Here is a 117,500-nt window from a genome sequence, read left to right as displayed (position 1 = left end):
TACTGACCACATAGTCCCATAGGGTGCTATACCGACCCAAACGTAATGTTAAATTCCCAGAGAGTGTTTTACCCTCCTTAAAATATTGTTCAATTCCCATACCGACTTAAGGAAATGTTCTATTACCAAAGACCCCATACATCCTCGATGTAATGTTAAATTCCAATAAAGACCATATGAGCTAAACGTAAAGCTAAATAACCCTCCTTAGGCCACATTCTATCCTCGATGTAATGGAAAAAATTTATACAACGCATACCTTCTGAAATGTAATGTAACATCTCGACAGGCGCGATAAAGTCCCAAACGTAATAGTGCATTCCGATCGGCACCATACCGACTGAACCGTATGGTTAAATACCCCTCGACCACACTTCGTCCCAAACATAATGTAAAACCCTCATATACCCCATTCCGTCCCAAACGTAATGTTAAACCCTGTATTTTCCATACCTACTCCCAAAGTATTGTTAAATTGTTCACATATCACATGCCTTTACAACTATAATATTAAATTCCCTAAACCTCATGCTACAAACGTAACGTTAAAGTCCCATAGACCCCATACTATCTTAAATGTAATGCTACATTCCATGGACCCCATATTGCCTCAAACGTAGCATTTCATTCAGATTGACCCATACGGTGTCAAACGTAATGTTACATTCCCATACAACCCATACCTACATAAACATAAGGTCCAATTTCCGTATAACCCATTCATTCCCGAACGCAATGTTTAATTCCAATAGACCCATAATATCTCAAACGTCATGTCAAATTCTCACACACCGACTACCATAACTACTAGTAGGAACATCAAGCCGACACACGAAGTCGCGAGAATGCTTCGCATACAACTTGGTCATTCAAGGTCACTACAAATCTTAGGTATTCTACGTCATACCTTTGATTATTGACGTCATTTGCGCATGTCCAGTGTTGGGCAGTAGGTTATAGTGGGTCATCTCAGCATTTTCAAGCTGCAAGAGCAAGCGATGTAGCAGCTTCAGTGTCGCGATGATCTCACAAATGATTTTTCTCGTAGAGCTGTTTTACAACATGTATTCACCAATCCCATTGTACCCAACTGTCATCATATCGCCTTCCTCAGAAATGATCATGCACTTACTACCGCCTTCAAATATTAAATACATTATAGGTGCATTAAAGTTTCACTTGAAACCGACAAATGGATCTGTTTGATTGGTTAGAATATGAAATGAACAAATGGATCAGTTTGGTTGGTTAGAATATGAAATCGACAAATGGATCTGTTTGATTGGTTATAATATGAAATCGACAAATGAATCTGTTTGATTGGTTAGAATATGAAATGAACAAATGGATCAGTTTGGTTGGTTAGAATATGAAATCGACAAATGGATCTGTTTGATTGGTTATAATATGAAATCGACAAATGAATCTGTTTGATTGGTTAGAATATGAAATGAACAAATGGATCAGTTTGGTTGGTTAGAATATGAAATCTACAAATGAATCTGTTTGATTGGTTAGAATGTGAAATCGAAAAGGATCTGTTTGATTGGTTAGAATATGAAATCGACAAATGGACCTGTTTGATTAGACAATGTTCGAGTATAATTTGTATTTGAGTTACATTTTATCACGGTTGTGTCTGATGTATATATATCATAAATCATGACATTTGAGGTATTATGGTAACATAACAAATATCATCAGATATAGCTAGTACGCAAAAGTTTCAAATTCATGGACTTTTAAGAATCACGTGTTCATAACCTTTAGGTTTAAGGACTTTAGAGAGTTCCCGAAAGACTGAATTTTAAGCCAATTGCAATGAATACTAAAATGGCGTCTCCGGCAGATTCTTTCGAGTTTTCGAAAAAAGTCAACAGTCCGCTCGTCGAGCCTAGGATCAAAGCATTATTGTATAATGTGAACTTGACCTCATCCGTGAAATGGGGCAAGCAATCATATCATAACAAGGGGTTCAGGAAATGTTAGCAAATGTAAAATCATTTAACGGGAAACTCGAAATGGAAATTTTCCGTCGACTATGACCTTAATCCCAAGACCAAACGGGCATGCGCACAGGCCACAAAATGAACTGAATTAGCTTCATAACGAGTCGTCCAACGAATGAACAAAGGCCATGATGGGGTTTAGGAAAGCTAAGCAAACAGCAGACTTTAACTAAAAGCTTAAGGCATATTTCATATGATTGATATCTTGACCCAAAGGTCCCATGGAACGAGCGAGAGTGTTGCAGAATGAATTGTTTACTTAATAATGAATGATCCCACGAATGAAAAATATCCATTAAGTGATTTGGGAAATATAAGCAAACGAAGAAAGAAAATGGAATTATAACCTTAAGGAACATTTATTTTTTAATGTGACCTGATCCCAGAAACGGCGTTATGATGTGCGGGGCCCAAGGCAGCAAAGCACAAAAATTGCACTCAGTTGATTTCGGTTAGCAACTCGGGGCCCCTGAACGCGCAGGGCCTAAGGGAGTTGTCTCGTTCGCATTGCCCTAGCGCCTGGCCTAGCTGATCCAAAGATAGGAGGGACAAGCGAGCATGTCACAATGAACTGAATCTTCATAGTGATTCTGACATTTGTGATGAGAATCTGTGAAGGGGTTAGGAAAATATGCAAATAAAAACATCCAAACGGTAATATGTTGGTGACGGCCCCGCCGCCGCTGCAGAAAAAATGACTGCAGTAGATCATTAAAGAAAAATTCCGAGCCGGGAGCCTTTCGTATCAATATTTTCCGTAAAGATCAAAAGGCAATGGCTGGTGCGACGTAGATACAGAATATCCAAAATCACATTTTTAAAAAAGATATATCGTCTTGTTTAAGAAAACTACCATTTTCAGATTCCTTTCTTAGTCTTACCTTTAGTCCACGTGTACAAAGTAGTCGCACTTATATGGCAATGGCGGATGCCAATCACCTCACAAGGACCCCCGGTACCGCTCCAGTGGCCTAGTGGTTAGAGCGTCGGATGCACGAGGTCGTGGGTTCGATCCCCGGCAGAGTCATACGAAAGACTTACAAAAAATGATACTAACAGCTGCCTCGCTTGCCGCTCAGCATTAAGAGGTTAGTGTTAGGACTGGTCGGCCTGGTGTCAGGATAATGCGACTGGGTGGGGCATCATGCTACATGTCTGCGTCATGATGCCCAAATGCTAGACATCACTATATACTGTCATACTGCAGACATCGTAGCGATATGACTGAAACATTGTTAAAGCTACGTTAAAAATCCAAATTACACACACACACTCACTCACACTGACCTAAGCAAATTCAAGTCTAGAGAACATCCATGGCAAGTACGACTATTAAAATTATCAATCTAAATGTTGAGTTTCATTTAATTGACTTATAAATCAAAACTTGCAGACCATTATAACCTAGGCACTACTTTTACCAACGTTTCATCCATACCGATTCTTTCCTTTCTGATAACTCTTCATTAGCGAGAAATTCGAGATTCAGCTTTGGTTAATAAAATTTCTATTCTAAGTACAAGAATCATTTTCAGTACGATCAGAATTAGATAACCGATTCTAGCTTTTGAAATAATCATTTCATCGAAAACTATAGTTATAAAGCAATTTGGGGTAGTTTTGCTTTAATTAAAAAAGGCTTGTATAATTGTGCGTCCTTTATTTTAAGTAAAATTAAATATATGAGATGTCACCTTATTTTTAAACAATAAGCCAATTTGTTCCATATCTAAAGAAACCTTCAAAATGTCTCGTGAGGAACAGGTAATAAAATTAATGTTGTATAGGACAGGATACGATGGTGTAATTTTTAGAGTTGTATACAGAATAAGCAGACACAGTTAGGTAATATTTCAAGTTTTAATCCAAATGATAACATGCGAAAATGTGTGACAAATTAACAATGCTAGTTGACACATGCAGACACTAAATGATAATGAAATATAGCGTTTCAACAATCTTGCACACGAAACACGTGCATGACAACGGAGATATGCCCACCTGTTTTATCAAAACAGTATGGGATACAGAGTGTGCATATGAAATTGTGTCTTATAAACAGTTCTGTAAAACAAGCTTTAAATTGAACAATTAGGCAAAATTGTTTTATTGATACTTTGCGACAAATCGGATAAATACCTAAATATTTAAACTGTATGAATGGTACATTTGCATTAATCTTACTAAGTTGTATTTAACTTGAATTGTATAGTCCTTTGGCTTTTTGGACCTCACGGCAAAACTGACATTTGCAACATGACACCTATACACAGAATTAGTTCCTTTATGCAAATTTCCTAACTGTATTTTTCGACTGGTTTCATCTGACCGACAACAGCAAAAATCTGAAAACTAACCGTGGATCTATTCATTACGGGTTATAATTCTTCATGAACTCGCAACTTTGCACGTACGTTGTGTGTTGTGAGCTCTTAAATCTTAATACATTGTGCAATCACAAAAATTTTGTTCCTGAAAACAGAAAAGCTTTACCATTCTAACAAACATTTAAGCATTTCCTCTGTCGTTGCTGCAAAAACCGGTAAAAGTCCAAACTCTTGAAAATGTAAATGGCAAACAGTGCATGAAAATTTAAATAAATTTTTTAAAATGATATTTAAACAATTCCTTATTCATGTTTAATTCAAAGTACGATCAGTGTGACATTACCGTTTACTGTTTAATTCTGACATTTTAATAACATTGTTTCTAGACTGTGATCTGACTTGAGTTTACTTATTCAACCCTATATTGACAACGATATTATAGCCCACATATATTGTTGTTGTTATTATAGGGTTTAACGCCATTTGTTCAGCACAAGATAGGCCATACAAAACCCTTGAAAGAACCACCGACCCACGAGAGGCTACCAGCAATCTTTCTTATATACCTACAGTGACCGATCCCGAGACTCGAACCCACGCAAACAGAGGTAAGATGGCAGTGATCCAAAGCGCTTTAGACCACTAGGTCACTCGGGGCCCAGCCCACATATATAAACACGGACGATGGACGATTTATGATAGCAAGGATATGGGGCGCAGGTTTGTTAGGGTGAATAATACCTAACGAACTAAACATAAAAAATGTCAAACACACTAAACGGCCAGCACTAGAATTATAATCGTCATACAATACAGTATAGGGCTATAAAGATGTCGAGTATGACGACCTGGAACCTCTAATATTAAGTGGACTGATCAAATTCGAGTTTCCAGATGTGCCAAATATCGTCGCTTCTACATGAATTAACTGCAGATATACATCGCGGGACCACAAATATTTTCACAAAGAAACATTTTCCAAAGAGCTTTATATATAACCCCAAAACAAAATGAATGATATAAATGAACTTATATTGAGTAAATATTCGTTAAGAGCAAAACCCCTTCTAAGACCAGCTCAATGGGGCAAATACAGAATAATTCCTTCGCCCAACAGACGACCACAGTAATAAAGATCAACAACTTCAATGTCTTTCAAAAATTCAACAACAATATCACAAATGATACTACGTGGATCCAAAATAGCATCAAAATCCAACTTTTCATGCACACACACACACACACACACACACACACACTTAAACCATCTAGAATATTGTTATTAACGTAAGTATTGTACAGCAAATTGGCATACTAGGGTATGCACATTTTCTTGAAACTGTCATCAATATTGTACTGTAAACGAACACATGTGTATTGAAACATAAATCATTTACAATTATAAGATTTAACAAATATGCTTACACAAGTTTTTCTCATCTCAGGTTTTAGTTATTTTCCCAATTAGGAATTAAAAATCACATAAATCATGAACTTGCATTGAAGCCCATCAATTACGAGTAAGGTAACATGTAAAATGGATAACCAATCTAGTGGTAATAAATATTTTTTCAGCACAACCACCGCTCGTGGAAATGCGTAACTCACAGCAATTAATCTTAGAAAATTCCCATTTCTGTTGAGAAATAATATTTTTCGTAAAAGTAAACGTCCATTATAAGTTATTATTTATGATTTTAAGAAATTCCAAAGAAAATAATTAACAGAAACGGTGAAAACTTGTCTGATCTTCACTTTGTTGGCCTCTCAACCTTACAAAAATCACATACCAAGAAATTGCCAATCGAACTAAGAGTAGATACTGTACATCAGTTACACTACGAATCAGATTTAGATTGGCATGGTACCCTGTCCTTCTCACTAGTTTCATTGTTATTTAAAGTATCACTATCATCGTCCTCGAACTCATATGCGTCAAAGTGTTTCTTTGGCAACTTGCCAATTTTCAACTTCAACTCGGACTCTCCACGCTGATGACTCTGTTTGCTATCATTCGCAGATAAACTCTTACACTTCAAAATGTACGATTTTCTGTCATGTTTGTCATTTTTGTGTTCTCCTTCGTTCGCGCGTTTACCAACTGGACTTTCACTCGTTCGTTTTCCGATCTGAAATTTCGACAACACAGGCAGTGAATGACGTTTGGATGACGTTACTTGACTTCTTGACCCGTCATTCTCGACTGTTCTGACGTCTTTTAAAAATCGATCTGTGTCATCGATAGTAGATGGTGACGCTTGAGTATCATATTTAAAGTACGAAGATATGATTTTCTTAGGCAAGTTAGATGACGAGGGTATGCTGGATTTTTGTATAGAATTCTGGCGAACCAGTTTTTCCATTTGAGCAAACAACAACGTCGCCTCAACACGACGAACTATTTCAAACTGGGAATGCTCTCTTGATCTTGATGTGTAGCTGAAACAAACAAACAAACAAAGCATAATAATAATAATAATACTGACAATAATAATAATAATAATAATGATAATAATAATAATAAAGTAAGTGATAGTAGTGAGGGTAAGAAAAGCAGATTGAAAACAACAGACGTTGAGCTGTCACTCAATTTATAAGCATTTAATAACAGCTATCGATTTATGAGCATTTTTAGTGGTAGTGACGAAAATGGCAGTCAGGACTCCACTTGTGTCTCTTGCAAACATCTTTAATAACATACCGGGTATATCATATCACTCCAGTGTCTGACAAAATTCGCAGTTCAGGCTGAGATTTATCGAACTGTCATGACAGCCGTATTGGTTGTTAAAAGAATGATACAATCACAAAAAAAACAACATATCGGTGAAAGGTACTGTGATGTGTAAATATGTTGACGGGTAGTGAGAGTAGTGTATTAGCCACGGGTTCAATGTGCGAAACGGCAAAGAAATGTAAGACGAAGAGTTTGAGGTTAAACTCTTTTGATCTTTCAGAAGATGATACAGTATCGTTCGCTGGTAAGTAACGCGAAATTACGAGGGTACTTGAAAAGTCCGGAATATTAGTGTGCTGTACAACGAAGTTTTTTATTAGCGAACAGTACGTCAGCACATCCTCTCAAAGTACTACCGATGCACATCTGCACACATTCTAAGTCTCAGTATCCATTTATTAATTACTATTTTGTATTCACTTGTTTAGTATGTTGTTCATACACGGGAAAACAACTCATGGTGCTTTTCTGATGGTGCATTTTTCTCACAGAATTACTGATAATGGAATTCGGCCAAAACTCAGGTGGGAGCTGAATTAGGAATGTGTAGATGATGTGGAAAAGTTTGGATGCTGTCATCTGTCAGGAAGTCTGCATGACGGCGGATTTATGCGCCGATGCTTTATCGTGGAATAGATGCATACCTGAGGTACAGGTGCGCGGACAGGCAATTATGCTGGTGTTCCATAACACTCTGGAGGCTGACAAATTGTCCAGTAACATTAGCAGAGCCAGACACAGGCACCTGTATGAACAGTCCTTTCGCGTCGAATAATAAAGTGTATAAATCTCTCTTGATAGTTAAGCCAAGCGATTTGTAGACTCAACCGATTTTCTCCGATTCAAACATTACTATTTTCTCTCGAGTAGGGTCAAAAGAAAAAGCCACTTCATGTTTCATCATCTGTGAAAGTCAAACACATCTGGTCAATCATTTATATTTGACGAATAACGTTTTGGCGATTTCAACACTAGTCTATTTTTTTAACAGCCGTGGACAAACGCGGGGCACGCCTTGCACGAACCTTTGATTTTCAAACGATTCTTCAGTGTTTTTAAATCAGCTGATGAATGAATACCTGTGGTAACAGAAATATATTCCACTGCATATCGCGCATCTTCATCAATTACCCACTTCACAGCAGCCACTTTCCTCTCACACGTCGCAGAAATCGGTCTTCCAGAACGTGGTTGATCTTCCATGGATTCCCGACCATCTTAAAACTATGAAACCATCTCAGAAGTGTAGGTTAAGCCAAGGGATTTGTAGACCCAAATCAAAATTGGCCTTGATATCAGTCACAGAGTGCCCCCGATTGTACTGTATAGCTTTTGACTTGTAGCAAATAGGTAATCCTTCTCCGATATTTCCACGTCACGGTCATTAACCAAACACAAGCATATATCTGCTAATGTCCAGCGTGCTGTACATTTAACTGGATATCATTTTATAGAACGTTATTTGTTCTATTGATCAGCCTATATTTACTGAGAGTTTAAATAAACAAACAGTTGTAACAAAATATTCAGAACTTTGCTATATATTTTATGACCCGTCTTCTCCATAATATCAGTCCTTTAAAACAGATTTACCTCTCAATGTGTAAGCTGTCCTTTTGTGATTCAATGAATTTCTCCCGGTCGATGCATTTGATCATGAGTGGCGGTAAAGACATCTGATCTAAGTCACTCCGGCGCAATCCGTGCGCTTCAAGGATCTGGCTTAGCAGAAGGAAATCGTCAGTCCTAATGAAGTAAAAGATCAAATTTACTAATGATTCAAAACTATAGAGCGACAAGTTCATTTCATGTTCTGAGTGAATATGTTACATGCAGCCGTAAACTGATTACTTACGAAAGGCAAAAAGAAATTTGTATGTGCCATACATATATGTCCGTTTGGAGAAACAAAATATACCGAACATTAATGCCAGTGGGCCTGACGGTATTACCTGGATAAGTCGTCAGGAGTAATAATGTTTGCTTCTCTAACAATATTGATGCTTGGGAATACTGGCTGCAACTGATGTTTATTTATCAACATAGCAATTCATATTGCTCTGCATTTGGCTAATATTGTTCATTTTGTCATTTCATAAACTTTTTGAAAAATAAGTTGTTTTCGTGTAGTTTCAGCTCTCAGTGACAAGCAAGATTTTTTGCATAACGGTATTAATACATTTTTGTCAGTTTCGGTATGCATCTCAATCATGCTGGACTGTGAGTTGGGGGGGGGGGCAATGTCTCCGCCCCCATTTTTGTAAACCATAATGACAGAGTATCCTATCGTGCAAATATATTATAAATCTCGTTTAACCTAATACATATCTAAACCTACATTATCTACACTTCCGCCCAGTTTTATACACATTAACTACACTTCCGCCCAGTCTTATACACATTAACTACACTTCCGCCCAGTCTTGTACACATTAACTACACTTCCGCCCAGTCCTATACACATTCAATTCACAATAAACTAAGCATAGTAAACTTTAGTGTATAAACGAAATACATTGTCACTTGTATGTACCCGTGAAATACAAAATCCTTTCACCGTATTGCTCAAATGTATATACACTACATTTTACATGTGTGAATGTTGGGAAAACGTACTGTGACATAAAATGTATCTGAATGAATGCGAGGAAACTACGCTAAAAACATTTACATTAACCTGTGTCGTACGTAAGACAACCACCATACATAAAAACGCATTAAAGAAGAAGATACAACACAATGGGCGTATTATTTCAATAGTTATTGACGAAAAATGTTGCATCAACAATGGCAAAATACAAAGAACCTAGGATTACAGCCCCAGCGTTATTTAGCAAAGCAACGCACTCCTTGCCCGCCGTTTTGTCTAGTAAACTCTTGGATGCGCATAAAGGTCATCTTTCGTCTTGTCGTTAAGCTGAATCTATTTTGAAAGGAGAACTTTAGATTCCCCTGTGAAGTAATGTCCATATGTTATAAGTGGCTCAAAGTGCATTAAGTACACTTCTGCTATCTTAACATTAAGTTAACACGTGAGTTTTCTTGCATGCAGAACTTCAATCGCCTGACCACGTAACCTTTCCTTGTAAGAAAGTACACGATGAACGTGGCTTAGATAACGTTCGACAGTAAGGTAACCAAAACTCTGAACACAAATGTATATCAAGTAAGGTCAACATTTTTGGGACATATAGAAGCATATAATTATATAAAGTTATAATTCTAGGACACAAAAATTAAAATAAGTTTTAATATTTTAGTGCACTGTACATTTTGTACGTTCCTACATTGCTGATTACGGGCAGTGGGTTAATTTTCAACTTGTAATGAATTAATCTGATAACTTTTCCTTTACATATCACTGTTCATTCTCTTTAAGGAAAAACCAATGGAAACATTTCATACAGTAAGCAATATGTCTTGCTCGACTAAATGAATCTCTTCTATCAAAAACCAACTTTAAACGACTAATTCTCAATAACGTGCGTTACTGAACAGATCACAATAATTTAGATCTGGGCACATTACAACAAAAAATGCAAAAAAGAACTTAAATCTTATTTTCCTAGAAAGAAAAAAAAGAGGATCAATGCACAGCAGTTCAGCTCGTATGAAGTAATGGCTCATATATGTCGGGAATCACGATATTTCCAACACCAAAAGTTTTCAATTCCTCTTCCTAAAAATACAAAGGTTTTTTCCCACTAGTAAATAATCACCATTAGGTCTATTTGTAAGAACAAGGAAAGTGGAAATACAAGAAAAGTCTTGAAAAATCCTTCTAAAAGCTATATTTTTATTTTAACTTCACTGAAACTATTTCTTTGGATGTTCTGAACTACGTTACCCTGGGGAATACGTGACATTATGCGTATTGCAAGAATAGATTCTGCATCATCAAATGCATATATTTACTAATATGCTTTCAAATGTAATGGGAACATTAAATCTTCTTGTCTATGTAATAAAACTGTTATTGTTCAGTGATTTATCGTCGTTAAAGGCAAAATGACTCATTCTGATATTTTCACTACATTATCAAGGACATGCTCTCAGGCCATAAATCTTCATAGCCGCATCCATTATCTGTTTTCAATGCAAAAGACCTTTACCTTGCAGAAATAGCTCGGTTAATAAATACTGCATAAAAACTACAGTGATTGGTGAGTCTTGCAACAAAGTAACATACCAATTTAAAAAATCTGCCCAACATTGAAACAATTAACAAAATTACTTTCGCAGACAACTATCACACCCACCTTCCCATTATGATATTTTATCGGAAATTGGACATTTGAATGAGGTAAATGTATCTTCCAAAACTTCCGAGCTATCATCCAAATTTCTGCTGGTAAAATGATGTAAACAAAATTTCTTACCGTTTTGCCGCATCAGACGCTATGTGGAAAACCAGAAACTGAGGTTTGGATGACACATCCAGCATATCCTCAGATTCGTCTTCCGGGTCAGAGGGCATGTCCGAAAATATGTCTTGTCCTAGATCTTCATCGGGGTCTAAAACAATGATATATCATTATTGCAAATGTTGGCTCCTAATTTCCTGTTTATCATACACGAATCTGCAGAGGAAGGTGAAAAAGAAATACTGATGAAAACGTAAAGTTTATTGTACACGCTGTTAAGATACTTTTTTCTCCTACTGCCGGAATTTACCTCAATCCAGTACCCCTCAACAGAAAATAATGGCCTTTATACACAACGATGAGCAAATGGGTCAGTGCTAAGCACAACATTGTACTCTAACCTCCCGTGCTAGTTATGTTACCAGTTCTAAAGAATATATAATAACTCTGAAAGACTTTAATCAAAAACGGTTTCATGTCATTGGAAGTATGAACATGAAATGGAAAATAACTTTGTAACGATTTTGCCTCATATAATAATTGAACATTATTCACGAATGCACAGTTGAATGAACGCATGCAATACAAATACAAAAGATTACGGTCAAAGACACTGGTTTTACCTAGATATTTAGAGGAAGTGCCGAATTCCCATGTCTGAGTGTCTGATTCACACTCGAAACCATTCAAGTCTCCTAGATAACCTGTTAATGAAAGACAATAATATAATACAGTTCACTTTTAAGAGCCAGAATAAAATCATTGTATATTTTCATATTGTGCTTTGTTTTTTTTCTTTCTACATGATGACTTCTGAACCAGCGTATTCAAAGAAATACTATTTGGAGGTATTGGCAAAGGAATTCGGCTGTCAGTCAATTATCCGTTTCTCACTGGAAAATATTAAATAAACAAGCAGTGACATATTAATTAGTTCACTGCCTGGCAACTCTTGACCTGATTTAGCAGGTACCATACTATATTAAAACGTGTATGATTCAGTTCAAACATTTTCTTGACATGCAGTAATTGTTATGTAGCAAAGAGCTGCTTGTAATTTTGTTTGCAAAGCAATATACTGCAAAGACTATGCAACTTACCCGTGATAAGAGCGCGCATGCGTTCGGACTTGGCTAGTTTCAGAGGTGTTTTCCCAGCATACGTGGATATACATGGATCTGCCCCATACGACAGTAGCAGACGTACGGTCTCTACTTGATCGGTTTCAACAGCATCATGGATAGGTCTGCACGAATACAAAAAGAAAACGCCTCTTGTACACAAACAAAACGTACAATACGAAGGTAACACTTGATCCACGGTAATAAAAAAAAAGAAAAAAATTCTTAAAACTGAGCTTGAAGTAATTTTTCATCTTGTATTAAAAATTTCATACCAAATATTTGATGTTTAAATCAGCTTTTTATGTATGTGTGTATTTATGTAAGTTGATTTTCAGCTATATAAGAATGTGTGTATTTATGTGAGTTGATTTTCAGCTATATAAGAATGTGTGTATTTATGTGAGTTGATTTTCAGCTATATAAGAATGTGTGTATTTATGTGAGTTCTTCATAAGTAATGTTTGTATGTTTGTCGGTCGGCATGTCTGTAGGAATGAAGGTAGTTTTACGCTAGCAAGTATGTTAAGTTTAAGATCCAGTTAACAAATTATGACAATCATTCTTATTTGTTTGTACACATGGCCTTTTTGAAAAAATAACGAGTACGGCTTCGTCAGTCTTGCTGTTAGTTACACACAACTATTTACTTCAACTAAGTATAATTATAATCTTAAGTACCCAAGTTCTGTGTCTAACGTATGCCTATCCACTGTAGTTGATCAGATAGATACTCGTCCAACAGTGTTTCTGAATAATAATCAATGGTCTAAACACTGACAATATTTAAAAATGAATTTGAGCTTTTTTTTCTTCTTTCTCACCTAATACCATCTTGAGAGCAACAATTTACGTCTGCCCCATGATTGAGTAAATGGCGGGCAATCACAAGATCACCGCGCACACAACATTCGTGGAGTGGGGTGTAACCGGCGTTGTCACGTGCGTTGACATCAACTGATCCAGAGGCTAAGCACTTCAATGCGATCTCCTGTAGATGAAATAAATTGAATGATAGTATCTGGAATATTTTCGCTGAAGCATTGTTGAAGACAAAACTGTAATGTACAATGCTCAGTTCTCACTGTAAATAAATCGAGTCATCTGTGCAACTCAGCGTGGTTTTATTGTTTGGTTTCCTTCTTGGCATCATCGGAACATGTTAAGATATTGAAATCTAAGGATCACAAACACTTTCCTGATTTAGATGTATGTTGGATCACGAAGAAAGCTTTAATGCAAAAGGTGAAGTTCAAGGAGAGACCTTTGTTTTAAAAAGAATCCCACGCAAACCTTTCGACGAGGTTTCTTGATTTGTAAATTCACCGTAAAGTGATAGTACTTATTTGCTTATTTGTTTAAGAGGGTGTTGCACAAGTTTGATAACGTGCCAACGCCTAGATTTCCTCCTTGTTAAAAGAATGCATACAATTCAATCACACTGGCAATCCTACACACTTGAGCCTGGTACCATGAAATAAACTGTACCGTGGTATACCGCGGTAGTTTTGAACATGCCGCGATACGTACCACGGTATAAAGTAATTGACCTACGAAATGGGTTTCAGTTTCAGTGACATGTTTATTATAAATCATCTATCTGTACTATTCTTAAGAATGTAAAATTACTAAGTTGCATACGGTAGATAATATTTGTATTTGCATTTCAAGTTAGTATGGTAATAAACTGCATGTTTTATTTCCGTAAATCATACAAGTGAAATTTAAAGCCGGTTGAAAACATGATGCTGTAAGAAGAAATTCACTCCAAAAGGTGTCAATGAACATCGTAAAAGTCTTTTTATATTTTATTAATTGTAGCTGATTTTTGTTTATACTGCCTTAAAGGTTTTAAATGGATGAAAATATATAACACACTCGCAAATAGTTACTGTTTACACGTATATCAGAGTACATAATATTTTTTAAAGTTCTGTTCTCTTCGTGAGATGGAATTTTATTCAGTGATAAATTTAAATACATCCTTAACATATCAGAAGAAAAATAGCTGAAACCACTGTATTTGTATTTCTTTATTACCAATAACACGTTTCATCCCCCACCAATTCTTTAACTCATTACTGAAAGTAGTCACTCGAGTGAAGTGTCTGACACATCGAGAAGATAAAGCATTATATTTGGGACAAACCAACATTAAAGAGTACATTTTCAATCTATAAATTAATGTAATCTGAGGTGGTATGCTTCCTAATGAAAAAAGTACACAGTTCGATGTTCAGGCGGTTCTCAACCCATATTCTAGACCAGTTCGTTTTTACCTATTTTTTTAAATTTCTATTTTCTTATTGTTTTGCCCTTCGAATTACAGAATGACTTGCTTTCCTACATACTTTTCTTCCAAAAATAAAAACACATGGTAACTACCATCAACTGCGTCTTGGTTCAGCTGATCGCACAGGCAACCTTAAGTTTTTTATCCATCAAAGTTTCATCTACGTTACGATAAGGGAATAAATCTGAAACGTCCATTTAGACGATCTGGAAATCAACTGTTAGAATTCCAAAACTCCCATTCACTCATTTTCACCATCATGAACCGAAAAATCGACGTACCATGGCAACTGTTTAAAAAATATTTCCGATAGCCAAATTTAATATCGCGACAGTCAGCTTGTCGGAGGAAACTGGCGCACGTAAATGATGCCTGGAGGTGTGCCTAATTTACACTTTCTGATTGGTTAATCGAACAGCGTGATTAACAAGCGGTGGTAGGTCAAATAGATTAGGGACCAACCTTTTTATTTTCTGGAGAAGGGGCCTGTAATTTTTCTTGTACATTTACTGTTCTCGAACAGATGGAAAAACAACGTGTTCTGATTTAAAGCAAAATAACACCATGTTATATCCATTATAATACGTTTTTTAACACGAATTATTTTGAGGTAAAAGATAATAAAATATATCGGCTCGAAAAACAGTCGCAGCATCACCCGAAAATTACATGGTAAGTACCTTATAGTTTATGAATTTGCTGTGTGTATGTTACTGTTATATAAGTTGTCAGAAACTGTATCTAAAGAGGGATGATTAAGCTTAAAATATAACCGTCACCCTGTAAAAGCCATTGTGCTGACTGACATTGCAAAGCTTGTGATAAAAACAGGAAGTGTTGACACTGAAGCCTGCAATTTCCTAGCTACACCAGTGATATAATAGGCAGGGAAAATTAAACGGAATGCGAGGACGTGAGTCAAGACGTTTATTAGATGGAGAACTAGAGCTAGTAAAAATAAACACACCGATTCAACAAATGAGACAATATTTTAGGACACACGGTACTAATTATATTGAAAAATGGGAACCATCCTGGAAATGGGTGAACATAAAATAGAGGATATATGGGTTTGGCTGACCAGGATTGGTTAATAATGTAAGTTATGTTTTAGAAAACAGACTCTTTTGAGAGCTTATCCTAGTTGTAAGTGAAAAAAATAGAGACATTGTTTTATTGATGAAATTTCAGTCCTTTAACAGTCTTGAGTTCGGAACACTTATTACTAACATTAGCAGCTGACTCTTTGGTACGGAACTGAAAGCACACGATTCAAACATATGCAGGTCCGGAAAATGTATCCTTTCCTCTACACAGAAGCTGACATCCAGGTTTCATCTATACTGATAAATATAGTTTGATCATGAGCACTCAGACATTTTTAAGTTATTTAATTTTTAATATCTTGGTGTTGCACAGGTTTACTATTGGAAATGAATTAGTACCGTGAGTCCTATAGACAGCCACAGCAATACAGTGACTCCACATATGCAAGTGCAATTAACTTCACTATAAATGCAATCATACGGTTCCAATTGTGGATAACAAGGAAAATTAATACCTTTTGTAAACCACTGAGTGACTTTCAGTGGGATATTAAACACCTATCCAGATATATCAACTGTTGCCAAGAAGGGGGAGGGGGAACAGTGTGTAGATTTGACCATGTAAGGTAGAGTGTTGTGCATTTTGGTTTATATCTAGGCAATACATATATCAAATTTATACAATTTACCATTTTAAGAGTAATTATAGTAAGCAATATGATATTTCCTAGTTGTGTTTTGAAACATAATGCTTCAGACATGATAACTTAGGTCTCTTTCACCATGCTTAAATTATGGTGATGACCTCTCATGACTTTGCATCCCACTAATTTCTCTCAGTGAATGATTTGAATGTTTATATTTTGCATTGTAATGGACTTATATCTACCTTACTTTAGTTTTAAATTATATGCCTTCTGAGAGGAATGTTTGGTATTTTTTGTCATTTAAATATCTTTTTCTGTAATAATGCATGTACATATAGATGGTCACCTTGACCTTTTACTCATTAACTATATAATATGACAAGTCTGGTAATATATTTCAGCATTAAATTAAAGAGCGATAAATGGTGATATTAAAAAAGCTGATTATTATTTGACAGCTTTATTTTAATATTTTTTTCTAATTTAAAAACAAATAAAGTTCAAATATTTAAATGTTGCCTCAAATGCACCATTGCTCTTTAGGTGAACATGAACTTGCAATATAATTTAATATTCACCAATGTAATCTTTGACAAGCAGGACTATGCACATTGCTTATGTATTCTTAGGGCTGTCAAGAAAATCAAGAGTGGATATAGGACACAGTACTAATTATATGGAAAAATGGGAACCAGCCTGGAAATGGGTGAACATAAAAGAGGATATATGGGTTTGGCTGACCAGGAATGGTTAATTATGTAAGTTATGTTTCAGGAAAAGACTCTTTTGAGAGCTTATCCTAGTTGTAAGTGAAATAAAATTAGAGACATTGTTTTATTGATGAAATTTAACTCCTTTAACAGCCTTAAGTTTAGAACACTCATTACTAAAATTAGCACCTGACTCTTTGGAAAGCACACGTTTCAAACACCTGCAAGTCCAGAAAATGACGAGGCTCAGCAGAAGCTGACATCCAGGTTTCATCTATACTGATAAATATAGGTTTGATCATGCGCACTCAGATATTTTAAGTTATTGAATTTTTAATATCATGGTGTTTGAATAGGCTTACTACGGGAACTGAGTAAGTACCGTGTGTCCTTTAGTGGACTAGAGAAATTATGTACATTTCTGAGAGAATGACGATTCTCGCTCTTACAAAGGAACACATATACTTATCACATTAACCTACGATAATACATAACGAAAAACAAGATATGTCTACAGGATGGATTTGTTCCACACGTCTTTCACAAACTCCTAATCGGTCACCATGTTGGCATATTTGACACTTGCCGAAAATGTGATTAATTGTTAATGAATATAATTATATTTGTAATATTTTATATTATTTTGTCACAATTATAACACTCTTGTAAAAAGAAACTGAAATTGATTCTGTAATGAAAATGAAGGCATGATTTTAATATCATTAAATACGTAACTCGATTACTCTGGAATTTCCGTACATTCTGTACTGACGGAGGTTACGGAAGTACCGGAACAGTTTCAAGGTACCAGAAATAAATACCGCGGTAAATCGATATACCGGTAATACCTAGCACTCTTACTATACACAAATTCTGAATTTGGAAACTAGAAAGCAGTGCCAGGTAAAATCCGATTCACATGAATCTATTGGTATCTATCCTACAGTTGTTTTGCTAAAGTACCCAAACTAGCGACTTTAATTCAAGGAAAGTAGTTCTTTTTATTTCCAGAGTCTAATTTAGCTCTATGTATTATATTCTACTGAACAGTGATGGACAGTATTCTGATTTGCTTTAATTTAGACACACTGATATTATATCAAATTAGATACTACATAATTATGACTAAAAATAAAGACGCTTTCGAGAATAAATACAAATACCTTTAATTACACATGTTACCCAGTTAAAGAAAGATTCCTCTACCTGCCTTGCACTTAATTAAAAAAAAAACTCTGGATGAAGACTTGGTAAAAGGCTCAACCCGATGGCTATTTATTGCTTTCTAAAAAGGACATTGATACAAGAAGAAGGTTCGTATTTATGAGTTAAAGCTGTTATCGAGCGTAGCAAAATTATTAAATAAAATGTTTACTCCACCACATCCAATTACGGCCAATACATTCTCCTGAAATGGTGTTAATTAGCAGGTCAGTTTACCATTTACAAATCCCAGTCGTGCCAAAAAACGATATAATCGTTAGGGCAAGCACAAATGATATCGTTCTGCAACATGGTGTTCCTCTTAGCCTAGTTGTCCCCAACAGTGCCCAATAGTGCTATAGACGTCGCCTACCAAACGAAATCCAAAGTGAATTTATCGACTGAACCGCAATGAAAAGGACACCGTTTCATAGCAAACAACGTACTTCACCACAATCTCGAATGGGATGTAATGCTTTTATACACCGACAGGATAAACGCCAGTCCTCAAATATCCAAACCGAATCGACTATTTTTATTATTTTTCTGAAACGTTTCTTTTTATGATGAAAGTGTTTACATAACCCTGTTATGGATATGTCCGCTGCGTTAAAGTCACCGCTTTAAATTTTCTGTGAGAAAAAAGAATGCAAGCTCAGCACGTGTCAATAAAGGCCTTTGCATGGGAACACTGCGATCTTTTTTAATTTTCTGCGAGGTAAAGTAGTGCAAATTTAACAGAGATGTACACCATGTGCTTTGCGTGGGAACACTGTGACTTATATTACAAAAACTGTAGAACTAGTGATTTCTGTATTCAGGAGAGATTTTCACAATTCAACAAAGTCGGACGTGAGTGCGGAAGCAGCGATATATTTGTTTCTATTGACACAAAAGACTGAAGATGACGAACCATTACTATCATGCGAAAACAATCCAATATAGAGTATCAACTATGGCTATTAAATTCGAGATTCCCTGGCCAAAAGCAGTTGAAATAGGAAGAACGGATAATGATTTTTGTGAAAGAAATGAGGCCTCTGAATTTCACTTCTGGAAAACAATCATTTGCTGTGGAACGGCACGAGTCAAAAATGAATACCTAAGGAGTAAGAATAATGGATGTTTAGTGTCCGTTTTTGCGTATTCTTTATGAACTACCATATATCCTCGCTTGTGAGTGAAGTCCAACTGCAAATTCCACAAAGATCTGCCAGCGCATATTGCGCCGGCAGATCTGGGTCTGTTGTTGTTGTAGGGTTTAATGCCATTTTCAGCACAAGATAGGCTATGCATAGTGGCCAGCATAAATGGTGGAGGAAGAACCCGGGAAAACCCCAGGAAGAACCACCGACCCATGAGAAGCAATGGGAAGCTCTCTTACGTACCCACACTGACCAAGCCCGAGACTCGAACACACACAGACAGAGGTGAGATGGCAGTGATCCGTAACGGTGAGCGCTTGGCCACTCGGGGCCCCATCTGGGTCTGTACAGATTGCTAAAAGTAATCAGTAGAACAAACAACATATACCCTCGTCTGTAGAGGCATTATGCTACGGCCTACCAGGATTTCTGGTGTGTTCCTGCATTTTGACTCGTCTTATACATGAGTACAGACAGTAGCTAAGACAGATCTTCGCCTAAGAGAAGGGTCAAAGGTAATACTAGTTTATCCTTTCTTGGAGAAACCATCTCATGCTGGAAGTGAAGGTTTTGGAAAAAGTCAATGAAGGCTTCCAAAGAAATTTTAGGACATTGGATACATGTCTGTTTCACCTGACCTTAAAATACGATCAAACTATGATTTGCGGCTAGTCAGTCATGACAAGGCACATACAAATTAATTAACTGTATTAAACAACAGAAAATAACAGAACAGGGGTCGTTGAAATAATTGCTGATATGCATAATCTCATGATGGACACATAAAATGCAGAATTACATCCAGGATTGCAGTTGTGCATCAACATTAGAATATCAAAATCAGTGAAATCTCCAAGTGTGCACAGGTTGTGAATGTCCATGACATTTGTGAGTTTTATTAAATGAACATGGGCACTTGATTCTAGAATAATTGTACATCTTTCCTCGAACTGATTGATTGTAACGCAACCTCTCATCGAGCTGGACACAATATGAAGGCAAGATGGGAAGTCTTTCAACCGAACTAGTAGGTTACTACCATGACTTGGAAATAGTAATAAAAAAGAAGCTGGAATTACTAAAGGTTCTATTACAGGATGTATGGCGTATTAGCGGTCGAAATCACAAACACCATGCCAGTGACTTAAATCGCTGACAGGGTATTCGTCCTCTTGTTCGCGTTGTGTCGATAACTAATAAGTGATTAACATCCCTAGTCACATCAGAAAAGTGCTTTACCAAACCATGCTGTCCAACCTTATGACCACACGCACCACATTATGTTGCTGGATGGCTAGTAAAAGCGAAAAATGACTCGCCAATATCGAACAAAAAAAAAAAGGCAACTGTAAATGTCATCTAAATGAATCCAGAAAGGTCAATCTCTGCCACATCGGCGAGCAGCAGGTGACTGAACAGTGATGTTTCAATATTCATGGCGCAGAGAAAAGAGAATGACTACCATACGGTGTACGAGTGTTAGTAATGCCGAATAAACCGGAATCTGGATGCTTGACTCGCGTATCAGTGTGTGACCCCGGAACATGGAAGGAAGGTCTGGTTTTGAATGTGATAACAAGAAAATTTGATTTGCAATACAAAAGGTTACATTGTTGCAATAAGTTAAGGTTTGCATCTTATAATTTGCATCTGAAATATTACTAACTGCCAGGTGTTACCAATAAGTATACATGGTGATAGCGCATTAAAGGCAGAACTGCAATATGAAACAACCCATCGAAAGGAGTCAAAACAGACGACGATTCATTTTTTGACCAAGACAAACTTTTAATGTGTTCTAATCGCCATCACCACTTGATCACTTTGGCAGATAACTGAAATGAGAAGCGCTTATAAAACGGCACTGCAAATCCTGCTAAATGTGAAAGACTTTATCCTGAAACGTATGAGCTGTTGTCACCATAACTTGAATACTGACGAGCCAAATCTACCAGAATCTGTAAGACTAATGTTGTTCACCTGATAAGCAATCAAAACAATGAAATTAAATAGAGAAAAAAACTTTATGAACGTGTTTTCACTGAAAACTTCTTGAAATGTTTGTATAGAATTTACAGATTCCATCACATTAATATTTGGAATCTAACTTATTGTAATAAATATGTCCATTATAATATCTGTGTCCGTAACGTTTGTATCCTAAACACGCAAAGTACAGCTTGATAATAAGCATTTTTGGATTCAGCCGTTTTAAATTACCCATTCAAAAACATGTCAGCAAAGTGTACCACAAATGCCCCCTCATCTTCCAAAATGTTTTCTTTCGAGATTTCCATGTTGACTATTACTATTATCCTTCCCTGAAACTAACCTGCGAGAATATTGAAATGCAATAGAATTTAGATTACATCTTTACTATGCAAATGTTGCTACTGCCCGAGACGGAGAATTCCGGATCAAGTTACTCAATTCGTATTGTTACAATACAGCAAAGACTGAAAGCCTGTTTTATCTGTCTAGTTCACTGTCCTGTACCAGCTTACATCTAACACGGTCGAGTCGCGCAGCGATTATTACGATGACGCAAACAGAACTTATCCACAAGACAAACCAGCCGAAAGCTGAAGTATGTTATTTTAACTAAGCGTCAATACAGTACAAAGTAAATCATGCAATCGCTCTTACTCCTAGAAGCAGAAAAATGTGTTACACTCACCCCTTGTGTTGTTTATACTTTACACAATATTTAGGATCGTCAACAAAAGTATTGAATTGCACGTGATATGCCCCGATATGGGGTTTATCTAAATGTATATTCTATTCTGATTCGTATCTTACGCCTCTGAGAGCAATGCCCTTGTTATCAAAGCAAATGTAAAAAACATTCTAAGCAATCGATTGCTACAACAAAAATGGATAAGATGTTTGGGTTGGAAAGCAAATTAAGTACATGTACTCTCTTGTGTGTGCGTGTCTTTTTTCTTATTTTCGTTGTTTGTTTTGTGGGTGAACTGACTTTTATTAAAAGACTGACTTATTCCGAATAGACGAAGAGAAATTCCGTTTTCACCTTTTTTCCTTGTTAGATATTTTATATCTGCACATGTTTGCCTAATTTATGTATTATTAAGTGGACTTTGGTGTTTTGCTGTGCACACAGATTGTACATATAACCCTCACCCCCAATTGTAGGGTCCCACAGTAATATGCTATGCGTTTTCATTCACTCACGAGCGGTTAACAGGTGTTGCAAGGCTAACAGTAGCTGGTGGACTATTCATGCCTTAATAAACAATAAATTACAATAAAACTGGAAAATATTTGTGATTGGTAGAATCAGTTTGCTTGACCACGATACACGTTATCTTCCTTTTTCTTAAAAATTGGTAAAACGACATTCTGAGAAATTTAAACAGGAAACATTGAATTAAGTCTACACACATTGTAAGACGATTAGAAAAAAGCATTTAAATCAAGGTTGCGGTATCAACTAAGAAAGTGATAAATGAAGACAGTTACTAATCACGTGATTACTTGCCCTTTAGTTTAATATGTTTACTACGGCACAAGGTAAGATCTAAGTGTCGCTTGTTAAATTGTTCCGAGTAGAAGTGACAAGGATGCATGGTTTTAAATTAACGTTTACAGTAAACACAACCGCAATTTTGATAACAAACGAACTTATCTGTAATAAAACGGGAAAGATAAAGATGGATTTCGATTTTAGATAGTAACCAAATTTCGTTTTAGAGGCATCACAATGAGAAAAGAAATCTAATCAAACATAATCAAAAAGAAGTAGAATAAGCTGGAGTTAAAAAAACGAACATAGAAACCATATGCCATCTTAGAAATAAACTCAGCCCTATTTGTATAGACTGGTGTCTAGCTGTATTGGGAAATGTATTGCATAAATCATGATCATACAAACTCCCTTCTTAAATAGAAAAAGGCAAAAACTGTAAACAATGTTTTACTGGGAGTGTTCTACAAGAGGATAACATAGTTTTGTTAGTTGAACCTAACCAAACGAACACCATCTACATTAACTTCGCAAGCATTTTGGACAAAACGAAACAAAGAATCAGTCAAGGGCCATATCATTAGGACTTTCTAAATAGCTGACCCAATTCTGCGCCCGATTATACATGTTCCAGTACTTGCAAGACATTGCAGTCTCTTGTTCCAACAGTTTCAGTATATATTCATATGACCACGAAACTATTACGAAACTTCAAAGAATATAAACTGTTTCTCAGAGTATCTGAACCCTCTTTCGTTGGGTTGTGTTAAGGGAAAATGATAAGTAAGCATTTACTTCGTAACCCAGTCTGGCGGCGCGGTGCAGCAAGGTTTCACCACTGTCTTTGTTGATAGCAAGTCTAGGAAGATGGATAGATTCAAACCCACTTTCCATGGATACTGCATCCTCATCATCCAGATTCTCCCGTTCTTCATCCTGAAGAATTCATATTGGAACATTGTTGAAGACAACAAGTATCGCAATTTTCGTTCGAAATTTTCTAGTATCCATATTCGCCAATTCTATAATTACTAGTCTTTTAAATTAGTTTTGAATGCGCAAACCGACATGCTTATATGTTCTGAAGAGGCGTTTTTGTAAGCTCTAATCGTGGATAGAGATACCTTACTCTAAGAACGGGAGTCATCCATAGCCATTTTAAAAGAAAGTAAGATTTCTATGCCACTTGTTATAACCCAATCCTTGGCACCAATGAAGTTCAACTCAAAAATAAGTCAGAAAGAGAAATAATTCAAAAATATTTACTAAACCGCAACTTTCAAGTACCCTGTAAGTGTTGAAAAAGTGGAAAACTTTAGTCTAAACTACAATTGATTATGATAGTCATGAGAGAGGTAAATGTTTTATACCGCCACGGTTTATCTTTTGCTACCTTAATTACATGCATTTAATTTTCTAATTCATCATCACGTTGGACCCGCTGCAAACTGATAGCAATACACACAAGCATGAAGCAGTTTGTCATCTTGTCTTTCTCCAACTGTTCATTTTGTGTTTAGAAGTTTTCAGCTGTGTATAAAACTCACAATGTAAAATGTATAGTGTGATTTTTATTCACCCACAATCTAAAATCACTCTAGTGCAAAGGTATAAATAAATATTAAATTATATATTTACTAAATATGATAACAACGCGGCGGATGCAATCTACATAAGAAAAGAAAACAATAATGTATTTCCCTTAAACATAGGACACACAAATAAACTAAGAAAACAAGACCTATCCTTACCTGCTGAGGGATTCCGATCTGCAGAATTGCTTTGGAATTCAATGGGAATTTGTGCTGTCCAATCAATTTCCTATGCCTCCTTTTCTTTTGGAAGATGTACTTCTGCTTGAAGTGAAAACGACTCTTTTTCTTTACTGCCGCGGTCACCTTTTTCTCCTTCTGGATGTGAACAACTTCGTCTGCCTCTTCATCATCAGCATCAGAAACTCTGCTGGTAGCTCTGTCAGAGCAATCCTCCTCAACTTCCGTGTCCTCGTCATACAAAGAGTCCTCGTCGTGAGCGCGCCTGTAGATTTTTAACATCAAGCCACCTTTACTTTTGCCGCTGCGCAATGTCTGTTTTAGTGTGGAAGTAGCACCTTTAATTTCCCAACGCCCCTCTAGTTCATCCCTTCTCTCTTTGTCAAAAGAATTTCTGCTATCCGAATTTCTATTTCTGTCAATTTCATTTAAATCAGTTGTCCTTTGAGATCGAGTGGAATGAGGAAGGTCGACAATGACCTTTTTGGACTCCTGAGACAGGAATGGAGATGCCTCCGTTTCTCCGACAGATGGCGCTCGGTCGCGGGACCTAGATGCGGAAGAGGAATAGTCTCTCTTGCGCGATGCATTTTTGCTTCGATTATAAATTTGTTTTCTCTCTCTGCTATTGCTACCACCTCGAGGAGACCTATGAAGCTCTCTGGAAAGACGCCTTGATGGCGACGTTGATGACGAATTAATACGTCTCAGGCTGTTGGATTTCAGGCGTTGTCGACCTACGTTTAAAGGATAAGAATCGCCATTTTTACAAAATATTTCTGTACCAATTCACTTAAATTCACATCTATTTAAAAACTAATATTCAATAATATTTCAGTATTAGCGTCTTTAGCAATCTTTTCTAAGATTTCAGGAAAGAAATAATACATGTATTATATATACATATATAGGCTAATAATGTTTATTATATTAAATATAGCTATAAGTCTGGTTTGACATCTAAGATGCACATCAATAGCATCCATGGCACTTGAAAGATAGTCGCATAAACATCATTATCTACTAGTTAGAATGACAATATCAGAAATGCTAATAAATACCATAAACATCTATGCCATACAATCCATAAAATGAATTTAATATAATTAGTTGCGAAATCTTGCTCTGCACAATTCATGTTTTCCTTTCTAAAACGTTTTGCATGGAATGAACGATGAATGCATCTTGGATGAATGTGGTTGCAAAGGTATTTCAGACATCAGTTTTATCTCCGGTACACATTCGTTTATTCCTCAGAAGAATATTAAGTCTCATACCTGCCGTCTGGTTTCGAGTACGGGTCCTCAGTACTTCCGGTTGGAAATCAACAAATCCTCTGTTATTCTTACTGCTTTTACGTCGAAGACGTGCACCAAACGATTTTCGTTTTTCTGAAGCAAAACAACTTAGGCTGATACCAATATGACCACAAAACGCAATCTGAGATGCAAAATCATCATTAGACGTAAAGTTCTAAAGCTTCATACAGCCGACGTATGAACATGACATTCTGGAAGGGGAGTCTGGGGAACAAATGTTCTAAAAGTTAAAAATATAAGTATGGCTTTACCCGATAAATACTAAACGGCTGTACAGCTATGCATGTTATGTATACAAGAAAAAGACATTTTAAACCAATCGATCAAAGCAGGACCCAAATGTTAACCTCAAGACACTTAACACAGAACCATTCTTTAGCATATACACAATCAGAAAGTTTATTTGAACGCCATGTCGGTCAATTAGCACATGAATCGAAAACAGAGTGGTACTGACAAGTGTACCTATGGTTAATCATGAGACCATTAATGAAATAACACATTGTTTACTCCACTCAAGTCACGAATGTTACAAATTATGAATACAAAGTGAATCAAATGTAGATACATATGCGCGTACCAATTACGTCACATTTCTAAAGTGGGTGATAATGATTTTGTTTTTTACCACTGTAGTGTCGTAAATAAGATATTATAAACAATGGAGTTAAATGGTTGTTACAATATTATTCATCAAATAAAAACAACATTCAACATTATGCCATTTTTTTCAGTTCGCACATTACTCATGGCATTCTTGTGGATTTTAACATAAAATGTGGATTTTAACATATAAAATGTGGATTTTAACATATAAAAATGTGGATTTAAACATATAAAATGTGGATTTTAACATATAAAACAAGAATAAAACACCATATATCAAGTGTATGATACTGTCTACATGGTGATTACAAATATTTTGTTTAACATAATTTTTCATTGGATGAATTACTTTTCATAAAAGTTAATTTCACCCTACAGAAAAATATTCATTCCATTAATAACTAAATTTCGAAATTATAACTTTTATAAAGTTACACATATTTAAAAGCTCATTATCATTAGAATTAAACATATCGTAAAGAGGCAATATATTTCACTTTTTTATATATGTATTCCTTAGGTAGAGTATTTGTTCAGTTTTGAAATAATGATAATTGATTAATGGAAATCATAACCTGAATTATTTTAATTGCAAAATGTAAATAATCTTTATATCTTTCTTAGAATATGTGGCTATTTGTTTCGATTGGCAAACGGTCGTATGATGTTCTATATTTAAAATAAAAACTGCAAACGTTTTCGGTAAAGAAACTAAATAATCTTAAAACTGGAGGTTGTTTTAAAAAGCGCATAGAATTTTCCCTTGCAAGAAAAACTTTGGCTTGTGTTCCATATCGTAAGATACATGTTTGTTAGGCTGTGTACTGCTTCATACTGTTGACGAGCCATTGTTTATTAGAGTGTGCGTGTTATGAATTTGTAACGCATCTTTAATAATTTTAGCTATATCGTTACGATGTCTGCAGTGTGGCAGTTTATAGTGATGTCTAGCACTGGTGCATCATGCCGCAGACATGTAACAACATGTCCAACCCAGTTTCATTATACCGATGTCAGAACGACCAGATCTAACACTTACCTCTTAATGCTTATTTGAAAACAAAATTGCAAATACCAAATGTATCCAAATACACATTGTTCGAAAATGGATCTTACGTAATCAACAATCAATAAGTATTAAGATATGCTTTGATATCGTTCAATGTTAGATTACATGCGACTTTCACGTATTTGTCACATTTCCCCTCAATTAATCTACTGCAATTTTTTTTATGGGATTCGATTTCACAAGTGCAAGTGGTGGTCTTCCAGATTCTTCAAAAAAGCAAGTAGAAAGTGGTACTTTTACTTTTTATATCCATCTTAAAGAATCCGTATGAATTATCTCAATTATTTCGCAATAGTTTATATTATAATAGAACCATTTTAATTTTGATAATATTATTATTTCTATTACATTTTGTTTTCAAGACACAATATTTTGTTAAATAATTGTAAGGGTAGCGATTCAGTGGCGTGCTAAAGGTAAATGGCGCCAGGGCGAGTATGATGGCCCACGCCAACGATTTTCCTGCAATTTAATATTTATCAGCTGTTTTGGGGCCCCAAGACATCAGGCGCTTGGGACAATCGCATCTATCCCGGTTAGTGCGTTACTGAAAAACGCGTACGTCCAATCTGTACATTAAAATATTTTAATCGTATTGTTAAGACCCTCTTGCTGTTGCCGTTTTTTTGTTGTTGTAGGGTTTAACGCTATTTTTCAGTACAAGATAGGCTATACATGGCTGGCAGTATAAATGGTGGAGGAAGAATCCGGGAAAACCCCAGAAAGAACCAGCGACCCACGATAAGTTACTGGCAAGCTCTCTCACATACCCACATTGGCGGAACCCGAGGCTCGAACCCACGCAGAGAGATGTGAGATGGCAATGATCCACAACGAAGGCTCTCTTGTATATCTCTTGTTTAACCTTATGCATATATTATTTATAAACTTTTGTCACAACTAATCATGTCTATGTATGGTGTTTTAGAATAATTATTTACTTTAATCATGCCAACATTTTTTAACGGACTCCTTAAAATTATATAGGTCTGAATGGTTTCTGATCTTGGACAAATGAAGAGAAACTTCATCGCCCGATACCGGAGCTTTAATTTTGAGAACATTAAGGTATCAACCAATACTGATTGCGATAACCAAGATAAAAATAAATCTGATGCAAAATAAAATCTGAGAGACTGGAAACCACAAAAAAAAGAAAAAAGTGCCAATGAGTTTCATTAATCACGAGGGAATACTTTCAATGTTGAGGTATCGACCGTGAAATTGATGTATTAATTCAAAATCGTTTTGTGCACAGTGCACAAATCTTGTTTTGTGCACAGTTGAGACCTTTCGCAAAGTAGAAATTATGTGCCCCATATTTACTTGGCAAATGGTGCAAATTAAATAAACAAGAAAATTTTCCAGGTAACTTACATGCATGTATGGTGTACGACTGACGAAGTCATAGCATACCCTATATACTAACGGTTAAATAAGAGTCCAACTTCTAGCAACACAGACTCTGATCAACTGGTGCATTATACGACGGCAGATTAGGATCTATATTGTTTGTTCTAGTGAACAGTCCTAACAAAATGCAAAGACCCAGGTTTGCCGGCGCAGTATGCTACCACGGATCTGGGTATATGCAGTTTGCAGCTGTATCACATTTATCAGTGAATATACAAGGTACGTCTCTATCCTTACATCCTCTCGCAGGAAAATTCATTTAAAAAGCACGCTTTTCAAGTTGAAACATTTATTAGCCGACGATTCTTCTGAATATAATGTATTTCAATATATATTCAGATTTATGTAAACAGACTCTTTAATGTTGGTTTAAACGTTTACTTTTATTTCCAGTCGTTCAAAATATTGAGGGTAAAAAAAAGAAAGCATTGGAAGCAACTGGCTGGTGTCTTTCAACAATTTGCTTTTTCCTCAAGCCATTCTTATATCTCGTGCTTTTGATGGGCCTCAATTTATCACATGGTAATCCGCTTACTTTTTGTGCCAGCTGACGGAGATTCAGAGAAGTAAATGATATTTGGCGATGAGTAAGACCTTAGGTTTTGCCATTTCCCTCTCATTATCCTATACTAAGATGCTTTTGACATTCTTCTAATTCCGAAAATAACCGAGTCTATTCTACAACTGATAGGTTACGGGGAAATTCCCCTATCAATTTGCCGCAAACTGACTTGATCGGTGGGTTGATCTTTTAAATATAGGAAAGATATAATGCAGATATTAAGGTAGAGCTTGGTTTTTCGGCAGATCCTTTAAAAAAAAAAAGAAATTAACGTCACACACACACACACACCAATCACGTGTCCTATAACAGACAATGAAACAGGCAGAGATTTATAATAGAGTGCAATAAAACAAATCTAAACAATTTCCCAGTTATGTTTTTACATATACTTTTTTGTGAGCTCGTTTGGGCTAATTACTATCAATATTAATTCTTAGACCGAAGCAATTATACTAACAGGACTAACATCAGCATTAAGCCCAGCTTCAATACGATAGGTACTTTGAACCAGTATCTGTCCTCGCTCTCCATATCAACTGACCAAATACTGGTTTCTATTTTCTATTTGTAATGGGAGTCTGACGGTTATACTTTGTTTTTCTAAACGTTAGGTCCAGTCTGCAGTCTGAGCTTGTGACCGACTCTTTATTAGCATGGTATGTATGTACATGGTCTTAGACGAAAGAATACAGGTTGAGAACAAGACCCCCAAATCCTATATAACCGTAACATTTCTTCGCACAGTAGGAAGGGTACAGAAGGGTAAAAGTCAATCCCAGTATGTTTTATCTAGATACAAAATATAATGATATGACGTACTAATATATATATATATATATAGTGGATAGTATGCTGACTCTACAGAAACGCATTTTTATAAATATTAGTATGATTTTTTTCTCATTAGAAGACAGCTTGGTATCCAATTTGCCAATAATACAAATTTAAACTAAACCAAAGTTGTGATGAGGAAAATCATGGTGACTGTTTCTTGTTACGTTACAACTATACTAGAATTCTATCGTGTAAATAAAGTCGCAGTTTTAAGCGACCATCACGACTGCTGTGCGCGTTTATTAACCGCAGCGAAATTTAATCACTTTAAATGACAGTTTACAAAGTTGTGCTTGCCAGACCGAAATAACAGGTAAACATAGCCGTCCGCCAAACTGGTCGATTTTGCAAGTCATGATACTTAGAGTTAATGTTTGTTTTTATACGGTAAAGCACAAGGAACGGTTTGAAAAGACGTAGGGTACTATAAATCCGGGTTAATGTTCATTTCCCACGCCCTATCCTGTTTTATTTACTGATACGAGTTGGCCAGATAAGCTATGGCAAATAACTGCGTTTTCATCAACAATACACAGAGTATATATATATATATATATATATATATATATATATATATATATATATATATATATATATATATATATATATATATATATATATGGTTCATTTGTACTTTTGTACAAAACAAATAGGTTTATTGTGTCGTCTAAAAATGTGATGACTTCAACAATGACTTCGACAATATCATACCACTATTTAACATAATAAATAAATAAGTTTCATTTTGTCGTTATATATAGACGTAGTGGTGTACACATCATCGCTTATTGAAAGATTTCCCAAGTTCTGTCATAGGAATTACCACTCACGTTTGGTTGTTTTATTAAAGGCAAATGGGACACGGGCTGTATTTTTATGATCGATGCTCAGACCTGCCGTGACCTTAAATGAAAATATCATTAATAACTCGTGCTAATAATTTTGTTAGACTACAGCTAATGAATTATTAATGATAACAGGTTTAAAAATAGGAGGTGACATTTTAACAGGACCTCGTCACAAAGATTACCTGGAACTTGTTTTTGTAAATTCTGCTGCCGAGCACGTCTCCGCAACTTATCGGCCTGAAAAATAGCCAAATAAGTTTGTTAAAAAATACGTTGATATTTCATAAATTCGAAGTGTTTTTACATTATTCTATGGAAGCAACGTTTCGCTTACTTTAAGAGTTAAAAAGAACCCCACAAAAATGAACACACCCCTCAAAAAAAAAAAATATCCGAAATTTCTTCCTTCTTGGAGGCCTGAACTGGGTAAGCTGAAAACAAGTCATTAGTGAACAGTAAACCAAAGAGATTGTCTTCTCAGTCACACGGCAGATATACCTGGTATTAGTGGTGTTACAAAATCTTCCAGATGATGAGTTAAATTTTAATGAATATACAGACACTCGTAAATATTTTGTTGCAATCGCTGGGTGTACTTCTCGTGCTGGGATAAGGAAACATTCAAAATAAAAAATAAAAATAAAGGTTGCTAGAATCATTACAGCTCATAAGATACGTAAACCGACATAGACTATAAATCAAAATATAAACTTCACTATACGCAAGAACAAGACCTATGAAAAATATCTCCCAAACTTTATACGATGTCAATTAACCTTAAAAGTCATTTCCAAACTAAAGACATAGTGGATATGGGTAGCCTCTACAACAAAGCAGATTCCATACATGATCTTTATTAAAAGATAATATTTTCAGACGAAGCTTTAAAATTTGTGGTCCGCCGAGTCAAATGGATTTCCAACATATTTAAAGTATACTTCTGTATTATTCTACCAAGGCGATGCGTATCTCAACTGTTATTAATTACAAATGGAAGTGTTTCAGAATTTATAAAACGAAAAAAAGAGATTTTTTCCCCACTAAAACCAACATATATAAAATAAGAATTTTAATTCGTTTCACGGCGTTAAGTATATAAAAAGCAACAAAACAATGCACAACTGTGGAAAGAAATTCTAATCCCAGTTACAACAATGCACACTGTGTAAGCCAGTCCGTAAATATTGGTTTAAACGGCACGTTTAATACAGTGGAATGGCCAATAAGTGTGCCTATGAACCTGATTACATAAGTCTATTTACAAAGTTTACCCCAAATCGAATCAGAAATACCGTCTCTAGAATGGTTGCAAGTTCAGCCTATCAGATGAAATAGCATCTCACTATTCTGAGTGTATGTTGCTTCTTATCAAACTCGTCCGAAAACTTGAAAGAATATAAGCGCACTTTCCAAACCTGATCAAAATCGGATTCCAAATATGGTTTCCTAGAAGGCGAACAAGCCCAGTCAATCAGAAGCGAGATCACCCCATTATTGTGCGTTTATCTTGCACATTATTGACCTGTTCGAGATGTTTAAGATTTCAGGACTGAACAAAATGGGATTAGAAATACAGCCTCTATGGTGGTAACGAGCTCAGACTGATGTACGATCACCTTACTAATATGCTATTATAAAACTGGTTCATGTTCTTCATGATACAATCATACGAATAGTTCGATCAAAATCATATCAAAACTATGGCCTCCAGAAAGACAACAAGGTCAGTCAATCAGATGATTTAAGATATCCTCACTGCGATACCTAGATTTCGCTCAGCGATCTCGTCGAGTTTAATGGTATAAGCCCAAATCCCAAATGTATACGAAACCATACTAGGAATATGGACTACAGAATGACAACAAGCAATTGCTGACGTACGGACGATGTACGACACAAGACATACGACCAACGCAGGGTCATAGCATCAGGGTCATAGCATAAGGTCACTTGACCATGTGAGCTAAAAACTGAAAATAAAATATAATATAGAACCTCTCTGTATGCACATTACCAGTGTAAATAAATGTCCTTAATAATTAGTTCTACAGCTGTTTTTTGTTGTTTTTTTGTGTGCATTCAACTACATTATTTGCATCCAATACTGCATACTAGTATAACATAAATACAATATTAGCGAAGTAGTCAGCAGAGAGAGAGAGAGAGAGAGAGAGAGAGAGAGACTTGCAGCTCAAGCGAGTTAAGGTAATAATGTTTGAAAGGACTATTACTTACTACAGTATAAACGGTATTTGCGCCAACAGTAAAAAAAAATCATACATCTGATGAAAGTTCTGTAAATGTGTCATTTCCATTTTTACCAACGATAATCCTAAAACTTTATTTTTGAGTGTTCCACTGATATTTTGTTTTGCTATTTCAGTGCTTCATTGGCATAGAAACAAGATATATGTCAAAGAAATATGAATAATCTGAAACAAAGAACAAACAATATTCATGTTACTCTTACGTTCTGGAAACGTTTAAGGATGAAGCATACACACACAAAAGCATACATTACACTAGTGCTGATTTTATCGCAGACGGATAGGGATTAGCAAGACGAGAAATTGAATCGGATAAAGAAAAGCATTTCTGCACATTTCCACATTTTAGCATGCCATGATAAAGGTGAAAACCAAATGCCGATCGTCTACGTTGCATAGATACTTGGAAATACATTCAGGGATTTCCAATAAGCGTGATATCGTGATGCTATATAGCTTGGCTTACTGACTGGGAAAACATGACCTAATTATATAAATGTAGAACTGACCTTTTCGTCGGCAATTTTTCGAATCGAGGGTCGTTTGATCTCATAGTATATGCACTATGTTTATTGCATACATAAAGCCGCATTTTGATGCTCAACTTTCAGAGCACTCAAACGTGTACAACCTACAGGTTCTGCGCAGCCAATGAAACTGGGCCAATGTGTCAGGGTTGATTAATAATGCAACCGAAGCTGCTCCTCCCTAATGCCGAGTGTTCCTCTCCTACTTATAATGTGCAATCGTCTTCAATTTTCCTGGATCAGTTTATATTGGAGAATATTAATTTCTATGGTTTCAGAAACCTTCTGATGCAAAGACCTATTCCGTGAATTCTTCGACATACAAAAAACACATCAAGCAAACGAAAATTTGCATCAACAATGATCTGATTTCGTTGTCAGTGAACGAAGATTCGTGTAGTCACGCGTAATGTTTACCTTTCGCCGAACTCCCTAGTTTACTAAATTACATAGCCAATGAAATTGAGCTAATGTATCATTTTTATGAACGATTACCCAGGTGTTGCTTACTAATGTATCATTTTTATGAACGATTACACAGGTGCTGCTCACTAATGTACCATTTTTATCAACGATTACCCAGGTGCTGCTCACTAATGCAGCAGGCTCAACCTTTAGCGACAATATGCAGCCTCCCTCCATCCTCCACGACGCTGTTTCCACGCGATAATCTGAACTTCTCATACCAATTTTAAAACAAACTTCAGATGAAAAGGTGTATTTTAAACCCAGGGTTAAAGCAACAGTAAGCCTATATGATGGGACCGATATAAAAGGTCAACAGTTTAAATTCGGTGTAGCTAAGTTTAAATCCAGGCCTACGGATGAAAGACCACAATATGGGTACCTAAAATGCGTTTCGTGCTGACGTGCAGGTACACAAACATATTATAAGTAAAAATTTCGTCACCCAAATGATTATTAATAGCCACACCCATGACCATCCAACTTCAGACACACACGCATCAAACCTATTATCATGTAACTCTGCCCTACGTGAAGTAATGAAATGTGAACCAGTGGCGAATTTTGTCGGGGAAGAAACGTTTTCTCCAAGACCTTAGACGCCTTCTTCCAGAGTAATATCGCTCAACATGCTAACCCACGTTCTATCCCTGCTTATGAACACTGCATGCCAGTTTCACGTCAATGCCTTAAATCAGTGTTTCCCAAAGTGGGCGGTGGAATTACCGAAGGGGGTGGAGGGCTAATGCTGAATAATGATTTTTATGCCGTAAGGTAGGGGGCGATAAGATTAGCCAAGAGGCGGTGGTCCGAAAAAGTTTGGGAACCACTGCACTAAATGAAATGAAGAATGTTAACTCTTTGTGATAGGCGTGCGTTTCTATATTCATGGGCATAGGCAACAGAAATCGCATCAGTCCAACTTACTCGAAATATAGGTTACCATGGCGCAGTTGTCTGAATCTTGTCCTGCAGGTGATACCGTAATATTTGGACCTTTCCTGATTTACTCTCCATTTTTTTAATTAGCATAGAACTGCAGCAGTAAAGTAAAATACGCGAACGTATAACGTTGACTGGTCCACAGAAAATCAAAGGAATGTAAGACTTAATAATTTACAAAGTATCTCCTGCTGACTCTCGTTGCATACTTGAATCTTAATGTACAGCATCGGCGTTTTATGTGATATCATGTAAAGTACGGCTGCCAATGACCAATTCAGCCTAGGTTTAAAAAAAAAACGAATGTTTTTATTTCCAATTCATTCTGAGGTCGAAATTTTAGAATTATGGAATGTACATCATTTGATGACATCATCATCAAGCTATGCGTGTACCTGTGTACCTCAGAGCCGCATAACATCACCTCTTTTTAACATCAAAATTAAGAAGACTGTGAAATATCTTAATCCTGGAAATGACTGCTCATTATTACTTCCGCAGCTCTTTGATCTGCGTTAGATCAAAGTATATGCACACGACTTGAAACCAATTACACGTATGCTTTAATTGAGTCCAGAATGGTCAATGAAAACTGGTTTACTTTTCTAACTCCTAACACTTTCAGCAAACAAAAATCTCGATTACACACTGCATTTTCGATGACCCAAAGCAATACAGGATTAATCCGAAATTTTACCTGAAGATATTACAACCATACTCAGCTATGTGAACTAATCCTTTTTGGACAACTTTCTGAACCCTATTCGGTACACAGCCTCCTAAAATCTTAAATTTCACAAATCAATAATTTCCACAATATTACAGAAACGTAATGTGCTTACGCAATCTGTACCATAGCATTTTCTAATGTTGGCTACCTAGTTACGTTAGTATCAGGGTAATGAAATGGGAGAAATATTATACAAATCGGTGTGTTCTATCCCGTCTGACACCACATGTGGAACGAACAATTTACGAACTTCGAAACATCAAGACCATCTCTGGATAGTGGCAACCGTCGTGTTTAATCCATGGCAGATACAAGGTGGTATTTTGCCTATCGTGCATGGAACACATACGTAACTGGTGCTTTGCCCCTGATGGATAAACCTCGACTCGAGTGCATACTTGGTTAGTGCCCAAAGGACACTGAAATCATTGCTGTCGAGTGTGTCAACTTTCACCGTCGGGAATTGATCATTTATGAGTTCAAGCATGAAACCTTACGATGACGTACCAACAGATGAAATCTTTGTGTTTGAAGGAAAAGGAAAACGTTTTTTAACAAGTTTTGAACGCGGTATCTTACTGTATATTTTGACCGCAATATTTTATTTTATTTACTTTCGGAGCATCTTTACCTTATATGTCGTCTTGTACGACTCCATGTTTAGGTTTATTCTGGAAGGTAGTTTTGGACAACGCTTAGCGTTACATATTTAGAACTTTCCTTTAAAGGTAATATGCAGAAGTTATTGTGCTGACGTGCCGCTAAATCCTATTTTAAAAAATCATCTGCCAGTCTAATGGGTGCCATTAAATGGCCTAGCACGATATCAAGCCAAAATTACTTCATACTTAATTTACTGAACGTAGGTAATGTAGTGACAGGGCCATATCACTCGTCCCCTTGAAAGACAACCCCCAATGATATAAATCACGGATAGTGTAGCTAAAATTAAAACTGGAACAATAACCTTACCAATGATGATAATGAAGATTGCCTCACTATTCGCTGCCGGTCTAGGGTACTGAAACATCTATTTACAGATAGGCATTTTTTAATCCCAGATTTCGAATATGGTACGAAAGAAAAACCCAATTTGTGAGGATCTGAAACTATACAAAACATCGATAGTTTGACAAGGAAGAAAAAACGTGGTACTTCTATCTGATTCTTTTACTCAAAAATATGAGTTTAAGTTGTCCATCAATCACCATGGGTAGGTTGTTCGTGACAATATTGTAGTTCTGGATGAAATTACAGCCATTAAACTGAAATAAACGGAAATCACTCATCACGAACTTTCTTTCTGGAAGATGTAATGATCAGGTAATATCGGCAGAGTCCTCTGATTAGGCTATATTTTGGTACCTGAGGAACGGGTGTGACCAATAATCAAAAGCTTAGTTTTGTTACCATAATTTGCGTGTAAATCTATCGCAACAATACATTACTACACACAACATTTATCTTGGAATGTCTGGCCTACTTGGGAATCCCATTATCAGACCGTTGTGCTTAGGAGTGTCAGGCAAGAAAATGCGTCAGAACCGTGCTTAACAAACGTCATTAAGAGTTTCAGGCATAAGAACCTTTCATACTTTAAGTTCCAACTTTTGACGAATTGCAAGAAATAAAAAACCCAACGAAAGGTTAACATATACTTTCTATAAGTGTTCGAATAATACAATTTCGTACATGAAAGCAGTTTTGGCAATCATACGGTCTAAGTAAAGCGTGTACGGCAGTTATTTGCACATAAGACCTGGGTTTACGCGAGTCCACGATCTAAAAACATTGCTAGAAAAACTATGACCAATCTCTTAACAAACCGTCGACACAGGAAATATTGATATCTGAAACCGGATGAGCTCACAAAATTGTTCGCAGCAGACGATCATGCAGTGACGCTTAGATCAGGTCGGAGAGTTTACAGCTGTTAAAATCAGTTTCGTCGTCATTATATGATGAAAAACATTTTATGGCCCAGTTCGTTACCTATCATTACAGCAATGTGTTTGGTGAACATCACGGCAGCATGTTGCTTATCCTTGTTATCTTGTAAATCATTACGTAATCGCCAGGTGGCGTCAAACCACCAAGAAGCCAAGATAATGTACAACAAATATACGCACCTACAATATGTAAGAAATTCAACCTATCCACTGTTGGTGGATATTCTAATAAAACGCTTCGATAAAAACTCGACAGATACTATTTCAGGTAATGAGTCACAGCGAAAACCGCATTTCTTTTAAGAGGAGTGCGTGACAAATCTTTTAAAATTGGTGTGCCTGCAGGGTCATGATGCATTTGCTACAATTTTAAGATTTATTTAGATGGCTGTTATGAATTTAAAATAACCACAACAACAATTGATGACGTCTTGAACCTTGTTGTTTCGATACCAGTACATCAATGGCACCATCAATGGTACACTGCGTGACTTCAACAAGTTTTCTTTTTGTAGGCACAGCAGTCCACGAATTCCATCACCACTATTCATGTACTTTCATGAATGTGTTCAGTGACTTGTTAATTAGTTAATTGTACAATCTATTTGCTCTTGTTAATTGCTATGAATTCTGTTAGCAAAGAATGCTGGCATCTGTATTAGATAAAATAATGGATTATTTCAATTAAAATGTATATGACTAGTTTAGTTTATATCGGTAACTAGAAGAACCAGGAAGATGTAAACATTGTGTGTTGATATTATTGGCATTTTAACTAAAAAGCAATACATCACGGCCATCAACCGTGAAATAAAACTTGAAAAGGAAAACAGTTTAATTTCCTTGATGCCAACTAAATCAGAATTCAATTTCATTAAATGATCCTTTATAACCATTTATTAAAATTTCAACGAGACTGAATAATTCCATGAAATTATTTAAATCATCTTAGACGAGAACAACTTTGTTAGGCTGTGTTCCTTCTTGTATCATCCTGTATATTAATTTATCATTGACTGAAGTCGGTTACTGACATAAGTTTATTATTCAGTTTTTCTGGCGGATGTGTGTTTGTGGCTAGTTTCTATTATTTACGAAGAAAATTACTACCTGGTTTTTTTTTCTGGCACCTGCACTAAAATATATAATAAACAAGAATTGAACCCGTCACACACCATGTAAATCGAACAGAGTAGCCTACGTATATAAAATAGCCCACTGCCCGTGGGTGTGAAATCACCCGATTTCCCTCCGCTTTAAACGACGAATAATAGCTTTTTGTTGTTGAGTTTAATTATAGTGGCGTGCGCACAATTGTGCATGTGCCACTTTTTTCTGACTGCACCGCAGTCTGCTAGTTGTTCCTGGGGAAAGGGATGATGCCACCTCCCCCAGGCTTTTATGGATTCAAGGAACCCTGATAGTTTGGACTCAATCTGTGGGTCCATAAATGTCCCTACAGTTGAATGGTTGGCTGTCATTAGTGGGAAGGAGAGCTCGGGAACGGTCCTGTTTGCTTTACATCGCTAGTTTCTTGTTGCATTTGCCTGGTGTTTCTTGCGATTTTTTTTTTCTTTCCGATTTTTTTTCTTTTTTCTTTTTTTTTCTTCTTCAAAATGTTCTAAAAGGAGGTGGGGATGTTCTATGCTGTTTATAGAGGTTCTTAGTAGAAATCATGTATGAAGAGAGATTTTCAAGGTTATTATGGTATTACTAGTCGAGGTGTTTAGGGTGCGCTTCCTACGTTATGTTATTTATAAGTTTTTAGATATTACGTCTTTAAGTTATTTATTAATTAATGTTTTCAGAGATTGAATGTTATTTATACTTTATTTAGCAAGAGACCGGAGTCCTAGCCGATTACACGGTTCGTTAAGGACATCTAGGACCAGAATCCTAGCTGATTACTCGGTTCGTTAAGGACATCTAGGACGTCCGATTTTGCGGTTTCCTTAGCTTTTTATAGGTGCTTCGTAAGTGAATTATTTATTAATACTTTTATAAAATTGAATGATATGTTATGGGTTTTTATGTGGTGGGTTCTAAATTTATCTAGCTAGTTACTGGATCTTTTGGTTTTGTGGGGATATTAATTATATTTTGTTCATAAGTCCTGCTGAGTCTATGAATTGATTGATATTTTTATATGCTGATTGTTTATTTTTATTAAAGTCCATAAGTAACTCTGGGTATGTGTGTGGTGATACAATCTCTTTTTGGTTTTTGATAAATATTTTCCTAGCGGGTTGATATTTTGGGCATATATTGAATACGTGGTGTAGATCTTCGGTGGTGTGGCAGTTAAAGCAGTTAATGGTTGCTGGTTTGGGTCCTATAAACCTTCCAAAACTGCTTGCTAGTTTAGTTTTTCCAGTTATTATCCTGTTTATGGTTTTCTGTTCTAAATAGGTACCCTTAGGTAGCTGTATGTTCCTATCTACGTTTTATTGGGTTTCATGGTGCTTTTTACCTTTTGTGGAGGAGTTCCAAAAATATTGCCATGTTTGGTCTATATATGTTTGTGCGAAGCTTATTGCTTCTGTAGAGCTATAGTTAAGGTTGATAGAGTTTTGATCTCCCAGTTTGGTTTTTGCAACTTTGTCTGCTGTTTCGTTGCCAGAGATTCCAATGTGCGACGGTATCCACATGAGCTCGACTAATTGATGTGCTGTGGTGATATCGTCGATTAATTGGCATGCTCTGTCGAGGAATTGTTCCCTAGAGTGTGTATTGCGATTTTGGATCGATTTGATAACGCTTAGGGAATCGCTTATAATGACTGCTTTAGGTATTTGGTTGTCTTTGATCCATTGTAGTGATTCAAGTATAGCCCAGAATTCAGTGGTGTAAATGGAGCAATAGTCAGGTAATCTGGATCCCGTTTGTATATTGAATTCAGGGATGACTATTGCTGCTGCTGTTCTTGGTGGGTTGTTTGTTTTTGATCCATCGGTATATATTTTAACATAGTCCGAGTATTTTTGGTTGATTTCGTTTACCAGTACAGGTTTTAGTAAGTTTTCTTGTCCTTCTTTATTGCCTAATTTGGTAGCTTCAATGTTAATCCTTGGTGGTTTTTGTAACCATGGTGATTTGTTCTGGTCTGTATTGTTTGTTACCTGTTTTTTTAGTAGAGGTATCTTTTCTCTTAGTTCAAGGATTACTTTGCCACTTGGTGTGATGGGTATGATTTTGGGTTTAAAGACAACTTTACACTTATTTATAGCTATTTTGGTGGGATGGTTGTCTGGGTCGGTATCTAATCGAATGGAGTATCGGAGGAGCAGTTCTTGCCGAAGTAATTTTAAGGGTAGTTCTCCTGTTAGTGTTTGTAGCTCTTCTAATGATGTTGAGGGGAGTGTTCCTGTGCATAATAGTAAGGCTTTTCTCTGGATAGTGTCAAGTTTTTGTAGTACAGGTTGCTTAGCCGAGTTATATGCTTGGCAACCGTAATCCAGTTTTGATCTAGTTAGGCTTTTATATATCGTGAGAAGGGTTTCCTGGTTGGATCCCCAGTCAGCCCCTGTGATGTTCCTGAGTAAATTGAGATCTTTGTTACAATTCTGGGTGAGTTGTTCAATGTGCTGTTTCCATGTGAGGTGGTTGTCAAAGAACATTCCTAGGAATTTTACTACTGTTAAGTAATTGATTAATTGATTTTGTATATAGAAGTTTGGATAGACTAGGTTGTTATTTCGTTTTGGGGTGAATATGATTGCCACAGTTTTTTTCATGAGATATTCTGAAACCCCATTTGTCCGCCCATCTCCCTATGTTGTCTAGGCTCTGCTGGATTTCTTTAACTACTGTGTTACTGGCAGGATTTCCATTCCTCCATATGCCACTATCATCTGAAAATTGTGACAAGTTTATTTTTGTGGAGGCTGCATTGAGCTCAAGGTCGTTTACCATTAGGTTAAATAGTAAGGGACTTATTACACTGCCTTGCGGTGTTCCATTTTCAAGTGAAAATTCTTCCGAATGGGTGTTGCCTATTCTTGTGGTAATTTTCCGGCCTGTGAGGAAATCGCCAATCCAGCTGAACAAGCGTCCAGTTATTCCAAATTGGTTTAGTTTGGCCATTAGTCCATTGGTCCATACTAGGTCGAACGCTTTTTCTAGGTCTAAAAAAACCGATATGACGTTGCGATCGGTTTTCCTATGTGCATTAAAAGCGAGTTTGATGTCTGTTTCCAATCTGAGAAGTTGGTCAGTGGTGGACCGTTTGTTTCGAAAGCCACATTGATTTATGGAGAGTAGGTTATTGGTTTCTAGGTGGTGTTTTAACCTATTTGCGATTATTGTCTCCATTATTTTGCAAATATTGTTTGTAAGGGAGATGGGTCGGTACGAATTTATGTTGTTGGGATCTTTACCTAGCTTGGGGATTGGTATTACTATGGCCTGTTTCCATTTGGTGGGTACTTGGCCTTTATCCCATATCCTATTAAAGAGTTTGATTATGGCTAATAGCTGCTGAGCATATGCAGTACTGCTCTAGTGAGCTGAGGAGTTTCGCTCATGGTGGAAGCAAAATTAAACACGCCACACAAAAAAAGTTTTGTAGATAGGTACAAGTTATTCTATGTGGTAGCCTGCGTTCTCTACTAATCTATTTGTATTTTTTTAAAAAAATAATGTACAAATTGTATTCGAATTTAATGAGTTTGACTTGTTGTGCGTATTACATACAATACATTAAAATTCTCCTTTCTTTTCTTAAAGTACTAACTATTCGAATCTCAGCATGTTGTTAACATGGCCGTCGCTTCACTTTTGTTTCGTCGAGGAATGTGTGAACTGCCCCATCGGTTACTCGGTTACTTCTTGCTGGCCACACTAACACGCGCATGTCTTCCCTATATAAACTGACGCAATTATAGGAACATCTGCGAACTGAAAATGAAACCGTAATCTTGAAATTATGGGTTAAGCAAATTAAGAACATATGTCTTGAACAGCTTCCAAAAGTGCAAAGAAATCGAGATATATAGCATGATAAGCAAATTTAACGTTGCTAATCTAACAGCAGTGACAACGTGGCACTTTATAAAATTTTGCCTCCAGTGAATCTAATTTAAGCAAGCAGTGTACCTACCCCGATAGAATTTTAAGTTACTTTTACCCAATTTCACGCAGCAAGACAGATGATTCGCACAAATACCGACCGAAGAGAACCTTAACTGGGCGTTGTGGCTAACCATAACCAGCAAGGCACCGAAAGCAATGTAATGTTAGTGTACCGCCAGGGACAAACAGCAAAAATACGTGCATACTGAATGTGCATATTAAAGAACTAAAGCATCTTCATTACACGTTACACTATGTTTTAACATGGCATATGCTGAAGATAAAATACTTTCTAAATAGGGGTCACATATTTTCAAAATGGAATGTTATGTGGAACCATATGCACAGCTGAAGATTTGAGTTCAGCGTCATGTACTCAACGTCAAAGAGACCATCAAGACATTAGCAGCTAACAAGCTAAATGCTGAAGAAATACGAAACAAATGCATATGGCAACAATCCCGCAGGACGCTCGATGGAAATAAAATAATTCCTGTAACATTTAAACTAGAGATGGAAGCCATCATACATATGGGCACTTTTACTCTCCTCCCACGCCACAAACACACCCATGACCTTTACCCTCATTTGCGCTTCAGAGACCCCCACATTTTTAAATGACCCCCGGTTTTGATACCAAAGTCTTTTTGTTTGTTCTCAATCTGACTCCCAGTTTTGACACCAAGGAGATTTTTTATTCCCAGTCTTGCACCCCCTGGGGATACACTGCCCATGACCCACCCATCCACCGCATTCAGAATTCACAAGTCACCAATTCGTTAGTCTGAAACGTGCCAAATACAATGCCCTCTCAATCAATGAAGATGGATATCGATTAGAAATTGTCAATAAAAATAAAATAAAAAAACAACAACAAAAAAAAAAATGAACGGGTGAACTTTGACCTCATACTCTCCTTTCCTGGAGGCTGCATCCAGATTAACAACCGCACAGCAAATATCATTCCTTCAAACAGCACAATTTAAGTTACAAGTACAACAGTGACAGACTGATGAACGAACGTACCGACTAACAGATGGACATAGCTATTTACAACATCCCCGCAAATGTGCGGATATAATAAGTATCACACAGGGGCCATGCAAGGAACCATTATGATTTCCTTTGGAACGTTTAAGCAGACTTTACCATATTTACATCGAGCTTTGTCATGCCAACGGCAAAAATAACACCTGAATATTATTCAATGTACCTTCTGACGTATGCTAGACGCTTTTGGTCGTGGACATGCACTCTTTTCTCTCAGAGTTTTGACTTCTACGTGTCTTTGAGATCGATTCGTATTCTGTGGATGAAAGTATTTCGTCTTTATTGGACAATATCCCTTTGTTATATTGTAAATTGGCCATGTATTTCGAATCGAAGGCCACCAATCAAAGATACTAATGTATAACGTAAACCATAGTATGTTATCGTACAAACAAATGTACAGATTATTTAATCTTCGTCTCGTTTTAATTGCCTTGTTTATCAGAGTTATTAAAAGTCTTTATTATCCACAACATGACAAGTGTAATGATTCACAGACGAGGGAAATGAATATGCAATACAGAACTGTGCTATGAAAATCATCCTATACTCGTGCACTATATTCGTGACTGATCATGCAGATCTCAAATGGAATACCGTATATACTCGCTATATGTACGATCCAACTGCAATCAACATAGACCCTGATCTGCAACCGTATGATGCACTGACAGAGCAGAGTCTATATTGTTATGCAAGTTCAGTCATATCACACTGCAGAGAACCAGATGTACCCATGCATAATACGCGGCTGATTTGGGTCAATGCTCTTTGCAGGTGGATCCTATCTATATGCGAATATGGACGGCAGGTTGTCCTCACGTGAAGTCATAGGCATTCATGTTTTCCTCCCCTGAAATCATAATCAGCCATCTTTTGGGTCATCCTTTAATATGAAACATATGCTACACACTGGTATAAGGATGATTGCTTGTGAAATGTCTGTTTATATTTTTGTTTAAAAAAAAATTCAAATCTAAAAACGTTTGCATTCTTAAGTGTTAAAATCTCCAGAACACTGAAAAGAAAATACAGACTCATATGCATAATTCAGTGCTACACGTGTCCAAACATCTAGCCCAGGGCAACGATCATTACAATGATAAGTATTTGGATAATACTTAAATGGGTCAATACATCTTTAGATCGTTTATCCCTCTTATCAGGTGCATGGAAAAACGTGCCGTTTTGCAAGTGAATGTTTTCACCATGACAACTTATTAAATTCTGACACCGAAAGCCGGCGAGGTATATATACGGCAGGCAATAAATTAGTAATGATTTCACATGTTTCATATTTGTTCTGGCTGTAATGATTTCACATGATGTTTCATATTGTTTCTGGCTGTTTATCATTTTCTTTCACGGTACCTTGAATCGATTAAAATTGTTTGAACATTTTTATTTTGTATAAATTAATAGGAGAAGTAATAGAGTCATTGTATGTCCAATAACTTTCTAGGTTTGTACTGCTACGACACACCGTGGAAGCACGTGACGCAATATGGAAGAGGCAATAAAGTAATGATCATAATCAATTCCAAATTCGCTATAATAATTTGATATTACAACAAAAAACTAAGAATTTGATATTTTGCAGAAATAATAATATATCTCAAAAATAGTTTATTATTTCTAGATACAAATATGTGACTAGATTATGTTTCTCTGAATCCCGGTTTTAAACTGGAGCCGGAAGCCAACACACATATCTGCACTTAGAAATTGTGCTCCTCACTACTTCCCCTTACCAAACCCAGGACCATATTCAGGATCCTTTAATACCATAGATCCATCCTTGCTAAACATCCAACTAAATATGATCCTCTTTGGTGCTGGGACCTGTGGTAGCTCAGGTTGTAGAGCGTCGCGTGTTAGAAACCTCCTCAAAACAGCCCCAATCCCCTACCTCTGTGTCATTGGGAAATGTACTTCCGGCCATATTGCCAATAAGGTGTAAAAAGTGCCGTGAAAAACCAAGCAGAAATCTAAAACACCGTTCAAGATCAGACTCCAAGAACAAGTTCATAATAAGCGCGACCTTTGACCCAATCCCCACTCACTCATCCTGAAAATCCGCATCAGAGATCAGAAGCCACGTTTATCAACTACCTGTCCTCATGAAACCTCATATTAGATATGATCACATTACCTCACTGAAACCTCATACCAAATATGATCACCCTGCCTCAATAAAACTTCGTACCAAATATAATCACCCTGCCTCAATGAAACCTCATACCAAATATGATCACCCTGCCTCAATCAGACAAGAACTCGAATTATATGAAAGATTCCCGTGTGTGTGTATATATATATATATATATATATATATATATATATATATATATATATATATATATATATATATATATATATATATATATGAAAATGTGGCCTTTGAGCCCCCAGCCTCCCTGGGTTGGTTGAATCAAGGAAATGAAACCTTTATTATTATTTACTCGTCCTCTTTCTGAAGCATTATACCAAAAATAGGATCATCCTCTTTTAAGAAATAACTGCTCCGGTGGAATAGTGGTTTGAGCGTCCGCCTCGGATGCAGGAAGTTGTGGGTTCGATCCCCGGCTGAGTCTTACCAAAGACTTCAAAAAAGGTACTAACAGCTACTTCGCTTGGCGCTCAGCATTAAGAGGTTAGTGTTAGGACTGGTCGGTCAGGTGTCAGGATAATGATGCTACATGTATGCGGCATGATGCCCCAGTGCTAGGCATCACTATAAACTGCCACAATGCAGGCATGGTAGTGATATGACAGAAAAATTATTAAAGCTACGTTAAAAATCCGAATCACACACACCCCCCTCTTTTAATTGGTGTAGATGGTGTTCAGGGTTACATGGAAGGTTGATACTATATTATGTAAGGAAATGAAGCATTTGACTTCACAGCCCCCACCCTTCTATGGTAAGAAGGCCGCAGCAAACATCCAAGACTTTCCTCGTCAACCAAACCTCCTCCAGAAATATCATACAAGATATGATCATACTTCTTGAATAAATGTAGATGGTGTTCATGTTAAATTCTATATGTCCTACTACACTCTGACCTCTAGCCCCTAACCACATCAGCCCCTGATGGCCGTAACAAGTATTCGAAACCTTCGTTATAGTCGTCCTGAACACGTTGTAATAAATATGATCATCCGTTCTCAATCGGTACAAAGTTCTGGTTATGTGGAAGACTCCGTATTACCCACGACAACGCGACCCGGCTGCCGATTCAGCTTCCTCCAGCCTGGAATTTAAAATCCGTAACATGCGTCGTTTTCGATCGATCCTCCGAACAAATCACCACCTATGATCACCGTCGCTTACTTAGAGTAAGAGTGAAAATCACAAGTAAAGATGGACGAATATAAACCTATAAACCATACAACAGCAACTGTGGAGATATAATAAATATTTTCTTTTATAATGTCATTTAAGGTTGATCCAAAAGATGGCGAACAGCTCTTTTCAGTGGAGGTAAATTTCAGTGGCAATGAAACCTATATCTAAAACTCGGTTGTTCCTATCAGACATACGAACTTGAATTATTACCAGACTAACGTGTTCGTATTCAACTTTTTCCTAAATGCATTTTATTTCATCCTTTTCATTACAATGCTTCATATCACAAACGAAAAGCCAAAGAAACCATTACTATTTAAAACCTGACACCGTATGTCCATGGTTTTCTCTTTGCATTTTATTTCATCACGATCGTAACATCCCCAGAACTAAATTTACACACACACGCACACACTAATATATATATATATATATATATATATATATATATATATATATATATATATATACACACACACACACACACACACACACACACACACACCAACACACGTACTGTACTTACATGCATAGCTTTGCTGATTTCGAGAATAAAGAAGTGCAGATAGAAAGTGGGACAAGTAAGATATAATAGAAAAGAATGTAAAACTATGGCCGTACCTTTGGTTTCTTTTTCAACAGCCCTTTTGAAGAAGACGACCGTAACAATGAACCTTCATCTCGTCGAGTTCCTACAGAAATCTCATATTCACGAGAACTTCTGATCGGCACGTTTTTGAGCATGTGCTGATAGCTCGGTTGTTCAACAGCATTATGTTTATCATTCACGGAATAATTATCTTTCTTAAACTCATAAATAGACGAATCCAATGAATCTTTATCACTCTGTATATCCTTATCTGCTGGACCTTTCTCGTCCGAATGTTTGTGCAAAAGCATTTTCTTCTTGATCACAGGTGTTCTAGTAAACTCCTTTCCGTCCCTTGCGCCAGAAGATAAGTTTGAGCTACTCCCTTTTGAAAATTCATTTTCTGAGGAAAATGGATGAGAGACTTTGAGCGATTCTTTTGGGCTCCCGTGATAAGTAAAGGAGGTCCATACATTTCTTGTGATTTTAGACTGGTCCTCTAGGACGTGTTGTGTAAACATCGCATTGCTCACCTCTGATCGCTTAATGATTGCAGGTCCATTCACTTTTGAATCTGCGTTCTCCTTCTCTTGATGTTCGACCACTTTCCCGTGAACTATAGGAGCTACATTTGCCACGGGAATATTTTTTGTAACTGAATTCTGTCTGGAGAGAAATGCTTTAGATGGGAAAGTTCCCGAAGAAAAACCAGTAGTTTTGTCTTTTACATCAAGGTCGGGTTGTGGATCAGTCTCTTGCCCTGTAAGAAACGTCTCAGTGACAATGTTTGTATCTTTTTCAGGCTTTTCTGCAAACGCTCCTACTCCTCTAACAGCATCTGTAATGAGTTTTGAAAAATGTTTACCAAGACTATCCAGAATACAAGTCTGAGATGAACTTGTCGGAGGTTCTAATGTTGGTGGTTCTCGAATAGCTGGAGATACCGTTGAAGGAGTGGCTTGGTTTTCTTGGGGGCTCAAAATTGGCATTTTAGGTGATCCTGGACAACTGAGATAGTCTGTTTCCGTATCCTTTCCACCAGCTGGAATCTGTCTTTCCATTCGTTTCAAAATATCCACTGAAGATGGAGGGGGAGGGGGAGGTATAGTAGGTCTTCTGTCTAGATTTGTTTCTACCATTTCCTTGAGATCCTCATCCTGTTTGACGGCGTTTAGAATCTTATGCTTTTTGGAATAATGTTTCGGATTAAGTATACTGCCTCCAGGTTTGTTCATACTGCATTCGGTAACCAATGAGCTCGCGCTAGCTGATGATGGAATTGCTATAGATAACAGCGTTGAAAAATTCGTCATTACTGTACCTTCCGATTTTAGCTTCTCGTCATCCTTCTTATCGTTTGCTAAAATCGCATCTGTTCCCTTTTTAATGCATACAGATCTATTTTCACTCTTTCCGGACACATCTGTTTTCGATTCAGAACTTTTAATTGCTTCCAAGATTGAAACAGACCTTTTTGATTCTTTTCTCTCACTTTCGTCCAGTTCTTGGAAAGCTCTCGTAATATACGAGTCCAAAGTTTCCATTTTGTTCTTCTGCTCTGGTTTAATTGCCCCACTTGTTCCTTTCGTAATAGACCTTTCTGAGGCACCTGAAGTGGTACAAAACTTGGGCCCAAGAGGGATCGTTGAAAATGTTTGAAGAATGGATTTTGCAATCGCGTCTCTGTCCACTTTCAAATCAGTCCTTGTGTTTTCCATGGGTCTGTTTGATGACGGTTTATCTCTTGGTTTATTCGGTATTAATTTTGGAACTTGAGGTACCGATGAGCTATCGCTTAGTGTTCTGTTCATCCTTGTATTATCCTTTGGAGCCGGCATAGTCGATATGGCAGAGTGTCTGATGGAACCATTCGAAGGCAATGGAGATTTAGGTGCCCCTACAAGCGGTGATAGCTGCCTTGTAGCATCGTGTCTTGATCCGTTTTGAGGAGTAAAGCTCCCTATGAAATTCATTTGACGGCCCAACTGGCTTTGCGGAATCTGCCGGCCATTGCCAGATACGCTGTGTGCATCAACAAAACGGCCACCAAGACCTGAGAGATTACGTGGGTCAACGTTCGTTTCTGATCGAATTTTGTGTTCTTCTGAATACTGGGATATAGTGGATACGGATTCCTTCCTAAGCATCCCATTTGTGCTATCTGGACTACATCGATGTGTGGCACCTGAAAATATATTCTGTGTGGCGCCATAGTCTGATTCGTATCTAACTACGTGTGTGTCCTTAACTTGTCTCGGTCTAACATGCTTTTGCGCATTTTGTTCAATATACATGCGATCGTTTACATCATCGCTGAAAGGATTTATAGCGTAGAGTTGATTGCTGGGAAAAGACTTTTGCTTTGGAGCATAAGACGATTCGTTCACTGACAAACACGGCAACGTTTGTTGAGAAGCCATATTCCTCTGTCCCTCAGTATGAAGACTTGAACTTGCTGATATCTGCTGAGAAATAACAGACCTTTGGTCTGATCTTACCGAATGTGATGAAGAAAGTTCACTTTGTTTAGTTATATATGGATGGCTTTCGTGAGAAATGACTTGTTTTTCCATGGCATGAATTGGATTCCTCTCTGAGCGAATATTCGAGTTTGATGAATTCAAATGTTCAGGTCTGTAGTTACTTATTCTTTGTCTATTTTCTAAATACTGAGATCTCGAGGTTGGATTATATGTCCTCATCATCTGGGAGGTCTGGTTTACAGTTTGAGATGGATATCGAACATCTTGTTTCATGTGTGTAGTCCCCTGTTGTTGCACTGTCATTGGATCCACAGCTGTATTCTTGTCTTTCACTTGTTTTAAAGACATTAAATTTGGACAGGGTTGTCGTGGTATGAGCTCTGGATTCAAGACCCGCTTGTACCCAGTCGCTCCAGGACTATGCCCTTCACACATCCGTTCACAGCGAGGCCCATGTCCTCCAATTTGGGACTGAATTCTGGGCCCATTTCCAGCTGCGGCGGTGGTTAGTTCTTTTGAATCTAAAGGACTAGCAGTATTTGTTATAAGTGATTGGGATGGTGGTAGACTTCTATATACGCTGGAATTACTACCATGCCTGCCAGCACTCGAATTAGGCACTTTATCCCAACCAGCAATGGACTGTGGTTGTTGTCGCACTAGTTCCTTACCATTGTGCTGCTGAGTAACTGGATATGTACATACCCTCTTAACTGGTGGAGGCATGCCATGCATAGGCTGCATGAAAAGTTGATGAAAACGTGGATCTCCATACTCATCCGTGGAATCAGCACAACGTTTTCTGGTTTTCAACGACAAATCCAATGGACTATCCGTCTCCCGTTTTTGCACGTCGGATCCAAGTCCTGATAAATCCAGCGGAGGTGTACATGATGCCTTCCCACCTCCGCCATTTTGAAAAATAGATGGCACCTGACATAACTGGTCCTCTTCTGTGAGTGAATGTCTTAGAACAGAAATTGGTTGGCCCTCTTCTGTCAGCGAATGTCTTAGAACGGTATTTTGTTCCATTGAATGTTTTCTGTTAGACCTATCTTCGCACTGTAACTGTGGCCAGGTGCTGCCACCAATTCTTGCAATTCCATGTTCACTTTTTAATCGGTTGTACATCTGCAAATAGGAAGTAAATATGTAAAACTGTTTTTTTCCGCATTTGTTTGCCATACAATTATATTTCAGAACATTGTATGAAGTAAACTGTCTAAGAAAAATGTTAATATATGGAGGATCCAGGAAGATCTGTAAATACAAAATACGAAGTGCTGCAGCATGAAGAAGATAAATATTGTGGCATTTATATTCATTTGTGCATACTCACTACCGATTCCTTCATAACAGCATAAAGTTGTACAATGAGGAAAAGAACTTCAAAGTAACAAACAAAAGTTAAATAATATTGGATTTAAGAAACTTCAACCATACAATTATCTAAATATAAACAACCATTACAATTTAGATGAAAAGGGAAGAAAAGGGACGATATTTGAAAATATTACCTAGTTTTAAAAAAATCTCCTTATATAGATACCACTCTTAACTCTTTCCCCAAGTACATTCGTTCTTGAAAGAGACAAATTAAGTGACCAGATTTCATCAGTAAATCGCGGACTACAATACAGTATCGACAATATTCGCAATAGACAGACATGTCAGAGATGGATACCTGAATCGACTCATGAACTGAGAGATAAACTGACAGATCGATATGAGTTTAAAGAAACTGGTCAGGACACCCAAAGTCAGCAATTTGCTTTGAAACTTCAAAGTCCAATTTAAGACGATCAAGATGTCTGAACATGCGACTGTGTCACTTACGCTGGACAAATATTGACACGAGACCATTATTCCATCGAAGCATACTCTACAATACATGACCTTCTTTAATATTCCCTGTGCAAGTTTGTAAGAGAGAGAACTATAGTCGGTAAATCATTAAAATCAACATTGCACAACTCCTGAAGATTAAGCTCAAACAGTAATATTATCCAACAAATAACATAAAAGAAATTTATATATAGACCCGTATATTACCTGAAATGCTGTTTTAGTATCATCTACTCCAGTGGTTCCCAAATAGGCGGTACCGCCTCCTTGGGAGAGGTGGGATTACCGATGGGGCGCTAATGCTGAATAATGCCTTGTACGGGGTAAAGTAGGTGGGCGCTGAGGATAACCAAGGAGGCGGTGACCCGAAAACGTTTGGGAACCACTGGTCTACTCCATCCATTTCTTTAGTCACAAACCTTTAAAACCAGTGTAAAACCTGAATCACAACAAGACGCACCTTATGCGCGCATTACATTAATACTTGGTCACACGATATATGTTCTACACTACGATATGTACTTCCCTAAATTCCCACCTTGCTACAGAAAGGACGCTCTTACATAGTCTTACAATCTCCTTTATATTCGTGAAAAATAGAAACGCGAGTACACTTGCATAGCAAACTGTAAACTGAGACATGTAGTGGACTGATCAGTAAGTCACAATAGATTTACAAATCCAAGCAGCACGTAATACGTAAGAAACACGCATAAACATATTCCCTAAACGCACACACATACACGCGCGATTTTGCGGCATGTATACTGTGCGTATAGTTTAATCCATGCTAATAAAGATTTTTAAAAGAGGGTTCATAATCTTTCACGAGTAAACGAGTCCAGATGGATGAAAGATATGATTTTCATATTTACGGAAGTTAAACAATGATCAACAATAGTATATCTTATCAGCATAGCGACAAACTAGTAACTTGTAGGTTTATGTTCTCTTCCTTTCCTCGTAGAAATGTTTCACACTTTTGTTTACGAATAATCTGGACAAATTAACTGTGAACAATAATAGTGGCAATTCGCAAATTCGAGGTCAAAACTACGGATCATGCCTCGAATGTATGTTGAGAGATCCCATGTAGACCGCTTTGGCTATTTATTATACAAAGCTTGACGGAGAGAAGATGAATAACCAAAGTATTTTTTTTCATTCGTAACATTTCGGTTCATCATACAATCTATCCAATCGCAGAAATAGCCTTGACAGTCAGAATAGATAAATGTGTCTTTTCTTGCGAAGATATTTCCGGCGAGAATAAAATGTACGAGTTTTTGTAAACTACTGCGCCCACATAGGTGGCTATCTACAGTATCGTATATTGCTTAGGATGTTTAAAGAAAAACGAATTCCCGGTTTTTCTGGCTGATAATACCGGTTATTTATAACATATATTGTATACCTTTGGTATAGTTCAAAGAACCTATAATTTCCTTTATTTTGGTGTATGGTGATGTGTGTAATATGGGCTATATAGTATAACGCTTGGCCTTACATCAGATGTGCATCTTTCAAACAAACTGCTAGCTCCGTTGGTCATTTTCATTTCCTTCACTTAAGAGGTTAAATGTATATAAAAAAGCACATAACTTTTGTACATTTTATATATTTTGGTAATTTATTCATTGCACTTTTAGAAGCTGGTATTGTATAAGTCTGGGAAAATTAATTTTCCTTATTTTAATAAGTGCTAAAGATGGTGTTCTGTATACCAAATCAGGCTGCTTTATTTTAGCACAACGGAACATTCATTTTAGTTCGACCACATGAAAGTAACACAGAGGTATGCTAACATACTCTCCATTGTGTATGTTGCAAATGTAAACAAATTCACCTTAAACTCACCACTCTCTCAAAAGTTCATAATATCTGTAAAGATATCCCACATGTACAAGGCATATATTAGTCTTGCAGGAATAGCCAAGGAAGTTCCGAATGGAGTAATGGCAAGGGTGGGCATTAGGAACTATCTGGATGCATGTCGAAACAGTAATTTACAGAAAATCATAACATTTTGTTCACCAAACATATCTCAGCAAAAAATGGTACCTTAAGGTATTCTGACTATTTTGGCTATTTCTGCGATGATTGGATAAAAAGTTCGAATAAATAAATTAGTTCCATCTTTCGTAGCTTCTCTGTCAGTCCTTGTTTCCTAAATAGCCAGAGTGGTCCCAGTGGGAACGCTCGACATACATTCGAAGCATTATCAGCAGGACTGACCTTGAAGTTGCAAATGATGGGTGGGGTGAAGAAGTTAAACATATCCCAAGTATGGTTTATAAATATATATGATATCGTTTACAAAGTTATGGACCGCTTCGGCGGCCTAGTGGCTAGAGCGTCTGCCTCGGATACGGGAGGTCGTGGGTTCGATCCCCTGCCGAGTCATACCAAAAACTTACAAAAATGATATTAACAGCTGCCTCGCTTGGCGCTCAGCATTAAGAGATTAGTGTTAGGATTGGTCGGTCTGGTGTCAGGATAATGTGCCTGAGTGGGACACCATGCTGTCACAGTGCTAGACATCACTATAAACTGCCACACTGCAGACATCGTAACGATATGACCGAACAATTGTTAAAGCTACGTTAAAAATCCGAATCATACAAACACACAAAGTCATGGCATGCGAATACCTGATGTAATAATTTCATCGTGTACTCAACGGTTGCAAAGCCGGTTTCGTTTTGATCATCATCACTTTATTATACTTTAACTGTCACCCCATATGCACAATATGCACCATCTAAATATAGCTTGAAAACTGTCCCAGGCATGGGAATGACGAAGACGTAGTCTCTGAAACTATAGCGATTCATTTCTTGACTCGATTCCATCACAGTCGTCATTTGTATTATGTTTTGACGATTTCAGTCATTCTCTTGCGGCAAACTGTCGAGTAATGATGCCACAATCCATAATTACCAAACGATGTAAACGAAAGACTCTTTAATTTCAATAGTAAATTTACCATGAATGCAACGTTGTTAAAAATTATATTGCGAGTTTAATACTGTTGTCTACAAGCCACTGAAACCTTTCCAATTATTCTTTATTTTTGAATTTTGGGTGCTAGATTTTACCCTTTGCAGCGTGAAGGGGGAAAAAAGAATACCAATCAACCAGCCAATCAATTAACTCATTAATACTTCTATACCACGGGCGCACAACCTTTTTTGGCCAAGGGCCATATTGCATTTTCTAAGACAACTCGAGGGCCGTAAACACTAATTTCTTTAATATAATTGCTGTTCACGGGCCAGATGTCTGAGTTGTTTTAATATGCCCTGAGGGCCAGACAGAACACATTCGCGGGCCCGGGGTTGTGCAATCCTGCTCTATACCGTAAAAAAGTGTCAGGTGAAGATAAAATTGCGGATGTTTGTTTAATACGCTTTTCTACCTGCAAAAGCTGAACTTTGATGTTTTTAATATTGTATTGCGTCTTTCTCTTTATGCTTTCATCCATTTCCTCGTCTGATGATTTGCATCTATGTCATCATCTGATGATTTGCATACATGTCCGCTGTTACTTGTTTAGGCTCGAATAAACAGTAACACAAAAAAGAGTGGAAACAACACGCTTTGAAAAATATAGCAAATAATGTATTTCCCTGGAAAAATACTGTAAAACGAAGAAAAAATATATAAGAACTTACAGTTTCCAGAATCAAATCCAAAAATAATACAAGAATAATCCACGAATAAAGTTTTTGCAGTCCTAATATTGAAATGTTCTAATGATCTCAAGTTTGAGTCCCGACAAAGAATCCAAGATGGAAGGCGATGACGTATGTTGTAGCCTGTACTGTGCTGACATCTACAGTTCCTTGTACAAACACAACAAGTTATCCTCCGGTCTTAGAAATCCAAACAGAATTTTCAATAAATGTCCTTGTTCAAGAATTCTGTATGAATAGAATAATATTTCCAGAGAAACTGATTAATCTTTTAGAGTCCAAATAATTTGGAGAAAAAATTAACTATTAACTCAAAACTCAAAAGTTCATTTTTGGTCACAATAGAAGAAAACAACTTGACATCAAGTGTTTAAAAGCCATGGACTCAGATCTCTCTCTCTCTGGCTCTCTAAACATCACTATTAATACTAAGTATTTCGCAATTTCGGAAATGCCTAATTGCGAAATATATTGCGAAACAGAGGATGACGTTGTCATGTTTACATGTAAAAGTCACGTAGCTCCTGTATGTCCTTGATAAGAACCAATCATTTTACTCCTGGACAATAAGTTTACTTGACCCTCAGTCAAAGCCAGGAATTAAGCCAAATATAGAAACAATTGTTTCTATTATTAGATATCTAAGGAAAACCAAAGTCAAACTGAATTTTCTAAAAATATCAAATTTCTAGTCAACACAATTACATTACACTGACATGTAAAGAAAATAAAAATATTCAAAAACTCCAAAACAATCAAATCAAATACAACTTAAATCAAATATATGTAACACCTCATTTGATGATTTCCATCTACGTCCTCGTCTGCTGCTTTTCCTTCAAATAATATTTTTTTCTCCAGTAGTACATGCTATTCTTCTCTCTTCTTCCATTCCATGCGTCTCTTATTCACAGGTGTGTCAAAAGGTATATGATTCATGGATGCGTCAAAGAGTAAGATTCATTGATGTGTCAATGACTCTATGATTCATGGAAGTGTCAAAGAGTCTGTGGTTCATGGATGTTCAAAGAGTCTATGATTCGTGGATGTGTCAAACAGCAGTTTGCTCTGATTGAACACAGCTAAAACGGAGCTTAAAAGCTGCCATTTAGTCATCGAAAAGAACCAGGACAGAAAAGTAACCGGTTGACACTGAAGCACCAACCAACAAAGAGGAAAAACAATACAGGGTTATACGAAACAAAACGCGCCGTGACATTTTCATTGTATCAACATGAAAAGTGAAAGTGGTTTAGAAATCAAGAACTCCATATTTGTTTCTTTCTTTTTCTGGCTGGATGAAAAACAATAACATCTTCTCATTGTTGGCAACACGTGCGAATGAACTAAAACTTGGCAGACGATGGCTGTGTCGAGTGACGTGTGTATTTGTACATAAGGCACATTAGCTTGCAGTCTGTGAATGAAACAATTCATTATAGTGTACCAAGAGTACTTGCATTATGTTGCTGATCCTGATAGTCAGCGAGACTTACCATGGATTCTGCTGCGGATCCAGATAGTCTGAGAGACGTACCTTGGATTATGTTGCCGATCCAGACAGTATGCACTAAGTACCTTGGAGTATGTTGCGGATAAAGACTGTCTGTGATACGTACCTTGCATTCCGTTGTGTATCAAGATTGTCTGCAAGACGTACCTTGGATTCTGCTGCGGATCCAAACTGCTAGACGTACCTCGGAAAAACAGTAACTACCTATGTGTTAGTCAGAACGCTTTATCTATCATTGCCATAAAGCACACTCACCTCACCCACAATAAAACATAATCGAGGTGGCTTTCCAGCTGATGCCACCGCCTATAAGCTCTAAGTCCACAAGCGTATAAAATTATTTCAAAGAGTTCGCAACGTATCCTTAAATACGAGCGGCAATAGTGTCCATACTCTCTTATAAGTCGAGTTAAACAGCAACCCCCACTCCAAACAAAATACAAGCGACATAAAAACAGGGTATATCTGTTTGTTCTGATTATTCCCAAATAATATACACTGACTTGGGGGTGGAGGCTGGTACGATCACTAGATGCCCAATTAAAAAGCACATCCTTTGCTTATGCTATATCTTACAAACATTGTACTGTATCAATTAGCTAATGCTTGGGTGAACACTTCGTACACAGTTCATGAATACTAATTATATAGCGTTCTGGCTGTATTGATTAGTTAGCATCAAGAAAGACAATTTGTGCCTGTTGCGAATAGCTAGCATTCATACAGAGGAGTCGTGAATGTATCTATTAGGTAGCATTCATACAGACAAGTCGTAAATGTATATATTAGGTTGCATTCAGACAGACAAGTCGTGAATGTATATATTAGGTAGCATTCAGACAGAATTCATGAATATGTCTGTTAGGCAGATTTAAGACAAGCAAGTCGTGAATGTTTCTTTTAGGTTGCATTCAGACGGACAAGTCGTGAATGTATCTACCAGGTAGCATTCAGACAGAAAATTCAGTAATGTGTCTGTTAGGTAGATTTAAGACAAGCAAGTCGTGAATGTGTCTGTTAGGTTGCATTCAAACGGACAAGTCGTGAATGTATCTATCAGGTAGCATTCACACATACAAGTCGTGAACGTATCAGGTAGCATTCACTCAGGCAAGTCGTGAATGTGTCTATCTGGTAGCATTCAGGCAGAGAATTCGTAACTATCGATAAATTAGATTCAGACAAACAATTCGTGAATATCGATTAGCTAGCATTGTGACGGATAGTTCGTGACTATTGATTAATTGGCATTCGGGCTGTATCGATCAGACAGCATTCAGCCAGACAATTCGTAATCATATCGAATAACTCTCATTCAAATAGACAATTCGTGACTGTATCTATTTGCAAGCATCCCGGTAGACAATTTTTAACATCTGATATAAAAAAAATTGATAGGACCGTCGTGCCTGCTTCGATTAGCCAGCATCCTGATAGACAAGTCTTGAATGACATGGTTGTGACAACCCTAAAGTCACCACCAAGTCTGGACACGACGGACCGCTGTATAGTCTTCCCTGATCGAAGAAGGTATCCGAATATGAAAACTTTAGAAACCAACATAATCAACATGACTGTTATTATTTTGACGATTTGTATAGTCTTTACAATTCGAGATCACACGTCTGTGGATGTAGTGTGTGTGTATGTGTGTGTTTTGACATACAATTAACAAATCTGAGTTTGACATATAACTCACATAAATAAATCTGATAAATAACCAAAACTATATCTGCTACAGAGAGGACCATTTGGAAGATCTACAATGCAATACCTCTAACCTGATATTTGCCGTTTGGTTGGACGTATTACTGCCTAAATAAAGGCGTTGTGAAGCAAATTCCCAGTAGAATGACAGGACAAATACATGCCGAATTTCCAGGAACTTCTCACATACTTAGCAGCCTAATTCGACATTTTTCCACAAAATAAATTCTAACTGCTTCAGTCAGGCTTTAATTACTATGATGTGTCTTTCCTAATGGATTCAAATTCTGACCAAGGTAAATGGAATCGTTCTCAAGTTCCGCTGACATACATTTCAGTTGGTTGAAATGGGATGGCTGAAGAAGCTAGTTTAAGCCGACATGTTTCCTTGACGAAACCAATACAAATATACTAACATTGAATAAAGCGATTATATAGCTTAACCATGGCATACGTCTAACGTTAAAGTACTAACCATTACAGACACTTCATATTTTCGATTCTTATCGTTCTATTCCATCTGCCTAAGAGTGATTGCCGCATAACAAGCGTTTCGAGAAATCTTATTCACCAGATTTGTTTTGAATATAAGATTGGTTATTATGCTTATGCCGTTTTTTGTTGCTTTGTTGTTTTTTTTTTTTTTGCATTCTTAATGCATTGTTACTAATACACAATATTACATGGAATAAATAACACACACACACACACACACACACACACACACATATATATATATATATATATATATATATATATATATATATATATATATATATATATATATATATATATATATAGATAGATATATGTGTGTGTGTGTGTGTGTGTGTGTGTGTGTGTGTAAAAGAAATACACACTAGATTATCCTAACCCGGGACTCCACCCATTAAAAGTAATTTGCCGGTTCCTAATCGGGCTTACGTTTCCTTCTTCCGTATCAAAGTGTAGTGTGTAATAACTATATAGTTCAAGTACGTTTGTACTCAGTTGTATATATTAATCCAAAAGTCTTCAAATCAGTCTTTAATGTTCACATGAAAACGCATCAAATTTTTCTACAACTTTATCATTGATGTTATTAATTTTTGTCTTTCAAAATATGTAGGATGAAAAATTACGTTTAAATGTCATACAATGACCACACGTCGTAATACTATTAATGAGAAATTCACTAACACAATTTAAAACTACAAGCTCTGGCCTACAAATGAATTAATTAACCTTCATTTCTCACCTACCATCTACAAAAACCCCATACCTGTAATCGGTAGATTCATAGAGCCAAAATAATAACACGCAGATCCAAATACATTCTCAGCTGTTGTATATAGTCTGCTATATTTGGTTGTCTGCTTGCTCGATATTCACTGAGCCAACCAGATGTAAATGTCTTCAACCGACTGACTTGACTAGGCGTACTAGTAAGTATTCATTACTTTGGCGTAGTGAACTTTTTCTGGGTCAGATCGTGTGCACACGAACACGATATAGCAGAGAACTAACGCAAGGTTCCAGTTTACACAAGCCAATAGCGGTTAACCCAGCAATGAAACCGCTTTGTTGAAAATATGCTCAATACACACGAGCGTATTTTCTGATAAAGATAATGGCTCCTTGTAAATTGTCGAGGTTACGTCTTCCACTGAACGGGCAGAGAGAAATGAGTTTTTATTAGTTCTCCATGCAGATATGTTTCGGTATAAATCAATTAAGTTCTTTGATCAATATCTGTCACACCGTGAACGGTCTAGCTGGAATATTTGACCGAATTACCATAATTTGGAAAGCAAAGGGATTAATACGAGACGGATATATTTATACTGCGGATCAATTTGTATACCGGAAGTATCGATCTGTTTTCGTGTTGACGCATGAATTGTTTCAACAAAATGGGCACATGTAATATAAGGAACGGAATTCACATCTTACCTAAAATATGTTTATTGTTGTTGTTTTGGGTTTAATGCCATTTCTCAGCGCAAGACAGACTATACATGGCGGCAAATATAACTGATGAAGGAATACCCCGGGAAAAACCCGGCACGAACGAAATCTCTAGTAACCTATCACAGGGGTTCGTATCGTTGTTTACAAGTTACCTGCCATTCATGTATTATATAATAACAAGGGAGGACACTTATCTCCTTTCTCGGGAGCCCCCGAGTGGCCGAGTCTTCTAAAGCGCTCTCCGTTACGGATCACTGCCATCTCACCTCTGTCTGCGTGGGTTCGAGTCTCGGTTTCGGCTAATATGGGTATACGAGAAAGCTTGCCAGTTGCTTTTCGTGGGTCGGTGGTTCTTTCCGGGTTCTTCCTCCACCATTAATACTGGCCGCCATTTATAGCCTATCGTGTGCTGAAAAATGGCGTTAAACCCTAAAACAACAACATATTTCTCGCGCGACCTATTTCAAGCTACATTTCCCGTAGCGTAATAAATTTGGTACCCAGGTTTAGCGCAGGCATTCGACTTTCGTATCCTAAGTTTGTCTTACTATCATACCTTTAAGGAATGCCAGACCATTTTCCCACGCTCCTGTTCGACATGGCCATGATCGCGCCCGCTTAATATGCAAGAGCAGCGCGCTGAATGGAATACTGCCTTCTCACTGCCTTATAAATAAGTTATGAATAAATGCAGGACATCATTTTCTTTTAGCCAATGAGATGATAGTCTTCCATTCAGCGGGTTTTACTTGCATATTAAGCGGGCGCGATCAGGGCTATGTGGAGCGGTAGCGTGGGAAAATGGCCTGGCATTCCTTAAACGTATCATATTAAATCCAACTATGGATAGGGATACACAGTCGAATGCCTGACCTAAATATGGGTACCAAATTTATTAAGCTACGCAAAGCGTAGCTTGAAATATCAGCTTTATTCTTAATTAGGTCGCGCGAAAAAGGAGATAAGTGTCCTCCCTTGTAGTTATTATATAGTACATGTATGAAAGGTAAATTGTAAGCAACGACACGAGCCCCTGTGTAACCTATCGGAAAAGCATTTCTTTCCGAGTTACCGTTAGAAACAACTGGTTCCAAATACAATTGTACACTTTTATAAACATGAAAGCTGCGATTTGATTGGTGAATCGAAAAGTAAGCAGACCAAGATATCGTATTGGTGCTCGTCAGATCTCTTCCTGTGTCGGAAAACTCGATCCTAATCCGATTGTATATGTACGAGTACTATTAGTGGGTAAAATTACGATGTTTGTTTTTTTTAAAATGTTATTTTGTGTACAATATCCCATTCTTTTAATGCAGTAGCCCATCCATTAAGCTCGGACCCCCCCCCCAAAAAAAAAAAAACATCCACCCTGTTGCTATTCATATCAAATAATCACAACAAATTTAATCCATTTCTTCGGTTGACTCCCAATAAAAACTACTGACCCGCATCTGCCGTCGCATAATGCACCAACAGATTGGTGACCATGCTCTTTTTGTCTCTCATTACCACTACCAAAATATATAGACTCGGGTCTGAAGGCGGGATGATGCGACGGCCGAAATGTCTTTGCGCAGTTTGCAGCTGGACTCAACTAGTTTGCGATCACACATGGTGTGTATTTTACACATAAATTGTTGTGTTTGGATTCCGTTTAACGAAAAATTTGGTTAATGACCTTGTGTTGGTAGGTTAAGGACATATAACAGATCAGACATATTTACAAGCTAGTGAACATACGAAGCGATTGACAAAATTAAAGCGTATTTATATGAAGATATATAAGGAAAATATATATGAAAGATTACCGATAGTCACATACAGTTAGAACTACACTCATGTGTATCAGTTACCGTCAATATAATATATGCCTGTCTGTTTTTTCAATTTGATAAAGACACGTATGAACAAATCTGAAAATTGCAATGAATTTGACATACCCGAGTCCTGGATAAAACTATGGTCGCAAATATAAATATACTAGGTAAACGTTTAACATAATACCCCCCCTCTACAACCCAATATCACTTCGATCCGGTTGGCCGAGTGGTCTAAGGCCTAGGGTAACCGAGTGGACTAAGACGCTCGCCTTATAGATCACTCACACGTCTCACCTTTGCCCACTTGAGTTCTAGTCTCTGCTCGAACAACGTGGGCATGTGTGGAAGCTTGGCAGTAGCTTACCGTTTATCGGTGGTTCTTTTTGGGATCTTCGTCACCAAATAAAATGACCGCCTATCATGTGTTGATGAATGGTGTACAACCCTACAGAACCTTATCTAGATCGATTATAAATTCAAATGAAAAGCAGGTGTGGGTGGATGTGTCTGTGTGTATGATTTTGGATTTGTAACGTAGCTTTAAAACCAATTCAGTCATATCGCTAAGATGTCTGCAGTGTGTCAGTTTATAGTGATGTATAGCACCGGGTCATCATGCCTCAGACATTATCCTGACACCAAGCCGACCAGTCCTAAGACCAACCTCTTAATGCTGGGCGCCTAGCGAGGCAACTGTTAGTACCATTTTTATAAGTCTTTGGTATGACTCGACCGGAGTTCGAACCCGCGACCTCCCGCATCCGAGGTGGGCACTTCAACCACTAGGCCACCGGAGCGGTCAAATAAAGAAGGCATATCGTCGTGCTGAGATGCATCTGATTATGGCACTTCGTGGATTAATCGAGTTTACATGTCAATGCAAATGTCGTGCCGTGACGCCTCTCACTGGGTTAGAAGTGAAATTGAATTTTTAACATTTTAGGCTATTTTTGGCTTTGTTCAAGGTTTTAAAAATATTTGTTGAGGTTTAAGACACAACAGTTACAAGGTTATCTCCCTGGTGATAATAACATTTATTACAAATCTGATAAAGCATGCTTTGAGTTTGTTCGTGAATATAATGGGGAAAAAGATAAAGCGAACATTACAGAATAATTAGAAGTGACCGGATATCTTTAATTTGCATAGTTCATTCACTTTTTAGACTGTTGGGCTAACCTAACGAAACCGTGTGCAAAAAAGCACTTTTTGTGCTATCAGACTGGAGCTGTTCATCGTGGGGTTTTTCTTCGTCCCAAAACTTTTAGGTGTACACTACTTATGGGTTACTTCAGTTTTAAGGATTTTTTATGTGTCTTAGTTCAAAATGAAAATTTAAGATTTTTCAACGTTCGTGAGGTCCACTTGTAACCCTGTTATTATCTTCTTTCTTGTAATATTATATCCTATTTTCAGAAATTACTCATGAGTGCAAACTGTTAGATCCGAAAACACTGGCCAATATCCCTCTACCCTATAGAATGCCTGCAATGGTTAGCGACCATTTTCTTTCTTATTTTCTCTTTCAGACAGCTGGTTTTCAAGGACAAAAACGGTACCTTATTTATGTTTGTTAACGAATGTGTTTGGCGTGCGTAGCACTTCTTTCAGTGAAGCAAATGAAAACCTCCAAGCGGAAACTGCCATTTAGGCCTGAATACATGACTAGTATAATGTTGGCAACAGCACCAACAGAAGCTTGCCCTCTGAATCAACGCCTAAATGGGGTGGGGAGGGGGCGGGTAAAAATACCGAGGAAATACGTTTAAAAAGAGCAAGAGTGGAAACGTAAAATAGCGAAGGCATTAACGTGCATTATCATGGAATAATAAAACTGTGCAAAGGAAAAGTAATATCCCATCATATTAAGTTTGTCATATATATATATATATATATATATATATATATATATATATATATATATATATATATATATATATATATATATATATATATATATATACTTTTATAGGACTTAATATTCATTTGCATTAAGTCGTTCTGAACAGGTTTCATTTTAGTTTATTGTTTGGCGGTACAAAGATACCATATAAGGTTTCATCGTGCTGAATCATGCCGATCCGATGGTAGGATTCGAACCCGTGTCTTTCTACACGCGAGTCATGTGCAGGTTAACAGCTACGCCACCGCGGTGCTGCGTTCCGTGACATCGGAAAATTAAAACGTCCCGTCTAATATGCTACAGCACTGACCCATCATTTTCTTTTTCAGGAATGAAGGGACTCTACACTATATGCAAATCAATCCGTTAAGCACACATTGCAACTGTAGCTGAATCTGATTCTGAGTGAATGTAAACCAACACGCTAAAACTAATTGCATCTCTAAATATCGATCTTTGTACTGATACCATTTCCTGGTAAGCTATATCCGCCATGTCTGATTTCCGTGGGCGGTTTCTGGGAAAATACCCATATTAACATTTCGCCCCGATCTGCTGCTCAAAGACTTCCTTATTGAGGGAACTTGTTGTTTGTACATTATGCTGACTTAATCGGTTGCTTCCGGTAGTGATATGGTCTAAGGCAGTGGTTCCCAAAGTGGGTCGTAGGGAGACGGTGGGATTACCGAGGGGGCGTTAATGCTGAATAATGCTTGTTACGGGGTACGGTAGGGAGCGCTGAGGATAACCAAGGGGGCTGTGGCCTGAAAAAGATTGGGAACCACTGGTCTAAGGTTTCTATGGCATTCGCCTTTTCAGACTACTGACATTTCACCTCTGTCTCTTGCTCGTCCAACGTGGGTATGTGGAAAGCTTTCCTTTGGTCGATGGTTTCTCTTTTCGGGTTTTCCTTCACCATATATACAGATGTGATGAAAAATAGCGTTAATCCCACAGCAACACTTTACCTTCTCTGAAACTGATATTTGTTGAGTGAACAGACACTTGGATGAGAACTGATGATTTTTCGGCTTACCTCATCACTAGGATGCATATACACTGACATCTGTTTTTAATGGTTTAAAAATATTTCTAAAAACAGGTAACATATAGCATTTCCTGTCGTACAGTTCCCGAAGCTGAATATATTGTTTTCAAGACAACGACAATCTGTTAACATTATAAAGCAATTATGATTTCTTTTTAACGTTTTAAAATTACTCGCTATCGTTGTTAAGTATCCGCACGGCTTCGACGTATTTCAGTTGCAAAAATAGTTTTAATTGTGTGGAAGAAGAAGAAGAAAAAATTTAGTCTTTCTGTATACGAGTCAAGATAAAATGAAGATTTGAGTTCCTGCTGACCTCTTACGCCTTGCGGTAATGACACGTATACAAGTTAGCGATTAATCACCGCTGAAAGGCGGCGCAATTTATATATCGTTTTCAACCACGTACCTTGCTCTCAGCTAGCGATTAAATAGTCAAAACCGTCCCCATGAAGAATATAATCTAATATATCAATCAAGACAAAGTTAAATAAAAACTTGATGACAAAAAGTAAATCCAATACATGACTAGCTGCACATTTCGCGATATATATATATATATATATATATATATATATATATATATATATATATATATATATATATATGAACATGAACTTATATTTCATTTCATTCATGTGACACTGTAATATCCAAAGGAACATATAAATTCCGAACCTGTAACTACCGTTAACAGTAGCATCAAACCAAATCCATTGCTGCCCTCCATCTCACCCCATTGAAAATATGCTGTTTGGGTTTTAACGCCTTTTCTCAGTATAACTGGTGGAGAAAGAATCCCGAAAGGCCCGATAATAAGAAACAACCCACGAGAAGCTACTGACAACCTTTCTCACAAACCCATATAGGCCCAGCCCGAGATGTGAAGCCACGTGACAGAGGTGAGTTGGCAGTGATTGGAAAAGGCGACAGCTTCAGATTTTTCGGACGGCACATTTTAATGTCCCTTTGCCTAAGAGCGCTCATTCGAAAGTAGCTTTCGCGCCTTCGAAACCACAGAATATCACAACATCGACTATCAAGACGTCATCTCAAAATGCATAGTCGTGAAAACAATAAATATTTAACAACCTTCGGATGCATGCTTTTTGTCAAAAGCAACAGGTCTGGCCTTTTCGCTAATAAGAGGGAGACGAACAAAACAGAAGCATGCCATAGGTCTATTTCGTTCGGTACATCACGTATACATGGAAAATAGTCTCCTCCTATTAATACGCGAGGAAGTTAATTTGACCCTACTTTTATTTTTTTAAATCACAGAATGAACTCCAATTAAGAACGAGGGGAAATGAACCTGGCTATATACGATGGCTCAGCTGTGCTTCAATGCTACTTCATCGATATATCGGGACATCTGTTGCTTAGTCTCCCGTATGCTATCTTTAAACATGGCAAATCCAATGCTCCATCACTGCACGGAAAAATTCTTTACTTTTTTCGTCGTACGTAATAGGCAAAATCTTTAATTTCTGCATTAAATCCATAAATAAAAGATCACAGCTAATACAGTCCAAATTGAGTGCGATGTAGTTATGAACTCGTACGGTTGTCTCCAAATGACACTTAATCGACAATTTTACAGCGTTGTGCCAACGGTATTGAAATCCTAAAGAGAGTTCACTAACGCGTTATGTTCTCTTACCGATCAAGTTTCCACGGCGGTGAAAATAACCTGACCTGCTATCGGTGTATTAACAGATAAATAGCGGAATCCAGGTATTTACGTTATTGTTTATGGATATACACAAATAAATAGTTCAAGGGTTAATTGGAAACACTATAGTGTCGCTGGTGGCGAAACCACATATGACAATACAAATATAGGCGTCCGTGGAGGGGGGGGGGACAGCTGCTTCCGTCCTGGATTTTTTAAAAAAGAATTCATTGTGCAAAACATAAATATATCCATGACTTTGGCTCCCCCTTCACCCTCATAAATTCATGCAGAGGCCCTATTAAAAGAGCATTACTATATGGATAAGAAAAAAGTTCCGAACCTGTACAAACATATTAGGACAGTGACTTTTCAAAATATTTAAATCGTACACATAACATAGCGCTTAATTTGGTAAAATTAATGACGTTATAATATGAAAATAATGCGATTTTTAACAATTTCAGCAACTCATTTCTTGTGAGGATTCATAAACACTGTTGGGATTGAGGTACCGTACAAACCTCTGTGTCGTATCTAAAACGTATCATAACGAAACTTGTTTCAACAACAAATCTTAATAAATTACAGTTTAAGGATATGGGGTTTTTTAATTTCTTTATTTCTGCATTCTAACATGGGTTGTGTTGCCTTGTCAATCTGGCTGCTTTGAAGGGTAACAGACGCAGCACTTAAACACTTTTATTGCTCTATTAAGCGAAGCGTTTTTCCTTCAAAACTCGTGACGTTTTGTCGTGGAGTTTAAGTAGACGATGCTGTACGCGTAACACTAAATATATGATTGAAGCATTTCGTGTACGTTCGTCACCTGTGCATGATTTATGTGGAATACTACTAGGAAAAGGTGAATACTTTAAGCAAATCTGTTATTATTTGGAGTTGGTCTTTGGGCATTCTTACGGCACATCCTCATTGATTACATGAATGTATATTATTAGATGACCTACAGTCTGCACAAAGGTGATATCGCCACTGTGGTTATAAGTCAAAGTGGTGTCGCCGCTGTGGCAATCTCAATTTTCTTCCACTGATATATTTCAGCATCTCATTACGAAATAAGTGATAATACATCTCTTTCTGTAAGGCATGACAACGATTTATCACGGGAAATAATCAATATAGCATTGATCATGATATCAACATGTACGATTACATTATATATGACGAGTTATAGGAAAATACCATGAAAACGTACGATTACATTATATATGGCGAGTGATACGAAAATACCATGAAAATGTACGATTACACTATATATGGCGAGTGATACGAAAATAACATGAAAACTATCAAACACGGAAGAACTGCCCACAAGAGCAAACTTACGTCTTTTCATAGCTCGCTCGATAATGTACCAAATTCATACTGTTTCGTGTATTTAACTTCATTCACAAGGATCATACGAAAAGTCTCAGGAAGACGACTGTGCTAATCACGAAAATGCAACACCTTTTACCTTTGAAAGTTCAGTTTACAACAAATATAAACGCCCTTCTACTGGGAATAAAGCCCTAGTCATCGGAGGCCGGTGGTGGTGGTGGGAAATAAAACCGTAATGCATCGTTTCATTGTTCATTATTTCAAGAAAAGGGTACTACTATGGCAAACTCCATAACATTCACGTGTATATGACATGTTTATTGACCACGTTTCGTCATACGTTTATACGCGTCTTCCAGATAATATTTAGCGTCTTGGTCGTTGTTGTTGCTCTTGTGGGGTTTAACGCCATTTTTCAGCACACGATAGGCTATGCATGGCGGCCAGTATTAATGGTGGAAGAATAACCCGGGAAAACCCCGGAAAGAACCACCGACCCACGTGAAGCTACTGGTAAGCTTTCTCACATACCCACATTGGCCGAATCGTAGACTCGAACCATCACAGAGGTGGGATGGCAGTGATCCGTAACGGAGAGCGCTTTAGACCACTCGGGGCCCCCTAGCGTCTAGGTGTGTGTGTGTGTGTGTGTATATATATATATATATATATATATATATATATATATATATATATATATATATATATAAAGGATTTCCCCCCCCAATTTTTTTGTTACATCCGTAATACTTAAAAAGAAGATGCAGACACATACTTAACTCTTGTAACAATAAATTTGTTGGTTTCGATTTCAACTAGGAATCACTTTCATTGATATGACGTTAAAGCAAAAAGCTTATCATGAAAGGCCAATGCGATCACAAATTGATATATCCACTTTTCCTCTTGCAGAAACGAGCCGGATAAAATATTTTTAAAGCCACGCCCTAAGATGCAAATAAACGTGTCCCCACCCCCTCCGAAAACAGGTCACATTTTGTTCATATTTGGTTCATTAATATCAGTGGAAAACATCTTGATGATGAGAACGTTTGCGTCTCTTGTTCCTACAGAGGACTTGTTTGGTTTTGCTGCTTTACGGCAACACAAGTAGGTTATTTAGTGCCGAGGCTATTGGAGAAGAGTGCCTTGCCGAAAGGAATAGCACGGCAGCTGATCAGTGTTCTTAGGAGGGTAGAAATGATCAGTGTTCTTGGGAGGGTAGGATTCGAACCTACAGCCTTTCGGTAGTGACTCTGGCGCGCTAACCACTAAAGCAACGTTGCTCCTGCCACATCTGGTCGCCACATACGACATACTTCTCCAAGCCACGTGTATATTCCTACAGCGGAACCACCATGAAAGACCATCGTGTGCTGAAACGGGGACTAACGTCTATTAACTGATATGCGTACACTCAGAAGTTAAGAAATAGATGTACACGAAAGCCTTTGTGACCTATATCTATCCCGCCCCTTATCCCTCTTTTATTGGACGTATATCTACCCCGTCCCTTATCCTTCTTTTATTGGCCCTATATCTATCCCGCCCCTTATCCCTCTTTTTATTGGACCTATATATATCCCGCCCCTTATCCCTCTTTATTTTCGTCAAATATGTGCTGCAGGATCCATGTTCATCATTCAGTATCTCCACATGAGTACGCAAAAGTACTCATCAACAAATGTATCTCACATTTGCTTGCCGGAAACACGTACCGCCTTGATCGGATTTCCCACTGGGAATTCCCTGAACCGCCCAAGATGTAAATTATATACGTATCGCCCATGTACACGTACAAAGAGCGTAACATCCGGTTGTTTTATCGATACAATTTGCTCACATCCTGTTTGTACATGATTCGTGACTGTATTTTGGGAGACTTATTTTGCCATTAGAATAGTAAGCAATTACTCGGATACTATTTTTACAAGCAAGATTTTGTGAGCTCCGATAGCTCATTTGGCAGCGCGTAGAGCTTGTAAGCCGAGGGTCGCGCCTCTGAGACCCGTTCAGTCCAGTCCGTGTCGGCTGCCTCCGTGTCTCGTTTGAAAGGCCCTTAGCTTCCAATTCCTCAGCAGGATAAAGCCAATAAAGTATTTAGATTACAGTTTAGGCCAACGAAAGCAAAAACAAAAATGCGGTTTAACATTAATAAAATTAAATGTATATTTAAAGTACTTGTAGTCTCTTTTATGCGGATTTGCAGAAGCTTGTAATAGCCACAACCGGAGATAACTATATATTATTCATGTGGGTAACGTCACAAGAAAGCAATGCATTTCTAAATGTGTCTATTATAACAAACACATAACGTAAATTTACACCCGGTTGTTATTAGCGTATCCCCTTGGTTCAAACCCAAACTGGTTTTTTTTTTTTTTTTACAAATAAAATTATGAAAACAATGTAGTTATTACGCAGACCATTCGAATTAGTAAGGGTATCCCACACGCAAAGTAAATCGCGATTTTCGGGCCTAATTGCACATTCATCAAAAATAGCTTACATCAAATGTGCACAAAGGAACTGTCTGTCTGCATGATCTCTCTTTCTCTCTCAATGTACGTAAATTTTCTTCTTTTTATCTGAGATAAAAGATGATAAACTCTATGAATGATCATTCTGCATATACAATTTTATTGTCACATTCGTTCCTTTATGTGTCCGAATCCGAAGCACAAACATTGGACATTTGTTGCATTCTTGTAACCAGAATTTAATCACGGTTACATGTTTGTAATAGTCTCTTGCAGCCAAAGTAAACATAAATAAATTAATAAAATAAATTCTGACTAAGGTGATATTAACAACGAAACATAGGTCACGAGGATGTTTTTTTTTTTTTTTTTTTTTTTTGTCGCAAAGATGCGGATCATTAATTTCATGATTTTAGCATGAACACTAACCCGTGAAATGTACGTCAAATACAACCCTACTCGAGGAGAGTAAAGTATGGGCCAAAATGGCCAGATTATGCATCGAGGGAGTAGTGTTCATGACGATACATCTTCGTTTGATCACTGTACATGAATGAGATCATATTTGGTCGAATCCTAGACTCCTGCAGAACAATTATTTCCTCATCAGCTAAATGCAAACACTAAGTCACTCAAATGTGGAATGTAGAATATGGCGAACTTTCTCGAACGGGTGTGATACAAATATAGACCACTCGGCCACCACCACCCACAAATTTAACCATTAAAATGCGTGAACTATGGGTCACAGTGACCTATGTTTGTAATGAGGACGTAGTACACTTATCAATATGCAACTCCTCGTCAAGTCTCATGATTCCTGATAAAACAATATGTATACAGTATGCAGATGCTTATATGATCATGAGCTAAACGCCGAGCCTATAAATTCAAAACTAGATAAAAGTGACCTACTTTTGATGTAAGGTGTACGTAGTACGAAAGATGCATAATACATCAATCGTGTTTGATGATTCTAATACTTCAGTGCTTTAACAATAAACCTGAAACACTAATCTGAAATCAGGTCAGTAAAGCGTAACATATGAGTAACAGTGACATATATTTGTGATTAGGGTGTAATGCACTTGTCACGATGTATCCCTTTTGATGTTACATCTCATTTTCTAGATATAACAGTATATACACAGGATGCATAATCCCGAGCTAAACACGAGATTTTGACAGACAAACTATCAATAACTTGGGCACAAAAATATGCCCCTCCCCCGGGGTGTAGGTGTAATAATACCCACTACAAAATATTGCTTAAAACATAATGTAGACAGAATGAGGACATGAAATGAGTGTCGCTATGTAAAACCGTGCGGCCGCTGGTGCCGATACAGGGTATATAAAAACGAAGTCAGTAGGATGCACGAGACATGCATGAATTGTAATCATTAATGCTGACATGTAACAGGTGTGTTTTGCTTCGTTAGAACAGGTGTAAAATCAGCTCACAGCTCGATCCTTCCGGTAAAAAAGGTTTTTTCATTTAACGCATAATACGAACCTGTTTCATATTCGCTACATTCAAATGGATATTACACAGCTGATGGGCTAATTACGGAATAATATAAAACATAGCAGCTGCAACAGTAACACATCAAAGATGTTGTTTGCACTATAAATAATTGCCCAATGTTTTTCATAATGTGTGTACGTGTGTGTGAGATTGAGGAGGGGTAGTGGATAATATATGTATGTTCTTGAACATAAACCAATTCTCACAACTTTTGCGTTATCATTGCAGATTATATGCCTGTACACATGGAAGAGAACTGCGTGCTTTCCGCCTTGTTACGGTTAATTCTTTATCTACGTGGAGTTATCGATGATATGAAATATAAATGAACTGTCGGACAGACGGTATTATATCCTATAAAGTTACTATAACATTCAAGTTGAAGAAAACTGACCCATATATCCTACTATTTTGATCATTTCTCTGGATCAAGCTGACCTCTTTGTTTCTGTGGATAATAGTGAAATCATGTCATTTTCAGATTTTGTCAGTCGCTTACAGTGTCTTGTATGGCCCATGTATTCAAATCCTGCCCTTTTCTGACGTTGATTAAATCAATGTTGACATAAACGTTTACATTATGTGGAATGTATGTAGTGACGTATTTACGGCACATCAGCACAATACATTCTACATTGTGCTAACAAAAGGTGAAGTTGCACAGACACATTATGAGGATAAACCCGTCATCATAAACGTAGACATAAAGTATATTAAAAAAAGATAAAATATAAAACGTAAACATGTCAAGTATCTGTAAAATACATAGAATATATGAAATAAAAGTAACAGATATAAAATCTTTAAAACATATTGCCCAAACATATTGCAAGAGCCATATTCACTACACTGTCCGACGTTTTCTTGGCTGGTACATTGTCGTAAGCAAGTATAGTCTCTATTACCAACTATGTTACCAGGTAAAAAGTGAAACCGAATTCTCATATTTATCGATAAAATTGTTAGAACTTACTTATTACAGTCCGAATTTATCGAGCCCCTCTAAGTACGTGAAGTTTACGACACAAAGTTCTCCCAGCTGTGCAACAGTTGGCAAACGGGTAAAGTACAGCTTATAAATACCAATATCGTGTCAACACCATAGTGTGTAATAAATATACAACATTTGTAACGGACACATGGCAACATTTATAAACGTATGCCTACATATACACTTGAAATTACCACGTATCGAAGAGTAACAAATACACAGTCCAACACGAAACAGAGCGTAGATACTTACGTTTCCCAGCCTTGACATATAACATTACTTAAGGCAGAAATTTTTAGTCGATCCTTCTTTGTCACAAGATCGAACCATATTAAAGTCAACACGAAATCTCACACCCAACCCTGTGAATATGCCGTCCCTTACATATCGATATCTCTGACGAAGTACGCTGATACCTTAAAACACTGTTCACTGTGAAGACCTTACACTGTATGCCTATTTTAGCTCATGAATGATATACGTACCACAAGATCGGTAAATCCTAGCAGAAAGAACGTGGAAAAACTGCCTACTCCATGCGGCTAGTACCTCCGTAGTCTGAATAATAATAATAGCGAACAAACAACCAGCTTGATATGCCCGCTTGGCGTGGTTAGAGAGAGTGTAATGACTCGTCTATATCTCGAGCCTATACAATTTCAACTAAATGCGAACTGCCCTAGTTTTGAAAACTGTGGAGTGATGGGACGTAATGTGCGGTGTGTCGTCGTGAATCACAACATGCCGGTTCGGGCAGCGCTGTAAATTTGTATTTACAATTCACAGTGAGAGGTCATCCGTCTGCGGAATATTTTACTACGTTCAAATTCGCTCCACGCATGATTTGACGAACAAGCCTACATGTCGTCTGCTAGGCGATAACGAAACGTACAGGAAGAAATTCCCTTTGACTGGCCAAAAATTCGTCTGCTAACTAGGTTAAAAAAGCTGGCGTAGTTCATTCTGTCCATGGTATTTTGTTTGTTATTTCAGTGTTATTTGATTTATGGCATAAATATGCAATTAAATTACTTCCGGCCCGAGAGCTTTCTGCCAACAGCGCGGAAATGCTTTCAAATAACAAACTGATACTCGGTCAATAGAAGATACAACGTACAAGGAAGTCATGATTACATGAAATTAAAAAAAATAGTTCAGTAATGATAAAACAGTAATACAACTATTACTTTTAACGCTATCTTAAGGTGGAACTAGTACAGAACATTTTAAAAATGTATTTCTACAGTCGTGATTTATTTTATGTCAGTTGTCATTAGTCACCATAAATCAAAGGATCAAAGACAGCAGACAATATTTGAATTTCAAATCAAGCTATGTTCTAGTTAACCTAAAATTAGATACAAGTATGACAGGGCGTTAACTTTTAGGCTGCGATTTCTTATTGTTCTCAAGGCAACATTTTGAAAGCCAGAATTTTAGCAAAATCATTTAGCACACCCTGTTTATAAGCCAGACATTCGAGATAATGACAAAACTCTTAAACACTCGTAAAAGGACTGAAATTGAATAATTACAATATTGTCGATATCTATTGATCTTATCGATCAACCATTATAACTAATTTTACTTTTCATTATTAACCAATCATGGCCCTCCAAAACGGAATATACTCTCTATCTCGTTTTCCCCATTTATACGTATAATTATAATTAGCACTGCGAGTCCTGAACAAGCTCAGAGAAAGATGATGAAACAGAACGATTCGTACCGCACATAAAGTCATTTTGCATGACCAGTACTCCTGTGTCACACTCCTTGGGCATACGTTTTAGATCAAGACAATATGGATTTTGAAAGTAGAATCCTACGATCTGAGAGCAGGGTAATATTTCTTGTCGTATTTGCATCTCGACGATTACTTTTTTCATCAACATAAAACAATTTTCATATTCGCGGCAAATATTTCAGATATATATGTAGTATGTAGATCACTAATTAACGCGGAATCCATATGCATGGCAAGAATTCGTTCATCTAATTCGGTAATGCATGCACAATTATTACTGCATATGTGTTTCAAATTGTAAAGAAGCTTTCCTCGTCATGGACATCTATTTTCACTTGTACTCTACAACAAATCCGCAGACCATTACATGTTAACGCGCGGACTGGAAACGCGTCATAAGCACGTAGATACACTAGTACAGATAATAGGCATATGTCTGCCTACTAAGAACAGATTATTTGTTACCGAGGTCCCACAACCACCTATATGATGCATTTTCTTTCTAAAACGATGCTAATTATGTATGCGTATCGTAAGCGGACTCCCTAATACAAACATATCAATTAAGTCACCTATTTGATCAGTTTTATATTGATAGGCTTCAACCTCCTTCAGTGTAAGACAGCTGGGTCGGATTGGTGTCTTAGTCTCTGTGTCTGCCACTCCGTTCGTCAAGTCGCACTTCTAATACCAGATTTCGGGTCGCCTGGAAGTCCCTAGAACCCCCTTAAGAAATCTCTCAGTATCCCGGTGTGTCAGACCGACTATGTATGATAGTGATGTAAATGATTGACATACTTTATTTCCTCTTAACCACAGGTTGTATTTGGTTCATCAAATTAAACAAGTAGTGTGATAATAGTAAGGTTGGGATCTTGTTATTGATCTAGGTCAAAGTCATTTACCCCCCCCCCCCTTCTGGCTTTGTCCTAACATCTTACATGGGCGCATGTGAGCCCGCGCTCCAACCCGCGAAACGAATTTGTATCGAGACTAGCATGCACGTAGAGTAGACAGTGATGTGGTGCAGAAGACTTCAACCTAGATCAGTAGCCAAACAAAACTGCTATTATCATTCTACGGTCAAGTCCACTGGCAATTACTTACTGGATTTCACTGCCTGTAAATCACATTCATTCATGTGCAGGTTAGATGTCTGTAAATAGAGTCGGTTGTTGTTTTCTATTTCCACGAACACGGTGTCGAACTCACCCATTCAAATAATTTTATCCTCGATAGCTATCGAGTACAGTTAACTGATTGTATTAAGACTGCTTTTGGATGCCGCGAGCATTTCTGAATAGACACGTACTCGCAAATGCAGCTGTGACGAGACTAATATACCAGCGCCAGTCACACGGGTTACTGATCACATGACTCCAACAGCAATTCTGATTAGTGTGCCTCTAATAGTGGCTATGATAGAGGTTGACGCCACACCTAGACCAATTATGGTTGCCGAGAAGATACAACCACACTCTTGAATTTGTATTTCAAGAGAAGCGAATTTATCCAGGTGATTTCAATTGTTTTTTTTTTTTACGAAGATAAACACAACAGGCCTGGGTAGGGGGCACACCAACATATGAAAGCCATTAATTTTTCGGACACATGGGGTGGGGGACTCAGCAAAGGCTACCAGTTTATATAGCTGGGAAACTGGGAAGAGCACGCATATAAAGGTGATTTCATCTCTCAGCTGATGTTCCTCTTCTTGTAGTTGATCACATAGGTAACTTGTTAAAAAATGATCGAGAAGTATAATTGCTTGACGAGTTGGTCTTTTTCAGGTACAAGACGCACACTCACTTCTAACAGATTGTTCTTTTTTTACTGGTTAAACTGTCATGTAATCATAGAACGCATCAACTTGGGGAATATTTCAATTTCTGGCTATTGTGCGTTCCTGGGGCCTGGCATTATGTTCATATAGAACCATACAGATTACGCCTTGGAAAGATGCCTAAAATATTCGTTCTCGTCTTCGTCTAAATATTGCAATACGGAAAAGTGCGTCCTTGTTGAATTTCAGCTGTGATTTCTCCTTTTGCTTGAGCCAGTTTGGCCCAACATAATCAACGAGAAAAGCAACCGGGGTGAATTTGTAGGTGAACTCCCGTTCATCGTTGTAGAAACTTTTCATTAGTTAGTTCATGCCTACCTGTGTATTGTTTGATATGGAATTTTCACGTGGTAATGCGATGGGTTCAAGCTTGCTTCGAGTTGGCAATTAAAACTCAGGGTGGTCCCGACTCTTCATTTATATTTGACCCTTGACAAGATTACAGTTCAGTGTATACGAGGTTTGGTTCACACCGTTTTCATGCACATATACATTGACTAATGGAACAAGATCGCCATCCATGTTAGCATCCCTTGTCAGCCGATCCAACACCTCGTCAACAAATTACACAACAGTATCAAAGCTGTCAGAATCCATTACTTATATGTAATAACAAACCTAATCTTAAAAACAAACACCAAGGACGGTTAAGTATACTTTTAGGTAGAAACTGGATCCTTCTGAAACGATTTTATCTCCGGCGACTACTGATAACAATATCGTATATAAAAAGGTTTTCATTAGAATTGGCTTCTTTAATACGTTTTAGTCATAAATGATGCAGGGAATTATTTATCACTAATGTCATCACATCTTAGGCGTCTTCTTTATTCGTTCATAACAAACAAATACGATCCAGAGCAATGCAGATTTAAGAAATTACGATTAGTTGCAGAAAAACCACCCCCAACAGTAATGAAAGGACAATAAGTCGACCATGTGCTTTGTTATCACCACATTTCTCATGTCTTTCTTTTGCTGATATTCTACCGAATACGTCCCCCTGAAGTTACAACGCGTGGCATAAGGACTACTCTGCAACCTTTGCGTCAATATATTGTTTCACAGCAGATTCGGCTACATGAACATAATTCTTCATATATCCACTCAACGTAAACGTCTCTGATTTCCTTGATTTCATTGATTTCGGCAAGGTTTTTCGCTACAGAGCCTCTCAGCTTCAAAGAACATATTGAATATCCAGTTGAGACGTTACAGATTGTTCACTTTTAGCTCCACAAATCACACCCTCGATCGGGTCCACGTCAACAACGATCCAGGTGGTGCATTCATTCAAATCGCTTTGGCAACAAAGCTGATCAGCTGCATATCAGAACCACGAGTTCAGCTGGTTTAGCGTCCGTAAAATAAATTGTCAGTTCGTATACTATTAAGCATTCTTTCTAAGTGACAAGGTAAAATCAAATACGCATTTGCGGGGGTTGGTGAATGCTCACGTGCAGGCAGTGTTTTAACACGAAGAAGTTCCACAGTTGGCAGCGACAGAGTTGAATAAAACAGCAATCGCTGTTAACCGCCTCTGGTTAAATAATCAACAACCTTAAGCGGCAATGGAAGCCCGCGTAGCATCTTGAATCGTGATAAACTCTGACTGAGGCCATGTTGGGTACTTATTTACCATATAAAGTGTCAATGAACAGCGCTTCACATCGAGTCCACGATGAGTGCGAGAAACGATCTCTTTGACGCGGTTCCAGACAGAATACACGACAACAAACTCGAGTCAGTGATCATTGAAGGGATTAACTCAGGCATCCACAATATTAATGTTGATAACCCATCTTTATCACAAGATAAACAAGCAGCAGCCAAAATTGCATCGTAGCTGTTGACCTTGCTGGTTAATGTGACTGTGTGTGTTTAACCCCGAAAATGACATTTTGAATATCTGTGCAAAAATCAAATATGGAATTGATATGCAATTGTAGGATATCGGACAAGAAAACTTTACAATGGTTCCATGAAGGAAGAAACGTTCCCAGCTACATGATGTAATTGGTAAGCAATCGTTGAAAATCGATGCGACCTCATTAATAAGTTGTAGTGTATTTTGTCCCGCATATATAGACGCACAAGCATTTCCGACCGATGATCAAGGTCTTGAGGATCACACTGTCCACGACAGTCTTCTTCTGCAGGTGGCTTCTTTGGTTGTTTCATCAATCGTGACGCATGTAACCACTTACCTCAAAATTTTAGGAACACTTCCTTTTCTGCACGTGTACGTGGAAGATACTGTAATAGTAACTGTGGCACAGGTTGCAGAACCGGTATGTGACTTTAATTGTGTTACTTTTCGTCTTTATTAGTGTATAGATGCACGTTATTTCAATACGGCTGCAGATGGCTGGGTTTGGGGTGATATGCGCATTTGCTCTTTATGGGTTGAAATAATACACGTTGCTGTTACTCATATGCACGTGTTTGTCCGGTTAGCAGTCTCCTTGCCTCTTGTCCTCCTTGTCATTCAGAATGTTCTTGTTGTTACTCTGCGGGTGTAGTTTGTACTCCCTGCATGACTAGTGTTTATTTAGGTGCTTCTTGCAACATAGGGATTTTTTTCTTTCCTCGAGGGTGTGGTTCGGGAGGTATAGGCAAATCTTTGTGTATCGATCAAATGTTTCCTTCTCAAGTAACTGCTTATTGCTGTTGCTGTCTTTACTAGTCGGCCTGGAACATTTGCATGTGGACGTAATTGTTTCCTTCTCGACAAATGTGGGAAGTTTGTACGAGGGTCCAGGTTTGTATAAGGGTTGAGGATGGTATGATGGTTTGGGTCGGGCTTTGAGGTGAGGTTTGCATCAACGTGCACGAGGTCGTTTTCTGAGTCTTTTCTTATCTACTATTTGCACAAACTCTGCAAACATTACGTAGCTTTTGTCAGCCTTTTAACTTTAAAGAATTATATTAAAAGAATAAACTAGTGGATCAGGTGTTAGTTTAAGAAAATTAATTTCAATATACCCACTTGGTACACCCCTTTTATATTCGATGATACTTTGATCTCAAGTACTTCCATGCGGCTGATTTCTCAGAAGCGGCTTTTAAAGGCACTTTCGGATCTCCACTAATGATAGTGTCTATTAAAGGTTTGTGGGTCTGTTCTTAGCATTGTTTAGATCCAGAGTGCCTTTTGGAAACTCTAAGCCTGCGCTGGCAATTGTTCAATGGCTCGAGACTTCCTGACAACTGGACCTAGTATTACCGAGGTGTTTTCCGCAATTGTCGTTATCTCTATTGCGGTTTTTCGCGTGGGCTTGATCAGTGGTGCAAACATGTGCTCGAAGCACTCTCTGAGACTTTCCTATGCAATGTTTCTCAACTGTGAGATAACTTTGACTCGTTTGCATATTTAAAATAATGTCAGACGTTTACCTGCAAACCCGCATTATATTTTCCGGAATTTCTGGTCAATCGATCGTGAAGAAACTAGACGGGTCCTGTGTAACATTCGGAAATATATATTCCGAAACCCATCCCATGCGTGGTCAGTACATACCAGGTCCAGTGAATGTTGCTTAAGTCATTAGAGTCAATGCCATGAAATGTAATCAACATTTTGAAGTTTTCTCATATTAATTTAGGTATGTGTACGTATCGTTGTGTTACCACGGGGTTGACTGAGCATGGCGATGTGGCAAATTTACCTACCTAAACCAACAATATTCCTCTTGAATGGTTTTATGTGAGGACATCTAACGAAGTTCATCATGTTAATCTTTAGTTTCTCCGACATGATCGGGTTCGTGGACACACAAATAAGTACGCGTTAGCTATTATATATGTCGTCTGCAGATAAAACAGAGATGAGCCGTTCAAAGCAAAGATTAAGGAAGTGCCACACATGCGCTTCAATGTATTTACGCACACTGCTCGCTAGCATGATCACGGCTGTTGAAATTGGATCCGGACAAAGAATTTTTCAAAGCCGTGTTGCATTCTTGACAACATAATAAGGCGCGGCTTCGTTCTATATATGTTAGCATACATCTTGATCGCGCCACTGTGGAACGTATTAATCAGGCATCAGTACACACAATACGTTTTAATTAGGTATATCCGATTCAGAGTGATGGGTCTCGCGTATGTGTAACACGTCTTCCATCCGTCTTAAAGCGTTGAATAATGAAAGTACGTGCATGATTGGTATAAGACCTGCTGAACCAATTCGACAAAAGACTATCACCGTTGCCTTCAAAATGAGTTCACACACACCATTATTAGACACACTCAGAACCAATTTTATTCGGTTTTTCTATGCGCTGCGGTAATTAGAAGGTGGAAAACGTCGTGTTACTGTATGTGTGTTCCATTGATATATCTACAATCTTGGACCGAATTATTACACCGAGACAATTAACAATTCCAATTAGTCGAGACTTCTTCCACAAAGTAGATCAGTGAAGCAATAGGAAATGCTAGTCGGAACTACCGCGAAGGTTGAATTAGGGATCTGTGAGTGCTCGTACTCGTAATAAGTGCCGCATATCCTTTTGCACAGACAAACATGGAACTCTTGGCGCCTTCTTGATGTTTTTACCGACGTGACCGCTATGCTGTCCGACTACAATCCAGTCCCACGTATTTGTCGATCATATATATAACTGCAAATTACGTATGTATACTGGGTACTTGCTCTTAGTTCTCAGGACTGGCACAAACATATTGCAATTCCGTATGCGTGCGGCCGGTATCACTTATAACTCTGAACTGATACATCAACAACCACCCCTGCGGCACCAACAACGCTTCTTGAGTTAGCGGATAATCACGATGACTCAGTCCTTGTCAACTTCAAACAAGTATCCGATATCACAGTTTTTATTATACCTTCATATTTGTGAAGTTCTATGTGACTCACTGTTATGCGTTGGGGTGGGGTGCTCCCAATATTTATTTGAATTACTTTGTTATTCCCACCCTGGCTCGTTTTTGTAGGAAGTGAAATTAGTGATAAAGAGAGGTAAAGCTCCGAGCCCCCAGTCAGCAATACCGACAATTAAATTATTAAGAACACAAAGGTGAAATCCAAAAGAATAACAATTTAATACAAATTAAATGATATTAATTTCTCAACCAATCTACTTCCTCTCGACCATGTGACAACCTATTTCATCAAGTGATTATAGTGTGAGATGGCTTCCCCTGTACTCGGTTTCTACTCATCTGTGTTTACTACGCCAATTGCTTTCCTCCTTCCGGCGTTCTCCGATTCTTCCCGTCCTCTTCCCCTTTTGTCTTCTTTTCTCCTCCTCCTTTTCTTTCTCTCTCCCTCCTTCAACGAGGCTTGTTCCCCGCCTACTTCTATTCTCTGTTTCTCCTTCAACGAAGCTTGTTCTCCGCCTACTTCTATCCTGTCTCTCTGAGACTCGGGACTTGACTACTCTGTCCCCAAAAGCTTCCTTTACGAAGCTTTCTGTCCTTAGAATGTACTAAGAGTTTTTCCGCCAAATCACGAGTGGCTCCCTCGGAGTGAGTATATTCTGCTTCACCAGTACGACGGCTTACAAATATACTAATTCGTTATCAGTTCAAATGACTGTTAAGTTCTGGTTCGAATTGATGGCCCCACCCTTCCTCAGTCCTGATTGGATATCAATTCTACCCCCAGTCGGTCCAGATTAACAGACGAGACTCAGGCCATCTGTCAAAGCGGGGAGATTTACAATAGCGTTGAGGGTCCTTTGTTCTCCGAACAAAGCTTCTAACATCTATATGCTAGTGTTAACACCTAACGGGGGTGGGGGTTCTTGTACAAACAAAATCGCCGTAACAGTGCAGGGTCGACATACTCATTGCGCTAATCCATTCCTTTGTTCCTGACTTACGTAATCGCGGGCAGGCAAACGTGACAATATTCATACTCAGCAGGCATGGGCTGCATCATCGCCCAACCATGCAAGTGTTGATAACAAAATACATGATATAACTGTTTTGAAGCCTGGTAGTATCCGCCCAAAATGAGATTGGTAACGCGCTCATCACTTACTTGCCACGTAAATCCTACAGCGGATGCCACCTTCCACAAACAGGTGTTGGTCAACATTTGTTGACAGCTCCAACTCAACCTTGGTTTTATACAACAATGCGTTCAAGCCGTTTCCGTTGACAAAATCTTGCGCGGGATAGAGCTTGTATACACGCATGAGTGTATCAGGAAACGTCTTAAATACATCCACGAGCAGAAACACGTCTGTTCTCAAATACAAGTCAAGACAGTCGCCAAGGTTTTGACAACCAAACGCGAACCAGCCATTGTTTGTATATGCTTGTCGTAGGCGGAAATACATATGCACCTGTTCACAGTCCATCTCGATCCTGTAATAGTGAGGTTTAAACGCATTGTCACTGTCACAGTTGAGCATAATCAAATTCACATACAAAATAATCTCCATCATAACTACGGAGGTTCTCGTGCGTTGTAACATTTGTATAATGCCACGACGCATTATTGAAAGAAGTTTTACCGCGTCTTTACCTGTGTCGTATTTGACGAAAACAATTGGCCAATAATCTTATAAATCGCTAGGTTAATGTTACCTTACATAAATCACTACGTTAATTGACTCAAACTCGTTGACTTGCATTGTCGTAGTTTGTGACAGCCCCTCGGTGGCGATAACAGTTGCTTTACGACAACGACTCTCTTGCTCACTGCCAACTACCTGTGCTATTTCAACCAGCTTCACCCATGTAGGAATCTTTAGATCTTCCTGGGCTACTTTTTAATGAAGTTGCTTTACGATCAACTTGGGCGCCATTGGAGAAAGTCATAACATTACCAGCGTGTCTGCTTTTGTCTTACCGCTTGGAATTCCTATCCCACTCTCTCGCGTGAGTTGCCTTAGCTGAACCATATTCGGCATCCTTGTATATAAAGGAATTCATTGGTTCACTTAGAAATGTGTGTGTTATTGGTTTACTGTACTATGATCAGAAATTTCAATCACTTCATTCCTAGCTATTATTTCATTTACTTATTTATCGTATTGTGTTTCTGCAATGATAGGTTCGGCGAGTCTTCCCCTGCATTTGAAATAATAATCACGAATAGATAACATCGTCGGCAAGGATGACTACTCGACTTTATTAAGATACCAAATTTATGATAATATATATATATATATATATATATATATATATATATATATATATATATATATATATATATATATATATATATATATATATATATATATATATATATATATATATATATATATATATTAAGGATGCAAAGTTACGTCGATCTCTGACCAGCACATTAGTTTGGGCAAATCGCTATAATGCAATGCTTTCTAATGTATGTGTCCGGAGAGGAAGTGATTCTTAATTAATCCTTTGTCTACTTAACTGTTAGACGACAATAAAATGGAAGCTTAACTTAGATTTTATATCGTAACTTTCAGAAGCTGAGTTTTTCCAGATCTGTTGTTTGGAAATTTAGAAGTCAGGCTGATCACAATTTTGGCACCTTGTTATAAAAGGCGGTAAAAATATTTAATCCTGATCGGTTACGCTAAATAAGGGCGTGGTTCCCACACGAAATTTATTGGGGTTAAATTGCCCTCATCGAAAAAATCTAATCAGTCTACGTTTTCCTGCAAGAGCGAAAATAAAAGGGACTCTGAGATATAATTTGGAAGAAATTCTCTCGTAACACATTGGTCAAAGGGATCGAATGTCTGGAAAGTCAACGGACACAATTCTGGCAGTAAAAGCGAACAAAGCTTGAAAGCACAATGCATTTGCGTCATTCTCATGTATTTCGTTGATCCCAATATAATGATTTGCTTGAATATATTTGCCGATATTTGCATGAAAATCTATTTGTTTCAGTCTGAATTAGTACAATGATCTTCTTTACATACGTTTGACGAATTGTATGAATTAGTCGTCTTGATTTTTATAGGAATCTAAGAATTCCATGCATTACTTTAGTTGATATGAGGTACGAGAATCCGTGTGAGTTCTCTGATATTAGATGATTTCACGTATGATAAAGACTGAAAATAATGTAGTTAAGGCATATAATGAATTTCATTATTTTATTTGTGTAATTGAGACGAGAACGGAACTGTTATGTCTCGTGTAACGTTAATGGGAATCAGTGATGAAATAGCCATTAGGAAGTATATTAATCTTGTGAAACTAGGTTTGTTTTACGTCTGCCATGTTTAGCTTGAACCGATAGCCTTTGGTCTGTTTGAATTCCGATAGAACGATATATGGCATAACGAGAGGGGATCAATGATCTAATCCCAGTAGAATATCTGACAGAAGATTTACGCTGCTTCTGTTTTATTTTTTTGTTAGGGGAAATAGCTCCATGGACGTATCCACTGAAGTATATACTGACGTATCCACGTACCTCCTCTTCCAAGTATATATGTATCTACGTACTTACATATCCACCTACCCACACACAGTTTGAGTGCCGAACGACAATAGGGTCGTTGGAAAAGGGAAAAAGTGACAGGACCTAGAGCAGGGGTGGGTAAACTACGGCCCGCGGTCCGCATGCGGCCTGCTAAGGGCTTTCATGCGGCCCACCAAGGGTTTTCATGCGGCCTAGAAACAAGTCATCATTCGCACTGGCTCTGTTTATGTTACTCTGTTTATCAAATAAATGTTCTTCTTTTGAAGTTTAAGTTTAAGTTTTCAAATATTAACTACATATTAACAACTGAAAATTAATTATGATGTTATTTAGAAAAACGTTTTGTTTTTGCTATTTCAAATATTAATTATTTTACTTAATGAACTATGGGGCCCGCGACCAGGTGTAAATTTGTGTATGCGGCACTTGCACTGGAAAGTTTGCCCACCTCTGACCTAGAGGAACCAGCACAGTGAAGTTGGTGTGGACTGAAATAAGCAGGTTATGAAGTTATACAAGGCAATGACTTCGATTAGTTCACTCGATTCTATGATGAACCAACTCTATCATATAAAACAAATCGGCTATTGATATAAATATGTTTGTGTTTGAAATTAGCTGAATGATTTATTTCAAAGAGAAGTGTATCTTCCTAATTTAATGTATTATTACAGTTGTTTATGCAATTGATTAATTTATATTTTGTTTTTCCATGTACGGGGGCTCGTGTCATTCTGTTCTATATATCTGCTCAGATCTCTATTTATTCCATCTATAATTTCACACATTATTTTAATATTTACTCGATCCGGGCAACACTACCGAAGGCGACCACCCTCCATATAACGATAGCCAACATATAACATACCACTTTCAGTGAAAAGAATAGTTTCTTCTCTTATACTTAATCTCGCACTGGACAATTTATGCTGATGTTAGAACTACCTATCTTTCTTGCTCCACGATAAATACGAATAACTTCAAAATGGCGTCTAATTCTAATGCAAAAACATTTCTTACATACTATATACTAAGAGACATGTATATTCCCGTACCGATTATTCTCACAAGAATTAGACTTTCTTGTAGTTTATTAACCGACGATCATTCAAATTAAATCTTTTGTCATCCAGCAATACATGTCCATGCGGTGAACCATAAACCGCAAAGCATTTTCTCGTAGACTGTACAAAATACATTGTCCACAAAAGTAGAACATTAATACTAATTCTGCCCCATTTTACAGATTTAACTTCGCTATTAATGGGTAACAGCTTGGAATGCATGGGACAATGCATATTATCAAGGTGACCCATATGTACACAGTTAATATTACGAGATATGCCTGATCATTGTGCGTGTCTTCACTCGAAACTTATATTCCCGGTACGCATTTTGTTATTATAAAGATTTACTACCCCGGTTTGAAGTCAAGTCCTTTATTCACACACACACACACACACACACCCCTTCATATTTTTTTCTTCTCGTTTCTTGTTTTGCAAGTATTTAGTAACATAGTTCTGTTGTAACTGCTTATAAGTTACTGGCTAATATTATTACAATAATGCAAGTACAGTTCTCTTTTATTACCTCAAAGGCATTTTCGCAATATTATCTTTTCCTTAATAATATGATCCGTAATATAAAAGCAAATATTATTATTAATGAGGATCATTATCATAAAACTATTTGTTATTAAAATATTATCGTTAATTAAGAGAGAGTTTATATTTGTTGGTCTATCCTAGTTTTGATTTGATGCTCTTTCCTCGACGAATTCTCGAAATAAACACTGCTTATATGCAATATCTATTAATCTGCATATTTACATCCATGTATCCTCCTTACATGTACATATTGGTCGATGTTCAAGATATGGCACTCCCCATGGATAGCGGTGACAACAAAGGCAATATCAAGTCAAATTTAGCTGAGTATTTGAATTACGAATTATCGTGAAATTTATTACATTTTTTCAAACGAGTAAAGTATATCAAATTCAGATATAAGTGCAGATAGAAATACTTTCTGCCGCAGCAAATACCATTGGTACAGTGGTAATGCAACTTCACATACATATGAATAATTTTGACGAATATTTATTATTTTGTTAGTCAGCAAATCGACACTTTTAGTCTTCATGATATATGCCGGTTTATTTGCCTCTCCGCGTCGAAGACCACTGCATAAATTTCCGTAAGGACCAAATTGATGGATTGCTTGGCTAATGAATGGATGGATGGATGGAAGGAAGAAGTTGATTCTTGAAGAAACGAAAATGTAAAATCCCTCCTGAGAATGTTGCACGCAAAGGTGAAACTTTGGGTGAAGAATTTAAAAACAATAACCCTCGTATAAAATAAGGCAAACCAAGAATATTTCAGTAGATGTTTGAAATGTCTCATTAATTGTTGTTGTGGTAATCGTTTAAGCTTTCAACCCCACCAATCAATCAACTTTAGCAGGACCCTTACCTACTCTGTCTTTGTTAAAGAAATATAGACAGCGTAATCAAAATACTTCGTCTCCCAAAACGGTCCCCGTCTGTTTTTGAACTGACTTTGATTTATATTCATCCATTAAACAGTCAATACAGAATTACAAACATAAGCGCCTGCCTGGTCGCATACGGCACACACACACACACACACACACAAGAACACGGTGAAATATCCATTGTTTGTGCAGGTGTCATTCACGGAAAACCCCCAAGCTCGCTTATCCGGAGTAAGCCTTTTGTCAGGCTTGTATTGTCCTTTTGTTCTCGGATCCGGTTTCACATATGCGTGTAGTCAGAACGGGATGACGCAATCGGGTTTATCTTGATGAATTTTCTTGACCTTATTATTTTTGTCATTTAGAATTTAGAAATTTAAATACATTGTAGTCAGATTTTTTTTCTTTCTTACATGACAGCAACAATTTGAAGATCATACTGTGCCAATAGAAGCAGAGCAATATACCTTGCTAGAGTTGACACCACGACAGCGAATCAGGACTGTTGTGTTTGAAGATGAGATTCAAATTCGTACCTTTCTGATGATGACACGAACGCCTTATCATCTAAAGCGACTGTGGATCACTGTACTTGGCAGATATATCGTACTATCTCAGTGTTGGAACTCCGAATATGAATACTGCCCGGAAACGAGACTTTCGTAACACCGCATTTTATCTCATATTTTACCCAGAAAAATGGGCACGTGACCTAATTTTTTTTACCAAGCAAGAGTTAGAGTTAGTCCCGAACTGCCTGACAATAACAAGTTTATCACACTAGCAGTTTAAAATGTAATATGGTCTGGTTGGCCTGGTGTAACGAACGAGTAACAGAGCCATCTCATGAAGACACACCATATTATACTATTTATTGTGCCACACTATGATGACGAGCTATTGTCAAAGGGAGTCCATTTAAGCTGAACGTTTGAAAATACTCGTATTAGCATTACCATACAACCGTCTGGACCCGTTTATAAGTCAAGTAAAACTTAAACCAACAGAGATCCTGATCATCCGTAGCATAATGCGCATGTAGATCATTATCTATAGTGTTTGTTATGCTAATTAATGTTAAGAAACTGCACATATCCATACCGGCAGATATGGGTCTGTGTCGTTTGCAGTTGGACTCGACTTATAAGTGAGTATAGGCGGTAACATTCCATAATAAATTATAACGTCACCGTGTGTGTGATTTGGATTTTTAACGTAGCCTTAACAATTGTCCAGTCATATCGCTACGATGTCTGCAGTGTGGCAGTTTGTAGTGATGCCTACCTAACACAGGGGCATCATGCCGCAGACATGTACCCTGATTTTCCATCCAGTGACATTATCCTGACACCAGGCCAACCAGTTCTGACACTAACCTCTTAATGCTGAGCGCCTAGCGAGGCAGCTGTTAGTACCGATTTTATAAGTCTTTGGTATGACTCGGCCGGGGTTCGAACCCGCGACCCCACCCCCACCCCTGCATCCGAGGCGGACGCTCTAACCAGCGTATTTATGTATCAGAGTTATAAGATATTGCTTTGGAAATATTTCAATCGTTGGTCGTACTTCTTGAAAGTACACACTACACGATATTCATTTATTTCCCTGTCTGAATGTCTGTCTGTATGCATGTGTTTTTCATGAGCTTTTCAAAAAGACGCATTGTGTTTTATTTATTGCGCAACAACACATCCATAAAATCATTTGCTTGTTTGTCATGCAATCTCCTTTGCGTGCAAGGATTAGTTCGCTCACAAGTGCAGCATCTTCTTCAATACATCGTGTAGGGCTCTCACCATAAATATGGTGTATATGTCAAGTTAAATGAATTTCTTGCACCACTGACGAGAAGAAAACATAAAGTAGATAATACTATATATGGGGAAAGGTCTCGTTTATGGAAAATATACGTAATTAAATGCACGAACGCAACTCAACTTATCACTATTTTACAGCTGTCGTTGATATTTGAAAAAAAAGAATAAAAAATGAAGATGATATTGCATGAGATGATCCTTGCATAATATAATGTATATACCACGTGTGAATGAAGACTTTTGTAGCCAGCTGTTTGCCACCGAAGCATCAATCAATATCCATCAGTGTTTGCTATGATTCTACGGTTCTACAAGACTTTAGGTTATTTAAATTTTCCTCAAGCAAATAGGAGAAAAGAGCTGTAGCTCATGCATAAACGGGCTAATCGTCATCGCAATTGTTTCGGAGGTGCGCGCGCGCGCGCGCGCGTGTGTGTGTGGTTTGGATTTTTAACGTAGCTTTAACAATTTACAGTCATATCACCTCGACGTTTGCAGTGTGGCAGTTCATAGTCATGTACAGCACTGGGATATCATGCCGCAGACATGTAGCACATGATGTCCCACCTAGTCACATTATCCTGCCACAAGGCCGACAGTCCTAACATTAACCTATTAATGCTGAGCGCCTAGCCAGGCAGCTATAGTATTATTTTTTATCTTTGGTATGACTCGGCCGGGGATTGATCCCACGACCTCCCTCATCCGAGGCTGACGCTCTAACTACTAGGCCACCGGAGCGGTCGGGGTGGGGGTGGGGGTGGGGTGGGGGGGAGTTGGGATTAAAATAAATAATTCCAGGCCTTTAATTGATTGAAAAGTCTTGCTAAGATTCGTAGAAAGTAAAAGAACATATATTTATTATATTTGCCGAAAAGAAAAGAATTTATATCTTGAGGTAACATGTACAAAAATATCATGGCTCGAAAGAAATTTCCACCACCCAGCCGTTCACCCCCAGCGCATCAACAATTTCGAGATTGCTAAATAGTTTACGTTCATTCATAATGCCAAAAAGCCCCTCACCCGACCCCCGGGAAACTCATCTCTCTCTCTCTCTCTCTCTCTCTCTCTCTCTCTCACACACACACACACACACGCGCGCCTTCTTTAAACTTCCGTACACTAATGAAGACTAGTCATGCTAAATCAAAAATTTGGTGTATGCCATATTTGAAGGTATGTATATACGGAGTAGTCCGTTACATGATCAATATATATCCGATAGCAAGATAAATGTATCGTAATCATTTACATGTATGCTCAATGTCCTTTAAAGAGCATACAAATAAGGTCAGCTGAGGGACGTAGTGATAGGTCGTATACAGGGCACAATAGAAGGTGAGGTGGACTGGCGTAACAATTCTGTATATTGCCCTCTGAGTATATATGTTAATCAAAATATTGGCTGGTTTATAGTCACACCAACCTGAGGATAGAATCCTGTGTACATAAACTGTTACCAAATTATCCTTTGCCACTCCCTCTATATTTGGGAGTTGTATTTTCTCTCTGAAGTTAACTATCACAATAATACAAAGGTGAAAAGATTTGTTTGTCTGTCTGTCTGTCTCGTTTTCGATAGACAGCCAGTGAAAGTTAGTGAAAGGTCCATACAGTTACTCGAGTCGATTTATGAACATGACACGACTGCTTGTTGAACCCCGACTTAATTCTCTTTCATTTCTCCTGAACATTTAGGTTCAACAGATCACTCAAACAAAAGATTCAACACAGCTAAAACATGGCAGTTAAAAATATCGGCTCAACGCGGTAAAATACTTTGATCACACTTATTGTTTGTTGGTATTTTTTATTGTCCGAACCGTATAACATGAAGTTATACGATTCTCTTACAAATTTAAAAAAAATAAGATTAGAACAATCTTATCGGTTTGTCTTTTCTTTTTCATGTATATATGTGACTTTATTACAGGACTGAACAGGGCCGAACTGTTTAGGTCCACGCATGTCAGTTTGATTAATAAGTAAACTGGCTGGTACGTCGTTTATCACGAGGAAGTGCTATTACTTTCTTTGTAAACGTGTTTTATTTGATTCATGTCTGCATTCATTTTGTCACGTCAACACAAACACTAAGCAGATATGCACACATTCAATTTGGGTTTTTTATTATTATTATTATTATTATTATTATTATTACATAATCATAATACAGAATAAGCGAAACGAAAGAAGAGTTAAGAGTGGCAACATCATTTGCTGTAGTAGTAGTAGCAGCAGCAGTAGTAGTAGTAGTAGTAGCAGTAGTAGTAGTAACAACAGTAGTGACAGTATTAGTAGTAGCAGGAACAGCAATAGTAGTAGTAGTAGTAGTAGAGACAGTAGTGGTTGTTCTTGTAGGGTTTAACGCCATTTTTCAGCGCAAGATAGGCTGTACATGGTGGCCAGTATAAATGGTGGAGGAAGAATCCGGGAAAACCCAGAAAGAACCACCTACCCACAAGAAGCTACTGGCAAGCTTTCTCACATGCCCACATTGGCCAAGCCCAAGACTCGAACCCACGCAGACAGAGGTGAGATGACAATGATCAGTTACGGTGAGCGCTTTAGACCACTCGGCCACTCGGGATCCCGACAGTGGTGGTGGTGGTAGTAGTAGTCGTAGTGACTAAGTGGTAGCAGTAGGAGCAATGACTAAGCAGTAACAGTAGTAGCAGTAGTAGCGATAATATTAGTAGTATTAATAGTAGTAGTGTGCGCGCGCGCGCGTGTGTGTGTGTGTGTGTGTGCATGTGTGTGTATGTGTTTTGGATTGTTAACGTAGCTTTAACAATTTTTCAGTCATATCGCTAAAAGTACACAACAGCAACAGGCAGGAAAGAACTAGTATATTATTATAAACAGCAGCAACATCAGCTTTTTAACGCTGACGGTGTGGTAAATGATCTTAGTTTTTCCAAAGAAAGCAATATAATACCCACATAATAGCAAATTATTCATTTTACAGAACAGTCCGTCTGCAGTTAATTATAAGACGTGTCCAATTATAAACTGAACAGATCCAGATGTACCGGCGCATTATGGGACAGCAGATCTGGGTCGGTGCATGTTATTAGAAGTAATCAGAAGCACAAACAGCATAGACCCTGATCTGCAGGTGCATTATGCTATGGCATATCAAGATCTTGGCAGTTTGCAGTTTGATTTAACTTATAAGAGATTATATACGGTAGCTGGTATTTCTTATCTCGGTAATGCTGCGGACCGAGGAGCACGCCGGCTGACAGAAACGCGATTGTTGGTTGCCAAGGACGAATGCGGTGAAAATGTCATTGACTTTGATAATAAATACCTGCTTTAATATTACCGAAAATTGTATACCTAAATTTACATAAGATTCCTTTCATGGATCTATTTCTTACTGCATGAAGACGGTCTTGTTTAACAAAATTTATATTCCGTTATTGATTAATGTTAAAGTGTGAGCTATAGAAGTCGAGGTGTATGTTTGTGTATCACGCATAGTTTAATATATTTGTGTAGCATGTATAGTGCTCAATGGCACGTTAGCACAATTCTGACTAATTCTGCTGTAGAAAGGTCACGTTATAAACTTGTAATGTAAAAGTTCGGAAAACTTTAGGAATATAAAGCATTTCAAATTAAAGTTAAATCATAGTCCTTCAGCAATTCTATGGAGACAATACTAATAAAATGCATGTCGGGGTAACCTTTTAGTGCAGTTCGTCGATATAAATGTATATTTAGGTACGAATATATATATATATATATATATATATATATATATATATATATATATATATATATATATATATATATATATATATATATATATATATATATGTATGTATGTATGTATGTATGTATACGCTCACACACACACACGTGCTCTTTGTTTGCGGCCGAATAAACTCTCCTTCGAAAGAGTCTTGTTAAACTTAGACCTAAACTTCAAGAGGCATCCGCCATTCCCTGTTGAAGTGGACAGTTCAAACTATAAGATTTGGTCAATGTATGGAACGCAAAAAGCTTCATCAGGTTTATTTACAGAAACTCATATCACTGTAAAAAGTAAAGACTCAAATGTCATCTGCTTTACTTCTAAATAATAACTCATGGACTTCATATCATAATGGTTGTGTACATTGGGATGGAGTCTCATGGACTTGATATCATAATGGTTGTGTACATTGAGATGGAGTCTCATGGACTTGATATCATAATGGTTGTGTACATTCGGACGGAGTCTCATGGACTTGATATCATAATGGTTGTGTACATTCTGACGGAGATAGTTTAAACACCAGTTTATTATAATAGAATTTGATTTAAGCATTCTTAAATATCAGACTTAAAACGTTCGGATTTTGCATTAATTTATAGTTTAGTGATAGAAGCATGTCTAATATTTAATTATGTGCATATTGGTCAAATTGCAACATAGCCTTGAAAAATAAGGTATGGTTATACTAATATTAAGTGACAAATTATGTGTGAAGCAATTAACCAATTATTCAAACTGTATTTCCTCCAAATTGCAGGCCCATTTACAAATATAGCGAACATGACAGAAAAGAAAAATGCAACAATTTACTTTGGTGCTTTCGAAAATCATTTCAGAACCACAATGTTACATATAAAACTGACTGCTTCTGTGGCCTAGTGGTTAGTGGGTCAGCCTCGGATGCGGGAGGTCGCGGGTTCGAAGTTCGGCAGAGCCGTACCAAAGACTTATAAAAATAAAAATGGTACTAACAGCTGCCTCGCTTGGCGCTCAGCATTAAAAGGTTAGTGTTAGGACTGGTTGGTCTGTTGTCAGGAAAATGTGAATGGGTGGGAAGTAAAGCTACATGTCTGCGGCATGATGGCCCAGTGCTAGACATCACTATATAAATTGTCACAGTGCAGACATAGTAGCGATATGACTGAAAAATTGTTAAAGCTACGTTAAAAATCCAAACACACACACACACACACACACACACACACACGAAACCAATACAGATGAGGACGGAACAAATGGAGTATCAATAATTAGGATCATCATGCTACCTAGCAAAACGGGACGTAAATGTTGTAAATAAATACGAAACATTGAGAAAAAGGGGAAAGACAATTATTGTCACTGCATGAGTCCTTAAGTGATAATAACATTGCTTTCAAAATGGAGTCTAATAGGCACAAAATGTTGTTACAAGCTGAGCTAGGGAGTTCTGATTTGAACAAATATTTGGTTTTCAGGATATTAATTACACTCCTGATACAAAGACGAGAAACTGGAAGAATTAAACCTGAAAATGGTGAAGTTTTACCTTGTACATTCTACTTTCAAGGTCAGTTGTTAAGAGCTTTAGCAACTGCGAATCGTCGTTGGTTTGGACTTGTCCAGACTTGTCATACACATAACCGTTAAAAGTCGTTGGCAATTTGTCTTGTAAACATACGTGATATGACCACATGCTGCAGGAGGTCGGTATATTGCTGACCACGTAATGGACGGAGTAACAACATGAACTGGTTCTAACACCAACAAGGATGCTATAAAAAGGTTGATTTTTCGTTCACATTTATTCCTCGTTGTTGTTGTTGTTGTTGTTATAGGGTTTAACGCCATTTTTCAGCACAAGATAGGCTATACATGGCGGCCAGTTTTAATGGTGGAGGAAGAGCCGGGGAAAACCCCGGAAAGAACCACCTACCCACGAAAAGCTACAGGCAAGCTTTCTCACATATCCACATTGGCCGAACCCGAGACTCAAGCCCACGCAGACAGAGGTGAGATGGCATTGATCCGTGACGGAGAGCGCTTTAGACCACTCGGCCACTGGGGGCCCCTTTATTCCTCGAAATGCAGTACAGAATGGAAGGGCGAAAATGTGCTTTTAAGCGTCTAAATCGGGGTACATGATGATATTAGTTGATTTGGTGGCGCCAAGCAATCTTTTCCTGTTCAAGTATAGTCAAGCTGACCAATTGTTTAAACTGAGAATTTATCTAGGGAAAAACCTCAAGATTAAATACGATGAGGGTACGGTGAGCTGCCAAATGTCCATTGCCCCTATATCCATCCATCTTAGTCTCCTTCAAACGAGGCTTGATAAAGCAATTACATTATATACCAAAGTTTTGAAATAAAAAACAAAAGTTCTTATTTAAGCTTGTATTACCATATATTCAATGGTTTTATGCATTAAAAATTTCTGATTGTAATAAAAGTATCTTATATCTACCATGCGATTCGTTTCAGACACATACCGACAAAAGGATGATTACAAAGTTTGTACTATATTCAAACGTCATGAAGGTACATGTGAAGACACTAAATTATAAAAGCTGGTGCCAAATCAACGATCTAATCGATCATGCTCTAAATTGGATTTTGTTTCCGTCATTGCTGTATGTACAAAACCGTATATACTCACTTATAGGTCTTGTTCGACTTCAAACTGCAATGACAGATCTGCCGTCGCGAAATGCGATGGAAAATAGGGGTCTTAGCATCTTGTTAGGAGTAATTAGTAGCATTAAAATTGACCTGATCTGACGGCGCATTATGATGTTAGAGGTTGAGCTTGACTAATATGCTAGTATATACAGTATATCAAAATTCAACAGTATACCATGCACATTTCAATAAACGTGACGAAGTAATGTCTTTACAGTTAACAAGAAACAATCATATCAATTAATGTTGCTGTTGCAGAGTTTAACTTCATTTTTCAGCACAGGTTAGGCTATACATGGCGGCCAGTATTAATGGTGGATGAAGAATCCGAGAAAACCCCTGAATGAACCGCCGACCCACAAGAAGCTATTGGCAAGCGTTCTCACATACCCACATTGGCCGAACCTGAGACTCGAACCCATACAGACAGAGGTGAGATGGCAATGATCCGTAATGGTGAGCGCTTTAGACCACTCGCACCCCACCCTCATGTAAATAGTAAAAGAATACACGACAAAAGAGTATCCACTAGGAACGTATTATTAGATTGTCTAACTGTATGTTATTATAAACGTAGACTCAAGAAATAGCGGTGGATATTGTATAAGGCAAGAAAAAGTTATGCACCCTGTTTCAATTACTACGCTTGTCATCGGAAACAAGTGCTTGTTTACTTTATTATAATGTTTTTGCATTAACTTCATGTGTAAAATTGGCAGTTTTGAACAGTAATTATAAGTGTCATTAATACTTTTTGTGAACAATATTTTTGATCCCCCCACTCCTTCCTCAATTGTATTATACCTTTTTTTGCGAAGGTATTTACTGTTTTAAAATGGTTGTTGAACGCCAATTATCATGCATTGAACATTTTGGATACAAAGGAGCGAAATAGTTTATTATAACAATAGCCAGGTGATTGAATATTTGAGAATGACTAAATAAATAAGTATAAATTATGAATATTTAATAATTAATTAACTATAATATTAATTAGTAATAGCAGCGAAATAAAATCTTGAACATGCAAGATGCATGAACCAAAAGGAAATCGTCGAATCGAACGGAAGAAAAAATGTTCGAGCACTGACCGATCAAAGGTTAAAATAATGGAAACTGGTCTGAGCAGAATATTCCAGCTGAAGCACGAGAAATTTTTGCATGAAACGTAGAGGTCCTTGCTATTTAGTCTAAGGGTCTTTCGATCGAGGTGGACTTTTAGGTATTTTGAAAATATTTACAAATTACTGGTGAAGTCAGACTGAAGTAGGGACAATACAAATATCGCCTTCTAGGACTTAAACAGGTGTAAATGTTATACAGTCTCTGTAGGTTTTGGCTTCTCGCCAGGCTGTCAGGTCAAGAACCAGACGAGATACTTTCACTCATGTCACTCGAAGAGTGAAATATTGATTGCTTCTGGCTAAAGCCAAAATAAAAAATTATTTACTATATTTATTTTATTTTATTTAGTTTGTAAAAGTTAGCAATTAGCATACAGTTTACTTACTATGTATCCAAGAAGTTACTGATATAGTATCTTTGGTATTTTTGCAGTCACAAAATATACTTACATTATTAGTTAGTCGTTCTTTCTACTCATTCAAATTAATTGCAAATGAACAACTGGTTTCGGGCCACAATTCATCGGAAATCTTATTTGAATAAATTGAGAAAAAAAAATGCGGCCAGACTGTTGTGATATTTATTTAGTAGTACGCCACTTTACAGGAAATTTAAATCCGTTTAAGATCAGATATCCGCTGTCCTACGTGAATAACCGAGATCTGGTTTTAATCAGATTGCAGGAAAGTTTAGAGTTAGTAACTGAGACCGCTTGAACTATGCCTACTAGATTTAAAACGTAAGGTCGATGGATCCGTTCTTGCCATAGGCAGAAAGTTTTATGTATAATGGAGACCCGTTTCGCGGTCTGTATACGTCACTGCTTAGTAAAACAGATCAAATTCACGCCACAAATAAAACCAAACTAAGCTTAGCGACAAGAACAAGGTTTGAAATATGTGTATAAAGTGGAAAATAAAGTTGCATTATAAACATATAAATGCATGAAGCAACAATCGAAGCCAGAACACTCCAAGGGTGAGCTGATCGCAAGTACTTATGCGCTTAAAGCCACGTGGCACGATAGCACATAAAATAGAAAATAGAAAACTATAATTTACGGCGCACAAAGTCCGATTGCGGATTGTAGATAACGATATACCGATATACTGTAAGAAATTGCCAGGTGGTGCTCTTCCGATATCACTAACCCAAGAGGCAGACAGAGACTCGGGAAAATTGCTACAGTTTATGGGCTACGTCAAAGGTTTAATGTAAAAGATGAATGCAATATATATATATATATATATATATATATATATATATATATATATATATATATATATATATATATATATATATATATATATATATATATATATATATATATATATGAATAAGCACAATTTGAATATAATTATCACTAAATGCCCGAGACTCATTAAAGGATAACTTTTATGAGTACTGATTTTATAATGGCATTACTTAAAATGGTTATAAAATGTAACTTACATTGACTGTTGTTTGGGCGACGTTTGAATCAAAGGGAATTACTGATAGCCCATAAGTTCACATAATGGGCTACTTCAACAATAAACGAGAAATTTTGTGTTGTAAATGTCTATAGGTTTGACAAGGGAATGGCATTATTGGGTCATACACACGACTTTGGCAACGGATAAGTATCTTTCTTTTGTAGAGACGTGGGTGGCCCTAAAAGGGACTCTTTAGTTTGTTTAGCGAATGGCCCTGGATTTTACCTTCGGGCTATTCTATTTTGCCAATTGGGTGTAACACACATATTGTTGTTGTTGTTGTTGTAGGGTTTAACGCCATTTTTCAGCACACGATAGGCGGCCAGTATTAATGGCGGAAGAAGAACCTGGGAAAACCCCGGAAAGAACCACCGACCCACGAGAAACTACTGGCAAGCTTTCTCACATACCCACATTGGCCGAATCCGAGACTCGAACCCACGCAGACAGAGGTAAGATGGCAGTGATCCGTAACGGAGAGCGCTTTAGACCACTCGGCCACTCGGGGCCCCCAACACACATATTGTAATTAGGATCAAGCCAATCATTCATAAATTTTCCTAAATAATGACATTTTAGAATTTATGGTACAGAGTGTACACCCTTTTTCCGAAATATCCAAAAATAATGGAAGGTCTCAGAGACCCTTCAATTTTTGCGGTCTTGTTTGGAATGCATACCATTATTAATTTGAACGACGGGCGAAAGGGTAAAAATTGTGGGTATTAATTCAGTCACCGTTAAAAGTTTTTTTTTTCCTCAAGCCCAATGGAAAACCCTCAAATACAAGAGATAATTTTGATAGTTAGCGCTTGCAAGGGCTGAGGTCCAGTCTAATGCGACGAGAACAGGAACGGCTTTATATGTTCGGACGGTATAACGTTCTGTCTAATCCGACCATGATCATGTTGGGGGTATGATGTCAACTATCACCTGGTCTTCCCACTCTTGCTAGCACGGGATGGATGGGCCCTAAATACTGTCGAACTTTAAAGAGTTCATTCGTGATCAGTATCCCTAAGGGAACTTAAAACAGACGCTGTATTGTCCCCTAGTGGATTGATTTTCAATGCTGAATGAATGCATTTTGCTTTTGTGGATCTGTTCAGCCGCTTTCACCTTGTTGTCTCTTCGCTGCATCCAGACCTGTCCTCAGATCTTCTGTATGTTGAAGTGCCACTGAGGGATCACTCGTTCGTATATGGTCAGATATATAGTCTGCCACCTGCGCTCTTCATCTGACAGACGGCTGCTGATTTTATTTCGTCGACTGTCTTTGTTTATCTAACTGTGCTGATTGTTGTCCCTTTGATTGTGTGTCCTTCTGTATTGAAGTTTTTGCTGATCTCCTCTTTTGCCTCTTTTGTTCTTCTCGTACTCCACTCTCCCCTGCCTAGCCACTTGTTGCACTGATGACTCTGGATTCGTAGACTTGGGAGTTTCCTTTCTCATTGCTGCTGCTACAAGAACAGTTCTTGGTGGCGTAGGTGGAGTAGTCGTTGCAAATATCTCTAGGTAGTGGGATTAGGTCGCTTTCGAATCTACGATTGTCGCTGGTATCATCGTACCTGCCTTCTACCTCCTCTTCTTTGCCATCTTGAGGGGCTGCTACTCTGTCGACTGTCATTGTAGTTTGCGTCAAACATATTAGAGGAAGTGTTGTCCTTCTTGCATCTGGTCGAAGGCTCCACCCGATGACAGGTCAATGCTAAGGCCTCAAATGGTATTCAGGGCTTGGCTTGGAATCATCGCTTCCATCTTTAACGTCCTATACTAGCAGCAGACTATAAGCAGGGCAGGTGTGCACACCAGTTTACATGTGCAACAAGCGGACATGGAGGAAAAGATCTCTATGATCGTTACAGTGATTGAAGCAACATGACAGTTAGGTACTAATTGCCGCCAAGGTAACTTGTACAACGATTACAAAGGAGGATATGCTTTTGGGGGATTTGATTTCAGGTCAGACCGAGGCAGCGACGAAGGATATTTCCACCGTAGAAAATCAAGTCAAATTCGTGTGGAATTTTAGTGTGTTGTTACCTTGGCAAACACAAGAATATCATATTGCATGCAGAACTTGACAATATTCCGAAAATCAAAAGTTTGAAAGAAGTGATCCTAGACCACTAGAAGAAAAAAGAAAAATAGGACAATGATGAACCTACGACGATAGATGATGAGGATGTTTTTGATCCAGAAGAAGAGACAAAAATATATTTATGATGTCAAGATGTCCAGAACAAGAACAACAGTTAGTCTCCTGTTTTCCTGGTGATTGGCTGAAGGAATCACTAAACTGACCAGAGAACATGGTCATGGATTTCAAACTGACCACTCTAGTCAGAAACAATACGACACATGTTTCAAGATAAGTCGAGAAGAACGTTCGAAATATCGAGAAGAGGAGACGACTGATCAAAAAAGAGAAATTTTGAAACAGTAGCATAAACTTGTACGTGACCATTCCTTACCCCCAATCGACTTTTCTGGAAACAACACGCATAGAACGACGACGAACATATTTTCTCTCTCGCTGATATCGAGGGCTTTCGTAAAATACTGATTTCTAAAATTGCCATTTCCCAATGAGCTTCGTGATCCGTTAGATAACTTGGCTTTGAAGAACATATTTTATTGTTCGAAGTCACATTCAAAGAACGGACACTAGGCGATATAAAAATGATCGTTTGCAGTGTCATGGTTCTGGTTTTTGATGAGTCACTTGCGGTCAAAGTGGAATGACTTTCCAAGTGTTCAAAACTGGGTTGCTGTTGTTTGTGACTGGAAAAGTTCTTGTGGTGAATGGCGTTGGCAGAACATCTACCATTGTTGTTGTTTTTTCAGTATATTTCAAGGACGTACTGGGAAGAGGACAACCAATACAACTACTTAACTACTCAGTAAAATTGTCCACAATTATTTAGCCCCTTGTTGCAAACTCAAATTTTTAATCGTACTTCCAATGACGTAATACACCACAATTATTAAGCAGAAGAAAGACGATTTGAGTTTTCGGGACACTTTCTCCACATTGCACCGACATAGGTTGTTTATGTAGTTCTTAACTAAGGGAACTCCGAGAAGGAGTTGTAGTACTGAGTTTAACCGGATGATGGTCATTTTTATACTCAATGCCTTGTGAATCGGCTACCCAATAATCAAAATTAGGCAAATATTATTTCGAACGAACTTTAACTTCTTTAAGTCGACGTTTCCCCATTTTCAGTGTTACTCGAACTATCCGAGCTGATCTTGAAAATACGTCATTGACACAAAAAATATTTGTAAGCAATACTGTAAGTTGAGATGTATGGCCTAAATGTGCTTAATCTACCTGCTACTGCTGATCGATGCCTTCTAGATTGATTTGACTTGTGGAAGTGTTTCGTCGAAATGTGTGTATTTAAAATGTGGTTCGATTGTCCTTCTAATCATTGTCGTAGAAGTACACATTTATCTTTATTTTTAGCAGACGACACAATTTCTGAACTCATCCATAACCAGTAGCTTGAACAGGGTTGTAGTAAATACCAGCTAAGTGTATCCATAATGGGATTAACTGTGGTTGTTACTGCTGCTGCTAAGTAACTTACCAACTGTTCGATATTGCTCTTAGGTTGATGTTTATGTTATATCTTTTGAGATTCACCATTGGTTGTTGGATGGTAACCTTTTCCTGCACATCTTGTTATTGCTTCTGTCTTCCCTTATTTCTTGTTTTCTTCTGCTTAAGAAGTTGTTGACATCATCTTTAATACCCGCACTATCATTTCTTTTCGTCTGGATGTAGTGGAAGGTGCCAACAAGGAGGATGAGTTCTTACTAAGTATTTGAGCAGACGGAATTTGAAACATTTCTCTTGTGTCTTCTTTCATATTTGAAACTGGGTCTGTCTTTGTAGCTTAATGTCCTTTATCGCCTTTCATGACAGTCTTGATATCTCTCAGATTAGGTTTAGCTCTCTGTTCTAAAGCTGTTTCGTCTAAAGTTTTCTGGTGAAACAGTTAAAGACGTTGCAATAATTGTATATACCTCTGCGATATGTCTATCTCTGAACAATCCGTTCGATTCATCAACGATTGTATTTCTTGTTGTAACTGTGAGATCTCAGATTAGGATTAGGAGTTTAGGTTAGGTATCCGTTGCTGGTACGAACGATGGAGTTCCATCCATCGTTTGTATGAAACAAAAGTGAGTTGTTGTCCTTCTATAAGCTCCAAAAGTACAAATGTGATGTCTTTCAAGAGAAGGTGTCCTTTTATATTCTTCCTCCTCATATCATATCATAAGTCATCCTAAAAGAGGTTAAGCAATCGAGCCTAATATACGAGCAACTACTCAGAACTATAGTCCTATCAGCATGAGCAGAAATCATCCTCATTGAATAGGCATTCTTTTCTTTTGAATGATACATTTTTGAACCATTTGGTGAATAACATTCTGATGATTTCCTCATGGTTGATTATGTATCGGTGACAAATGTACAGTATCTATAAACACGTGCAAGCATACGGAATGTTTGATTTCTTTGGGTGCGTATTGAATAATTTATTTTCATATTGGTTCTTTTCATTTGGTCCATACAGACAAAACATCTAAATGTTTAGCTAAACTAAGAGGGATTTTCTTCCTGTTCCATGCTTGTTGGAAGTTTGTTTCTTGGGCGGTTATTATACTGGTGTACACTTCTTGGTGATATATTCGTCAGTAGCAAAAACACTGAAGTAAAAGCTATCTCGCACTACTTTTTCTAATCCAGGAATTCGTCTCCCCTTATTTCCGACACGTTGTATCAACTCGACTGTCCGCAGCAGTCGTCGATGAGGTCTCCATAATGGACTAATCACGTCAGCTCGTGTTTGGAACTGAGTTTCATATTTTTTTTCTTCATCAAATTAGGAAACACCGGTGTTAAATCAGGTTTGGCAGGCATCCTCATGAATGCAAACGAAGTGTAAGTGGCAAGAAAAACTGTCACCGAGCGGCGAGATTTTGTACAGTACTTGAGCATTTTAACAACAGTATCTTCTTCTTTCCTGGAAGGAGATTTTTTCTTGGGACGCATTTTCTTGGAACTTCTCATTTACTTAGAGTATAAACTTGCTACACCAACACTCCTTTATTATCGTCATTGTGGGGACTTTGGCTTTTATATATTAGCTTATCATTATGATATCATTTTTAAAAGTGAACGAATAATGACACCTCCTAAAGATCTACTTGCACCAGTTTCAAAATAATTTGTTGTTTTTGATTAAGTAAACAAAAGTTTGGTGTAACGTTTTATATGAAAGATAGCTTGTAGTATATGACTTGCTGTGATAGTTGATAATCGATTTCGTACGTTAGTTTGGTAGAAATTAAAATTACAGCATCTGCACAAACAAGTAAGTGTAAAACATTCTCCATCTATATTTGTTTCATTGTTCGTCTAGTCTTATTAGAATTAATTGTCTCTAATCTCTGCCGGAACTCTTCCTTCTTTTCTATCTATAAAACACAACGTTTGTGGATTTGCAATATAGCTTCCTCTGTACTGTTTTCTTTTCTTTTCTACCACTGTTCCTAAACTTGCTTCTATAGTCGCTTTGACATCCAGCTTATCCTTCAGTGTTCAAAGTCAACTTCTTTTATTGGATCGGTGACACGCAATGTCTTTGGCATAATGAACCACTTTCGTACCTAAACCCCGAGGCCAAGACTTTCATATCACTTACATCCTTCCAGCCGTGAATCAGTTAGAGCAACCAACTAGCTATACACACATCTTGGTGAGTATGAAGCACTGATAAAGTACGACGAATGTCTTTGTGACGTGACCAGTTGTTATTCCGTCACTGTGGTAGATGTGGGGTGGGGTGCTTCCATTATTTTTTATTTAAATTATTATAGAAGTCCTACCCAGGCTCGATTGTGGTTGGAAGTTTAATTAGTGAAAGATAGATGTAAAGCTCCCAGCCCCTAATCAGCAATGCTGACGGTTAAATGACCGAATACACAAAAATGTGAAATTCAGCGAATAACAATTTAATGACAATTCAATAGTTAAATGATTAAAATTTCCCAAGTACTCTCCTTCCGCTCGACCCTTTGATAGCCTATTGCATCATTTGATTAGTAGTGTGAGATAGCTTTCCACCTGTCTTTGTATTCTACCCATCTGTGTATTTTTCTCTTCTAAACCTCCAATTCCTACTCTTCTTCCTCCCGACTTTCTCCAAATTCCTTCTCCTCCTAGTCTTCTCTATACTCCTCATTCTTCTCGACTTTCTCCTCCTCGAATCCTTTTCCTCCTCCTCCTCGACTCTCTCCACCAACTAGACTTGTCAACTTCGACTGCGCTGCTAGTTTTACTTCCGTCTTCTTTATTAGTAGCTCGGGACGTATCTGAACCGGACGTTCTGCTCCCCAAAAAGCTTCATGTGAAAACACAAGGGCGGTAGAATATTTTCCTTATCCCTCTCATCTCATACTACACTCAGTCTGTCATCAGATAACGGCTACTAAATTTCGTCGGTCACGCATTCATTCACATCGAAATGCTCATAACTTCTCCTATGGTAAAATAACGTCGTAATAAAAGCACGGTATCAATTACTTCTCCTGTATACATCAATAAATTGTGACATCTGCTTGTCCATAAAATGTAGTGTGGTGTGGAAGTCGCACTCGTTTCTAGTAGACAATTTGATATGGCTTTTCTAAAGATCGCATGACGATTGGGTGATTTTGCAGACCTAAAATTTTGTGTGGATGGAATATTTTCACGCGAAAGTCTTGAGCTTGATATGACTTTAGCGCTTCTTTAACACCTAAAAGTTGATTTGTTGACTCAAACGATCGTTCAGCGTCAGTCATTTGTACATTGCACTTGGTATGCACTTGATTGTTTCGGTCTCTGTCCTAGCATCCGTTATTTTTTTATTCAAACACTAGCCAAAACTCGCAACAGTGTCTATTGTATGTTCGTCATTCCATGCTTCTAACCGGTCGTCTTCAATGTATGGGTGATTGCTACCAGGGCGATTAATGGGTATACATCTATTGGTGTTACAGTAAAGGAATTGATCTTTTAAGAGTTCCAGCGCATCATGCAATTTTAATTGGGCATTGGCTGTCACGTACGATGCAGTAATGACATCTACAATTCGTCAGAGGGTGCTAGTTCTGTCAATTCGTAATAATTCACCAAAATCAAACATTCACGGAGAATTACCACCTGTTTCATAAGTTTTCATTATCGCCTACAAGTTGAAACAAGTGACTTGGATTTGCAAAGTATTCCGTCTTGGGTAATATCAGACGTTTATGCCTTGCTCTCAACAAATAATTCAACATAACTTTGGCAACGATTTTCTACCTTCGTTCTTTATCACATGTTCCAAAGTCATGCCTTCTTGAGATCGGTATCTTTCTTTGAATATCTCGTTGGCCCCTAATTCCTGACACCAAGACGGATAGTCGGTAGATTCTTGTTTCAATATTAGGAATTCACTGATGTGGACGGATAAAAGTCGTGGAGTCGAAACTTCATCCTTTTGGTATTGTTCACTGGCAGGAAAGTGCCACCTTTCATATTGTACAAATGGTATCCACGGTCCGGAGACATTATTCTTATTTACACATTTTGGTACACCAACGACATGAAGGAAAAATGAATGTTCCTTGGCAATGAAGAGGTAACACAGGATGGTCACAAGCTGGTCGTCCATAACATCTTGCACTTGATCAAAAATAAGTGTTGATGAGTTTATTCCACGCTAATGTATTGTGTCCACATTTAAGAGTAATCGATAGGAAATCAGCCATATTTGTACATCCAAAGATACGAGGAACACACTTCCATGTATTTCTTTTGCGTTCCTTAAGAATCGTCCACTTCGTACAGCAAGCGTGTCGTATTCGTTCGTCCTTCAGACAAACTGTCCATTGGATTAAAAGGTTCAAGTTCTGAAAGAGAACAGCATTAAGGGTACGCAATTTTAATTTCCCACGTAATTTTCTATTTTTTGATTGTTTGTTTTATACAAATGTGTTCGCTATAAGGTTCCATATTATGTATCGTTTATTCAATTTCATGGAAAAGTTGTTATGCAATTTACCTTTGAATTTTACAGTTATTAATTCATTGGTAGAATTGATTGCATGCGATTCAATATTTCATATGTGTAGGATTTCATAGGATTATATACAATAGTTTCCTTTGTCTGTTAGGACGATACTGATTATCGTGAGTTGTAATGTTTAAATAATCTTGTAGGTTAGAGATTGCTGTGAGTTAGAATTTGTGAATTTCATGCAGTAGTAATCGAACATGTAGTATAGGTAAAATAATACAGAAATATTCAATAGACGCTGACGTGGTAATTTATGACCTGTCGATGTGAAGCGAGGGTAATGTTCTACCGTACTAAGTCAGAATTTACGCAGTGTGTGGATAGCTAGTATTCTTCTGAGTAACGAAGTGAGGGAATTTTATGTCCGCGTAGAAAGTGGTACATACAGATAATTTGTCCTTTAAGGAAGAGCTTTCTTGGGAGTAAGACGGGACAGTCCGAAGACGGAAGTCTAAAGAAAAGGAGTGACGAGTTCAGAATAATGGACTAGGAAGTCCAGAAAGGGGCGAAACGTAGAGAATAGGAAGGCTCGAGGAAACAGGGAGACGTTGATACAAGATCAAGGGAAGAATGGTGATGCAAATCAGTCGTGGACATTGCGCACTTTTCACCACTTGTTATTATGATGAAATAAATCCAAACTGAACACTGCTCTTAAATTAAGTTTACATATTTTAGATTGAATTGGAACTGCCAAATTTAATGTTTTGATTAAATTCGTTATTTTTCTTGTCTAAGGGGGCTCGTATTGCTTTATTTCTTCCCAATATTCTTGCTCGGTTCTTTGTTGAAATTATATTTTTTTCTCACTCCCGCCGGGTTATAACATCGAGGGAGGTCATCCTCTAGATAACGCCAGCCAAATCCAATTAATCACTCCTCTAACTAAGAGGGCGACGTTACTGGGTTAGATTCTCAGTAGCGACGAATAATATCTCTCCAACCAGCATAACAAACATCTTATATATTTTACCTATGAATGTTTTAATTTCTTTTGTCATCTAATTTGTGCCTGATATTATTATGATTGATTAAAAAATATATAGTCTAACTCCATTAGGCGGATTGATGCGTGTATTCAATTTTTGTTCTTATTTTATATAAATCCGTGTGATGAGATTTGTATTTGCATAGTAAATTATCGTATTGTTTCGTATCATATGATAGTCGGAGTGAAATCTTTAGTGTGACAAAGATGTTATTTTGTTACAAGCGTGATCCGTCACCCAAAAAATGAGGTGTAGAATACAATTGGGAGATTTAATATTTTTAAAACAAAATATAGTCTACTCTCAGACCCTATGCGCCTGGGTTCTCTTATTTATGTTGAATGTATCGACTTTATACCGTTTTCCAGTTACATATTAGCACCTTACCATGCAAAATAATAATAGAAAGTTCCAAATATGGAGATGAAGTGTCAAATATTTCATTTGATACTACTATATATTGTATTATATATTACATAACGTAACAGTATTAAGATGTAATGTTATTACTTGGATAGTAATTATTCAGATAGGAAACTAGGCGTACTCTTATTTATTTATTTATTTATTTATTTATTTATTTATTTATTTATCGTGTGCAGTGCATGCCCAGCCATTTAACAGCGTCATCATCAGCAAGGTGCAGAGCTTGCAATCGACCGGGGAACTTTGTCAGTGGACAGTTGTTCACATTGTGTGACATAGCCTGTAGAGCACACATCTTCAGGAAGTGTTCGCGGCCTGACCCTATCGGACAAGGCTGACTGCACAACGACACTGGTCTGTCTGAAAACGGTTCCGCGTGGTCCACAGATGTCGTGGAAGGTTCAAGCCAGGTAGGCAGGCAGATGGCTCAGTTGCGTCAGATTGGTTTACACCATTTATTGAAAACCACTCATAACTCCATGCCGAAATATCTGTCATATCCTCTGGCAACGGACCTAACCAGATTGGTTGTCTTGAAACCAAGCAGACTGCTAGACGAGAGGTGATGTCCATGTACAGTGAAAATTTCTCACTAGCATAAACTGTAGCCAAAAGTTTTGTGGTTGCTTCCTGCCGACAGAGATGCGGAGGATGAGTGTTGCTGAGTGTTCCAGAGATTATGCGCATTGTTGTGTTGAACTGGACGTCATTTAACTTGGTATGGAACGATCGAGCTCAGACAGGAGCGCAATACTCTGCTGTTTAATAATATATGGCAGCTGCTGATGTCTTGAGTGTCTGAGCATTAGCGCCCCAGGTTGGGCCGGCCAGTTTGCAGAGTAGGTTGTTTCGAGTGCTCAGTTTTTCTGCAGTTTTCTTCAGGTGGTTGTTGAATGTCACCGATCTGTCAAGAGTCATACCCAGGTATGTTGGTGTCGGGTCGTGTTTTATGTGCTGCCCATTGAGGAAGATGCCAATCTCACGGTTCGCAATTGCATTGTTAACGTGGAAGACGCCGAAGATTGTCTTTACTTTGCTTGCCTGTAAACTTATTTAAAAGCCCTAAAGAGACGCTTAAAACAGACAGAGATATCATGAATAGTTACTTATATACATTTGAGAGGTACGATACTGCGCAGAAATGGAAGGGAAATTATTGGTTGCTTCGTCAATGTGAGTTACTAAATTTATTGCGAGCGATGAGTTGGATCTTAATAGCTGAGCGATGCCAGTTTTTACCCGTATGGGTGATCTACAGTATTATAAATTAAAGTAATATGGTCATATTTGTGTTGCTAAAACGTTAAATGGGCGCTCAAAAGGTAGGAGTCGCCATTGAAAGTAGGAGGTGGTCGAAAGTTCATTGTCAAGACAGTTTTTTGTGTGATAATTTGCAAACGGGTAAAATGAGCACAGTATACGTGACCACAACACGTGCTGCTGAGCAAATGTATCATAAAGTTGTACAGTCGGTTAGCACTTGTCTTTCTCCAGAGACGAGAGTACCCGCTAAAGGGGATGACGTGACGGTTGTGTGCACTAAATGTACAGGCGCAGTAGTAAAGCGCGGTCTGGAATGGGATGTACAAATGCTTGATAGGAAATCAAAATGTGTGTTAATGGATCACAAACAATACCTCGTTCCCGTTGCGAAAATAGACACTGAGAGGACCTTCTTAACAGGAACGGTCGAAGCCTTATGCATGGGCAAACTGATTTACTACTTGACGATTGAAAATGTGGAGGATTCTATATTCCCAGCGTAACAGATTATAGAATTTCCTTTGCGCAAGTAGTGAATATTAGGTCGCAGGCACTTACCGTGGGGTAAATTGAATGTACAGGAGGCTGTGGGTGATATTTCGCGCGACTAGCTTGAACGAGAGATAGAAGCTGCCTCATTCTTTAGTGCGGTAGAAAAAAGTCGTGATAGGGGCGGAGAAGGGTTGTACTGGTGGAGAAAGCACAAACTCTTTGCACAGTAGAGGGTTATTGCATATGGAATTTACTGCATCCGACTGAGAAATGTCTTCATCTGGTTGTTCCCCAGAAATATAGGTCAACTGTATTAAAATTGACACGTGAATCTAGAACGGTAGGTTGCTCAGGCACGAGAAAAACAACTGATGAGTTATGAATATATATTGGTCTGGGGTAAATAGCGACGTAGAAAAGTTTTGCAAACTATTTTACGACTCCGAAAATCGTTTCAAAAGGCAGGGTGACGAGAATACTGTTAGGCTAAGTATCTGTGATAGAAGCTCGGGTGAAAATAGTGAATGTGAACATTGTGGGTTCCATCTTCCCCGTTACAGACTTGAAATGCCGTTATCAACTAATCATTGTAGACTACGCAAACAGACTAACATAGGGTGACGCTTTAACGAGTACCAAAAGCGAGCGTGTGACGTAGACACGTGTATGTATGGTTATCAGGTTAGCGGTACCGAAATGATTTTTCACGGACTGCGGATCACAGTTTACGTCAGAGCTTTTGGGTTAAATCAGTAAACTCGTATCGATCCGACAGATAAGTTTAACGCTGTACCGCACAATGAGTTGTTGTTGTAGGGTTTAACGCCATTTTCAGCACACGATAGACTATACATAGCGGCAAGAACCACCGACCCACGAGAAGCTACTAGCAAGCTTTCTCACATACCCACATTAACCTAATCCGAGACTCGAACCCACGCACACAGAGGTGAGATGGGAGTGATCCGTAACGGAGAGCGCTTTAGACCACTAGGCCACTCGGGGCCTTTCGCACAATGTGTAACGGTTTGGTCGAAAAATTAAAACGGCATTGTGAAACCAATTCTGTGACGTATTTGTACAGAGAGGTCTCAAGACTGTGACCTGTATTTAAAAGCGACAGTATACGCGTATCGTAAAATACCACAACAGAATCAGGCCCGGCCCTAGGATGTGTGGGGCCCAATGCAGCATGCAGGGTCCAATGTAGCAAGCGATGAGCGGGGCCCCGAAGGAAAATAAACTGCATTGTGGACTTTATTTCCTGAAAGCGCGAGACACAATGCAGTTGCCTCGTTTGCATTGCCGAAGGGCGTGTCATGAGCAGAATGTTGGGTTTTCACCATTTAATTTGTTGTACTGTAGAACACGGCTGATGGCTTTACTCGTATATCCATGCATATCATTTTGGCAGATTGATGTTGCAGAAGATGAAGTAAAATAAACCTCTCAGTACGTATCCGACTACTGGGAACAGATGGAAAATACGTGGCGAATGGTGTACGGCAACAATAGGCCAATTACTTCAAACGTTGGTCATGACGTAGAAAGTTCAAGGTAGGGATAGTGTCATTAGTACATCTCCAAACTAATCAGAACAACTCACTGATACAACGGAAAGAGCAGTGCGAGATTAAAGAAGTTATGCATGAGATGGGCTATCAGCTATGTATTGGAGGCAGACTGAAATCAGTTCATGCCAATACGATGAAACTATGCATGCAGAGGTCGCAGTTGTGCGTAGCTAGATGGTTATTTAATGGATTGTTTATTACTGTAATAAAAGACAAATCACAGAATGATTCGAAAAAAGATGTCAGTACAGGAAATCCTCTACAATGTCACCTGGGAGTGGAGAAAGAGGATATTGCGAATGTTGACACATGCCCAGAGTTATCAGTCAGTCAACGCCACAACTTCAAAAAATCATATATTTATATATTCAATTTATTATCCAAACATGTTTGCGTTTAGGCAGGCCAGGTCGTCATGGAATGTTAAATCAAGATGTAGATATAGCAACTCGGAAACGGTCAGAATCAGGATTTGTTCGATGCATTTCAATGCACCGGAAACGATTGTTAACGTGATAAATAAAATGTTAAATCTGTTTGGTTTTATTTTGAACCCCCAGGCTCTTTGCATTCATCCACAGTTGTGCTTGGCAGGATATTCGTTTTTGTATAGGCTTCCGTCACTAAATAAAAATCAGCCTATTACGCTGTGCCGATGCCAAATATTTTACAAGTATGTTAGCAATATTGACGGTAAAAAAATCCATTTCCAAGCTGGTTCTTACAAAAGAATGTTAGCTGATGCCGATTGCAGGCAATGCCACAACGTTAAAAGCCTTAGCAACTCCAATAGGTCTTAGTCAATTGAAGTTCATGCTCTTTGGGTTGGTAAATGTTGGTGCGCCCTGTTGTCGTCTTATGTGCAAGATGTTGAAGTGGATGGAAAATGAAATGTCTGTAGTTTTGTAGATATCATTTTTGTTTTGTCTCACGCCTCTGAATAACAGTTCGTGTTGGGTAGGCTACTCAGTACATACCGCAGGACAAAGCTCATAGCAAGACGCGGCATGGCTTATTCAAACCTAGTCAGGGCAGTTAAAACCAATTGTTTGAAACAGATTCGACCATTTCTTGAAATAGTTTGGTTTTATACAAAATTTTATTTTAATTTTGCTGCCATAGTTAGCCCGTGAACAACTTTACAAGGAAAGGGTAACCAAATAAAATGTAATGGAGTCAATGCCAGGAACAGTATATAAAAAGTACACTACCTTTCAGACATGGACATTATTTTTGGCGAAGACATCCGACTGGCTACCATTCCCTTCCTTACGAAGTTGTGTTCTATTAACAAAACAGATTTGCTATGTGCTGGAACCAATTAAAATAGTTTTTAAAAATTAGATTTATATTGCAGCAGACTAGGTCATTCAGAACCTACTATCCCCTCAGATTCGTATTTATTTGATGATCAGCTTATGAATACCATACCACAAGGAGCATACGGAGTGGTGCAACATGGAATTTGATGGGGGTGGGGTGCTGGTACACAAAGTTTATGTCCCTATAAATACAAACTTAAATCCTATTCTTTAGGCTGCGACCAAACAATATTTGTTTCTAATTAAATTATTTTAAAATGGTGATGCTTGTCCATACAGGAATCACATTGTTTGTGATACGGGTCTTTTCCATCAGATCGACATCACTATAGAATTTTAAAACTAGTAGGTCATACCTTATTAGGGTACGACACCAAGCCTTCCTATCAAAACAAAGATGTAATCGACAAATCGAGTGTCTGTTCAGAAATCAGTTTAATGTCACAGCCAGAAAGGAAATGAATCAGCATAGTCAATCATCTTTAAACGTGTTCTGTTGAAAACGCCTCTTGGTTTTGTCAATAAATTACTGTCATTGCTCCCGATAAATCGCAATTGAACATCCTTTTGTCATGTTTTCTTGTCAGAGGAAGTCGCAAAGGAAACATGTGAATAATAGGTCTTCGATATTCTTTTGTTTCTATGTCTCTTTTTGTTTCACTACATTTTCCGCTCCTCCTGACAATGGCTCATAGCTGCACGCAGAAATTATATAGGTTCAAGATTTTCACATTTAAGAGAATATTCTCAAATAGTCTTTTCACTGGTTATGAAATACAATTCCTTTGCGTTCTGGCCTTTGTAAAACTACAATAAATACTAACGGAAAAGTCTGAATGTTAAAACAGTTTTGATAGGTTAAACTTCGATCATCTGTTTTCAGAGTCCAATTTATCTAAAATATTAAAATAATATATGAAGTACTGCATTAAAATGAAACTATTGTAAATACATTTGAAATGTTATGTTTGTTCGAAATAAAATGTACTACAACTGTAAATGCAAGTTCTAAAGCATTTTGCAAACACTATTACTGACAGTTCCGCTTCATGCGGTCACTAATTGAGGAGGTTAGATTTCGCTCTCTGCGCATCATCATTGCGAGGAAAGAGTTGATAGACTGGTAGTACTGATTTTCTCTGTGATGCAGTTTGAAGAAGATTATTATCGTGCTGGGTATAGCTCATGCATGACCACCGTTGTAGCAAACAAATCATCTCTAGCTATCTTTAGATACGAAATATTGTGTCGGCAGCATCAGCTCAATGCAAGTTTGGATTTGGCCGTGAATTGTTCGTGATTTCTTAAGGATAGTATGGGTGGTAATGTATGAATACAGTAAGACTGGTTCCACTCTCAAGCAGTGTGCAGATCGCACGAATTATGCAAGAGAAAGCACAATAATGGTTCGTTTACGTTTCAGGTCATCAAGACAGAATTTACATATTGTTCGGCTCTGCACGCTAGAGGACAGCAAGCCGCATAAATTAATTAAATTTTAGCTCGTCGGGAGAAATAAAAGAAGTCGAAGTTACTATTAGGAGAAAGTTGTCTTCTTACTTTCATTAGAGAAAGATTATCGTCTTCACAAAACAGTACACATATTTTTAGTCTTTATTAAAGGATGATTAAAACCTTCGAACGATAGCCACTGCTATCAAAACACGCGTAATAATTCATAAACATCTACATACACCAATCCATGCATGATTCACAAATTTTCTTCTGGGTTCTCTTTCTCACTACCTGGCCCCTCCCGTGATCTCTTAAGACTACTGGCTATTAACAATGTAATGACGTATTTGAATCGGCTGTGCGCTAGTTCTCTAAATCATTATATTTAACGCATCCTCTTAGTTCCACTATGGCGTATTAATATAGCAATTTTATTGTATCGCTTTCCCGTTAAAACATTGATACTGATGGCTTTCAGCATCAGTACTTCTGGTAACATCACACAACATTATAATTAAAGAGAATTACATATAATGTAGTTCATTTGTATATTGTAATTGTAGTTCACTTGGGATGGATGGTGAAAGTGATGTATACAGATTAATATCATACGGGTTTTTATTTCTCTTGAAATGTCGGACTAAGTAATAGAATTTAATAAATACCTGCCTCCATTGACGCAGGTTTACTTCCTTTTAGGTACATATTTAACGTCAAGATATAAAGGTTTGCTTCCAGACTGTGAATTCAAGTCCAGTAGCCTTCGCGTGAACGAATGCTATATTGTTCCAATCCAACCATCGTTAACTGGTTGGTTTTCGCTGATCGTGCAAAACGCCTTACAAGTAAAGAGTAATATGGATACAAAAAGACACATCTTAGTCCGCACAAACAAAACTTTGTAATATATATATATATATATATATATATATATATATATATATATATATATATATATATATATATATATATATATATATATATATATATATATATATATATATATATATATATATATATATATATATATATATATATATATATATATATAAAGTAAGGTCCTTAGTCAAGGGGATTCGTAAAGGGAAAATCGAACAGGAGACAAAAATGATTGCCAGTAGACAAAGTTTTTTTCTCACTCAGATTTTATAATCTACAGTTAAGGGCTAATCATGTTTGAAGATACGTTAAATCCCGTTATAAAACATATGAAAATAAAGCTCTATGGAAATAGTCAAACGTTGAATTCGCCACAACATACATGTACTAAATGAAAGAAAACATCGTAACCATTATTCGATTGTGTTCATATGAGTCACCTTTTCACGTAGATGAAACTTACTAATATTAAACAGTAACAATGGGGATATTGATCTTGTATTCTAGCATCTGACAATACGAATGTTGTGTTATTTTTAACATCTGACAACACTAATGTTGTTACACATTTTTGTATTCTTTTCTAGAGCAAATATCTGCTTAACAGGCCCATGTCAAGCACATTTGTAAATATTATACTGGTTATTGAACCTGAGCAATAATACTGCCCTTTTAAATAGATTTGTTGATAAAGTTCTCCAATTTCGCCAAGATTCCTCCTCGTCAAACATGTTAATATTGGTCATGTTGGATACAAAAAATACCATTATACTTGCGTACGCCATATAATTGAATTTCGGAGAAGAATATTTCCGTTACAATATAGATAGTAATTGATTCTTTTACTCAGAATTTCTTCTTATTACGTGGTAACACACGAGTTCTTTCATCTGACTTGGAACAAGCACTTATGTAGTTTTGTATTCATTGCGTATCACATTTTAATTCACATATTATTTTTAATGATTTATGCATTTTGATTCTAACGAAATGCACATGAAGCGGCTTTGGATAATAATAGCAATTTTCCCTCTAATCCATTTTACTAGTTCTAAATATTATCTTAAACAATATTTAAACGATTACTGAATAACTTGATCTCATTGTGTTATTTACAACTTATTAAAACGTATATTTATTTATTTATTTAAATTCTTATATTTATTTTCGTCTCCAACATTTAGGTGCCCCAAATCCAATTACATCAGTCA

The 117,500-nt window shown here is 37.6% G+C and overlaps 1 protein-coding gene across 5 annotated transcripts; it reads right to left on the bottom strand.

Annotated features, from left to right (window-relative positions):
- Nucleotides 1-3,855: 3,855 nt before the first annotated feature.
- Nucleotides 3,856-75,386, bottom strand: LOC149799971 (uncharacterized). Of its 5 annotated transcripts, none has more exons than XM_089959494.1 (13): nucleotides 74,918-75,386; nucleotides 48,483-52,064; nucleotides 44,676-44,768; nucleotides 31,695-31,749; nucleotides 26,136-26,249; nucleotides 24,838-25,595; nucleotides 23,882-24,022; nucleotides 13,383-13,549; nucleotides 12,538-12,683; nucleotides 12,061-12,141; nucleotides 11,453-11,588; nucleotides 8,667-8,819; nucleotides 3,856-6,775 (listed from the first exon to the last, which is right to left on the bottom strand). In XM_089959494.1, the coding sequence occupies exons 2-13, from the start codon at nucleotides 52,062-52,064 to the stop codon at nucleotides 6,175-6,177; spliced, it is 6,027 nt and encodes a 2,008-aa protein (XP_089815620.1). In that variant the 5' UTR covers nucleotides 74,918-75,386; the 3' UTR covers nucleotides 3,856-6,174. The 5 variants fall into 5 exon arrangements, with proteins under 5 accessions (XP_089815620.1, XP_089815619.1, XP_089815621.1 ...); XM_089959493.1 differs by lacking the exon at nucleotides 74,918-75,386 and adding an exon at nucleotides 74,685-74,885; XM_089959495.1 differs by lacking the exon at nucleotides 74,918-75,386 and adding an exon at nucleotides 60,955-61,105.
- Nucleotides 75,387-117,500: the final 42,114 nt, after the last annotated feature.

Source organism: Sinohyriopsis cumingii, chromosome 5 (genome assembly GCF_028554795.1).
Source record: "Sinohyriopsis cumingii isolate HCF-2022 chromosome 5, ASM2855479v2, whole genome shotgun sequence".
In the NCBI taxonomy this organism is placed as follows: domain Eukaryota; kingdom Metazoa; phylum Mollusca; class Bivalvia; order Unionida; family Unionidae; genus Sinohyriopsis; species Sinohyriopsis cumingii.
This window is presented reverse-complemented; position numbering and strand designations above follow the sequence as displayed.

What these genes read in the sequence shown, in the direction of transcription:
- LOC149799971 (XM_089959493.1), bottom strand. An exon ending in CGTCTAGCATACGTCAGAAG is followed by an intron (nt 31,750 to 44,675) that starts GTACATTGAATA and finishes GCTATTTTTCAG; the next exon opens with GCCGATAAGTTGCGGAGACG. An exon ending in GCGTCTGATGCGGCAAAACG is followed by an intron (nt 8,820 to 11,452) that starts GTAAGAAATTTT and finishes TTACTTCATTAG; the next exon opens with GACTGACGATTTCCTTCTGC.